Source organism: Plecotus auritus, assembly GCF_963455305.1.
Source record: "Plecotus auritus genome assembly, chromosome: 5".
Classification (NCBI taxonomy): domain Eukaryota; kingdom Metazoa; phylum Chordata; class Mammalia; order Chiroptera; family Vespertilionidae; genus Plecotus; species Plecotus auritus.
The window spans coordinates 80,535,135-80,646,932 of record NC_137776.1 but is presented as its reverse complement, the minus strand read 5'-3'; the positions used below and the strand labels follow the sequence as shown (position 1 = coordinate 80,646,932).

General features: G+C 41.0%; 1 protein-coding gene across 3 annotated transcripts; it reads right to left on the bottom strand.

The window, feature by feature from the left end:
• Positions 1–28,999: 28,999 nt before the first annotated feature.
• DARS1 (aspartyl-tRNA synthetase 1) lies at positions 29,000–96,016 on the bottom strand. Of its 3 annotated transcripts, XM_080670715.1 has the most exons (16): positions 95,416–96,016; positions 93,100–93,157; positions 88,314–88,406; positions 79,993–80,095; positions 54,619–54,721; positions 49,405–49,485; positions 48,244–48,303; positions 46,434–46,545; positions 44,962–45,096; positions 41,681–41,828; positions 40,423–40,569; positions 36,540–36,582; positions 35,269–35,349; positions 34,149–34,260; positions 33,898–33,969; positions 29,000–29,804 (listed from the first exon to the last, which is right to left on the bottom strand). In XM_080670715.1, the coding sequence occupies exons 1-16, from the start codon at positions 95,479–95,481 to the stop codon at positions 29,713–29,715; spliced, it is 1,506 nt and encodes a 501-aa protein (XP_080526841.1). In that variant the 5' UTR covers positions 95,482–96,016; the 3' UTR covers positions 29,000–29,712. The 3 variants fall into 3 exon arrangements, with proteins under 3 accessions (XP_080526841.1, XP_080526842.1, XP_080526843.1); XM_080670716.1 differs by lacking the exon at positions 93,100–93,157 and having other exon boundaries at positions 29,154–29,804; positions 95,416–95,597; XM_080670717.1 differs by lacking the exons at positions 93,100–93,157; positions 95,416–96,016 and adding an exon at positions 93,026–93,053 and having other exon boundaries at positions 29,154–29,804.
• Positions 96,017–111,798: the final 15,782 nt, after the last annotated feature.

Sequence of the window (111,798 nt, the reverse complement as noted above, 5' to 3'; positions counted from 1 at the left end):
TGTTTAATATATTTTATAGATTTTTGGTTTGTTTGTTTGTTTGTTTGTTTATTTATTTATTTATTTATTAAATATATTTTATAGATTTTTTACAGAGAGGAAGGGAGAGGGATAGAGAATTAGAAACATTGATGGGAGAGGAACATCAATCAGCTGCCTCTTGCACACCTCCTACTGGGGATGTGCCCGCAACCAAGGTACATGCCCTTGACCAGAATCGAATCTGGGACCCTTCAGTCCACAGGCCTACGCTCCATCCACTGAGCCAAACCAGTTAGGGCTGTTTGGGTGGTTTTTTAAATATTCTTCAAATCATTCCACTTACATCAATTGAACAGTAAGTGTAAAGCTCTGTGGAAGAGAAAAACAAGTAAGATTTAGACCTCCTGCTTGAGTTGTCTAATTGGAGGAAGTAAACTGTACACCAACTGGTAAAACGAAAAGAGCCTAGCCCTAGCTGGTTTGGCTCAGTGGATAGAGCATAGGCCTGTGGACTAAAGGGTCCCAGGTTCAATTCCGGTCAAGGGCATGTACCTTGGTTGCAGGCTTGATCCCCAGTGGGATGCATACTCAGGGGAGAATTGGCATAGTTATTCTGGTAATGCTGACCTGGGAAAATCAAGGTATGGGGACTGGACCTTTGACTCCCGCATCAACCAGTTATTGAATGTGGGATGCCCTTGGGGAAGAAGTGTAACTAAGTGAAGCAGCTTATTTTGGTCAAAGGCAATTCCCAGAGGCTATGGCTTTTAGCCTTCAACAGCCAACACTCCCAGCGGGTGGTGGGCAATGAACTCCTGAAGAGAGTATCTGGGTGGCACATCACAGTGTTATAGAATAGTAAGAAGCTAGAAAAGAAAAATTCCAGGACAAGCAGAATGGGGAAACTATGACAGATAGTTAAACAGCAGTTTGCAGACACCTAGTAAATCCTATCTTCCTTAAACCAAGGACACTTGAGAGTAAATGGTTTGCACTCCTCCCCAGAGGGTAGATAGCTTAAATCACCCTACTCAGGGAGACAACAGAAATACAATTAGTGCTATTTGCCAACCACACCCAAGGACAGACGAGAATAAATCTCATTTTGGTACATCAACATAAAGCAGATGAATATTCTATTGATCCGCCCCTAAGACCTCCCCTAAATCCCTAAATGCCCAGCCTTTAAAACCCCTGAAAATGAAGGTTCCCCCTCACCCCACAAGTATCCCCTAACCTCTAAGGGACCGCATATGACTTGCAACCAGAGGAGCAATGGGCAGCAGCTGCTCAGTCCCAGGGTGCTGTCCCTCCAGGGAACATTCCCTTCCCCTTCTCTTTTCCCCACAGGAACGCATCCCCTAACTTTGTAAGGGACCTCATAAGACTTGCAACCAGGGCAGCAATGGGCAGCAGCAGCTTGTCCCAGGGTAACTCCCTGAACCTGTCTTCAAGGCCCCCTATTCTCTGACTTCCCAGTGAGTGAACGCAGCCCAGCCTACGTTCACCTGTTGCTTCTTCTATGCCCTTCCTTGTTTCACTCTCCTATTTTTGCTGCAATAAAAAATTCTTGCTTGCTTTTCTATGCTTTGTCTCTTGATTGAAATCTCCCTCAAGAAGACAAAAACCAATGTCTCCTCATCTCCTCTTCTTGTCATCTCCCAGCTGGTAACCCCAAGCAGTAACAACAGCATCAACCACAGCTCACCCTTGCACCTTTCAGATTCACTTGCTTTGTATATTAACTTCATCTTCAAGGTTTCTCTCTCCTCTCTTCTATAAGGAGGTCTCACTGGAGGTACCTGAAGAAGACTTCTGCCCAGGGCCTCAGAAAAAGAGTCTTAGGAAAGAATGAACATAAATATGTGAGGAGTATGACCACTGGAGATATCACCTCCAGGATGTGGTATGTATCCCTAAATCAATAACCATTGTAACATGCATGGTGCCTGTTAGGTAGAATACAAGGGTCCGAGATTCAAGAGTTGGAAGGAGTGGCCCTGTTTGCCATCAATTCCAGTGATCCACTTAGTGTGGAGAAGGCAGCTCACCCCTGTGAGTCCTGCCAGGGAAAGCCTATGGCCAGGCCTGAAAATTCGTATTTTATTTATTTATATATTTATTTATTTATTTTATATCTTTATTGTTGAGAGTATTACAGATGTCCCCTCCCTTTTTATCTCCCCATTGCCCTCTTTCACCCAGATCCCACCCCACCCCAGACCTTCACCACCCTATTGTCTGTGTCCATGGGTAATGCATATATGCATATAAGTTTTTTTTTTTCTTTTCTTTTCTTTTTGCTGTGACACCAGACAGGATCCCAAGAGGAGTTTTACTATCTGTTCTCTGGGTTTTATGGAGACTAACTTTACCCTTCTGTGTTAGCCTCTTAAGGCACTGAGTCAACCTTAAAAGGGCAGAGGAAAGGGCGACTGCATGTAAGTCCTTTAGTTAGTCTTTTACTGTCCCCTCCTCCCCTTCCTTCTGAGATTCATCAGTCTATTCCATGTTTCTATGCCTATAGTTCTATTTTATTCATCAGTTTCTTTTCTTCATTAGATTCCTTGTTCATTTTTTTTTGATTTTTAGATTCAATTGTTGATAGATATGCATTCACTGCCATTTTATTGTGCTATGTTTTTTATCTTCTTCTTTTTCTTCTTCTTCAAGAAGATTCTTCAACACTTCATGTAATACTGGTTGGTGGTGATACTCCTTTAGCTTTTTTAAAATATATATTTTTATTGATTTCAGAGAGGAAGGTGGAGGGATAGAGAGATAGAAACATCAATGATGAGAGAGAATTACTGATTGGCTGCCTCCTGCACACCCCACACTGGAGATTGAACCCACAATTTGGGCATGTGCCCCAACTGGGTTCATAGGTCAACACTCAACCACTGAGCCATGCCGGCTGGGCCCTCCTTTAGCTTTTTTTTGTATGTGAAGCTCTTTATCTGACCTTTAATTCAAAAAGATAACTTTGCTGGGTAGAGTAATCTTGGTTGTAGATCCTTGCTATTCATCACTTTGAATATTTCTTGCCACTCCCGTCTGGCCTGCATAGTTTCTGTTGAGAAATCAGCTGACAGTAGTATGCATGCTCCCTTGTAGGTAACTAACTACTGCTTTTAAGATTCTCTCTTTGGCCCTACCTGATTTGACTCAGTGGATAGAGCATCAGCCTGTGGACTGAAGGGTCCCAGGTTTTATTCCAGTCAAGGGCACATGCCTGGGTTACAGGCTCAATCCCCAGTAGGGGGCATGCAGGAGGTAGCTGATCAATGATTCTCTCTCATCATTGATGTTTCTCTCTCTCTCTCCCTTTCCCTTCCTCTCTGAAATCAATTTAAAAAAAGTTTCTCTCTTTGTTTTTAACTGTTGGCATTTTAATTATGATGTGTCTTGGTGTGGGACTCTTTGGGTTTCTCTTGTTTGGGACTCTGTGCTTCCTGGACTTATAAGTCTAATTCTTTCACCAGGTAGGGGAAGTTTTCTGTCATTATTTCTTCAAATAGGTTTTCAATATCTTAATCTCTCTCTTCTCCTTTTGGCACCCCCATAATGCGAATGCTGGTACCCTTGAAGTTGTCTTAGAGGTTCCTTACACTATCTTCATATTTTTTAATTCTTTTTTTTTCTTTTTTGTTCGTCTGATTGGGTGTTTTTTGCTTTCTCATATTACAAATCACTGATTTGATTCTTGGCATCCTCTACTCTGCTGTTGATTCCCTGTAAATTATTCTTCATTTCGGTTAGTGTATCCTTCATTTCCGACTGGTCCTTTTTCATGTTTTTGATGTTCTCACTAATTTATTTGAAACTCTCACTAAGTTTCTTGAAACTCTCATTAAGTTTTTTGAGCATCCTTGTGGCCATTGTTTTGAACTCTGCATCTAGCAGTTTGCTTGCTTCCATTTCATTTCTTTTTCTGGAAATTTCTTCTGTTCTTTCATTTGTGACATGTTTCTTTGTCTCTGCATTCTGGCTGCTTCCCTGTGTTTGTTTCTATATATTAGGTAGAGCTGCTATATCTCCTGGAATTGGTTGAGTGGCCTTGTGTAGTAGATGTCCTGTTAGGGCCCAGTGGCCCAGTCTTCCCAGTCACCTGAACTGGGCACTCTAGATGTGCTCCTGTGTAGTCTGTGTGTACTGTCCTGTTGTAGTTGAGCCTTAATTGCTGTTGGTGTCACTGGGAAGAATTAACCCCTCAGGCCAATTGGCTGTGAGGACCTGCTGCAACTCAGCAGAAGAGCTGCTGTGCAGGAGACAACCCTATGGAGCAGGGCTTGCTTCAGTGGGGCTTTGGTGCTCACTGAGTCTGCCCCTTGAGTGTGTTACTTGTGGATGTGTAGAGTTGTAATCTGGTATGATCTGAAGCTGTCCACTGGGTGCACTGGCTCTGGGGCCTCCTGGGAGGTGCAAAGTTAGCCACTGCCTGTGCCCTGCCTGGGATCACCTAGCATGAGCTACAGAGCAATCTGCAGATGGCTACTACTTGTGTTGGGCTAGGACAGTGTTTGGTAAACCGCGGCTCGTGAGCCACATGCGGCTTGTGAGCCGCGGTTTGCCGCTCTGTTGACTAATGAGTTTGCCAACCACTGGACTAGACTAAATGTTACCATGTAGTTGGAAGCTGTGAGGATTAGGCAATTGTGGCATATTGTATGCAAAGAGGTAAAGGGTAGTATATGACAGTGGTCGGCAAACTCATTAGTCAACAGAGCGGCAAACCGTGGCTCGCAAGCCGCATGCGGCTTGCGAGCCACGGTTTGCCGACCACTGGGCTAGGAGGTGCCCAGGAGAGGCCAAGCTGTGAACCTTGGCAAGCTGCTGTTACTGCTAGGACTGTAGACACTTATAGAGAGATATGGGATACACTGAGTCCAGCTGCAGCTTGTTTGAGAGATTTTAGGAAAATCTGAAGCCTGAGCCAGAACAGGCCATTCATATGGAAAAGATACTGCAAACATCTTAGGTGGGCCTGCAAATTGGGTGGGGTGGGATCTCAGGGAATCACCAGGGCTGGGCCAACAGTGTGGACCAGGTTGATGGAGACTCAGATATGGTGTCTGCTAGTCAGCTCTGTGTGTGTGGGAAGTCCCAGTACTTTCTTCTGGGAAAAAGCTGCCTCCAAGTTCAGCATTCTGGCTGATGCCAGACAATTTAATTCCTCCCTGTATCCTTTCAAGCTGTTGCCACAGAGCTGGAGCTCAGAGTGAGTGAGTCTGTATAAGTCTGTGCATAGGCCCTTTAAGAGGAACTGCCTGGGACTCCAGCAGCCTCCATGTCACTCAGCTACCTCCCCCACTGGTTTTTACAGCCTGAAGTTATAGGGACTTCTCTTCTTGATAGGAGGGTACCTATAATCTGATAGATAGAGCACCTGAATTAATCTGAAAAATAATCATATTATTTTAAGTCTTCAAACACGTATACTTATGTGAATAAGCGGTTAAGTTTTTCTTAAGTTTCCTTCCCAAGGCTTGTGCAAAGCAATTGAGGAGGTGACCCAGCTGTGAATCCAGCAAGTAGAACTGATAAGCATGGTCAGGCCAACCCACCAGGAGTTAAAACAGCATCTCATCAACATCATCTCATCGCCTGATGACTACAATAGCCGATGTCTGCGGACCCCCAGGGCTGCATGTAGCACTCTAGCCCCTTTCCCTTTTATAATCCTGTTCCCTACACCTTGCTGGGAAGACAGGATTTGAAGGCTTGTAAGCACCCTGTCTTCCTGGTTGGCTAGCCTTCTCAATAAACGCCTAATATGACTTAACCCTGCCTTCGGTATTGGACACAGCAACAGGCAGCCGGAGCCCAACTAGGGGTTTCCCGGTAACATATTTTGGCGACTCGGCTGGGACATCCTCCTCTGAGCCCTAAGGTTAGACCCTTCGGGGTTGCCTGGACTTGGGAAACTTCTTTCCGGCACCTGTGGAAACTCCTTAGCAGCTGCTGAGTTATTTAACTCCAGGACTTTCCTTAGGTGCTCACAAACGTTCTCAGTCACCTTTGCTATTGGTTGAATCCGCATTCTGTTTGGGCACCTATTATCTGTAAGTCTCAAGCACTGTAAGCCAAGAGTGGCATATTTAAGGTACCTTCTGTTTCTGTTTGTGGGTGTCAACTCAAAAAGCATGGGAAATGCACTGGCAACCCCATCTGGCAGCCCTCTGGGCTGCATTCTGGCTGATTGGTCCACTTATATTTATGGCTTCACTCTTAAATATCCTCTAAACTGGGAACAAGAGGAGATTAGTGTTTGGGAACGAACGGTGTGAAGTTCTTGTTTGTGGGTTGTACTTGCCTGTCAATATCGTATATAAGAAGTGTCTCTGTTGATTGCTGTTTTGTGTCTCTTTGTTGTTTGGTTTCTAATGAGAGTACTTGTCTGTATATAATGTAACTTGGTTACTGATGTTCTTTGCTTGCTTTCTTATTTTGGGGGGACTTAGTTTACTCTTCGGTTTCTACTGAGAAAGAAAAATATGGGAAATAATCGTTTAAACTCCCCTAGTATTTATCCTAGAGGGCCGGAGCTTCAGAAGTACCCTTGAATAGGCTGCCAAAGTGGCAACAGCGGGGTGGGCCGGAGGGTGTGTGTGGGGTGGGGGGAGAGCACCCTCCTTGTAAAGAAAAAAAAAAATGGTACTTTATACTGAAGTGGTTGGAGGCCCAGGAGTTGCTGCAGTAGAAAGCAAAGGTTCTCTGGATTTATAGAAATACTGGCAAGAAAAATCAGGAGAAACAGAATTTGATTATAGGACTGAATGAGCTAAAAATAATTGTATGGTTTTTGTAATTGTTATTGAAAACATTGCTGATTTTTGACCTTCTTGTTTCCCAGACACAAAGGAACTTGTTTCTTTTCTTAAAGCAATTTGGTAAATTATACTTTGATAAGCAATATTGAGGAATTTATATTTTTCTCCATACCTGACCCCTCCAAAATTTAGAAACTCTTTTTTTTTTTAAAATATATTTTGTTGGTATTTTACAGAGAGGAAAGGAGAGGGATAGAAAGCTAGAAACATCGATGAGAGAGAAACATCGATCAGCTGCCTCCTGCACACCTCCCACTGGGGATATGCCCGCAACCAAGGTACATGCCCTTGACCGGAATCAAACCCGGGACCCTTCAGTCCGAAGGCCGACGCTCTATCCACTGAGCCAAACCGGTTTCAGCGAAAATTTAGAAACTCTTACTGAGTATTATTATTCGCATGGCAATGTTTGTTTGCATGAATCCAATAAGAATCTGATTTCTTCATAACAGGACGTAAGTCAGTTTCCAACTGTGATTTTATTAACCAAAACTTTACTGGAATGTCATGTCTGACAGAGAGACATGCTAGGACTCTGGATGTCACCACAAAGCTCTAAGGAATTAAGATTGACTTTGAAGCCGATAAACCCCTTGGATAAAGAGCCTAGTACCTTACTTAGTCACATGGTTCATGGTGGTTTTTCCAGGTAAGGAACAAAGGTTACTTTCCTGAGAGATGGCATGAAAGGAACCTCAGGACACCTGTGGGGACTTCAACTTGAGGAATGCACCCCAATTCTGTAGGTATTGCAGGCAAAGCCTGGTGGCAACTGTGTGGCTTGCCTTCTTTGCCCTGGGAGTAAACTTTCTCATGAAATTCCAGCAAAGCATATTTTTAAAAAAATAGCCTAAGTGATCAACTATTATTCTTGTTGTGTTTATGCAAACAATCAGGCCAAATTGTAACTAGACTTAATACAGTAAATAAATTGGTCTTAATTTGGCTCTTTGATGAAAATGAGGGTGATTTTTAGGAGAAAAATTGTGTTTCAACAGGAAATTATTATTATTTTTTTAATCCTCACCCAAGGATATTTTTCCATTGACTTTTAGAGCAAGTGGAAGAGAGAAGGAATGACAGAGAGAAATATCACTGTGAAAGAAACACAATTGGTTGCCTCCTGCACATGCCTTGACCAGGGCCTGGGCTGGGGAGAAGCCTGCAACCGAGGTACGTGCCCTTGACTGGAATCGAACCCGGGACCCTTCGGTCCGCAGGCTGAGCCAAACCGGCTAGGGCTGGCAGGGTTCTTTGAGAGGGTCTGCAGCACAACTTTACAGCTGGTCCTAAGGGAGTGTCCTTTGTCCCTTCCACCCCAACACAGGCCATAAGTTTAAGCCGAGAAGCACCAAAGCAACAGGGTAATGACAAGAGGCTTTGGGAGTCCTGATTATGCAGCCTTTTTTCTATTCCTGTCCAGCCCCACATGTACTAACCACTGTCTTTTGATGGATTGCTTTTGGCCCTTAAAATCTGGTGGATCTGATAGAATTCACCACATAATGCGAAGCTCTGGCCGTGTGGTCACTTGATGTCCTACCGGCAGGTGCTTTATCTCCACCAGAACCGTGTAGCAAGCCAGGGGCTATTTATTGAATGGTGTACACTTTTCTGATGCAGATGGCATAGCTTTGCTCCAGAGCTAAGGGGTCTATGTTGGGGCTCCTATAAACTCCACATGGCGCCTTTTTCTACCACTAATACCATTAGAACTGTGAATTCCGCTGCTTGAACCACAGTCTAGACCTGAATAAGAGCCTCCCCCGTCCCAGGAACCACTCAAACCTGACAGCACTCCATGTACATAGGTCAGCACAGTATTCTGTTGAATAATTTTAGTTCCATGTATTCTAGACTTGGAAAGTAAAAATAAAGTAGGATTTTATTATTATTATACTTTTTGAATGTCACAAAAAGTGGGGCATTTTTAAAAATGTTGTGAAGCAAATCTCTCTTTAACCCACAGTGCATTTTGCAACTGTAAGAGCAAAGGTAAGGAATTCCAGTGAACTGATCTTTTAGAGTGCTCTTATGATAGGTTTCTTAAAAAACACTCAAGAAATGTTTTACTTTCTTACCACCTTAAAACAAACCAGCCCTAGCTCGTTTAGCTCAGTGGATAGAGCATTGGCCTGCGGACTGAAGGGCCCCCGGGTTCGATTCTGGTCAAGGGTACATGCCCAGGTTGTGGGCTCCATCCCATGGGGGACGTGCAGGAGGCAGCTGATTAATGATTCTCTCTCATCATTTATGTTTCTATCTCTCTCTCTTTCTCTCCCTTCGTCTGTGAAATCAATAAAAATATATTTAAAAATATTAAAACAAAAACAAAAAACCCCTAAACCAACCAACCAACCAACCAAACCTTCATTTCAGCTTTTCCCATCCACCATCTGTGGTGTAAACACCGCCAAGAGGCAGATTTTTGTGAAAACCCTTACAGGGAAGATCATCACTCCTGAGGCTGAACCCTCGGCTACAACAGAAAATGTTTAGGCCAATATCCAGGATAAGGAAGGAATTCCTCCTGGTCAGCAAAGACTGATCTTTGCTGGCAAGCAACTGGGAGAGGGATGTACTTTGTCTGACTAGAACATTCCAGAAGGAGTCCACTCTTCATCTTTTGTTGAGACTTCGTGGTGGTGCTAAGGAAAGGAAGAGAAGTCTTGCACCGCCGCCAAGAAGAGTAAGCCCGGGAGGAAATGGCTAGGCTGCGGTCCTGAAATACCGCAGGGCAGGAGAATGGCAAGGTCGGTCGCCTTGGTTGGGAGTGCCCTTCAGAAGAATGTGGTGCTGGAGATTTCATGGCCAGCTACTTTGATGAGTATTATTGTGACAAATATCTGACCTATTGATTTAACAAACTGGAAGACAATTAATTGTATATGGATTAATAAAAGACATGAACTAACATTAAAAAAAACACTTTAAGCATTTCAAACAATAAAGTCACAAAAGCATTTTCAAAGTCCAATTTGTATTTCAAAGTCCATATCTGCTCGCCTTGTTAAATATTCTGGTGACAGCAATAAGAATACAAAAAGGAACTTTGCAGTTAGCATTTTAATGCTTCTCACAAGTGGAATTTTCAATTAGGTCTAGTTCTGAAGGAAATATTAAGTTGAATATGTGGAGCTTTGATTGATAACCAGTCAGAGCAGTAATGAAGCTATCTTTGTATGTCAGTGGTTTTTCTTCAATTGGAAATGTTAGCTATCCTAAATTGGATCCAGCGACAGCCCAGATGCAGGCATCTGTTAGGGCATACAGCATGTTCTAAGACAGCAGACAACTAATCTCATTTAATTCCTGAAACTTGTCTCTCTTCAGCAGTTCCTTAATGGGAATTGCTGCATGATCAACTCTTCTTTATTAGAACAGTTTTAAAGACCCTCAATCAGATATGGCTGGCTGAATGTTAAAAAGTAATTAATTTGAGAACTATAAAGATTTGGCTAAATTAGAAAAATAACTACTTTGAACCATCAGCAAAACAACAAGAAAGCCCACTGCATGGGAGAACATACGTATTTGCCAATGTTATCTCTGATAAGGGTTTAACATCTAAAATTTACAGGGAATTCATACAACTTAACAAAAGGAAGATAAACAACCCAATCAAAAAATGGGCAAAGGACCTAAATAGACACTTTTCGAAAGAGGACATTCAGAAAGCCAAGAGACACATGAAAACATGCTCAAAGTAACTAATCATCTGAGAGATGCAAATCAAAATGACAATGAGGTACCACCTCACACTTGTCAGAGTGGCTATCATCAACAAATCAACAAACAACAAGCGCTGGAGAGGATGCGGAGAAAAAGGAACTCTCCTTCACTGCTGGTGGGAATGCAGACTGGTGCAGCCACTGTGGAAAACAGTATGGAGTTTCCTCAAAAAATTAAAAATGGAACTGCCATCTGACCCAGTAATCCCACTTCTAGGACTATATCCCAAGAAACTAGAAACACCAATCAGAAAGGATATACGTACCCCCATGTTCATAGCCACACAATTTATAATAGCTAAGATTTGGAAACAGTCTAAATGCCCATCAGCAGATGAGTGGATTAGAAAACTGTGGTACGTCTACACAATAGAATAAAAAAAGAAGCTATAAAAAAGAAGGAATTCTTACCATTTGCAGCAGTATGGATGGACCTGGAGAGCATTATGTTAAATGAAATAAGCCAGGCAATGAAAGAAAAATACCATATGATCTCACTCATTTATGGAAAATAAAGAACATTATAACCTGATGAACAAAAAGATAGATACAGAGGCAGTGAAACATCGAACAGACTGTCAAATTACAGCGGGAAGGCTGGGGAGTGTTGGGTGGGGCGGGTAAGAGATCAACTGAAGGACTTGTATGCATACATATAAGCATAACCAATGGACACAAGACACTGGGGGTGGTGGTGAGGGCATGTGCGGGGGCGGGTAGGGGAGGCTGGGGGAAGGTCAATGGGGAAAAAAAGAAGACATATGTACTACTATTTGTAATACTTTGAACAATAAAACAAATAAATAAAAAGAATGTCATGCATTAAAAAAAAAGAAAAATAACTACTTTGAAGCTAAAATGATCCTTCAATATATAAAATTAATTTTTTTCTTTCCCTTATATATTTTTTGTTATTTTTAAAAGCAGATAGGAAAAATGCAAAGTGTTAAAAGTAATGTTACTACTTATCTCCTTTCAGAACTCTGAGTACATGCACTTGTTTGGATATGTACACATGATTTACCATGAACAGTGTGGCCTGGTAGCTAGGTGAGGATCCTGGTGGGAAGCATGGCACACTCAGGAGAAGTATGCTTGAAGAGAGTTTCGTGGAGAAGAACTAAACAAAGGTTTAGGAAGCTTTGGGTGGTGAAGCACCCTGGAGCTAGCAACTTTGTGAAGCTATTACCATCTCTAGGCCTGAAGGGACAAAGAGGGAGCAGTACCTGGGACCTGGGAAAAAGCCAGGCCCAAAATGTGGCCCAGCAGAGAAGGAAAATAACTAACCTGACCTTTCTCTTCTCACTTCATCTGATCTCCTCGTGGTGTCTTCCAATGACAAACCCAATTAGAAGCCACTGGGAAGGGTCCTGGATGATGTAGTCCATGAGGTTAGCCTCCCAGGGCACAAGCAAAGCGGAAAAGGGCAGTGAGTGGGGAGGTGAAGGGGGAAAAGAGAATGTTCAGTTCACATGAAGAGCTTTCGATGACAATGAATATACATATGTGCAGTCCTGGTTTTGCATGGTTCTGATAAGTATAACTTCCAGTTATCACAGTTTTGTTAAATTACACCATTCCCCTAACAAATTGGTATATTAACGGAATAATTGTACAAACTTCACTGCTAACTCTTCAGTCCACAGATGACTCAGTAAATAACAGATGTTCATAATGATCACTGACCAATCATGTCACTTCTTCCCAAGTCTGTCAGTGATTGGTCACTGCACATATTCAGTTCACAGACAGCAAAGTGTGTAGTTGTGTTGCCTCTTTGTCTTCCACTGATGAAGATGGACTCACCTGTTACAAAAACAGATAATTGAAAGAAGAAATTTGCCTACAGATTAAAGTTCAGAAAAGAAACAGAAAGTGGTAACTCCATACATGACATTTGAATCAAATGTAGTAGTAAACGGAGTTATAGAATAGCTGGCTGTGGGAGTGTTTATATTGCCAATGTTTGAGAAACTCCAGATGTGCAGCCAGAGGAACTTAGTAAAGATGAACTTATTGACATAAACAAGTAATATTTCAGAGGAACTGACAAAAGCAAAAAAACTTTACATTGAAGGAACGCTTGGAGATATTTCATGATATTCCAGGTAAAAAGGATAAAGTGTTAGAAGCTGTTATGAACGAACTTAGGGAGAGTATGACAATTCACCAAAGAACAGGAGAGATGGTCCCTCCATACTGAAAGTTATGAGACAAGAAGGGAATCAAAGCACTGTTTACATTTCTTTTGGCTGACTTTTTTTTTTTTTTTTTTACAAAGCAATAAGGCACTTTAATTCACAATGCTTCTGTTTTAAATTATAATGTACTAAATAATTATTAGTTTTATTATTTATTTCCCTATAAAATTATAACCAATATTAAGAGAATTTTTAATGTTTGACAAATTTTAAAGGTCACAGAACAATCGTATTTTTCACCTTTAACTATTTTTTAAAACAAATTCAGTTTATTTACATCGAAATAAACTGTACAAAATTGACTTTCTTAACCAAAAATAACAGCAATATTTTTTGTATTTTTCCTAGATAACCCACAAAACACATTTTTGTAGGTTTTCTAGGTTTTGCTTATAAATCAAGACGAGGCAGTAGATATAGTCATGAAAAAAGACAGAATAAAACAGACTAATTTGTTGTCAGTATTCATGGCCTCTGATTCTGTCTTGACCCTGAAACAGAAGTGTTCCACATATACTTGCTAAAAAGCTTATGAAGACATAGGCTCAACACAGGAAGGTAAACAGCATCACCCATATGTGGAACAATGGCAGGTTCTTCCTTCAATGTTTAACAGTAACTTGTTTCTTTAGCCTTTAATTACTAACATTAGTTTGCACAGTTTTGGTTTATATGGTCATTTTTATTTTTTTAAATATATTTTTATTGATTTCAGAGAGGAAGAGAGAGAGAAACATCAATGATGAGAGAGAACCATTGATTGGCTGCCTCCTGCACACCCCCCACTAGGGATCGAGCCCGCAACCTGGGCATGTGCCCTTGATTGGAATCAAACCCAGGAACTTTCAGTCTGCAGGCCGACGCTCTATCCACTGAGCCAAACTGACTAGGGCTATATGGTCATTTTTAGAGTCCTCCACAATTATGCAAAAGAATGACTGCCTATATTATGCTTTTCAATAATTAACATCCTATAATATGGATAAAGTATTATTTAATGCCCTATTCATGGAAATTTAGGTTGTTTCCAATTTTTTCACTAGTATAAGCACTACTGCAATAAATACCCTTATAACATCATTTTGTGCACCTGTATTCTTAGGATAAATTCTCAGAGTGAAGGTTTGTGGGGTCAAAGCCTATGTACATTCACATTTTGATACATATTGCTAACCTGTTTCCAGAAAGGCTGGCTAAGAACCAGTTTATATTCTACAATAGTACCTCAAAGTTCCCAACTCTCCATCTTGTTGCAAACAATAAGCATGTTTATCACCATTGCCAGTTTGATATCTCACTGGTGTTTCAACTGAATTGCCAGGGAAGATGAACATCTTGAAGAGATAAGCCTTTAAAAAGTTATTTGTAAAAAGAGTTCCTTAAAAGATTGCTGATGTTGAAATTAGAACATTTATTCGCTCTAGGGACACAATGGCATCTTAATCTATGAAAAACAGCAACAATAATTCTGGGTAATAATTAAGAGTCTGGTGCCTCATTTTAATTGATCAAGGTACAAACAAACAATGATTTGAAGAGTGTATGAAAGGTATAACTTTGCAAACATTCACTTAAAGGAAAATGTTTTTTTTAAAGTCTTAAACATGCTTCAGCTTGAGTTAAAGTTTTATTTCAGAAATGCTCTTATTAGAAATATGTGAAAGAGAAATAGGAAAAAACCTGAAATGCAGGAAGTTATGCAATACAAGAGATGATCCATGACAGAGCCCCCAATACGAATCTGACTACCCTAGCAGAACTCTGGTTGTTCCAGGCAATAGGCAAAGAGAGAACTTCCTATGACGCCTACCACCCGTAGCCATTGCAAATATCCACAACTTAGCTTGAAAACTACTATGCTAGGAGATAGCATCTACTTATTATTTAAATATTATTTTCTTCCATATTATAATTTTTCAAGATGGTCAAATGAATTTACATGTGATAATCCCTTCTATATGAACACATGTCAAGAATGGACAAAAATAAAATAAGACATAGGCAAACATATTTTGTAGGACAGTATGATAAAGAATTTATCAAAAGGCATAAATGATGGCATAACTGCCACCAAAGAATGTAAGAATAAAGAAGTAGAAATTTTGGGATGAGACATAAATAGTTAGAAACCCAAATTTAGCTATTTGGAGTTAAAAAGAGAGAGAGAGAGGGAAAAAATGGTAAAGAAGCAATATTTGAAGAAATACTTGCAGATAATTTTCCATAATTGAAAACAAATGTGACTCCTAGACCAAAAGTAGGCTGAATAAGCAAGGTAACTGTTGAACAGATTACAAAGAATTGGTAGAATATCAAAGATAAAGAGGCAACTTAAAAGCTTCCATGGAAAGAGGCCAGATTATCTACAAATAAAAAACAACTATACTGACAGCAAATTGCTCATAGGCAACAAAGAGAATTTAATGGTATAATATTTCAAAGTGCTACGTGAAAATAATTGCTAACCTAGAATTTTATCATGAGCCAAACTATTATTCAAGAGTACAGGACACTTTAGAGTTTATAACTAACAGATCCTAACTTAAAGAAACATTAAAGGAGGTACTTAAGTAAGAAGGAAAGTGAACCCAGATGGAAATATACAGATATAAGAAACAATGGTGAGCACAAAACTTGATAAAAGTCAGTATATATTTCATTAACTATGACAATAAAAAAGAAAACTAAAACTTAGCAAACTAGGAAAAAAACCTTAAAGAAACCGGGAAGAGCATAAATTTATGAACTAAAAAATAAAGAACAGAAAGGATCAAAAGCTAAAAAAAGTTGAGATTATTTTAAAAACATTAGAGAATACTATAAACATTATCCCATTAAATATAAAGTTTTCTCTGTCTCAAACAAACTATTTCAAAAACCAGGCTGGTAGACCCTGGCCAGGTAGCTCAGTTGGTTAGAAAGTTGTCCCGATACGCTCAAGTTGTGGGTTCAATCCCTGGTCAGGGCACATATAAGCAACCAGTACATGCATAAATAAGTAGGACAACAAATTGATGTTTCTCTCTAATATAAAACCAACCAACCAACCAACCAATCAACCAACCAGGCTGGAAATGAGATATCCAAATAGGAAGAGAAAAAAAGAAAAAGGAAAATTATGGTTATAAACATATATAAAATCCTTAAATATAAAATTAACACCTATAAGTGAACTGTAAAAGTTAAGTGCATTATTAACTACAATCTTGAGAGCAAGCATAAAAATATTTCAAAGAAGTTTAGTTCAAATGCCAATTGGAAAACTAAAATAAAATTCTAAAAAATATTTAGTCACTTAAAAAAAAGACAGGCAAGCAAAAATGAAGAAGAAGAAAAAAAAACCAGAGGAGGCAAATAGGAAATAATAAAGTGATACAAATATAACCATATAAATAACTACATGAAATCTTTTGGAATAAACTCTCCAATTAAAATGTAGAAATGGTCAGAATGGATAAATAAGACCCAATTATATGCTGTCTCAAAATAAGAAACTCACTCAAAATAAAGACACAGATGGGCTAAAGGTGAATGAGGTTAAAAGATATAACCTGCACAAGAAGATGGGAAGATCTATATTATGATCAGATAAACCAGATTTCAAGAGAGCATTACCAGAGTTACAAAGGGGGGTTTCATCAGATGCAATGGCCAAGTCATCAGGGAGACTTAACAATCGTAAGTGTACATGCCTACTAATAAAGTTTCAAAATACATGAATCAAAAATTTATAGAATTACAGGGAGAAATAGTTCCGAAACTGTCTGATTTCAGCAACTGATAAAACTAGAACAAACAAAACAAGACAAACAAACAGGATTCAAATTCTGACAGTCTCTTCAATAAATGATGTTGGGAAAATTGGACAGATAAATGCAAAAAAGTGAAACTAGATCACCAACTTACACCATACACAACAATAAACTCAAAGTGGATAAAAGACTCAAACATAGGTCGGGAAAATCATAAAAATTCTAGAAGAAACCATAGGCAGCAAAATCTCAGACATCTCTTGTAGCAATGTGTTTATGGATAAATCTCCTAAGGGCAAAGGAAACAAAGGAGAAAATAAACAAATGGGACCTACATCAAAATAAAAAGCTTCTGCCGTAACGGTTTGGCTCAGTGGATAGATCGTCGGCCTGCGGACTGAAGGGTGCCGGGTTCGATTCCGGTCAAGGGCATGTACCTTGGTTGCGGGCACATCCCCAGTGGGGGGTGGTGTGCAGAAGGCAGCTGATTGATGTTTCTAGCTTTCTATCCTTCTCCCTTCCTCTCTGTAAAAAAATCAAAAAAATATATTTAAAAAAAATAAAAAAAATAAAAAGCTTCTGCACAGCAAAAGAAACCATCAACAAAACGAAAAGGGAGCCCACTATATGGGAGAGCATATTTGGCAATGACACATCTAATAAAGGGTTAATATCCAAAATATATAAGAAACTCATACAACTTAACAAAAGGAAGACAATCCAATAAAAAAAAAAAAAAAAAAAAAAAAACGGACAAAGGACCTAAATAGACATTTCTCCAAAGTGGATATACAGATGGCCAAGAGCCATATGAAAAAATGCTCGAAGTCACCTATCAGAGAGATGCAAATTAAAACAATGAGGTATCACCTCACACCTGTTAGAATGGCTACCATCAACAAATCAAATGACAAGTGCTAGAGAGGATGCGGAGAAAAGGTAACCCTAATGTACTGCTGGTGGGAATGCAGACTGGTGCAGCCATTATGAAAAACAGTATGGAGTTTCCTTAAAAAATTAAATATGGAACTGCCATTTGACCTAGTGATCCCATTTCTAGGAATATATCCTAAGAAACCTGGAACACCAATCAGAAAGAATGTATGCACCCCTATGTTCATAGCAGCACAATTTACAATAGCTAAGATCTGGAAATATCCCATGTGCCCATCAGTAGATGCATGGATAAAAAAGCTGTGGGACATTTATACCATGGAATACTATGCAGCATAAAAAAGAAGACTCTCTTACCCTTTGAGACAGCCTGGAGAGACCTGGAGAGTATCGTGCTAAGTGAAATAAGCCAGTCAGAGAAACACAAGTATCATATGATCTCACTGATATGAGGAATCTAAGTAACAAAATAAACAGATGAATAGAGAGGATTCAGAGACATGGAAGCATGGAACAGAGTGCAGAATCTCAGAGGAAAAGTGGAGGAGGCTGGGTGGGTGGGAGGTAATCAACCAAAGATCTTGAATGTATGTATATATGCATAACCCATGGACACAGACAATAGAGTGATGAAGGCCTGGGGCAGGGGGTGGGGGCTGGTGGAGAGGGTCAATGGGGGAAGAAAGGGGACATGTAATACTTTCAACAATAAAGATTTAAATAAATACAAACAAAACCTGATAACTGATAATGTTCTCATGCCTTACTAACAAACAACTTAAAAATATAATTGAAAAATTCCCATTCCCAATGAAAAATATTGTAAGGTATTCTAAGTGTAAACTAAAAGTTAAAAAGCAATTTTGAAAGATATTAAAGAATACCAGTATGTTTTGTTTTTTTTATTATTGTTTAAGGCCCGCTGGGTGCCGCTGCCTGTCCTGCTTAGCAGCCGACGGGTCCCAGGCCCGCAGTACGCATAGGAATTTGTTCATAGTTCTTTTTTTAAACTATGGTCTGGCCCTCCAATGGTCTGAGGGACAGTGAACTGGCCCCCTGTTTAAAAAGTTTGAGGACCCCTGGTTTAAAGTATTACAAATAGTGGTACATATGTCTCCTTTTTTTTTTCCCCCCTATTGACCTCCCCCGGGCCTCCCCTACCCCCCAATACATGCCTTTACCTACCCCCCCACCGCAGTGTCTTGTATCCATTGGTTATGCTTATATGCATGCATACAAGTCCTTCAGTTGATCTCTTACAGCCCTGCCCCCCACCAGCCTCCCCTGCCTTCCCACTGTAGTTTGACAGTCTGTTCAATGCTTCGTTGCCTCTGTATCTATTTTTTCCCCATTTCTTTCCTTTAAAAAATCTTGCCTCTGCAGACTAGAAATAAACATATAATAACAAAAAATGTTTGAGTCCCAATTTCCATGTCCAACAGTTCTGAGTCCCCGTTTCAATGTCAAACAGTTCCTTATGTGTACATGTCAGCAATGATATCTGGATGGTGGGACATGGGGGCAATGCAGGTCCGACCCTCTCTGGTTTGGTCCTAGGCAACCTGCTGCGTCGCACAGCTGCTGACTGCTAGTGTGGCAAGGTGTCATCAGCGTCTCCCATCTCTGGACTTTCTCCTCTTGTCTTCGTGGTTGAAGCAGACCTGTCAATTCCTCTTTGTTGCAGGAATCCACATAGTCTTGGAGTTGTTTTCTGAAAATATACAAACATATTCTCGACCAAAAGTTAATAAAGGAATCTTGTCTATAGAATTGATTTGGGATCCTTTTTATTTTTGCCCAAACGATTTTCCTTTGTCTTATTTAGACACCATGTGTGTTTTTCATGGGTATCTTGCTGTTAGCATTACAAATGAAAACTAATTTTGTAAAGTAAAAGTTTTCTAGATGTAATTTACTTATAGGATATTTTTCCTTACATGATATTACCCTACTATCCCCCCTTTTTTGATTAATGGAGGCTTTTGTAACTTTTATAATGCAGTCTTGATGACTTTAAATTTTAATTTTTTGACAAAAATATGACTGCTTTAGTTTCATTGCATGTTCAGGAATTTTACCATGAGATGAACTACCAATAGAAATTTTAGTTACCACATTAGGAACAGCTTTTTGTCCAGTAAAATTAAATTTTCTTGAATATTCACTTATTTCAATTAGTCTATTTAAATTAATCTGAAAACTTGATTATTATTTTACTGTCAAATTTAATACTCTACCAACAATCTTAGTTTACCTTGTAAATATTAGTGGAAAAGATTATTTGCATTCTTGAGTAGGCTGTGAGCATTCCTGGTGCTAGGCTGGATTTAGATATAGGGCAGCCCCTGTCGGCCAAGTCTCTGTTACCTGGGTCCCAATCTGAGCTGGGCCAAGTCACTGTCACCTGTGTCCCGATCTGAGCTGGGCATGGGAAGCAAAGCAGCCATGAGGGCAGGAGACCTTCCTCAGACGGGGTGAGGGTTCAGGCCCCTGCAAGGTTGGGGGGGTGAGGGTCTGTGCCCCACCTCTGTTGACCCCCAAGTTCTCTCCTGATGGCCCCTCTGCGACTGTGCCTGTCTTAGGTTGTTCCTTCCCTAAGGAATCTTACCCGTCTCTGGCTAACCAGCCATCCTCCGGGGCCAAGCAGGGTGATGTGAGGTTCAGTTCTGTCTCCTTGGTAGCCTATGCCCCCGTGGCCTCCACGCCCAGCACCTGCCTTGGGATCCCCTGGCCTGCTGGCGGGGCCCCAGCACTGATCACATATCTTGGGGAACTCAGGTTTCTTCTCCAGGGAGGGCCCAGCTCACACGATTGGGCGAGAGACAGATCCATGGTACCAGCCACCACGAGGCTTCAAGCTCAGCATGAACAGAAAGCTCAGGCAACAGCTGAGGGCAATTGGATTGTGAAAAGAGGGTCCCTCTTGGCACCAAAAGGCAAGAGGGGCCAATATAGAATGAATGCTCAAGTGCCTTCCCAGTGCCTTAATTCCTTCTGAAAGGGATTAAATCCTTTCATGTCCTTTTTTTAAAATTGCTGCCAAACATTCAAAGAATTAGTTTGTAAGTTTGTTTGGGATAATTGTACAATATGTTGTTGTAAAATATCTAAAATTATAATGACATTGTAGAATAATATCATGTAAGGATATTCTTTGCTCTAGGCCATGGCAATTCAATTTCAAACTGGCTGTCAATTTCTTTTTGTAACTTTATATAAACTTTGTCACAGTGGCAAAAACACAAATTACTTTAGTTCAAGGGCCAAATATATTGACTTTCAATTACAATCCTTACGACTTTTGAAGGAAACGTCTCTTTGTTTCCTTCCAAAATAATTTTTGGGCTACAGAGAATTTCATTTAAAAATCTTTGTCACATGAAACAATTTCTCTTAAGGTTATGGTGACCACTAGTATGGATTAGATTTTTTTTAAAAAATATATTTTATTGATTTTTTTTACAGAGAGGAAGGGAGAGGGATAGAGAGTTAGAAACATCAATGAGAGAGAAACATTGATCAGCTGCCTCCTGCACACCCCCTACTGGGGATGTGCCCGAAACCAAGGTACATGCCCTTGACTGGAATCGAACCCGGGACCCTTCAGTCCTCAGGCCGACGCTCTATCCACTGAGCCAAACCCATCAGGGCTGGATTAGATTTAATATTTTATTTTTATTTTATTTTTTTTATAATTTATTTAATTTTAATTTTAATTTTAATTTTTTACATATGTGTTCTTATTCCCCCATAACCCCCCACCCCCCACTTATGCCCCACCCCCTTGTTGTCTGTGTCCATTGATTAGGCACACAAGTCCCTTGGTTGATCTCTCCACCTTACCCCCACCCTCCCCTACCTTCCCTGAGGTATGACGTGCTGATCGACGTTTCTCAGTCTCTGGATCTGTTCTTGTTTATCAGTCTATGCCATTCATTATATTCCACAAATGAGTGAGATCATGTGATATTTATCTTTCTCTGCCTGGCTTATTTCACTTAACATAATACTCTCCATCTCCATCCATGTTGTTGCAAATGGTAAGAACTCCTTTTTTACTGCAGCGTAGTATTCCATTGTGTAGATATACCACAGTTTTTTAATCCACTCATCTGCTGATGGGCATTTAGGCTGAATTGTGCTGCTATGAACATAGGGGTGCATATATCCTTTCTGATTCATGTTTCTAGTTTCTTGGTGTATATTCCTAGAAGTGGGATCACTGGGTCAAATGGGAGTTCCATTTTTAGTTTTTTGAGGAAACTCCATACTGTTCTCCACAGTGGCTGCACTAGTCTGCATTCCCACCAGCAGTGCAAAAGAGTTCCTTTTTCTCCGCATCCTCGCCAACACTTGTCGTTTGTTGATTTGTTGGTAGCCATTCTGACAGGTGTGAGATGGTACCGCATTGTTGTCTTGTTTGCATCTCTCTGATGATTAGTGACCTTGAGCAGGTTTTCATATGTCTCTTGGCCTTCCTTCTGTCTTCTTTTGAAATGTGTCTATTTAGATCAGTTGCCCATTTTTTGATTGGGTTGTTTATCTTCTTTTTGTTAAGTTGTATGAGTTCTCTGTAAATGTTGGAGATTAAACCCTTATCGTTGATATCATTGGCAAATGTGTTCTCCCATGCAGTGAGCTTTTTTTTTTTTTTTTTTTTTAATATATTTCATTGATTTTTACAGACAGGAAGGGAGAGGGATAGAAAGTTAGAAACATCGATGAGAGAGAAACATCGATCAGCCGCCTCCTGCACACCCCCTACTGGGGATGTGCGTGCAACCAAGGTACATGCCCTTGACTGGAATCGAACCTGGGACCCTTCAGTCCGCAGGCCGACGCTCTATCCACTGAGTCAAACCAGCTAGAGCTGCAGTGAGCTTTCTTGTTGTTTTATTGATGGTTTCCTTTGCTGTGCAAAAGCTTTTTATTTTGATGTAGTCCCATTTGTTTATTTTCTCTTTAGTTTCCATTGCCCTAGGGGCAGTATCAGTGAAGAAGTTCCTTCGGCATATGTCTGAGATTTTTATTCCTGTGGATTCCTCTAGTATTTTTATGTTTTCCCGTCTTATGTTTAAGTCCTTTATTCATTTTGAGTTTATTTTTGTGTGTGGTGTAAGTTGGTGATCAGCTTCATTTTTTTTGCAAGTATCTGTCCAATTTTCCCAACACCATTTGTTGAAGAGACTGTCTTGACTCCATTGTATGTTCGTGCCTCCTTTGTCAAATATTAAATGAGCATAGTGATTTGGGTCAATTTCTGGGTTCTCTATTCTATTCCATTGATCTATATGATGTCTTTTCTTGTGGCAGTACCAGGCTGTTTTAAGAACAGTGGCCTTGTAATACAGCTTGATATCTGGTATTGAGATCCCACCTACTTTGTTCTTCTTTCTCAGGATTGCTGCCGCTATTCAGGGTCATTTTTTATTCCAGATGAATTTTTTGAAGGTTCGTTCTAGGTCTGTGAAATATGCCGTTGGTATTTTAATGGGAAGTGCATTGAATTTATAGATTGCTTTGGGTAGTATGGACATTTTGATGATGTTGATTCTACCAATCCATGAGCATGGTATGTTCTTCCATCTGTTTACATCTTCCTCTATCTCCTTTTTCAGTGTCCTGTAGTTTTCCGCGTATAGGTCTTTTACCTCCTTAGTTAAGTTTATTCCTAGGTATCTTAATTTTTTTGGTGCGATGGTAAATGGGATTGCTTTTTCAGTCTCTCTTTCTGTAAGTTCATTATTGGTGTATAGAAATGCCATAGATTTCTTGGCATTAATTTTGTATCCTGCTACATTGCCGAATTCATTTATTAAGTCTAGTAATTTTTTGATGGAGTCTTTAGGGTTTTCAATGTACAGTATCATGTCATCTGCAAATAAGGACAGTTTTACTTCTTTTCCAATTTGGATGCCTTTTATTTCTTCTTGTTGTCTGATCGCAATGGCTAATACTTCCAGCACTATATTGAACAGGAGTGGTGAGAGTCGGCATCCCTGTCTTGTTCCTGTTCTTAGGGGAAATGGTTTTAGTTTTTTTCCATTGAGTATGATGTTGGCTGTGGGTTTGTCATATATGGCCTTTATTATGTTGAGGTATGATCCTTGTATTCCCACCTTGCTGAGAGTTTTTAACAAGAAAGGGTGTTGGATTTTGTCAAAGGCTTTTTCTGCATCAATTAATATGACTATGTGGTTTCTATCTCTCAATTTATGTGATGTATCACGTTTATTGATTTGAAAATATTGTACCATCCTTGCATCCCCAGGATAAATCCTACTTGGTCTTGGTATATGATCTTTCTGATGTACTGCTGGATTTGATTTGCTAGAATTTTGTTGAGGATTTTGGCATCTATATTTATGAGGGATATTGGCCTGTAATTCTCTTTCATTGTGTTATCTTTATCTGGTTTTGGTATTAGGATGATGCTGGCTTCATACAAGGAGCTTGGAAGTGTTCCTTCCTCTTGAATTTTCTGGAATAGTCTGAGGAGGATAGGTTTTAGTTCTTCCTTGAATGTTTGGTAAAACTCCCCTGTGAAGCCGTCTTTTGTTTGCTGGAAGCTTTTTGATGACTGCTTCAATTTCTTCCATAGTTATCAGCCTATTGAGATTTTTAGAATCTTCCTGAGTGAGTTTTGGAAGGTTGTATTTTTCTAGGAATGTGTCCATTTCCTCCAGGTTGTGTAGTTTGTTAGAATAGAGTTGTTCATAGTATTTTTTAAGAAACCTTTGTATTCTGTGGGGTCTGTTGTTATTTCACCTTTTTCATTTCTGATTTCAAAACCTGTCCCATAGGTTTTGGATTGTTGTGTTTTTATTGTCATTAGTCTCCAGGATGTTTTTAATTTCTTCTTTGATCTCATTGATAACCCAATCATTGTTTAATAACATGCTATTCAGCTTCCAAGTGTTTGAATTTTTTGGAATGTTTTTATTGTAGTTTATTTCTAATATTATGCCATTGTGGTCTGACAAAATGCTTGATATGATTTCAATCTTTTTGAATTTGGGGAGACTTTTGCTTGTGACCCAATATGTGGTCTATTTTTGAAAATGTCACATGTGCACTTGAGAAGAATGTATATTCTGTGGCTTTGGGGTGAAATGCTCTGAAGATGTCAATTAGGTCCATCTTATCTAGTGCGTCATTTAGAATTGCTGTTTCTTTGCTGATTTTTTGTGTAGAGGATTTATCCAGTGATGTCAGTGGTGTATTAAAGTCTCCTACTATGATTGTATTGTTGTTGATCTCTCCCTTGATATCTTCCAGGAGATTTTTTATGTATTTGGGTGCTTCTACATTGGGTGCATATATGTTTACCAGAGTTATATCTTCTTGTTGAATTGCTCCCTTTAGTATTATGTAGTGGCCTTCCTTATCTCTTGTTATGGCCTTTACTTTGAGTTCTATTTTATCAGATATAAGTATCGCAACCCCAGCTTTTTTCTCATTTCCATTTGCCTGAAAAATGTTTTTCCATTCCTTCACTCTCAATCTGTGTGAATCTTTTGCTCTGAGGTGGGTCTCTTGTAGACAGCAAATATATGGGTCATGTTTTCTTATCCATTCAGCTACCCTATGTCTTTTGATTGGTGCATTTAATCTATTTACATTTGATGTTATTATTGACAAGTACATGTTTGTTGTCATATTTTTCCTTAGTGTTTGTGTTTCTTCTTGCCTTTCTCTTTCTTCTTTTTATAGCAGTCCCTTTAGCATCTCTTGCATTGCTGGCTTGGTAGTGATAAACTCTCTTAGCCCTTTTTTGTCTGTGAAGCTCCTGATTCCACCTTCAATTTTGAATGATAGCCTTGTTGGGTATAGTATTCTTGGATTCAGACCTTTGCTTTGCATCACTTTGTATATTTCATTCCATTCCCTTCTGGCCTGGTGTGTTTCTCTTGAGAAATCAGTTGATACTCTAATAGGAGATCCCTTGTAGGTAACTTTCTGTCTCTCTCTGGCAACCTTTAAGATTCTTACTTTGTCGTTAGTATTTGCCAGTTTAATTATGATGTGTCTTGGTGTCGGTCTTTTGGGGTTCAACTTGTTTGGGACTCTATGTACTTCTTGGACTTGCATAGTTTTTTCTTGCCAATATCAGGGAAGTTTTCTGTCATTATTTCTTCAAACAGGTTTTCTATTCTTTGCTTCTCTTCCTCTCCTTCTGGTATCCTTATTATTCGAATATTGTTTCGTTTTGTGTTGTCCCAAAGCTCCCTTAGGCTCTCCTCTTGCTTTTTAAGTCTTCTTTCCAGTTGCTGTTGTGTTTCTATGTTTTTTCCTACCTTGTCTTCTAATTTGCTGATGCGGTCCTCAGCTTCTTCTAGTCTACTGTTTAGGCCTTCCATTGTGTTCTTTATTGCAGCTATGTCGTTCTTCATCTCCTCTTGGTTTCTTTTCATGTTGGTGACATTCTCATTCAGCTCCTTATAGTTCTCATTGAGTTGTGTGTATTTGTCATCCATCCGTTTAAACATCCTTATAACCATTACTCTGAATTCTTTCTCTGTTAAGCTGCTAGCCTCAATTTCATTTAACTCCCTTTCTGGTGATTCCTCTTTTTCTTTCCTTTGGGGATTGCTTTTTTGTCTCCCCATGTTTTCCTGTAATGTTTTAAATGTAGATTTAATTGCTTTGCTACCCAGGTTCTTTTGGTGATGGTGCTACTGGTGTAATCTCTCAGTTCTCCTGGGCTTGGTAATCTAGTGTAGCCTGCCCTCCCCACCCCCCCCTCCCCCCGCCTTGAGCTATTTGGGTTCTCTTGATGTAGGCCTGCGAGCTTGCGAGGCACAACTGCGGTGTCTAGAAGTCAGCAGCAGTGGAGGTGAGTATCCCAATTTTTGCTGTCTTGCACCCTTAATTGAAATCACGCGTGCCCAGTGGGGACTCACAGTGGCACCAAGGGACTGTCTGTCAGGGTGATGTGGCTCAGGGGGCCTGCACTCTGGAAAGGCGTGGCTGTGGTGCCCAGAGTTCTGTAGTTATGGGGTGGGCAGCCTCAGCTTTCGCTGCTGCACCTGTGGTGGATAGGCGCTTACTCCCAGTGGCAGCTCACAGGAGCACCCGTGGTAAGTTTGCCAGAGAGGCACACTGAAGCACTCTGAAGGGCCCTGGCAGTGTAGCCTGTAATTGAGGTGCCTAGCTTCTAAAGATTTCTCTTTAGGGCACATCCTATGGCCTCAGGGAGTATTCAGATTCCATGGTGTTATTCAGGGTGGGATCTGGGTGTGGCTTTATTGGTTGCCTGGAGACTGGAGGGAGGGCTATCTCTCAGGAGAAAATGGCAACCGGGGCTTAGATATGACTCAGCACCAGACTCGCTACCCCCTTTCCTGGACCGTCCACTGCCTACTCTCCCCAGATTCCACCCCTTCTTCTGCACCTCAGCCACAGGTAAGTGTCTGTATCCGAAAGGTCCTACGAACTAGGTTTAGTGGAGAAAGGCGCGAGGAGGGACTGCGTCTCTGCAAGTTCCTCTCTTGCTGGCACTGCGCGGCCTGGCAGCTCTTTAGGGCTGCCTTTGAGCTCAGGTCCCAAATCCAGACTCCAAGGTCTAAAATCCACTACCTCCCGCAGTCCCGTGGACCCTTTTTTTTTTTTTTCAGTCAGACGCTTTGCCTATCCTCAGGGACGTGGCTTGGCGCCATGTAATTTCTCCCTGACCTTCTGGACACAGAGGTCCGGCAGATTCTACTGCCCAGATTTTTGATTTTACCTTCATGGGGGGGCGGGGGGGATATCTGCCCTTCCTGGATGCAAACTGTCTCACCAGCTGTGCCTCCTTCGCCAATTCGGGCTGGATTCCACTTATTTCAGCTGCTCCCTCTATTTGCTCTAGGACAAGGCTCAGGACACGTCCATCTATTCCGCTGCCATTTTGTCTCTCTCCCTGCATTTCTTTTAAATAACTAGTTTGGGTCACGCTGAAGCAGGGTTTCTCAACCTTGGCAGTTTTGACATTTTAGCCTAGATAACTTGTGAGGGGCTATCCTATGCAGTGTAGAATATTTAGCAGCACCCTGAACTATGCTGCTAGCAGAAAAAATATCCAGTATGTTTTATAATTAAAGAAAAAATACCAAAAAATGAAGGGATATACCATTTTTGTTCATTTGAGTTTTGTGTGTGTGTTTTTAATACTCCCTCGAGGATACTGTCCCATTGATTTTTAGAGATAGTGGAAGACAGAGGGAAAGACAGAAATATCAATGTGAGAGAAACACATCAGTTGGTTGCCTCCTGCATATCCCCTTCTGGGGATTGAGCCTGCAACCTGGGCATGTGCCCTTGACCAGAATCAAACCCGGGACCCTTCAGTCTGCAGGCAGATGCTCTATCCACTGAGCGAAACCAGCTAGGGCTAGGGCGATTTTATTATACTACTAGAGGCCTAATGCATGAAATTCATGCAAGGGGCTTGGCCCTCACAGCCCTGGCTTCATCTGGAAGGTCATTCGGTTGTCTTGTCTAATTAGTATATTACGCATTTATTATTATAGAGTTTAGGGCCGGGGGGATTACACAATATAGAAAAAGATGAATGGTAGTGCATTTTATTCTTGTGTGGCTTAAATTTATTAAACACTATGTTTTTTAAAAATATTTTTGATTTGATTTCAGAGAGGAAGGGAGAGGGAGAGACAGAAACATCAATGATGAGAGAGAACCATCCTTCGGCTGCTTCCTGCACACCCCTCCACTGGGGACCGAGCCCGCAACCCAGGCATGTGCCCCTGACTGGAATCAAACCCGGGACCCTTCAGTCCGCAGGCCGATGCTCTATCCACTGAGCCAAACCTGCCAGGGCTATTAAACACTAGTGGGGTGCCTACTATACTCCAATACTCTGGTAAAATGTAAAAGACATAAAAATTGTGTCTCTATTTTCAAAGAGCTCATAATCTAGATGATGAAAAAAATTAACCTTCAAAAATAATAAGCAAGTATTTATGGTCCAGGGATAAAGTCCTACATTTCTGTATTGTTTTCTTTTCCTGTAGAAAAATATTTGAGTTACAATGTTTGTTCCTGTCCATTCCATGTGATTCACTATAAACATTAGTATCAACATATTTAATTATCTAGAGAGAAACTGTTTCTAATTGTAATTCTTACACAGAAATTTCTTTTTGTAGGGAAAATGGGAGTGCATTTTAGTGACATCCACGAAATACCAGTACTGGTTAAAAACAAAAAATTGTGCAGTAATTTTTAATTTATGTGAAATAAACTATTAAGCAATCCTATCTTTCAGCTTTAAGAGCTTTATCCTTACACCTACCTGAACTTATATCTTGTTATGAATACACTAGAGGCCTGGTGCATGAAATTCATACACTGTGTGTGTGTGTGCGCAAACGCGCGCGCGTCCTCAGCTTGGCCTACACCTCTTGCAGTCCAGGACCCCTCACTCCTTACCACCACCGTGGAGGCAGGAGAGGCTCCCGCCTCTGCTGCTGTGCTTGCCAGCCGCGAGCCTGGCTTCTGGCTGAGCGGCGCTCCCCCTGTGGCAGCACACTGACCACTAGGGGCAGCTCCTGCGTTGAGCATCTGCCCCCTGGTGGTCAGTGTGCATCATAGCGTTCAGTTGATTTGCCTATTAATTAGGGTTTATTACTGTTAAAGGATGTTGTCAACATATCAGTTTTCATTTGTTTTAGGTCATTTACATGAACAAGTTATACATTTTTTCTATTCCCAAATTAAAATGTCAAGTGCTAGTTATAAAATTTGACTGCTGTGAAGTTACACAAAGAAAACCATAAATTAGCTTTAAAATTTATTGCAATTCAGGTTTAGAATTTAACAATTTAATACAATATTATATTGAATATTTTCTAACCAGTATTCTCACCTGCTTTTACATGATTTCTGGACACAACTTTAAGAATTGATACTTTCTACCTAATTTTCCATAATATGACAATTATACATTTATTAAAATCTCAGATACTTATCAGAATTTAAAAAAATAAACTCAAATATGGAAAATTTAAGACATTAATATTGCAGCAACTATAATAAAGAGAAAATTTATAACCTTAACTGTTAAAATTGTTAACATTCATTGTAGTAATGCAATATGAATTTTTAATGTAATCATATGAATTTTTCATTAAAATGTTCAACCATTTCCTACTGAAGCATGTTCAAAGTTATAAAAATCTTCTCTTTTAAAGTAACTTATACTGAATTAGTCCAAAAGTGGCACTTTAGAGAAGACATTTATTCTACTGCATATCTTAAGTACCCAAGGTGCTGCCTGATCAATAGCAGGTTACTGAAAAAGTATAAAGCATGACTTTCTTTATGGAGTGAGTCGTTTGGGATCACGGGGGAACATTGAGGTCTGACGAATATTGTGCAATCCCAAAAACAGCATAGTCACTCGTTCCAATCCTAGGGAAAACAAAATATACATTAAATCCTTTTCTGAAAACCTCTCAAGTTCTTACATTTTGAAAATTACCAACATAGTATTGCTGATCAACAAAATAATTTTCCTTGTTAGGAAGGAAAATGACTTCTACTTCAAGTTTATTTAAAATGGAATGTTTTAGGTCTGATTCAGAAATAGAGATGATGCTTGTGAGAAGGACAAAATGAGGTATCCTTAAGCTATGTGATTCTGTGAAATGTGAACTACAAAAAATCTATGTAAATGTCCAAAATTTATGGCTCAAACAAACAAATCCCCCCCACCCTATTATATAAGCCTGTATGGTTTCAAATAAGACCAGATTCTAATGTAGTCCAAGTCATCAGTATAAGACAAAAGTCATAAACCTGTTCAAGGAAGCTTATTAATGGAAGTACCAGAAATTCGTTGTAGTTTGATAGACATGTAACATGGTAGTTCCTAGTATAAAAGACTCTATAGTACACTATTGTACTAAATTCTTTGAGTACAGAAGAGACTGACTTTGACTTGTGACTTAAATACTATACTACTGATAAGAATTAAGACCAAGTACCATCTAAAAAACAGAACAAAACTAGCAAATGAAACATTTATGTGCAATCTGATTTATCTATTTCATAAAAGCTCTAAGAAGACTAATATACCACATAAAGAAGGCAAGGTCAGAGAATAATCTTATATAACAACTTTTAATTTTAAAGGAATATACTTAATTCTAAGAACAGAAATATAAATAAGAGAATTAACATTTTTATTCTTATTTCTTACCAAAAAACATCTGCAGACATATATTTGAACCTTGTATTAAAGTAATCTAACACTAATCATTTTTATCATTCAAATGTCCTTTCACAAGTAAAATTAAAGTATACATTACCAAATCAGTAACAAAAGTTTGTAATGTTATACTAACTGAACATTACTGAATACTCTTAAGAGAAAATAGTCATAAATGTCTCACTGAGATTTAAACTATATGTTCAATGTAGTGTTGTATGTAGTAACAAATGGCTAGTAACAACCTACATGTCCTAGGAAGCTGGCTAACAAGGTTATAGTGCATCCTTTCAATGGAGTCTATGTAGTGATAAAGAATGAAAAAGCATTTGAGGTATTGATAAAAAATTAATAAAAATATAGTAAGTGAAAATGCAAGGTACTGGATGACTTACATATAGTATGCTACAATTTATAAAAAAATTATTTTTACAAGTGTGTATTTTTGCACATGCAAAGACTACCTTTGCATAGGGAGTTGAATGCACACTCCTCTATGCCCTTTTAATTTGAAATTATGGGTAAGTATATTATATATTCACTAAAACCCCCAAACAACAAATAAAAATGCAACAAAACTATAAATTGAGAATTACTTTTTAAGTCTTTGATATGGACATCCAAAAGGTGAGTTAAACATTTACTCATTTTAAATCAGAGAGCAGCAGGTTACACATACTCTAGAAATAGTCCTGAAAGTCAATGAAATGTTACATTTCAACAAATCACTTAGCAGCAATCTGAGCTGAGCTAATTTGAGGGACAGCTTTAATTTGGGCTAATTTGAATGAACTCATGGATGAAAAATACAGGGCATTTCATTTACAAGACATTTTGCTTTCAAACTATTAAGATAAAAGAATGGCTAGAACTTTATTACAATACTAGAGGCCCGGTGCACAAAATTTGTGCACGGGGGGAGGGGGGTTCCCTCAGTCCAGGCTGCACCCTCTCCAATCCGGGACCCTTCAGGGCATGTCTGACTGCCATGCAGTTGGACATCCCTCTCACAATCTGGAACCACTGGCTCCTAACGGCTCACCTGCCTGCCTGCCCGATCGCCCCTAACTGGGCCCCCCCACTGGCCTGGTCACCCCCAACTGCCCCCCTGCCAGCCTAGTAGCCCCCAAATGCCCCCCTGCCGGCCTGGTTGCCCCCAACTGCCCCCCCCCCACCGGCCTGGTTGCCCCTAACTTCCCCCCGCTGGTCTGGTTGTCCCTTACTGCCCCCCCCCCCGCCAGCCTGGTCGCCCCCAACTGCCCCCCCACCGGCCTGGTCGCCCCTCACTGCCCCCCCCCCCCCGCCAGCCTGGTTGCCCCACACAGCCTGCTGCTTGGTTGTTTGGTCGCCCCACACAGCCTGCTGCTCAGTCGTTTGGTCGCCCCTTACTGACCCCCCTGCCAGCCTAGTCGCCCCACACAGCCTGTTCAGTCGTCCGTTCGGTTGCAATGGTCGCTTAGGCTTTTATATATATACTAGAGGCCCAGTGCACGAAATTCGTGCACGGGGTGTGTGTCCCTCAGCCCAGCCTGCACCCTCTCCAATCTGGGACCCCTCTCACAATCCAGGACTGCTCCCAACTGCTCGCCTGCCTGCCTTCCTCACTTCCCCTAACTGCTTTTGCCTGCCAGCCTGATCACCCCCTAACCACTCCCCTGCCAGCCTGATTGATGCCTAACTGCTCCCCTGCCAGCCTGTTTGTCCCTAACTGCCCTCCCCTGCAGGCCTGGTCACCCCTAACTGCCCTCCCCTACAGGCCTGGGTCCCCCTCAACTGCCCTTCCCTGCAGACCTGGTCACCCCCAACTTCCCTCCTCTGCCAGCCTGGTCACGCCTAACTGCCCTCCCCTGCAGGCCTGGTCCCTCCCAACTGCCCTCCACTGCTGGCCCAATCACCCACAACTGCCCTCCCTTGCAGACCTGGTCCCTCCCAACTGCCCTCACCTGCTGGCCATCTTGTGGCAGCCATCTTGTGTCCACATGGGGGCAGCCATCTTTAACCACATGGGGGCAGCCATCTTGTGTGTTGGAGTGATGGTCAATTTGCATATTACTCTTTTATTAGATAGGATGGAGGCCTGGTGCATGGGTGGTGGCCGGCTGGTTTACCCTGGTGTCCCGGATCAGGTTGGGGGTTCCCTTGGGGTGTGGGGCAGCCTGGGCGAGGGGCTGTGGTGGTTTGCAGGCTGGCCACACACCCCGGCAACCCAAGCAGAGGCCCTGGTATCTGGGATTTATTTATCTTCTATAATTGAAACTTTGTAGCCTTGAGCGGAGGTCTGAGCCAGCAAGGAAGCTTGGCTTCCTCCATCGCTGGGGAAACCCAAGCCTCCTGCTTGCTCCGTGGCTGCTTCCATTTTTGTTGGGATTTATTTATCTTCTATAATTGAAACTTTGTAGCCTTGAGTGGAGGCCAGGGCCGGCCAGGGTGTGCGGGAAGTTTGACTTCCTCCATTGCTGGGGAAACCCAAGCCTCCTGCTCGCTCCGTGGCCGCAGCCATCTTGGTTGGGTTAAATTGCATACTTGCTCCTGATTGGCGGGTGGGCGTGGCTTGTGGGTGTAGCAGAGGTATGGTCAATTTGTATATTACTCTTTTATTAGATAGGATATTTTAATATATTTTTATTGATTTCAGAGAGGAAGGGAGAGGGAGAGAGAGAGAAATATCAATGATGAGAGAGAATCATTGATTGGCTGCCTCCTGCACTCCCCACACTGGGGATTGAATCCGCAACCTAGGCGTGTGCCCTTGACCAGAATTGAACCGGGACCCTTCAGTTTGCAGGCTGATGCTCTATCTACTAAGCCAAACCAGCCAGGGCTATTACAATATTTTAGAACCCACAAGTTAGCGGTTCATTTTGTTCTTTGGAAATAAAATTTTCATTTAGTCATAATTCACTTTAAAAGTTCTTATAATTTGCCCAGCTGGTATGGCTCAGAGGTCATGGTTCGATTCCCAGGCAGGGCACATGCCTAGGTTGCAGGCTCAATCCCCATTAGGGGTAGTGTAGGAGGCAGCCGATCAACAATTCTCTCATCACTGATGTTTCTATCTCTATCTCCCTCTCCCTCCTTCTCTGAAATGAATAAAAACATATTTAAAAAAAATTCTTATAATTCAGATTTGTATTACACTTAGCACTTATGGACTTACGTATATGCAATAACAGGATACAAAATTTACTTGTTGTCGTCTAATGATGAAGAAATTTAGTTAGAATGAATGAACACATTGCCAAATGAAATCTGGGTTGGGAATATTATTGTCATAATATTAAAGGAATGTATTACCAATGCCTCCACCAGCATGAGGAGGGGCTCCAAAGCGGAAGGAATCAATGTATGCCTTAATTTTCTCCAAATCTACAAAAAAACAAAACAAACATAATTTACCACTTTATTTAGCTTTAAAAAGATAAAAAAGCAATTACTGTTAAATGAAGACTTAACCAAATGACTGTTTCTGAGGAGTCTTTAAAGGGTTTAAAATGAGTTATTTTCAGAATATATATCACTTTCCTAAATACATTGAAGTGGTTTACCAATTCCATGATGTAGGGCTCTCTCTGTTAGCAGCTGAGGATCATGTATTCTTTGAGCTCCGGACAGTATTTCTTCTCCTCTCATGAACATGTCATAAGAGTTGGACTGTTTCTGCAGGGAAAACAAACAAGCCAAAAACATCACTTATCAAAAGTGGCTACCATTCTATTTCCATTACACATGTGGAAAAAAACACCTTTGTTGCATGAAGAGCAAGTTCATTTTTCCCTACAATTGATGATGTACCTGCTCCAATGAATATATTCTGTTTCTCTAACACAGGTTAAATTAGTGAGGTTTGAATAGTAACTTCTTTCTTGCCTCTATCAGATTTCATACTCCCCTTCTCCCACACCTTCCAACATCAAATCAGAGCACCATATCTAACTTATAAGTAGTGCTGATTCTCATTTTACTTTATCAACAGAAATGTTTTTAAGGGGGTCACTTTTGGAACTTCAAATTATCAATTTACATTTATTTTTTATTTTAAAGGAAGCAAATTAAACATCAATTTACCATAGCTTATCCTATTCTCTATCAGGTTTTCACTTACTTTCCCTGTCTTTCAATAAACCAGTGGTTCTCAAAGTGTGATTCCAGGATTAGTAGCTTCAGCGTTACCAGGAACTTGTTAGAAAGGCAAATTTTCAAGCCCTACACCAAACCAACTAATAGAGAAAGTCTGATGAGGAGGCTCAGAAATCTGTGTTTTAGAAAGCCCTCCAGGGACTCTGGTGCACACTAAAGTTTGGAAACCACTACAATGGAAAAATAGTAAAAGGCCACATTATTTAGATTCGTTCAAGGTCAAAAATAAATTTTGCTAATGTCTGCAAAACTAGCAATACTATTTATTATTTATTTGGTGTTTCTGCCTCAAATCTTCAAAAAATGACACACAGAAATGATTTTTAAATAGGTTTTCGGAACAATTTGCTAGAATATTCAGATTTCACTTTGACCTCAATTGACAGAAACTAGTAGTAATCCACATAACATGACCATTGAAACTGCAAATTATGAATGAAAACCATTATTCCCATTTATAATTTGACAAAGTAACAATCAAGTTTTCCTTCTTCCTCCAAACAGGTTATTTAAAATCAAATTACTTACAGAATTTCTTGGGTCAGGCATGGTATAGAAAGGTCTTACAGCCAATGGATATTTATCAAGAATATAAAAATCGGTATCATACTATAAAAAGAATAAATACAATTAAAATAGTTTTTAACAGTTTAATGAAAGTGAAAAGAAGGCTAGCACTTTGGCAATTAATGTCTTTTTTTTAATACATATGTTTTATACTTCAAAATTACTGTATTTACACTGTAAATAAAATGAGCATTCTATTTCTTTCAAGTAATATCTGCAGTCTACAGTATTTTGCCATAATGATGTATATTCTTCCAATACTTAATTTTCTTTTTTGGGGTGACACGTAAGCTCTAATTTCTCCCACACTGAAAATTATGCTGTGATAAACTTCTTTGATTTTCATTTTTTCCTTTGCTATTCTAGCTCATTTAGTTCTTCAGATGTATTTTATAGCTGTTTATGTTAAGTTATACCAAATATATTTGGGTTTTACAAGAATAACAAAAATTTTAAATCTACAAATTATTTCAGAAAAAATAACTATAATATTCACCTTCAAAAAACTTTATCTTCCCAACAATTAAAAATTCAGTTTAGATATCTAAATGAAATTTGGTAGTTTTCTTCAATGAAAACATCAATTGAAATCAATAACATTAACATAAAATTATGACAATTTTTGTTAGAAAATTACTATGTGACCTAGATATAATTAAAAAGAAACCAATCACATTTAAGACTGTTTTGACGTTAAACATTTTTGCTAAAACTGGACTGTAGAGGGAATGTCAACAAAGCTCTACTGAAACAGCATTTTAAAGGTATAAACTCAACACTGTGAGTTTCAGAAATAGACTTTAGTTTCCCAGTCAGTTTAACAGCAGGAGGCGCTCAAGGACTATTTTAATTTCATCACACAACTCTTAATTTCTTTAAGCACCCTTCTAAGTTTAGCTTTTATCTTCTTTAAGAGCTTTAGAAAATGAGATAGGAAAGTAGCTTTCACATAAGAGGCGGAAAGGAAATTCATTCTCCCTCATCTTGAAGTCCTTTCTAACTAATCTGACATAGATATCACTTTTAGAGATACCTCAGTACATTTAAGTACAAACACTGAATACTGAGTTAAACTGTTTGGGCAAAGCCTGTTTGAATATTTTTCATTTTTCCAAGACTGAGAAAAAAAATGCCCCTGGGTTTTTATTTATTCTGGAATCATACTATTCTAGGAAAATCCATGATACATTTCAGATTTAGAGAAAGAAATCCAGCATGTACAAGAGTCCTACCTTTTCCTTTACCAAACGACCCAACAGTTTTTCATTCGGCGTACTAGAAAACAATGAAAACATGAAACCAGATGTTTGATTAGTTCTTAGAGTTTTTAAGGCTCCTCTTCTATTTGAAGTTCTCAAAGAATAAAAAATTCAGCCAAAACACACAGTTGTTTATTCTGCTCCTTTTTAAAAAGCCAAGTACTACTGAAAACAACTTATAAGTGCACCTGGTATTTAGTAGGTGCTGCTCAATAATATTTAAATAAAACCATAAATAGAATTTAGCAATTCACTGATTCAGAAATAACATGGATGATATAATTTCCTACAATTACATATAACAAAAGTTCACTATATGAACATAGGCTATTCTTGGCGTTAAATAGTTCCACTTCAAATGATCTCCCCTTTTCATTACTCTTTTTTTAAAAAAAAAATATTTTTATTTATTTCAGAGAGGAAGGGAAAAGGAGAGAAAGACAGAAACATCAACGATGAGAGAGAATCATTGATTGGCTACCTCCCACATGCCCCACACTGGGGATTGAGCCTGCAACCCAGGCAGGTGCCCTTGATCAGAATCAAACCTGGGACCCTTCAGTCTGCAGGCCGACGCTCTTTTCCACTGAGCGAAACCAGCTAGGGTTCCTTTTCATTACTCTTTATTAAAGGTTTATAAAACAAAAATCACTAATTCTGAATCTTTAAAATATCTATATAATAAAGAGTTAATATGCAAATTGGTCTTAACAGTGTCACAGTAATGACCAATTTGCATATTGACAGACCAGCAGGAGGCTGCGCGCACAGCAGGGGTACTTGCGTGAGGCTCGCTTCCCTGCCCCTGGTGCCAGAGTCCTCTTCTTCTCCAGGTGCATGTGCCCGACAAACACCCCCATGACACTGCACCCCATCCGAGAGCACTCTGCCTGGGGACACCATCAGCCCCCCCCCCCAAGATGGGGGCGGGCTGAGGAGAGACACCTGCATGGCAGAAGGCTGGTCCTGGTCGGCAGACGCCAACCTGGGGGTGTGTGCAACGGTGGTGACCCCTGGGAAGGGTCGCACACGCAAATCGAGAGGGTGTGGACCCAACACGAAGGAAGGGCCCCGGCGAGAAGACAGAGAGTGGATGTCGAGGTAAGGCACCGGACCTGGATGGGCCACCGGGTAAACCACGTGGGGATCCCACCACCACAGACACACAGGGTGGCCCCATGATGCCCAGGACACCAGTCGATCCTCCCAAGCGCACAACCTCGAAGCCTCCTCCCGCTGCGCAGACCTGGCCCTGCCACTGTGGAGAACACAGGTGACCCTCACACCACAGGGAAGCCGCTGCGGCTTTCTCCAGCCATCCATCCATTCATCTGCCCGGCCCACCCAGATGGGGGCTCGCATCCTGGGCGGAATGCCCCCCGAGGACAAGCCAGGCCCCGACCGTGCCTGCGCAAGCACACCTGTTGCCTGTGAATTCCGGAGGGGAGCAGATGGAGAGCCGCTTAAGGCGTGGGAGTGGGCACGCTGGAGGGCGGGAAAGGCCTCCACGTTCCCCCCCTCAGCACTCAACGGGAGAAAAGCCTCGCGTGTGCCTGAATGCACACACACACATGCACGCATACACGTGACGCAGCGGGGTCCCTGCGATGGACACCGGCCCAGGCCGGCTGGACCCTCCCCCAACTCGGAGGGGGGAGGCACGGGCCACGGTAGGCAAGACACAGCTGCGTTGTCACTCGGCCCCTCAAAGCTGGTGCAAGAGGGGCCCGAGTGCCCAAACAGGCAGCTACAGGTCCCAGAGAGGAAAGCAGTCAACACTAACACAGTACGAAAAGCATAGAATTTTTAATTAGCCTGTAAAAAGAGTAAAAGAGTGAGGGAGGAGGGGGGAAGATAGGGAAGAAGGGAAGGAGGGAGGGAAGAACTTTATAAAGGAGTCAGTAGAGAACAGAGTTAAAGAAGGAAAGAGGATGTATGAGTGAACTGTAGGAGCTATAATGACAATCAAGTATAGTTGTGTACTGGGGACAGATTTTAAAAGTAGGAGTCAGAAAGGAAAAAAGATAAATGATAGTGAATAATTAGGTAGGTAGATATATAGATATTAAAACAGTGGAAGTAAGTGGAGAAGAATGAATGGGAAAGGTAGGATGAGAGAGAAAGAGAGACAGAAGAAAAATTTTAAAGGGGAGCTGGTAGAGCTTAAAAGGAGAATGGGAAGAAGGAAGAAATGGGGGAGGGAGCAAAGCAGATTTGAGGGAGGAAGAAAAAAATTAAGGTGGGAAGGAAGGAAAAGGGGAGGGGTAAAGATAAAGGAAAGAAGGAATGTGGGGAGGGAGGGTAGGAGAAAGATGGGAAGAAGGATAATGGGACAGAAGTAGAAAATAAGGAGGAAAGAAAAGTTTATAAATGAGTCAGTAGGAAAAAGTGTTACATAAAAGAGAGAGAAAAATTGTGTGAGAGGGAGAAGCCAATAAGGAAGTCAAATACAATTGTGTGTGAAGGGGATAAGATTTTAAAAAAAGTTAATAGGGGGCGACCAGGTCGGCAGGGGAGGGCAGTTAGGGGTTACCAGGCCAGCAGGGGAGGGCAGTTAGGGGGATCAGGCCAGCAGGGGAGGGCAGTTAGGGGGATCAGGCCAGCAGGCAGAGTGGTTAGGGCAGGCAGGCAGGTGAGCGGTTAGGAGCCAGAGGTCCCGGATTGTGAGAGGGAAGTCCAACTGGCAGTTGGACATCCCCTGAGGGCTCCCGGATTGGAGAGGGTACAGGTTGGGCTAAGGCACCCCCCCATGCACGAATTTCGTGCACCGGGCCTCTAGTATTTATATAAACCAATTAAATTTCTATAGCTACTTTAGCATCTACCCTATTTAAGAACAATTTCTAAAATACGTAGGAAAATAATGATAGAATGTACGATTTGCCTTAAGATGTCATCTAGCAATGTAGGGGATGCTTAAAATCATATCTATATATATATAGTGACCAGAACAGTGAAATGACCAGAACAATCAGAATGACCAGTGGCTATGAAGCGCACTGCAGCAGCCAACTAGCCTGATCCAGGCCCAATCGGCCCCACCCCCGGCCGGCCTGGCCCCCGATCGGCCCCCAACACCCCGATCGGAGGTGGGGCCGGCTGGCCAACCACACGCCACCCCTCCCCCCCCAATGGCCCGGCCCGATAGGTCTCCATTGGGGCAAGCTGGCCAGATTACAACTGTGCACGAATTCATGCACTGGGCCTCTAGTACAGATATATTTGTTAAACAAACTAAAATAAAGGGTTTTGAGTGAAATGTTTTTTAAAAAGCCCTAAAAAATGACAATAATCATGCCTTACCCTCTTACATCCATATGAATTGTGATGCCTTAAATATTTTAACTTAAGAACCCTTGAATAAAATAGTAGATAATTTCATCTTTGTTAAACTACATAATTTGTTTAAAAATTATACATTGTATGATCTGAGTTTAGATAACATAATACTGTATATCAAATAAAGAATAGTGATTTTTATAAACTTTTGGAGATCTTAATAGTTTTATGCCTTAATCCTGTGTGGGGATGGATTTAGTACTGTCTATCTTCTCTAATACCACTGATTGAAAAAGAGAGATAAAATATTAGATGCAAAAATCACAGGCAAAAGTCTCTATATTCTTTAAAGCATTACAAACTAGGGGGTGAGGGGACACAAAAATGGTATTTATTAAAGCTTAGGCAAACCACATTAAATCATTATTTCAGATCACATATTAAACAAGAACAGCATCATACAATATACCCAAAAGTTAATAAAAGCTGGGTGAAAAAAGTTATGATTTGTTAATGTATTCATTCTTGCATATCTTAAACCTAAGTTATTAAAGTTTTAAAAATAACAAAGACAAACCTCAGATCTTCTTCGTCTCCCATTTCAATTCCAGCTTCCCTAAGCATAGCCAATGCTTCACAATACTCTAGTCTTAAAGTGGGCTCCAAAAATTTGAATGGTTCACATGGGAATTGTTTATTCACCGTCTGAATTTCAGTTTGAAACCTATTTGAATAATGATTTAGAGTTAATAATGTGTGAGATAAATGTTTTCCCCACAAGAGGTCACTGTGGCATTATGTTAAAAATCATTAAAAACTTTTTTTTTTAAATAAAACTGATGAAATAATGAACATATATAGCTTTACCTCTCCCACACACTTGCTACAAATTCTTTTTTCTTTTAACAAAGAAACATTTTAAACATTTCACAGGAATCACTAGCTGTGGGATGATGTGAGAAGTTCAGGGGCAGAAGCTCCATGATCAGCTGAGTACCTGTCCAGCTAAACCACTCAGCCCCCTCCTAGCTGGCCCGTTGGCAGGGACCCAAGAGCCTACATGCTATCAGTCCTATGCATTCCACTGATAATTCTGGAATAAGGGACATATGTAGCTTTATTGTTCAAAAGGAACAATAAAATTTATTTATCAAATGAAAATGCTTTTAGAGCAAAACTCTCTATGTAAAATCTGCCTTAGTGCAGAAATTGCCTCAGGCACTTGGGAGTACTAGCAACAGCTAAGAAAAAATATCTGGTAGGTACTGAGTACCATCTTTGCCACATAAAATCATCTTTGAATTAGTGTATGTACCAAGAAAATGTTACTAAGAAATTATTTAAGCTAAAGACTAGAGTTTAAACACTTAAAATATTTAATACCATTTCTGTCTTATGTTGTTTGTCACCATAGTGGCATTAAAGGATTAAAACTTTTTTTGTAACTCATATCAGATAACATTGTTAGAAACAAACTACCCATTTCATGAAGCAATAAAAACTTGGACTTTTTAACTGCTATGAAAATAACATAGGCTCTATTTCTTGAAATATTCAGGACGTTAGTATAAGGGGAAATACAATCTGGTAAATGTACCCACCAAAATGAGATTCAGTAGCTGAAGCCACAATGGACTTGGATCCAGAATAGTATTTTGAGTGTGGATTTTTTTTTTCATTAATTAATTGATCATCTAACTAGCAAGTCTATATGCACACACATGTCCAGTAAAAATTTAGTTTATACATTTCAAGTCAAGAATTGCTTTATTCTGAAGAGCCCAAACTGTTTTGAAATTAACTCGTTAGGGATATAAAATACATATATTTTTTACCTTTCTTGAAGTCCTTTGAATATTTGTACTAAAGTCTCAGCAATTTCTTCCATAACTTCATGGTAATGGTAATTAAAAGCCATTTCAATGTCCAAACCGACAAATTCAGTTAGATGTCTATGAGTATTAGAGTCTTCAGCTCTGAATACTGTAACATTAATAAAAGAAATACATAGCAGTGTTTTAAATTTTGGAGAAATTGAGATTAAATACAAAATTTTATTTACTTGTACTCAAATGGTACTATTTTCATTATCATTATAGGTTGGAAAGACCTTTGACAAGCCATCTGTTACAGCATTCTCTTGGATAGTTAAGTTCATTACAAACTCCTACAGTCATGTAGTAAAAGCTGTAACAAATGTAAATTAATAAATGAGACTCACAAGAACCCCGAGAGAATGCAAGATCCTGAGGTGCCTTTTCAGTAATTAAAAATATTCAATATAGTGAGTTCTTAATTTTATTAAAACTTGACTCAAGCTAAATGAAATCTATACAAATGAAGCACCTACCTCAGTCCAGCTCTTATCCTCACTGCACTTTCCTCCTTTCCAGTCTTCCTGACTAGTCCTGTTCCATCTCTCCATGCTCTCATAATTTAATAATCCCACCCTATAGTTCCCATTTCTTAATACTAACTAGTCTCAATTTTATTTTCTCCCATGCTTTTAACTTAGCTTGCTTCTTCTGACTAGAATGCCATCTCTGTTGTCTTTACCTCCTACTCTGTCCCTAACGCCCATTTCAGTTTGAATTTTCTTTCATGGCATCTAGCAAACTCCATCTTCTTCCTCTTTTTTACCCTACCTATACCACATAATTAACACCAACCTGCTAACTCTATACCACAATTAGATTATTTGCTGTGAAAATCAGTTGATTATTCCCTGTGGCTGTGATATGTATGCATGTCTTAGGATCCTAAGCAGGGACAATATTGTTCCCTTAGCACTCAAAGCATGGTCTGCATAGCAGCAGCAGCAGCAGCAGCAGTACCTGGGAGCTTATGAGAACTGCAGAATCTCAAGTCTTACCCCAAACCTCCTGCATTTTAACAAGATCCCCAGGTGATTTGTGTGCACATTAACATTGGAGAAGTGCTGGTTGGATCTTCTTTTATTGCACAAGGCTATATATACAGCAAGTGTTCAGCAAATAATTGCTTAATAAATTCAGAAAATTAAGACATTTAATGATCTTGCCAGTTTCTCTATTAGCAGGTATTTAATTTATCTTAAACTATCAAAAAACTCATATATGTAAAATAACTTGGTAAGTTTTTTTTTAACTTGGTAAGTTTTAAAGAATATAGTAAAGTGCCAAAAACCGGTTTGGCTCAGTGGATAGAGCGTCAGCCTGCGGACTGAAAGGTCCCAGGTTCGATTCCGGTCAAGGGCATGTAACTTGGTTGCGGGCACATCCCCAGTGGGAGGTGTGCAGGAGGCAGCTGGTCGATGTTTCTCTCTCATCGATGTTTCTGACTATCTATCACTCTTCCTTCCTCTCTGTAAAAAATCAATAAAATATATTTAAAAAAATAAATAAATAAAAAATAAAGAATATAGTAAAGCTATTTTTTTTTGCTTATAGTTAGCATCATAAAAGAATTTGCTTCATGATTATGTGTCCATGCTTGACTTTTAGCAAATGTATATATACTAGAGGCCTGCTGCATGAAATTCGTGCACTCGGGGGCGGGGTGTAGGGAACCCTCATCCCGGATTGTGAGAGGGCGCAGGCCAGGCTGAGGGACCCCACTGGTGCATGATTGGGGCCGGGGAGGTACGCAGAAGGTTGGCCAACCGGGGAAGGCTCCAGGGTGTGTCCAGCTCATCTTGCTCAGTCCTGATCAGCTGGACCCCAGCAGCAAGCTAACCTACTGGTCAAAGCGTCTACCCCCTGGTGGTCAGTGTGTGTCATAGCGACTGGTTGACCGTCTGCCCCCTGGTGGTCAGTGCATGTCATAGCAACTGGTCTACTGTCTTCCCCCTGGTGGTCAGTGCACGTCATAGCGAGTGGTTGAGCGGCCTTAGCATATCATTAGCATATTATGCTTTGATTGGTTGAATGGTCGACCGGATGACCAGACACTTAGCATATTAGGCTTTTATTATATAGGATTTTAATATATTTTTATTGATTTGAGAGAGAAAGGGAGAGGGAGAGAGAGACAGAAACATCAATGATGAGAGAGAACCACCAACCGGCTGCCTCCTGCAGGCCCTGCACTGGGGACTGAGCCCGCAACCTGGGCATGTGCCCTTGACTGGAAGTGAACCTGGGACCCTTCAGTTCGCAGGCCAACTCTATATCCACTGAGCAAAACCAGTTAGGGCGCAAATATATTCTTAAAAAACATGTTAATAGAATTTATTAAATCCAGACATTTGTTAGTATTTTCTAATGGACTTTAAGATATCATCAATACTAAGAACAGTACAATTAGTAATAGTAAGAAAGAACAGCTTTGGAATAAAATTGGCAGCAAAGTATACAGAGGTACATTTGTAAACTTACAACAGTAGCAAGGAGCTTTCAAGGACAACAAAATATATTACTTGGAAGACTGCAATCACTTTTTCTTTATTATTGATGGAGAGTTGAAAGGACAGTCTAAATGGGAGCTAATTCTATTCTAATTACACTTAAGTATAATAAATAATATACTTGAATATATTCAGAGGGTGTATATTTTCAAAGCATGCATTTTTAAAATGAGATAGTCCCAAGATACATGTTTTCTTCAGCATTCTTTTTTTTTTCTTCAGCATTCTTCTGTAGGAATATATTTAATGCATATGATTCTATTCATATGAATGATGCTCAACTGTTTAAAGAACTATTGAACATACAATTTTTTTGGGAAATGTCTACCAGGCAACATTGTTATTTTTACCCCCCAAGTCTAGTATTTATGTAGTCAGTATAAAAAAGGATTTAAGCTTTAAAAAGGTCTGTGTAAAATGTGTTTCTAGCCCTGGTTGGAGCATCATCTGGTACACCAAAAAGAGGTTTGATTCCCAGTCAGGGCACATACCTAGGTGGGCTCAATCCCTTGTTGGGGTACAGGAGGTAACCGACTGATTCAGAGGGTATATGTTTCTCTCTTATATTGATGGGTTTTTTTTCTCTCTCTCTCAAAAAAAAAAAAGTCAATGAAAACATATTCTTGGATGAGGATAAAAATAATAACAATTAAAAAAATAAAATGTGTTTCTAAAACCCTAGCTATGGTACAATTAATGAATTTTGAGATAACCTTAACTACAAAACCTTACCTGGTCCAATACAGAAAACCTTCTCAAAATCAGCACAAATACACATCTGTTTGTACAGCTGTGGGGACTGAGCCAGATATGCATTATTTTTAAAATATGACACAGTAAATACATTGGCTCCTCCTTCACTGGCAGCTGAAATAAAAACATATATGTTACTATAATCAATTGTAAGCTTATCAATGCAAACTTCTAGTAAAAATAGTTCATACTTTTGATTCAAGTACTTCACTTAAATAAAACCACACTAGAAAATAAAAAATTGCAGAGAAACCATAGTCTATATATGTTTTATACCTGATTCTAAACAGTTTATATTTAGGGAGATTTGCTTCTTTGGCTATACCTTCATTTTACTTCTTTGGATATATACGCTCCCTTTCTGCATCAATTTAAAATCTATTAAAAGCTACTTTAGCTTTGTAAAAATTTTTTTTACAAAGAAAAAAAGATATTCTTAATTTTTCTAATTAAGAATTCAATGTTCATCCTGGCCAGTGTGAATCAGTGGTTAGAGCATCGGCCTGAGCACCGAAGGGTTGTGGGTTTGATCCCTGTCAAGGGCACATACCTGGGTTGCAGATTCATCCCCAGCCCTGGTCAGGGCATGTGTGCGAGGTAGCCAATCATATTTCTCTCTCTCTCTCTCTCTCTCTCTCTCTCACCACCCCTTCCATTCTCTCTAAAAATTAATGGGAAAAATATTCTCAGGTGAGGATAAACAAAACAAACAAACAAAAATAATTCAATGTTTAAATTTTTTATTTTCATTTAAATGCCATTAGTAACACCCCTCCCCACTATTGAATTTTAGAGAGAGTGAAAGGGGGTGGGGAGAGATAGAGACACATTGATGTGAGAGAGACACATCGATAGGTTGCCTCCCACACACACCCCGACACAGGCCAAGATTGGGCCCACAACCCAATTAGGAATCAAACCCAACCCTTGGGTCTGCAGGCCAATGATATAACCACTGATCCAAAACTGGCCAGGGCAGTAACACACTTTTTAGCGTTATTTAACCAACTCTAAAAAGGGTAAAATGATTAAGATAATGTTCTCATATAAGGATGAGAATTCATTTTCCCATCTGCAATATTTAGTATTAATTTTGCAATGCAGTTTATACAAAACAAAATTACAATATGAATTTAAAAAGAAATATACATAATGAAAGTAATTTCTGGTGCAACTTATATAATAACAATCTTGCTTTGTGTGTTATAGTCTCACTTTACAATCACTATCACATAATGACTCCTGAAATAAGGGAATATAGTACTACTGGTGCTAGTAAGATGGGACTGCTGCTATGTATCGTAGTCTTTGAAATAAATAGTCTCAGAGCTTTAAATAAACCTTGAGGGATACTTGGGATTCTCAAATTAAAACAACCCCAAAACTAATAGTAAGCAACTTGGGGAAAACAAATTATTTTTAAAAATTAAGAGAAATATCTTAAAGCATACCTGAGATAATTTTAGGAGTCTGAATCTCCACAAAACCTTTGTTAATTAAAGTTTCTCGGAAAAGATGGCAGATGCCAGACTGGAGACGAAAGACTGCCTGGCTAGTTGATGTCTATAAAATAATAATAAATTCTAATTAAATCAACTTGACACATGAAGGAAATAAATAAATACTTCCTGGGTAGTGCAGGTCTTACAGAGAACATAATGCCCCATCTAGGGTGCTAGCTGATATTGCCATGAGGGCCCAGGATTGCCAGATTCACCTCCAACTTTTAAAGGAAAGCCATTTAGATCTAATGTGAAAACCCCCATTTTCCAATGGTGGCAACAAATTAAAATAAAATAAAAATGATGTGAGCCCAAGAAAAATGTTGTTTGGGTCAAATTCTAGAGGCAAAATCAGTAACTTGTGTGAACAAATAGCACAGGCAAATATAGTAAGATATTTAACTGCTGTGGCCAAAATGATGAAAACCATGAGGTTTCTAGGCAGTATCAAGAGGACTTTTGATTATTGCTAGCCTTTTCTATATACTACAAATTAATGTGGAAAAGTAACAGTTTACAAAAAACAAATGGTCAGGGGAAACATAGGTGTACAATAAGGGCAGGCCTGTAGATTGCAGAAAAGCTGGAAAGAACTTATAAGGTGACAAAGAACGTAAGCTTTAAGTGGAATATGTTATGTAAAGGAGGAAGATGTGGTCAAAACCTTAAGAAAGAAAGATGACATTGGTTTTACTGTAATGATGAAACCACTGAAATCTTTCACTTGCAACCAAGCTAGAAAGGGAAACAGAAGCCTATGAGGTTACTATATAAACCAAAGGGTCAACTACTTCTTTATTATTAACTAGAGGCCCAGTGCACGAAAATTCGTGCACTTGGGGAGGGGGGGGTGTCCCTCAGCCCAGCCTGCACCCTCTCACAATTCGGGACCTCTCAGGTAGGGTCCCTAGGCCTGGCCTGAGATCAGGGCCTATCGGGGCTTTCCTTCCCTGGGCTGCAGGCAGCTGGCCCCACCCCCACTGCTGCCACTGCCTGCCATCTGTGCAGCGCTCCCCCCTCCCCTGCCATGGGTGGCCTCCCTCTGTAGGCGACAGGCTGAGGTGCAATGGCTTGGCTGGCCTGGGTCTCCCTCTTTCTTTGCTGGGGGGCGGGGCCAGCCCTGGGAGGGGCCGTCTGCCTACCTAATCGCCCCTAACCGCTTGCCTGCTTACCTGATCACCCCTAACCGCTGGTCTGCCTATCTGATCACCCCTAACCCCTCTGCCTGCCTGCCTGATTGCCCCTTACCGCTTGCTTGGGGGTGGGCCAGCACTGACTTCTGGTTGGTTAGCCTCTGGTCATTATGACCCAGGGTTTTTATATATTAGGAATTCTGTGCTTAGATCAAATTCAGAGGATTGAGACATTAATTACTAAACTTCACCAGATTGCTCTAAAATCTGCACATAATTTCTTTCACAATTTTCTAGTGATATTAGTAGTTATTATGTTTCCACTTGCTTACTAACTTGTCTAAAACAGGTTATCACCTTGAAGCAAGCCTTTTTACTGGCTTCATGCTCCTTTGTCTTTTTAAAACAGTGCAAGTCAATATCCTGTGAACAATTATTTGACTGTCCTTGTTGCCTGCAATTCTTTTTTGGGGGAGGGTCAGTTGGAAAGGTAAACTGTTTCTTGTATTATCATACTTACACATAAGCAAACAACAATCAGTTCAATGAGCCCAAGACAGGTATGTTATCCTTGCCCTCCTTGATTTTGGCATAATCATGTCACTTAATAAATAAATAAGGCATACCCTAAGATCAATGACTCTGTTATCTAATCTTGTATCCTGGTTAACAGTAGCTCTTCCTTCCTAAAAAAAAGAGAAAGAAAAACAGATTTTACAAATTTTTTTCAGAACACAAAAAGCACTTTTAAAATATATTCTTTTATATATTGATTTAAGAGAGAAAGGGAGAGGGAGAGTGAGATAGAAACATTAATGATGAGAGAGAATCATTGACTGGCTGCCTCCTGCACGACACACACTGGATATCGAGGCCGCAACCCAGGCATGTGTCCTGACTGGGAATCAACCGTGACCTCCTGGTTCATAGGTTGATGCTCAACCATTGAGGCATGGTGGCTGGGCCAAAAAACACTTTTAGAAGCCATGTATACTTTTAAGTGACAGGTGTGTTTATGTGTACTAATATTAAACCCCAATCTGGATCCAAAAAAACAAGAAGCAGGTTTAGAGAAAAGTTACTGTTAAAAGAAAGAGATGGAAAGAAGAGAAATGAGAATGAACAGGGATTCTTTCTTTCCATCTCCCACCCCAAAAGCCTTGCCTCATTATTGAGACATCAGAAGATTGAACCACCTTCATTGATTCCTGGATTTTACCTGCTAGTTAAAGACTGAAGGAACAGATATAAGCTGATGACTAGTGGTTCTCATTGTATGTTCTGGACACCAGTGAGACACCTTCAGGGAGTCCATAAATCAACCTATTTTTCATAATATCTTTTCATTTTCACTTTCTCCTAACCATACTGAGGAGTTCAGCAAAGGCTTCATAATGTATGCTATCACATCAAATTTAATGCAGAAGCAAATATGATCTAACTGTTGCCTATTAAGCCAGGCATTACAAAGATCTATGGATGTATTTATATTATTGTTACTTTCTATAAATTAATAAATATTAAAAAATTTGTTTTAACTTCTAATACTGTAAATATTGACAGATATACCCACAAAAACAAAAGCTTGTGAGGTCAATTATTTTTAAACGTGTAAAGGGATTCATAGATTAAAACGTTTGAGAATTGCTGATGTAAGAATAAACTTAAATAAAAATGAAGCTCATAACAACAGGTACCTTTTATATAGAAGTAGGGCATCAACTTTTCAATGTTTTGCAAACTAAACATAGAGAGGAAGCATAGTGTTTCAAAAAGTATAATTTTACCTCTTCTCCTTCCACCTCAGGCCGAATGGCATCATCCAGCTGCAGGGGCAAACGGGGTTCAGCAACACTGATCACATAAATCTGAAAGTGAGAGATTACCAAAAAAGATCACGAAGCACACAAAACCTGCTATTCTTTGCTTTTTAAAAAAAAACTACAATTGACTTAAACATGAAGGAATATTTGCATACATCTTTAACTGAAACTATGTACTAAAATCAAACAATATTGTATATGTTTTTTCACCTACAAAATGGGGATAATAATATTTCTTGCCTACCTCCCTGGGTTGGTGAAACAGTCAAATGGGAAAAATATACTTTGTAAACTCTAAGGTGCTCACCAATGTGATGAATAAGTAATAACTGGAGTTGAGGGGTCTGGGTTTAAGGACTTGCTTTGTCACTATAGCTGTTGTTAGGCAAGTCACTTAACCTCAGAACTTCAATACCGTACTGTGTAAAATGAGGTCTGCAGTAAAAATCAAATGGAATAACGAATATAAAAACATTTTCATTTGAAGGGGCCATTATCAAATGAGTTGTTAACGGCATTTAGCTATTTCTATCAACAGAACTACTGTCGCCAAAACCGGTTTGGCTCAGTGGATAGAGCGTCGGCCTGCGGACTGAAGGGTCCCGGGTTCGATTCCGGTCAAGGGCATGTACCTTGGTTGCGGGCACATCCCCAGTGGGAGGTGTGCAGGAGGCAGCTGATCGATGTTTCTCTCTCATCGATGTTTCTAACTCTCTATCCCTCTCCCTTCCTCTCTGTGAAAAATCAATAAAATATATTTAAAAAAACAACAACAACACAGAACTACTGTCAGCCCAACTCTGCTGTACCTCTCCTTCTTTTCTCATGCTTTTCCCAAATATGCCTTCCTTGCTTTCTTTCATCAAACATATTATATCTCCTTTCCTTCTGCTCTCCTGGTTGGGAGCACCAGACAAGGGCATTCCTTTATGGTGCTAATATCCCTCAACATCCACTCACACTAATTGCATATTTTAGTGCTAAAAAGCAGTTAGGTCATAATGAATTAGTACTCTTAATGTTACCCCATTAATTGTTCCCAGCTATGCCTAGAAAACCTGCTAAAGCACAAAAGGAAAACAGACCTTATTTAGTTAATTCAGGAAATTATATTCTTCCAGTTGGTAGATCACATTTAGCATTCAGGTGAGACACTTAAAGAAAAACCTATCAGAAGGATACTCCAGTCCTCCTCATAGTAAAATAGCATTATTTGTCACCACCTCCTATACCCAAATTGTAGCACTTCCTTTTGATGAGTTAACAGAAACTTGATCTGCAATGCAAAGTTGGAAAATTGAACAGCTACCTCTTTTATTCAGGAAACATGTCTTTTCATGGATTTTAGAGGGAGAAGAAAGGAAAAAGTCATCAAAAGGCTGCCTCCTGCACTTTCCCTACTGGGGATCAGGCCTGCAACCCCAGCATGTGCCCTGACCAGGAATCAAATCTGAGACCACTCAGTATGGGACAATGCTCAACCAAATGAGTCACATCAATTAGGGCTTTTAAACTATTCTTTTGCCCAGCCAGCGTGGCTCAGTGGTTGAGCGTCGACCTCTGAACTAGGAGTTTACGGTTTGATTCCCAGTCAGAGCACATGCCCAGGTTGGGGGTTTGATCCCCAGTGTGGGGTGTGCAGGAGGCAGCTGATCAATGATTATCTCATCATTGGTGTTTCTAGCTCTCTCTCCCTCTCCCTTCCTTTCTGAAATCAATAAAAATATATTTCAAAAATTCTTTTTAGAACTAGTAAAAATTCATCGTCTCCTTCACTTGGTTATGAGTATTCTGAACCTCACAGAGTGCTTGGTGCAAAGTATATTTTCAGTAACTGCTGGTTTGAATAAATAGGTAAGTCATTGATTATAAAATTCTATTTAGTATAAAATATTTATGCTTTGTGAGATACTTTATTATTATTTTTTATTGAGGGAAAATTTGTAAGCTCTTTGGGCTTTATATTTATTATCAACATTAATTAAGTTTATAATAAACTAGTGGCCTGGTGCATGAAATTAGTGCACATTAAAAGGGAATTAATTAGAGGAAATATTTTAATATTGCTATTTGCCCTTTCTCTATAATAGAAGTGTCAGAGATGAAAGAAAATTAGTTAAAATGTATATGAAAACCTCCTTCCTGTCAGAGTCTGTGGTGCGCCGTGGGACCCAGAGTCAAGTCCCCGCCCACCCGCACGCCTTGAAATCGTGCGAGACCCAGACCAGGTTGGCCCCACCCCCGTCAAGTCCCGGAGGGTGACGCTCTATCCACTGAGCCAAACTGGCTAGGGCCACCATTTTATATGTATACTAGTGGCCCGGTGCACAGATTTGTGCACATTGAAAGGAAATTAATTAGAAGAAATATTTTAATATCGCTATTTGCCCTTTCTCTATAATGGAAGCATCAACCAAACTCACAATCGACAATGACAGATCGAAACACACAAGTGCGACTGGCGCCAGTGAGAGTTTTATATGTATCGCGCATGTGCGAATCAACTTAGCCTTTTATAGATATAGAATACACTTGCTTAATTAGATCTGCTTTCTGATTTAGCTAAACTTTTTCCAGCCCAGTGAAGCACCCCAACTTCTCTTTCAGGTACTTGTCAGCAACACAGCAGTAAATATCAACATGAAGCAGATTATTATTGTAGACTAGAGGCCCGGTGCACGAAATTCGTGCACGGGGGCGGGGGGTTGTTCCTCAGCCCAGCCTGCACCCTCTCCAATCTGGGACGCCTCGAGGGATGTCCGACTGCCTGTGATGGTGGCGGGGATCGGCGAGTGGGGGCGCGAGTGCCTCCCAGCCGCACACCCAGTGCTGCCTCTGATGGCGGTGAGGATCTGCGCATGGGGGCGAGAGTGCCTCCCAGCTCACACCCGGTGCTGCCTCCGATGGCGGCGGGGATCAGTGCCTTGGGGCCTGGTGGCCTCCCAGCCACACACCCCGTGCTGCCTCCGATGGGGGTGGAGATGGCGGCGGGGATCAGCGAGTGGGGGCGCGAGTGCCTCCCAGCCACACACCCCGTGCTGCCTCCGATGGCGGCGGGGATCTGCGCGTGGTGGCGAGAGTGCCTCCCAGCTCACACCCGGTGCTGCCTCCAATGGTGGCGGGGATCTGAGCGTGGGGGCGAGAGTGCCTCCCAGCCGCACACCCAGTGCTGCCTCCAATGGCAGCGAGGATTGGCGCGTGGGGGTGCGAGTGCTTCCCAGCCGCACAACCAGTGCTGCCTCTGATGGCGGCGGGGATCGGTACCTCAGGGCCTGGCGGCCTCCCAGCCACACACCCCGTGCTGCCTCGGATGGAGGCGGGGATCGGCGGCTGTGGCGGGGTGAGTGCCTCCCAGCCAGACTGTGGGCCTCCAGCAGGGCTGAGAGCACTGGGCGCCGCCATTTTTGTAGCGGAGTGATGGCTAATTTGCATATTACTCTTTTATTAGATAGGATAGTGTAGGGAGAACAAAGGGTAAAATATTTAGCTGCAGCAATGTTTGACTATATTCTGTGTAGTGAGAACACCTGAAGTCATTTTCAAAGTCCACCATTTCTTGCTTCTTTCCAGTTGGGTCAAGTTTCTAAGCTTTCTAAAACTCCATTTTCCAGCTAATGAAAAGAAAATAGGATTCCAGAGAGTCTCCTATCTACCTACTCCAGGACTTCTGTGAGGGTCAAATGAGATGAGGCACAGGAAAACGCTTCACAGACAATTGGTTAAAGTGTGAAATGTTTGCATCTGGTTATAAAGCAAGTCATGTTCCTGGGCTAAAGAAACTGCAGGGAGGCTAGTTGTTGCTAGGGAGAGGAAACCAGGCGCTGCTACGTGACGTCATTACCCACAGCAACCATTTCTGGGCTGGGCTGGGCTGTGGGCTGCATTTTATGCCATGGGGTCTCAGCAGTGTTAGCTGTGATTTGGTAGGCTGTTGTTCTGGGGTGCTGGCAGGGCCTGTGTCCCACTTGGGGGAAGCTGAGCGTTGCTTTGTGGGCGCCAGGTCCACAGTACTGTTTCTCTGTAAATGGCCAGTGCGTGTCACAGCAGCTCCTGCGCTGAGCGTCTGCCCTGATGGTCAGTGCATGTTGTAGCGATTTGTCAGACGGACACTTAGCATGTTAGCCTTTTATATATATGCTAGAGGCCCGGTGCACAAAATTCGTGCATTCAGTGGGGGGGGTCCCCTCAGCCCAGCCTGCGCCCTCTCACAGTACGGGAGCCCTGCAATGGATTGCCTCAGAGGTAGGCCCCGCCCACCCAGCCGGGGTTCTGCGATGGATCGCCCCCTGCAGAGGGAAGCCCAGGCTACCTGCCACAGCGCCACTGTCCAGGTAGCCTGGGCCTCCCTCTTTGGGGTGATCCATCATGGGGCTCCACAATGGATCACCCCTGCAGAGTAAGGCCCCGCCCATCCACTGTAGCCCGCTGGTCAGTGGTCTGGGCTGCCCTCTGCAGGGCGATCATGTGATCGATCGTGCCCCTCTGAGCGAGGCCCCGCCCACCCGCCAGTTGGTGGCCTGGGCCTCTCTCTTTGGGGCAATTGTGGAGTCCCCTGATTGATCGATTGCCCTGTTGGCTTGTGGCCTGGGCCTCCCTCTGCAGGGCGATCATGGGGCGATGGCCGGGTCCCCGCCTTGGCTGGCCTGGTGCCAGTGCGTGTCATAGCATGGTCGTCCAGATGGTTGTTCTGCTATTGGGTCGTTTGGTCGATTTGCATATTATGCTTTTATTATTATAGATATATTTAAAAATATTTTTATTTCAGAGAGGAAGGGAGAGTTAGAAACATCAATGATAAGAGTGAATCATTGATTGGCTGCCTTCTGCATGCCCCCTGCCCCCGCCACTGAGAATCGAGCCCACAAGCCAGGTACATGCCCTTGACCGGAATCTAACTCAGGATCCTACAGTCCACAGGCCGATGTTCTGTCCACAGAGCCAAACTGGCTAGGGCCACAATTTTATATATATATATTTCTTTTTATAGAGAGGAAGGGAGAGGGATAGAGAGTTAAAAACATCGATGAGAGAGAAACATCGATCAGCTGCCTCCTGCACACCCCCTGCTAGAGATGTGCCCGCAACCAAGGTACATGACCTTGACCGGAATCAAACCTGGGACCCCTTCCACTGAGCCAAACCAGTTAGGGCAACGATTTATATTTTGAAAAAAGTTACCTTTTGAACATGTAGCTCTACATCTTGCTGTGTACAGCTTCCAATTTTCTGATTCACTTTTCTCACAACACCTTCTACATCTACGATGCTCTCTTTGTTGATGCTGTCAAAAGAAAAAAATTCCCGACTTTAATCATCTTATCAGAGTGTCAGAACTCATTTGGTGTTTCACAAGTAAAGCTGAATATATTAGACACTTCTTTAATAGAGTAAACCACTTGAGATAAACCCAGACTATTTAACAATACACTATTATGCAGCACACCTTGTGAGATTCCTTGAAGATTTTCTAGATGCCATCATTTAATTACCATTTATAAAATACTCTGGTTATAAAAGGACCAGCACTGAATCACAAGTAATAGGAAAAAGTCTTTCAATTATTTATTAAAGAACATTTCCCTCCCTATAGTTGAAATTTACTAAGATCAGCATTTCCTATAACAAAAAACACTGGCTTCAATAAATGCAATTACTGGGATGAAATGGAACTAAATAACAGAAGGCCAACTCGAAACATTTCAAGGTAATAAAAAGACATTGGGGTGCTGCAATTAAATCCTCATTGCCTATAGAATATACACTGTCATTTACTGAATTTATGGCAGACAATTATTGGATTGTTAATCCCATTTAAGAATGTCACCCAGCCAGCATGACTCAATGGTTGAGCGTTGACCTCTAAACCAGGAGGTCACAGTTCGAATTGCTGTCAGGGCACATTCCCAAGTTGCAGGCTTGATCCCCAGTAGGGGGCGTGAAGAAGGCAGCCCATTAATGATTCTCTCATCGTTGATGTTTTTCTATCTCTCCCCCGCTCTCTCCTTTTCTCTCTGAAATCAATAAAATATATATATTTAAAAAAAGAATGTTTATATGAAGCGAAATATACATTAAGAGCAAAATAAATGCATCTTCTGGGCAGTTTAATTCCATAGCAAACTTGAATTTTGCAGGAAAATCTGCTCTAGACTCCCTGTTTATCTGCTATGTCATAAACCCTAGTTAACTTTTGTATTAACCTCTCATGGTTCAATTCCCTATCCAGAATCATACAGAATATAAACAAAAGATGTAACTCTCAGAGTGAAAATTCTATGTATTCTGAAGAGGTATTGAGTCCTTCCTTAGTAGTTATGGTGCTATTTGACAAGATTCCAGAAATCCAACAATGCTTATTTTACAAAAGAGAACACCACAATCCATTTCAATGAACACGAGCTCAGGGTTGGGAAAAGGATCAAAATAAGAATAGATGGGAAATGGTGAAGAAAAAAAAATTTTTTTCACTTCACTTTGCTACACTGCCTAAAATTTCACAGTGTCTGTATCAGCTACCTTAAAAAAAATCAACAGTACACACATAAGTCTTCTGAACTAGGGCTACCACCTTACACTAACTAAACCTGTGTATTGAAGAAACTCACAATTTATCAAGGCAAAAGAGACAGTTGGTAAACTAAGATAAGGCTCCTCTGTGACCCAAAGGCACAAGAGGCTTCAGTTTATTGTTAAAAAGGCTAATACTGGCAGTCTAATGTCACTGAGCCTTTGGTCAATGTGACTGCTGCCTACCAGGTGCCCTGTTTGTTTGCATGAGCAAACCGGGTACAGGAGTATATAATTCAGGCCTCGTGAAAATTCTGCTGCTCACCTTAGACCTTTCCATAAGGAAGGTGTTTCTCTTCCTTACTGATGAGTGTGATGCTTCATAGAGTAACCTGACTTGTCCCAACCAGAGCTCGACCTGCTCCATTCCACTTTTTCCCTGGCCATCTTGGGTCTCCTACCTCACCCTCTCTGACTCCCTTCCAGACAGTCTTCTTCAAGCCAACTCAATAAACACATCTACTCTCAACTAGTTTCTTTCTTTCCAGAAAGAAACTGGAGTATGGTAAAGATACTTTGCCTAAGGCTAACTGAAGTTTCAATTACAGAAAATAAAATTTTATCTTCTTTCTCCCTCAGAAGTACCAGATGATTCCTTTTATCCAGGATCTGAAACTTGGAACTGAGCCTACCTTCAGTACTTCATTTAATTCAGTAGTATTACCTGCTAAAATACTTCATCAGTTAGATTAGAAAACAACCAGCATTTAAATATTGTTTCCAATACTAAATAACTCCGAAAGAACTTCTGAAAACATGACCTATTTCTTAAACTAGGGCCAGAGTGAAACTTCTGTAATCACAAATTGGTCTACTGAATCAATTAAAAGTAGGATTAACCAGATATAGAGGATGCTTATAATGTTTTTGCCCTTCTAATCTCAGTATTTCCCCTTATTGTATCTAGAAGCTACATGTTGTTAATAAATACTAGTAGCCTATTTAGATATTAGTAAAATCATTCCATTATTTTTAAACCTTGGATAATTTAGCTGTAATATCTCTATATCTACATCTAAATCCATAGCTATATCTATATATCTACATTTATATCCTATTTATCCCTATTTATTTAAAGACATGAATGAATTTAGAAGAAAAAAACCTTAAAATAAAAAAGTCAAATTTGTGGAAAAGGGTCAGACTAGAACTTGCTAGTTAGAATAAAAACGTTATAGTATGTATAGAGTCAATACAAGAGGGATAGAAATACTTGAATAAGCTACTGCCAGTATTAGATAAAATTCCATTTTGTACAAAACATCTAATGATTTTAACTAATATTGTATGTTAAGATGGCTTAATAATTTATGTGCATTACATTTAGAAATGAATGCCACTATATCTATATTTTGAAAGAGGTTATGTCTAACAGTCAACTAAAAGCCTTGGAAGGAAGAAGATCCATAGTGAAAAGCAGAGGAACTCCTGGGAACTATTTTATTGTAGGAGAAACGGATGAAGCAAATAAAACACATCTTTTTTCAAGAGCTAACTAAGTCAGCTATTTTTATTATTGCCACTGCCTCCCAAAACACACTATCACTGCATTGTGTTTTATACTGCTTTCATTTCCCAACTACCCTTTTGAGCCTACATATAATTAATCATTCTACAAACAAGATGAATTAGTATAGCCTTGATATTAAAAATGCCTCGATAGGCACAACAGACTTCATGTCATCCATTAGAAACTGTCAACCGTCAATTTAATAGTTAACTTCTAACTTATACTGTCTTTAGAAAATAAAGTAATAAAAATCACCATTCTTTACATAAAATATTTCATAAAAATATTTAGAGTTGGCTATCAAGTTTTTTTAAAATATATTTTTATTGACTTCAGAGAGGAAGGGAGAAGGAGGGAGAGATAGAAACATCAATGATGAGAGAGAATCATTGATCGGCTGCCTCTGCACACCCCCTCCTGGGGATTGAGCCCACAACCTGGACATATGCCCTGACAGCAAATCCAACCGTGACCTCCTGGTTCAGAGGTTGATGACGTTCAACCACTAAACCAAGCTGGCCGGGCTCACGTTTTTTTTGTTTTCTTTTTAAAGAAATGATATAACATATGAGTAACTCAAACAATCATAAAACATGCAACTTGGGAGAAAAACAAACTGTACTTGGTTATCTGAAGGAATAAAATCCCATCTTTCCAATACAAGTGCCATACATTTATTACTTGGGGCCTCACTAATAACTCCAGGGACACTTTCCTTATCTATAGTTCTCTCAATCTTCATTAAAAGCTTTTGCATGTCTACAATACATAAGAAGTAGGGAACTAAAGAAGCCTGGTGGAACTAATAGAAACAGGTACAACTGTTGTATTAAATAACAGCTGGCTGCTGAATATATATTAAAAAAACAGAACAAAACAAAAAAACAGGAAAGTGGCAAAGAACCACATCTTTACCTAGCACAGTAATAGATGTTCACAGTGATGGCTCTCTGTCATTAAGAAAAAAGAAGAATGTGTAAAATAGACTTCAAAGATTCTGTTAAATTTATCAAACTAGTTTCAATAATTGAAGGAGGTAAGCTTCATAATCTAAAATAATGAGTAATGTCTTATTATTTAATGTTTCTGAAAAAAAAAATAGAGTTCTTAGCATATCTTGGTGGTACACTAAATTATTTGTCCCAACTCTTCATTCCCATGTGGTAGCAGTAGTCATCCACACTTTTGCCATGGCTTCAAGGTAAACAGGTTACTTCTCTTCCCTTAGAATTCGGGGTTGGCCATATTACTTGCTTTATCAATGAGATGTCAGTGGATGTGATACCAGCAAAGGCTTGAAATGTACTTATGCAGTTGAACTTGCCCTTTAGCATCCCTGCATTTCTCTTGAGAAGATGATGCTCAGGTAAATTGATGGTCCAAATAATCTGAGAAACACCAGGACCCAAACCACAGCTTCAGAACAAACCTAACTCTAACTGGCCCACAGATGTAGAAGCAAGAAATCAAAGTTTGCCCAGTCAGCATGGCTCAGTGGTTGAGCGTTGACCTGTGAACCAGGTGGTTCAATCCCCAGTCAGGGCATATGCCTGGGTTGTGGGCTTGATTCCCAGTGTGAGGCGTGCAGGAGGCAGCCGGTCAATAATTCTCTCTCATCATTGATGTTTCTATCTTTCTCTCCCTCACACTTCCTCAATGAAATCAATGAAAAAAAATATATGTATATTAAAAAAAAGTTTATTGTTACATGCTACTGGGATTTTTAAAATTCTATAATTCTATTTATTAAGCATTCATAAAATATATACATTAACATAATTGAGGACATAAATTAAAATAATTTTAAAAATCCATATCCCAATAATACTTAAATAATTCAACACTCCACTTCCTCTATTTCCTTCTTTTTTCTTAGATAATCCATATATTTTACTTTTATACTAGAGGCCCAGTGCACGAAATTCATGCATGGGTAGGGTCCCTAGGCCTGGCCAGCAATCAGGGCCTGCTGGCTGCTGGCCAGGGCCTTCTTCGTTCCGTGCCGCCCCCTGGTGGTCAACACATGTCATAGTGAGCGAGTGAACTCCCAATCTCCCAGTTGAACTACCCAGGGGACAATATGCATATTAGACTTTTATATGTATAGATAATAGATTCACATTTCTGTAATACTCCACAGGTTTTATTCATTCTGACATTACAAAAATTTTAACTGGTACTACTTTTAAAAAATATATTTTTTTTTATTGATTTCAGAGAGGAAGGGAGAGGGAGAGAGCTAGAAACATCAATGATGAGAATCATTGACTGCTGCCTCTTGCACACCCCCTACTGGGGATCGAGCCCACAATCTGGACATGTGTCCTTGACCCTTCAGTTGGCAGGCTGACGCTCTATCCATGAGCCAAACTAGCTAGGGCTTAACTGATACTAATTACAGGTACAAGGTATGTAGTACTGAACTATACAATCACGGTACCTGTCCTGTCTTTATGGAGTTTTCATTCTAAAATAGTTTGAAAATTATTTTTTAAAATTTAAATTCTTTATTGTTTAAAGTATTATATATGTCTTTTTTCCCCACTGACTTCTCCCCAGCCGCTCCCACCGTCCAGCACATGCCCTCACCGCCCTACTGTCTGTGTCCATTGGTTATACTTATATGGAAGCATACAAGTCCTTTGGTTGATCTTTCCCCCGCTTCCCTCCCCTGTCTTCCCTCTGAGGTTGGATGGTCTGTTCGATGCTTCTGTGTCTCTGGATCTATTTTTGTTCATCAGTTTATGTTGTTCATTATATTCCACAAAGTGAGATCATGTGATACTTATCTTTCTCCAACTTGCTTATTTCACTTAGCATAATGCTCTCCAGGTCCACCATGCTATTCAAATGGTAAGAGTTCCTTCTTTTTTACAGTGGCATAGTATTCCATTGTGTAGATGTACCACAGGTTTTTTTAAATCCACTCATCTGCTGATTGGCACTTAGGCTGTTTCCAAGTATTAGCTATTGTAAATTGTGCTGCTCTGAACAAAGGGGTGCACCGTTAAGTGTACATATTCAGTGGCAGTCACAATGTTTTGCAACCATCGCCATTATTTATTTCCAGAACTCCTTCAGTATCCCAAATAGATACCCTGTACTCATTAAACAATTAACTCCTCTTTCCCTCCAACTACTCCCTACCCTAGCTCTTGGTAATCTCTATTCTATTATCTGTGTCTATGAATTTTACTATTCTAGGCCCCTCAAAGAAGTGGAATCATATTTGTCCTTTTGTGTCTGACTTAATTCACTTAGCGTAATGTTTTTAAGGTTCATCCACGTTATAGCATTTATCAGAATTTCATTCCTTTTTAAGGTTGAATAATATTCCATTGTATGTACATGCCACAGTTTGTTTATTCATTCATCTAATGATGGGTTGTTTCAACCTTTTGTTTATTGTGAATAATGCTGTGATCTGTTTGAGTCCCCACTTTCAATTCTTTTGGGTATCTACCTAAAAGTGGAATTGTTGAATCATATATAAATTGTTTAATTTTGGGGAACCGTCATATTGTTTTTTCCAAAGCAGCTGTACCATTTTACAATCCCACTGGCAATGCACAAAGGTTCCAATTTCTCCACATTCTCACCATCATTATTTTCCATTCATTCATTCATTCATTCATTCATTGGTTCATTACTGATTTTAGAGAGAGGAGGTGAGAGGGAGAGAAACATCAATGTGAGGAACATCTACTGGTTGCCTCCCCTATGTGCCTCAACTGGGGATCGAACCTGAAACCTGGGTATGTGCCCTGACTGGAATTGAACATGGGATGATGCTCCAACCAATTGAGCCACATGGGTTATGCTGTTTCCTGTGTTTGTTTGTTTTTTGACAATGGTCATTCTAATGGGTATGAAGTGGTATCTTATTGTGGTTTTGATTTGCATTTCCCTAATGACTAATGATATTGAGCATCTTTTCATGTGCTTAGTGGCTATTTGTATATCTTTGGAGAAATGTCTATTCAAATCCTTTGCCCATTTTGAAATAGGGTTTTTGTTGCTGTTGTGCGTTGTAGTTCTACATGTATTCTGGATATTAATCTTTTGTTGGACATATGATTTGCAAATATTATCTCCCATCCTGTGGGTTATCTTTTCACTCTCTTGTTGGTGCCCTTTGATACAAAAGTTTTATATACATAAAATCACTGCTAAATCCAATGTCATGAAGCTTTTGGCCCATGTTTGCTTCTAAAGAATCTTATAGTTTTAACTTTTATATATTTAGGTCATTGATCTATTTTGAGTCAAGTTTATATATGGTATAAGGTCTTTCGCATGTGGATACCCAGTTTTCTTTGCACAACTTCTTGAACAGATTGTTCTTTACCCACTGAATGGTCTTGACAACCTTGTCAAAAATCAACTGACCATATATGTCAGGGTTTATTTCTGGGCTCTCTATTTTATTTCATTGGTCTATATGCCTGTCCTTATGCTGGTACTACACTGTTTTGATTACTGTAGCTTGGTAGTACATTTAAAAAAAAAATGTTCTTATTACTGATTTTTAGGGAGAGAGATAGAAACATCAATGAGAGAGGAAACATCATCAATGAGCTGCCTCCTGCATGCTGCCAATGGGGATCGAGTGCACAACCTGAGCATGTGCCCTGACCGGGAATCAAGCCTCTTGGTTCCTGGGTTGACACTCAACCACTGAGCCACCCCAGCCAGGCTGTATTAAGTGTTGAAATCAAGAAGTGTGAGTTTTCCAAGTTTGTTATTTTTCAAAATTGTTTTGGCTAGTCAGGGTCCCTTGAGATTCCATATACATTTTAGGATGCATTTTTCTATTTCTGCAAAAAAATAAAAATAAAAATAAATGCCATTGGGATTGTGACAGGGGTTGCACTGGATCTGTAGATCACTTTGGGTAGTATTATCATAATACTGAATTTTGAAGTGGTTTGTTACACACCAGTTTTTTTTTTCCCCGCAACAGCTAATACAATCTTAAGCTCAAGAAAGTTTTAAAATTAAAAAAAAAACACACCCCACACCCTTGAGTTCAAAACTATTATCTGATCTTAATAAAGGTCTCTAAAAGTTTATTTACAGTTTATCATACACACATTGCCAACCAACAGTGTGCATAATGCACTATAAAGATGTTTTTAAAAACCAGATATACAAAACTTTGCTATAAAACATTAGGTTGATTTTTTTATTAAACACAGCAGAATTTATCTGTTCAACTGAATACTGTCCTCTTTAAAGTGACTGCTCAGGGAAAGAGGTTGGTCTATAAACACATTTCAAAACCAGCACTGCCTAAAACGATCTGAAAATGACATCTGGAATTACTTCTTGGTTTTGTCACACATATTAGTTTTTTGGGGGGGACCAATTTCATTTATACTCATTATTTACTATCCTTTAGAAACACTAAAGACCATGATAAGAGTCTGGGTGGGAGAGTAGAGGAGACAAAAAAAATATCAAAAGAGAACAGCATTAGAAATACAAGGAAGTAACATGTTTCAAAAAGGAGAGAACAGTTAATATATCAACTATAGGACTAATACAGATAGAAGATATTCAACTTTACATATAGGGTTAATGTAGCTATAGATAATATATCAACTATTGGGCTGAGTAGTTATCTCTGAACATTTTTGATAATATATTATAGGAGATTATACTTACTTATTACTAAAAATTCCAATCTATATATATATAAAAGGCTAATATGCAAAATGTCCCCTTGGGAGTTCACTAGTTTGCTATGACGTGTGCTGACCACCAGGGGGCAGTGCGGAACTAAGGAAGGCCCCGATCGGCCCTGAATGCCAGCTTGGACTAGGGACCCTACCAGTGCACAAATTTCATCCACTGGGCCACTAGTGTTAAACAAACATGTAAATTTAAAAATGTAAGTCCCCCATTATATAGCCAACCCCTCTTCCTATAATCACTGTTTTACTATTTGGTCTATACACATCCACATTTTTTCTCATTTGCGAAAAATATGGAATGAATGTTTCATAAATTTTCTGTCACCCTTCTACAGAAGTTTTGTTCATTTTCTCTGTATTTTTTAATGTTGAAGCATAGTTTTATTTTTTTATTTATAGTGCAATGAAACTTATTTTCATATATATATAAATACCTTCACTATCACTATTCCCACATCAATTTCCTTTTATGTTCCAGTTCCTATGTGAAGTAGTTTACATATATACCATCTCGCTTAAACTTCACAAAAGTCTACAAGGTAGGTACTATCACAATTTTACAGTTGAAGAAACTGAGACTAAAAGGTCAACTGATTAGCCTAAGATCACATAGCTAGTAAAACCACATACAGATGACTAGAGAATGGTTAGACTTAAAAATTAGCACCCAAATTTTAAATACTACAGAATGTATCATTAGCTCACTTTGAAATAATACATTCTCAATCTTAGAAGCTCATGAGCTGCCAGACTCCATTATAGTTTACTAGAGGGAGGCCTGGTGCATGAAAATGCATGTACTGGAGTGGGGGGCGTCCCTCAGCCCAGCCTGCCCCCTCTCACAGTCCAGGAGCCCTCAGGGACAGGAGGTGACCCGGTGATCAGGGGAAGGTGACGCCCCCATCACACCTCTGCTGCTGCCATTGCTGGCAGCGCAAGCCTCAGCCGGCCCTGGTTACCTGAGCCTCAGGTGGCCCTGGGTGGCGGGGCAGCCGCCATCCAAGGCTTGCCTGCACCTCGGGCCGGCCCTGGGTGGCTGGGTAGCCGCCATCCAAGGCTTGCCTGCGCCTCAGGCTGGCCCTGGGTGGCTGGGGGGGCTAAGGGGACTGGGGACCTCTGGAGGCAGGCGCGTGGAGCAGCTGGCCCCGGTGGGGTTGAGGGGACTGGGCGCTGCCACCTTGTGGCTGTGGGTGCTGCCATCTTTGTGAGGGCGTGATGGTCAATTAGCATAGTCCCCCTTTATTAGATAGGATGTGAAAGAAACTGAAAAAACAGGCCCTTCATTAATAATTTTCAAAATGCTCAAGAATTGTGCTACCTTCTCCAATAATGCTGATGCATCTTGATGTCCTGCTATTGTTGCCAGTCTCAACAGAAATTCACCAGAATCTTTGTATAAAACAACATGAAGTTATAAAGTTATAGTTAGAAGAATTAATCCCATAAACTCTCTGAAATTTTGAGACCAGATTTTAGACCTACTTTTAAAGTATATCTTTATTGAAGTTTTCAATACAAATATTAAACTGGACAGGGCCAAATACAGAAGTTCTGTTTCTCCTCCAATAGGTAACTGCCTCTTTATAAACTACTTAGGTTCAGAGTTGCAAACCACAACAGTATAATGACCTCGCCTATGTTTACCAACTTATCCACATGATGCTCAAGGTGTACCCACATACCCAACTCCCTGTGGGCCTCTACTATAGGTGATCTATACATATACTTCCACCACAGAACCCATAACACATCTCTGTATGCAGCTGTTTATCTATTTTTACTCTCTCCCCAAATTAAGTTTTTTAAGTATTATATGTATCATTGTGTACAAGCCTAATATAGTACCTTTACCAGAGCAGGTACTAAATAAGTTTTCTAAATCAATGAGACTTCTGAGGATTTTGATATTTTACAATTTTAAAAGTTAATACAGCAAACTGAATTTTAGCTTACCAACTATGTAAGATATTTATTCTTTTGTAAAAGATCTAAAAGTAAAATAAACAAACTTGCATGTAGCTAGGTGACTCATTGGAGAATGGGAAAGATACTTGTGACTCATCAGCTACCAATAAATCACTTAACCACAATGACTAATACGAAGAAAAATTAAAAAAATATATGTATAGAAATAACAGTCTGAAAAAGTCTTTTTATTTTTCTTATTCCAGAATCCAAAAATTTCTATGTTGGGAGGGAGGCATGTTAAATAATCACAAATAGCAAAATATAATTTTTAACTTTAACAACTGCTTTTTCAAACAAACTGTGCTCCTTTTTTTCCCCAGTTTTTTTTTATTTCAAGAAAAACGATCTTAAATATAATATCGTTACATGCAATAAACATTAATATCTCAAGAAAAACGATTTTAAATGTTACATGCAATAAACACCAATTATTCAAGAAAAATGATCTTACATATAATATTACATGCAATAAACATTAATATTTCAAGAATAAAAGGATTTTAAGTATAATAATATTACTGAAACTGTACTAACATAGTATAAGATCACAAAAGTTGTAAGAAATATTAAAAATCTGCAAATAGCAGGATTACTTCTATTATATTCTAGTATATATATTTTTCCCCTCTGGCTCTATTTTTGCAACAGTTTATGTTGTTCATTATATTCCACAAATGAGTGAGATCATATGATATTTATCTTTCTCCGACTGGGTCATTTCGCTTAGCATGATGCTTTTAAAGTCTATTTTGTCAGATATGAGTATTGCTCATATCATTTTAAATACACAATTAAGGATCTGTTCTTAAAGATCTCCAGGGAATTAAATTTGCCAACCTTCCTATGTAACTCATTTGGTTGCTTCATTTTTATATTCATTCAATCATAAGAAAATTGATCTTTCCAACAAATTGATTACAATAATGTGTTGAAGAGTCATGTGGCACTTACAATCAATTGGTAACTCAACTTTTCAGATTAGTATATTGATGAATTGGCTATTCCTAGGAAAGGTAATTTTGGGAAAAACAACTGACCCCACGTTAGGCTCTGTTCTTAAGGCAAATAATCAAAAGCCAGAAACAGCTAGCAGTATAATCTAGTCAGTAAGGCAAAGATAAAAATCTCAAGTTTAATACCTAAAGTAAATGCTAAGGTAGTTATCTACTTAAGATATTAAAAGTGACCTCATATTTTGCCTTTTAAATGATTAGAAAACCCCAGCTGGAACTATCTGATTTGATATTTTTAATAGCAGAATCCTTGCTTTATTCCACCTGGTATATGGCCAGAGGGAATAGAGTTAAATGTAGGGCCTCATAGAATTAACATATAAATACCATTATTTTTCCCACTTTGTTGTGTAGGAAGTTCACAATGTTTTAAATATACACTCTCTTTGGGTAGCACTATTCAAAATGGAAACACCCTGAGAATATATAAACAGTCCTTAGGCACTGTCCTAGTATACACATTTCATTATATAAAAACCGATCTAAGACAGAATGAAAATTAAATGATAGAAATGGACTTTTTTTCATGAATGTATTTCTACCCTATGCTATTTTCCAAACCAAAGATTCTAACAGACTGGTTAGTTGGCTCACTAAGCTGCTAGCTTCTCAAAGTAAATGTTACTAAATATTCATTTGAATTACCTCATTTTTCATTGGTCCCTCAAATTTCTGAAGCTAATAATATCTACAAGTAAGAATTTCTTGCTTTATTTAAATAAGTAACAGAATCCACCAAAATTTATATGATGTTGTTCCTGTGCTATTTTTAATCATAATAGAAGTGGTAATATATTAAGTGATGGAATTCACAGTGTTTTCCAAATTTTTCTATTCTAATTCTAATTATACTCAGGAAACTAAGGGATAAAGAGAAATAGACCAGGAAGAGCTCAGAGAAACAATAAAAATAGACAGCCTATAAACTTCTATTTTCATGCTAAAGTACAATATATTCTATTGAGCCAGCTGAGGAATAAAAATCAATCGCTGTGCCACAAATACACAATTACTATTTAACCTTGATGTTAGGGTTATTGGGTCAGGAGTCTATGGGGCAGGGGAGTGTGTAGGGTATTCACAGGGCAAGAGAAACAAAGAGGGAACAGTGATTAACGATTCAGTGAGAGTGCTAGGAATGGAACTGAGGCTGCGTGAAGTCAAAAGGGGACAGAAAAAACTAGCAGAAAATGGGGAGATTGCTTTTAAAATAAAGTTCTGGGGAGCAAAAACCAAGGTGTGGCCACAGGAGTGAGTTGTTAAAGTAATGGTGAAGATAGTGGAGGAAAAGGAAGGAATTTTAAGGCCATAGTGTTCCATATACATTTGAAAACACTTAAAATGAGAGGAGCAGAATACTATCAGCCAGAAAAACAAAATGATTTTCAGTAAAACGACCTATTTTAGTGTTTGGACTTTTCATGAGCTCAAAGGCTGGATCTTCTCTTTATTTACTCAACATACATAAGCACTCTCCCTTTCTTCATTGCTATCAGAGCCTCACTCCTGTTTAGTATCCACTCTTTACCTGGCCAAGTGTTCTAAGGAAAGGTAAGTTCATCCCAGCTCCAGAATGTCTAGGATAGCCGTGGACAAACTACGGCCCGTGGGCCAGATCTGGCCCGTTCAGCTGTTCTATCTGGCGAAAGAGCGGAGGGTTCTCTTGCTCTCCCCTCCGCTCCTTCACCAGCAGCAGTGTTAACATGGCAACGTCGGGAAACACAGCTGTAGCTCCTTCTTCTGAGTGGGTGGATTTATATCTGCCCATTCAGTAGAAGGAACAACCTCTCAATCTTCCAGAGGCTCCTTGTAATGCCCACGGACTTGTCTCCCGACATCACCCTGGGAATGCGTAGACACATTATCATGGTGATGTAAGGAGACACGCCCCTGGAGAGCACAGTATCAGAGCCTTTCTGAGGTAAGATTAAGAGCTCTACTCAAACACAATTTTTTCCTGTTCCCACATTCTGTACATCACAATGACTTGTTAATAAAACAACAAAGACTTGCAGCTTTTAGGGCTTGTATCCACTGCAGTTTTTTCCCCCACTGCAGACGCATGCAGCAGGGAAAAAGACACACAGAGGACATGTCACACTAGCCATGCTGCGGCTGCATTTTTTTGCTGATACGGATGCGGTATCAGTAACGCTACCGTGGCCACTAACCGCATGTGTTAGTGGCAAAACAAATGCATTTTGCGCTGCATTTGCTTCTCCCCCTTGCGCCTGTAAAAATGCGTGCTACAGGGCATTTGTGTTAACATGCACCACTGCACATTAGCAGCAACGCAAACATGATGGAAACCTGTGTACCCTGCATTAACCCTAGCTGCGCTGCATTGCAGTACTGCACCACACTGCAACGGCAGCACGGCTAGTGTGAACGAACCCTAATTCAGTGGGTTGAACAAAAAGATTGTATAGAAATGTGATGAACTAAAGATTTTATTACAAAATCGCTTAATTTCAGGGTTTCAGAAGTAATTGGACAAATGAAAAACTGAAAATCAAATGTTCACATCTAATACTTGGATGAAACCCTTTCCTGGTAATGACAGCCTGAAGTCTTGTACTTATGGACATCACCAGATGCTGCGTTTTTTCCTTTGTAATGCTCTGCCAGGCTGTCACAGTAGGGGTATATATATAAATATCCTGCCATTTCCAGCTTTTAATAAGAAAAACTGTTGCAATGGGCATTTAAAAGTGGCACTTGGTTGTTTTTATAGAGTCCAGTGCATGCAATCTGACATTGATAATGGGCTCTTTCACACTATGTGCACTGTGGCTGTTTTTTGCCAGTAATGGAAGTGCTAGTGGTAACTTCTGGTTACCCATGTTTTGCACTGCCCTAGCACCTCCCATACAAGTGTGTCTGGAAGACACAGCAATATGCAGCTATGTGTGTTACCATAAACAAAGGGCCTGTGTGAAAGATACACAGGTTTCCTATGGAGGAAAGGGGTTGTTCTCTATGGTCAGGGTGTGCCTCTGTCCCATGTCTGAACTTTTTCAGATGATTTTGTTATATATTTTTTAGAAGACCAAAAATGTTATAGAACAAATTTAATCACTTGTTTTTATACTTTACTGTCTTATTTTAGTAAAGAATTTAATAAGAGAATGGTACTGTTGGTTTTAGCCCAATATTAAACATGAGTGGACCAAAGAAAAGGAAAGTGGACAGTGAATGCCGAGTGTTTAAGAGGGAGTGGACAACAAAATATTTTTTCACCGAAGTCCGATCAATGCCGGTATGTCTGATATGCCAGGAAACAATTGCAGTCTTCAAAGAGTACAATCTCAGCCGTCACTGCCACAAAGCATGGCAACTATGCTAGCAAGCAGTCACCTCAAGAACGGGAGGCTACTGCACAGAGGTTGATGGCTAAATTACAGGCTCAGCAAAATTTCTTTCACAGACAAACTGCAATTCAAGAGACAACTACCAAAGCAAGTTTTATGCTATCATTCAAATTAGCAAAAGCTAGCAAGCTTCTCTCTGAAGGCGAGTTTTTGAAAGAATGTATGATAGAGACAGCAAGTCTCTTGTGTCCAGAGAGCAAAGGCAAGTTTGAAAAACTCAGCTTATCGCGCAGGACAGTGACTCGTCGAGTGGAACTGATTGATGAAGACTTGGCCAGCAAGTTAAATAGTAAGGCAGAGTTCTTTAAGTTTTATTCACTAGCATTGGATGAAAGTAATGACGTAAAGGACACTGCTCAGCTCTTAATTTTTATCCGAGGGATTAGTGACAATTTTGAAATTATGGAGGAGTTTTTAGCCATGGAGTCACTGAAAGAAAAAACACGGGGAGAAGACTTGTATGACCGGGTGTCTACTGTCATCGAGAAAATGAAGCTACCATGGAGTAAACTTGCTAATGTCACGACAGATGGATCTCCAAATTTAACTGGAAAAAATGTTGGCCTGCTAAAAAGAATTCAGGATAAAGTGAAAGAGGAGAACCCTAACCAAGATGTTATTTTTCTTCACTGTATTATTCACCAGGAATCATTGTGCAGGTCTATATTACAACTTAATCATGTTGTTAATCCAGTCGTAAAGCTTGTTAATTTCATTGAGCAAAGGGACTTCAGGACCGTCAGTTTATTAAGTTTCTGGAGGAAACTGATGCGGATCACCACGACTTACTTTACCACTCTCGTGTCCGCTGGTTGAGTTTGGGCAAAGTTTTCCAACGAGTGTGGGAGCTCAAAGAAGAGATTGGTGCATTTTTGAAATTAAAGGGGAAGTCTGACGAATTTACTGAGCTGAGTGACAAGAATTGGCTGTGTGACTTTGCATTTGCTGTAGATATATTTTCACATTTGAATGAGCTAAATGTGAAGCTACCGGGAAAAGATCAGTATGTACATGACATGTACACTAATGTGAAAGCCTTTAAATCGAAGCTGATTTTCTTTTCCAGACAAATTTCAGACAAAGTCTTCACTCATTTTGCCACACTAGCCACACAGAAGGAGACCATCCAAAACGTGAAGAAATACAGCAAATCACTGGATGACCTGCATGCAGAATTCTGTCGTCCGTTTTGTGATGTTGAAAAAATTGACCAGGCACTTCAACTGGTGGCCTGTCCTTTGTCACAAAACCCTGAAACAGCACCAGAAGAGGTGCAACTGGAACTCATCGATCTTCAGTCTGACTGTGTCCTAAAGGAGAAATTCAGCTCTTTTGAATTAAGAGACTTTTATGCTTCACTTAATGAAGCCACTTTTCCAAACATCCGGAGGATGGCACAGAAGATACTGGTGCTGTTTGGGTCAACCTATGTTTGTGAGCAGACATTTAGCGTCATGAACATCAACAAAGCCCCTCACAGATCCAGCTTAACTGACGAACACCTCAGATCTATCCTGAGAATAGCCACAACAAAACTAACTCCAGACTTTGATGCATTAGCTAAAAAAGGAGACCAACAACACTGTTCCCACCGAACTTGATGTTTTAAAGACCAAAAACCTTTCAACCCAGTCTACATTGCCATCTACATCTATGTCCCGGGCATAATTTGGAAGTTGCACTAAAGAAAATGTTTAATTTACACATTTTGTTCTTTTCTATTTGTTTTAGTTTTAAATTATTTTATTATATTTAAGTTTAATTTGAAAGGCTTTTGTACCTTTACTTTGTTAGGCAATTTTATTTTGCCTTTGCCATCTTCAATATAAGGTATGTTATTGTGCTATGATTCCTCCATTTTTTGAAGTTTCAAATTATAATAATTAGTGTTTACATTCTTGTTAAAATGTTTGAAATGAATAAAACTATTGAAATAAGAAAAAAAAAAAGACCGTACCCTTTTATGTAATGTTTACTTTGAATTTATATTAGTTCACACAAACACTCCATCCATGCTTTTGTTCCGGCCCTCCGGTCCAGTTTAAGAACCCATTGTGGCCCTCGAGTCAAAAAGTTTGCCCACCCCTGGTCTAGGGTTTAGTCCCAGCTCCTCTGGGAATTTACTCCAGATTAATGGTGTCATTTTGGCATAGTTTCTCAAACTAAGAACTTTGAAGTCAATTTTCATGTTCTTTTCCTTACCCCACACATGAGCAGTCAGCAAACAGATAAGACTTATGTTTTTACCTATTCACTGACAAATATAATTGTCTCTTTTAAGAGCATAGTTTTGCTATAACATTGTTTTGATGTAAATTATTTCCAACACAGCTGACGTATTAGGGATCTATCTGAGCATAATGAGAATTTTGTGTTTGCCTATGCCAGATTTCATCAGTGAGAACCACTAGGTCAATATAGAAAACTATTCTTTTGGTGAACTAAGCCAGTGGTCGGCAAACCGCGGCTCGCGAGCCACATGCAGCTCTTTGGCCCCTTGAGTGTGGCTCTTCCACAAAATACCACGGCCTGGGCTAGTCTATTTCGAAGAAGTGGCATTAGAAGTTTAAGTTTAAAAAATTTGGGGGGGTGTGGGATGAGGGCATGAGACAGCGGGTAGGGGAGGCTGGGGGAAGGTCAATGGGGGAAAAAAAGGAGATATATGTACTAATATATGTAATATTTTAAACAATAAAAAAATATTTTAAAATAAATAAATAAATAAAAAATTTGGCTCTCAAAAGAAATTTCAATCGTTGTACTGTTGATATTTGGCTCTGTTGACTAATGAGTTTGCCGACCACTGAACTAAGCCATGTAGGAACACATGAAACAAACACACACTCCAAATTTCTATCTGTGTTGTAAGCTACATCCATTCACTTGGTGGTACAACTTTCCTTTGAACAGCTTTCCTTCTACCACAATTTACAAGCTGCAACTCTTCTGACACCCACTTCCACCAGAACACAACATATATTTTTAAAGATAAAGTGAGATATTTATTGTTGTATTTCTCACTCATTTAATATGTGGAAAACTAATGTTTTTTTATATTAGGTTTATTATAAAATGATTTCCCTAATAAAGTTTTTGGTTGTGTTATTAACCCATCCTATATAATAAAAAGCTAATATGCAAATAGACCGAATGGCGGAACGACCGGTCACTATGACACGCACTGACAACTAGGGGGGCAGACGCTCAATGTAGGAGCTGCCCCCGGTGGTCAGTGTGCTCCCACAAGGGGAGCGCCACTCAGCCAGAAGCCCTGAGCCGGGCTCATGGCTGGCGAGCACAGAAGCTCCGCGGCAGCACTAAGGATGTCTGATTGCCAGCTTAAGGGGAGCAGGCCTAAGCTGGCAGTCAGACATACCGTGAGGGCTCCCGGACTGTGAGAGGGCACAGGGTGGGCTGTGGGACCCCCGAATACACGAATTTCATGTACCAGGCCTCTAGTTTTCCATATAAATCTTGAATTTCTTGTTGCATAATTTTGCATAGCAGTGATTTTTAGGAATGCATCTGTTTTATTACAGCAGAACTGACTGAATATTAGATCACTTTACAAAAAGTTAACCCCAAAGGACACCCAGACCTGAATGTCCCAAGATCTCCTCCCTTGCTGACAAGAAAACAATTTAGGAGAGGGTTTTAGTTGGTACAAGTGTTTAACAAAGAGCTTGATGTGTTAAGGAACACCATCAGTTATCTAGGCAAATCTTTCCTTCCTGTGTCCAGAATAGTAAAGGATAAATTCTAATTTTAATATCTGAGTTGGTCGTTTTATTTTCCACATTAACTGCATATACTACATACCTGCTTCGTTGAGTGACTTTGTGTTTTCTCACATATAGAGTGATAAGAATGTGTAAAGTGAACTATGGCAGTGCTGATGATAAGAAAAGGCAAGAGTAAGCAAACATAGATGCAATTATTAAAGTTGTCTAGTGAATTTTAGGTTTCATGTTTATAATTATAGCTATATTTTTATATTTAAATTATTAAAGAAAAAGTAACTTTATAAACATAACTCTCTACTTTCTAACTACTTTTCCCACCAGTTTTTATAGCATGCTTTTTAAAAGTTAAATTTATTGGGATGACATTGGTTAATATTATGTAAATTTTAGGTGTATATCTTTATAATATGACATCTGTATACTCCATTGTGTGCCCACCACCTGAAGTCTAGTCTCCCTCCATCACTATGTATTTGACTCCCTTCATCCGCTTTGTCCTCCCGCAAGCCAGTTCTTCCCAGTAACCATTATTCTGTTGTTTGTATCTACTTCCTTATCTCCCCCCACCCTAGTACCAATAAAGGTGAAAATGATACTATACTAAGCATTTCTTTCTACATATTTACATATTCTAATATCAACAAAACTGTTAAAATTTTAACACTTATAGACACTTGAATATTAAAGGTTTTCAGCAAAACTGGCAACAAATTTGCTGGCCTTCTAGTTGCCAGAAATAATTACTATACTCAATGAGAAATATGTCCACAGATCTACATAACTACCCACATTCAAATTAGTAATTTTTAAGTCTTAGAAAAGCTGTAATATAAAATTAGATAGAAAAGAGGACAGGCTATAAAGTTGCCACACACTAGTTTTTCGAGTAATGCACCAACAAAATAATACACAATTTTTTTAATAAAACACTATTAAATATAGCACAATGATGTAAATTAAATTGTATAATTCATTGAGGAAAGAATTCAAAATGCCCAAACAAGAGAAACCATGTATTTTTGCTAGTTAAAAACAGAACCCAAAAAGCATAAATTATTTTTTAAAATACTAAACTACTCTTGGATAATAAAAATCTATATTCGAATTCTAAGGCAGGCATAGGCTTGTTTTACATGTCAAGTAACTTCTTGCAATTATAGTGAATTAATACCATACCGAATCTCATACTTTTATATTTCTCAGGCAAGTAGAAATAAAGATTTTTAAAGAAGGGTCATAGCTCTAAAAATGAAATAAGACTAGATACAGTAAACAATTTATGAAATCACATGGCTAGTTAGTGGGGACCAAGCCTCTGGGCTCTCTGGCCCTCTATTATACCCAGCTGGCCTTTGTAAAAATTAAAGATTTAAATCATCCTAGTAGTGCCATAATGACTTATTTTGTGACGCATTTTTCTTCACCAAAAATGTGAAGAATCTTAAGTTCAAAATAAGCTCGGTAAGAATTAAACACTACTCAAAATAGCACAGACCAGTGGTTCCCAAACTACTGCATGGGCTCTTTTTAGTGGAACAAAAATGTCAGGAACCCTCAGTGAACACTTAAACAAGTTTTACTGTGTTATTTAAATATCTATGAATATAAAACTAGTATAAATGCCTACACTTACAGCGCTTAACTTTAAATCAAAATAAATTTTTAAACAAAATAAAAATAAATATAAAGACACAAAATTCAAATAAATAGTGTTCATTTAAAGTTTGCAAAAACTAAATTGCTGACTTTTGGGTTTACTGTATAAAGCTGTAATCGCAGATCCAGTTCTATATTTAATGTTTTTGCACTTCTAATTCTAGCAATGTGAAGAATGCCTGTTCACAATTACATAAGGCATTAACTCAGAGGTTGGTTCAGGATAATTAGGCCTCATAATTAACCAAAATGCTGTAAAGAGCATTCCAAGAATGACAATTTAAATAAAGTATTAGTCAATAATTTTATAAAACTATCTTGTTCATGTGAAAGTTAATAATGTTGCATTGCCAATTGAAGTTTTAGTAAAATGGGTATCCAATCTGATAACTACTAGAACTGGAAATAGAAACATTTTTCCTTGCATGGAAACTACTATAGTATTAGTGATTCTGCTGCCCTTATACAGATAAAAGTAGGATTTTGTTCAGCTGTTCTGCCGTTCGGTCTATTTGCATATTACCCTTTTACTATATAGGACTAGAGGCCCGGTGCACGAAATTTGTGAACTCGGACCGGGGGGCCCTCAGCCTGCGCCCTCTCGAAGTCCAGGAGCCCTGCAATCGATTGCCCCACAGAGGGAGGCCCCCATTGGGCCTCTAGTCCTATATAATCAAGAGCTAATATGCTAATGGTTGTCACATCATCACGCCGTAATGACCGATCAGCAGGAGGCTGTGTGCGTGGCAGGCGCAAGCGGGTGGGCGGGGCTGCATGCTTGGTGAGGTGCATGTGGGTGGGTGGGTGGGGACTTGACCCTGCGTCCTTCCAGACAAAGCTGCAGCGGCTGCCTGAGGCTCAGGCAAGCCGCGGATGGTGGCTATTGCTGCCCAGGGCCAGCCCGAGGCTCAGGCAAGCCACAGATAGAGGCTGCTGCTGCCTAGGGCCCAAGGCTCAGGCAATGAGGGCCAGGCTGAGGCTCAGGTAAACTGTGGTGGCTGCGAGGATCAAGACTCAGGCAGCCACATGGCTGGCTGTGGCAGCAGTAGAGGAGTGATGGGACGTTGCCTTCCCCTGATCGCCAGGTTGCTTCCCACAGAGGGAGGCCAGAGGCAGCAGCAGCGAGGGGGTGATGGGTGCGGTGCCTTCCCCTGATTGGCTGCGGGGAGTGGGCCTACACTGTCAGTAGGACATCCCCTGAGGGCTGCCGGAATGTGAGAGGGGGCAGGCCAGTCTGAGGGACTGCCCCCCTCCAGTGTATGAATTTTCATGCACCAGGCCTCTAGTTAAAATATAAAAGACAAAAGCCATTACAGTTTCTTGTTGATTTGAAGTTGACTTTCTCACAGTATTTTTCAATCCTATCTAATAAAGAGGGAATATGCTAATTGACCCTCATGCCATTGCAAAGATGGCGGTGCCCACAGCCAATAAGGAGGGAATATGCTAATTGGCTGCCCCGCCCTCAAAGATGGTGGTGCTCACAGCCAATAAGGAGGAAATATGCTAATTGACTGCCATGCCCTCAAAGATGGAGGCACACACAGCCACAAGATGGCGGCGCCCAGTCCCCCCAGCTCCGTAGGGGCGGCAGGCGTGCAGCAAGGCTGGGCCCGCCCCAGAGTCCCCCAGTCCCCTCAGTCCTCCAGCTGCCCAGGGCCGCCTGAGGCTCAGGGAACCAGGGCCGGCCGAGGCTTGTGCTGCCGGCAGTGGCAGCAGCAGAGGTGTGATGGGGCGTCGCCTTCCCCTGATCGCTGGATCACCTCCCGCCCCTGAGGGCTCTCAGACTGTGAAAGGGGGCAGGCCGGGCTCAGGGACCCTCCCCTCTAGTGCATGCATTTTCATGCACCAGGCCTCTAGTATATCTATAATAATAAAAGCATAATAGGGAAAGTGACTGAACAGCAGAACAACCGTCCAGATGACCTTCCGGACGACCATGCTATGGCACACACTGGCGCTAGGCCAGCCAAGGTGGGTGCGATGTGATTGGTTGGGGGGGTCCCGCCATTGCCCCATGATCACCCCGCAGAGGGAGGCCCAGGTCACCAGCCGGCAGGGCGATGGATTGGGGCTGGGGGCCTCTGTGATTACCCCAAAGAAGGAGGCCCAGGCCTCCCTCTGCACGGTGACAGATTGCGGAGCCCTGGCCAGGTGAGCAGGGCCTCCCTCTGCGGAGTCATTGATTGCGGAGCCTCATGATTGATTGCCCCCACAGAGGGAGGGCCAGGCCACTCGGCTGGCAGCACTGTGGCAGGTGGGCGGGGCCTCTCTCTGCAGGACAATCAATCTGGGGGCCCTGTGATCTATCGCCCCACAGAGGGAGGCCTGGCCACTGGCCAGCAACGCTATGGTGAGTGTGGGGCCAGGCAGCAATCGCCCCCCAGGCCAGCCAAGCGATCGTACCCCCTGCCTGTTGCTAGCAGAGGGAGGCGACTGGTGGCAGGGGGAAGTGGGCAGCGCCACACAGATGGCAAGCAGTGGCAGCAGTGGGGGCGGGGTCAGCTGCTGGCAGCCGGGGGGAGAAAGGCCCCAATAGGCCCTGATTGCCGGCCAGGCCTAGGGACCCTACCTGAGGGGTCCTAGATTGCGAGAAGGCGCAGGCCGGGCTGAGGGACACCCCTCGCCCCCCATGCACGAATTTCGTGCACCGAGCCTCCAGTTTCTATATAATAAAAGCCTAACATGCTAAGTGTCTGGTCATCTGTCCAACCAATCAAAGCATAATATGCTAATGATATGCTAAGGCCACTCAACTACTCGCTATGATGTGCACTGACCACCAGGGGGCAGACTGCTGACCAGCTGCTATGATGTGCACTGACCACCAGGGGGCAGATGCTCCGACCGGTAGGTGAGCTTGCTGCTGGGGTCCAGCCCATCAGTACTGAGCAAGATGGGCCGGTCACACTCTGGAGTCCTCCCGCAGTCCCTCCCCAGCTAGCCAACCTCCCGTGTCCCTCCCCGGCCCCCATTGTGCACTGGTGGGGTCCCTCAGCCTGGCCTGCACCCTCTCACAATCCAGGACCCTTCGGGGGATGTCGGAGAGCCAGTTTTGGCCCGATCCTGCAGGCCAGGCCGAGGGACTCCAGGCCTCTAGTTAAGTATAATTTAGCACAGCCGTGGGCAAACTACGGCCCACGGGCCGGATCCGGCTCGTTCGGCTGTTCTATCCGGCCTGTGGAGCCGAAAGAGCAGAGGGTTCTCTTGCTCTCCCCTCCACTCCTTTACTTTGAATTTATATTAGTTCACACAAACACTCCATCCATGCTTTTGTTCCGGCCCTCCGGTCCAGTTTAAGAACCCATTGTGACCCTCGAGTCAAAAAGTTTGCCCACCCCTGATTTAGCATATGTCTGTGGTGTCCAGGGGCTCAAAGGCTCTCTATGTAATATTTATTTCTAGGGTCCAAGCTTATTTATACCCCACTTCATAGGACATAGATTGACCTTTAAAGGCTAGATGATATATGCAACCCACAAGCACAAACCTTTGCAGACTGAGATGAAATCAGCAAACCTAAATACCAAAAGATACAGGTAGAAGAGATGAAAGTGACAGTCTCTGGGCAACATGAGTGGGAGGTAGGGAGAGATGGGATTACTGTACTAGTAGTACTAATACTACTGAGTTCACCAGTGAGAAGCCATGTAATTAATGGCATTGGAGTTTTTAAACCAGAGTGCAGGTATCGCTATGATACAATAAAACTAAATTTGAGCCCAGCTGGCATGGCTCAGTAGTTGAGTGTCGACCTATGAACCAGGAGGTCACGGTTTGATTCCCGGTCAGGGCACATGCCCCGGTTGGGGGTTGGGGGCTCGATCCTCAGTGTGGGGTGTGCAGGATGCAGCCGATCAATAATTCTCTCTCATCATTTAAGTTTCTATCTCTCTCTCCGTCTCCCTTCCTCTCTGAAATCAGTAAAAATATATTTAAAACAAAACAAAAAAACCCTTAACTTTGATAAGTACATCTCTAAACTAAAACCAGTTGTTGAACATCTACTATATTAAAACACAGTGATATGAGATGATAAAACTGAATTTGATAAATAAATCTCTAAACTAAAACCAGTGGCTAAGCATCCACTATATGTAAAATACTGTGCTAGAGAAGTCATGGAGGGCCCAAACATAAATTAGAGTCTTAAATTATATAATTTTTTAGTTTTTTTCTAGTTATATGTTGATAATTCTATGTGTATTAACTCATCTTTGAAAGCATACATCTAAAGAACAGACATAAAAATCAATAGAAAACATATACACTTACTCTAGATTAAATTTCTTTGAAAAACATTTATGCCTATGAAGTACTCTACTACTTAAAATGTAAAGATCATCCATTTTCCAAGTCTTCTTTGATCATTATCATGGAAATAAAATTTCAATTAAATTGAGAAAAACATACAAATGAACAAAACTAGCCATATCACCAACTATTATTAACTTAGAACTACAGCATGTATAACCACTACTCCATCTCAATATCCCGTTTCTTGCAAACTGAACAAAACAATGCGCTTCTACAGGAACTCTGAGCCAGACAGCAAGACTTTTGGGGAAACAAAGCAATTTGTACCTTTTAAAAAATCCTTCAGGAGGGAATCATTTGCAAAACTACATTCTTTTATTTTATATACTTTTATTCAGTTAGAAAACTTGTTGCTCAATATGCAAATCAGAAACTGAGGGAGGGAGAGAGGAAATGAAGCTCCAAACACTACAAAATAAAGTTGCTTTGCTATGTGGGGGCTGCCAGGCTTTTTGTTACTCTACTTGAAAGTAAATGTGACTTGTCTGTAGAGAGTGCTGCTTCAGCAGTTCCCAATGAATTTTAAGCCTGTGCTCCATATTTTCTCTTTTGTAAGTTTAATGTATTCAGCACACTGAACCGACAATCTAAATAACTACATTTTTAAACAAACGAAGCATTGATGTTAATGTATGAAAATGGTCCAAACCCCTGGGAGTCTTGGTTCCCACCATTGTTTATTCTGACAACAGGATATAATTGCTTACTTACTTGGCAGCAAATTTAACCATCTGCCTGCTTGCATGGTCTCCCACTGCCACAAGAGCCTGGACGTTAAACTGCTGCTGACGTAGGACTAAGAAACACTGCTTCCCTGAATAAGATAGAAAGAACACAAATGTATTAAGGACATGCTACTTCAGGTTTTACAGAAGGAAAATGCTTATCTACTTTAAATTTGGCTCATAAGACGCATATATCTGGCTTTCACAGACAAAATACTCATCCTCAATTGACAAACTTTAAAGAAACCCAATTTCCTACTACGAGTAAAAAAATGCTTTTAACATGTTGTTATGAGAACACAGGAAAATCACTAATTAAAAAAATACTACAAATAAAAAAATTATTTTGTTATTGCATTGATTTATTAAACAAATTTCAAGTAACTTCAGATCACTTTCAACATTCATTCAATAGCTATTGCGTTCTACAGCCAAGGGCACTGTGCTAACCACCATGGGAGCTTCAATGATGCAATCACAGAAGTACTAATAAAGTACTTAGTAACAATAACACAAGCATTTTATAAGGGTGGTCCATTTTACTTTCTACCAAAGTTTATTTTAAAGAGCATTTAGAATGACAGGCTAGTTTCTTTCATGGTCTATTTCCTTTATCATCTTCCCAATCTTTCATCCTTTATAATCGTTCCCAATTTTTCTTTTACTACAAATAAGTTACTTTGTCTATGAAAGATCATTCTCTTTATGCCCTATAGCCAGTTTTATTTTTATGTATTCTGGGCCTCTTGATTTCCCCCTCCTTTCATTAAAGAACCATCATTCCTTATTCTTAATCTTTTGAAAACAACTATTCATAACAGATTCCAGTAACTATATATCCTTGTGACATCCCTTTCTCCTAAAGCAGATTCTTTTTAAGTCTCTGGTCAAGTTTTGGGGAACTATCTACATATAATAAAAACCCAGTGGTCACAATGCCGTAACAACCAAAGACCGGTCACCAGGAGGCTGTATGCGCAGTGAGGTGCATGCGGGTATGCAGGGCTGCAAGCATGGCGAGGCACACGCGGGTGGGCGGGGCCGCATGATTCCACGCTGGGCTTATAGTTCCCTCATAATACAAGATAAATCTTTTCAAGACCACATTTCTCATCAGCTTGTCTTATAAAACAGCAAAAGATGATTTGATTTTTAAACTGAGAATTATCCTTTATACTGAGAAATAGCCTTAAAAAAAAAAAGCAAAAATGCAAGTGGACTTATAGTTAGTAGTTTCAACATAGACTATTTTGAAAAGAAAATCAGACAGTAATCATGAATTTAAAAAAGGTTGCAAGCAAAGTGCCAACACAAACATAATCTATGGACTTCCAAGTCATATATGGTAGTTTTATCCCTAAATAGACACTCATTTTCTCTTTTCTTTGGAATATGATCCAGTCATAAAGTTTTTAAGAAAGTTCCATGTATAATAAATAAATTCAAGGGGATTTTAAGACACTGAATGGATAGATCGATGAAGTTAGAAATCTGCAGGTGGATCAAAATGACATTATCCCAGGAACTACTGAAACCATAGCCAGATATTAGGCAACTTAGAACAGAGTGTTAGCATGAATTGGAAGGCAACATGATTTAGTAAGTATTTTAGCTTCTCTAACAGGACAGACAGGCAGCACAGACTTAGCTGCACTACAAAGTCATCATGCAATGAACTCTAATGCCACACAAAAGACCTTGAGAGAAAATGGAGAGCTCTATAGGGCATATAAATGGTGAGCACGGGAAAATGTCTCTGGGTCAGCACTAAGGGGTAACGTTTTTTGATAAAAAACAAAAGCCCTGAAATCAAAAGACCCAGCATCACATTCAGCCTACCACTTATGAAGGAGCCTGTGGGAAAATTATTATTCTTTGATTGGTTGACTCCTGCACACTCCTGACTGGGCCAGGATGGAACCTGCAACCCAGGAATGTATCCTTGACTGGGAATCAAACCTGTGACCCTTTGTTGCCAGTGCTCTAACCACTGAACACACCAGCAAGGGTGGAACTTGAGGGAAAATTATTAAATCACTTCATGCCTCAGTTTTTCATCTGCAAAAGGGAAAAAATAACAGATATAACTCATGGAGTTTCTTTTTTTAAAAAATATATTTTATTGATTTTTTACAGAGAGGAAAGGAGAGAGATAGAAAATTAGAAACATTGATGAGAGAGAAACATCGATCAGCTGCCTCCTGCACACCCCCTACAGGGGATGTGCCCACAACCAAGGTACATGCCCTTGACCCAGAATCCAACCTGGGACTCTTCAGTCCGCAGGATGACGCTCTATCCACTGAGCCAAACTGGTTAGGGCATCATGGAGTTTTCTTGATGTTTCTTAAATAATCTTGAAAATTATATAATACTAGAGGCCCAGTGCACGAAATTCGTGCACGGGGGTGGGGTGGGGTGGGGTGGGGTGGGGTGGTGTGTGTCCCTCAGCCCAGCCTGCACCCTCTCCAATCTGGAACCCCTCGAGGGATGTCCAACTGTCCCTCAGGCCTAAACCGGCAGTTGGACATCCCTCTCACAATCCAGGACTGCTGGCTCCCAACTGCTCGCCTGCCTGCCTTCCTCACTTCCCCTAACCGCTTCTGCCTGCCAGCCTGATCACCCCCTAACCACTCCCCTGCCAGCCTGATTGATGCCTAACTGCTCCCCTGCCAGCCTGTTTGCCCCTAACTGCCTTCCCCTGCAGGCCTGGTCACCCCTAACTGCCCTCCCCTGCAGGCCTGGTACCCCCCAACTGCTCTCCCCTGCAGGCCTGGGTCCCCCCCAACTGCCCTTCCCTGCAGGCCCAGTCAACCCCAACTTCCCTCCTCTGCTAGCCAGGTCACCCCTAACTGCCCTACCCTGCAGGCTTGATCGCCACCAACTGCCCTCCCTTGCAGGCCTGGTCCCTCCCAACTGCCCTCCCCTGCTGGCCATCTTGTGGTTGCCATCTTGTGTCCATATGGGGGCAGGATCTTTGACCACATGGGGGCAGCCATCTTGTGTGTTGGAGTGATGGTCAATCTGCATATTACTCTTTTATTAGATAGGATAGAGGTCTGGTGCATGGATGGGGGCCAGCTGGTTTTCCCTGAAGGGTGTCCTGGATCAGGGTGGGGGTTCCCTTGGGGCGTGGGGTGGCCTGGGCGAGGGGCCTGTGGTGGTTTGCAGGCTGGCCACGCCCCCCAGCGACCCAAGCAGAGGCCCTGGGATCTGGGATTTACTTATCTTCTACAATTGAAACTTTGTAGCCTGGAGTGGAGCCAAGCCTTCTGCTTGCTCAGTGGCGGCAGCCATTTCTGTTGGGATTTATGTATCTTCTATAATTGAAACTTTGTAGCCTTAAGCGGAGGCCAAAGCAGGCCAGGGTGTGCGGAAAGCTTGGCTTCCTCCATCGCCGGGGGCAAACCTAGCCTCCTGCTCTTTCCAGCTCTGTGGCTGCCGCCATTTCTGTTGGGCTTTATTTATCTTCTATAATTGAAACTTTGTAGCACTGAGTGGAGGCCTGGGCCAGCAAGGGCAGGCGGAAAGCTTGGCTTCCTCCATTGCCAGGGAAACCCAAGCCTCCCTCCTGCTCTCTGTGGCCGCAGCCATCTTGGTTAGGTTGATTTGCATATTCGCTCCTGACTGGCTGGTGGGCGTGGCTGGTGGGTGTAGCGGAGGTGCGGTCAATTTGTATATTACTCTTTTATTAGATAGGATATTTAGAGTTGTAACATTCAATTAATATTAACTATGAATATAAAATATTAATTAATATTAACTAACTATAAATATTGTTAACTACTACTATTATTAATAGCAGCACTACAACTGGTTATTTATTTGAGGATTATCATTTCTATTTCACAGCTGGATTACTATGTGCAAAAAGTATGTCAGGTGTTTTGGAACACAAAATAAGTATTTGTTAGACACTCATGACAGACCATTATGTGAACATATAATAAAACCATATATAATCTCGATTTTGTTTGTGTAAAAAGTATAGACATATGAAAAGATGCTCATAGTCACTAATCATCAGAAAAATGCACGTTAGAACCACAATGAGATATCACCTCAAACCTGTCAGAATGGCTATCATCAATAAATAAGTAAGGGTTGTCAAGGGTGTGGAGAAAAGGGAACCCTTGTGTTCTGTTGGTGGAATGCAGATTGATGCAGCCACTGTGGAAAGCAGTATGGAGTTACCTCAAAAAATGAAAAATAGAACAGCCTTATGACCCAGAAAATCCACTTCTGGGAATTTATCTGGAGAAACCTGAAACACTAATTGGAAAATATGTACCCCTATGTTCATTGCAGCTATATTTACAATAGCCAAAATGTGGAAACAGCTCAAGTGTCCATCAATTGATGAGTGGATAAAACAGCTATGGTACCTTTACACAATGGACTACTGGGAGTAAAAAAGAAGAAAATTTTACTCTTTGCGACAGCAGGGATGGACTTGGAGAACATTATGCTAAGTGAAATATGCCAGTCAAAGAAGGACAAGTACCATATGATTGCACTCACATGTGGAATTTAATGAACAAAGTGAACTAACAAGCAAAGTAGAGAAAGACTCACAGAGCAGGCAAACAGCTGTGGTGGGGGGTGTTGGAGAGGGTGGAAGGATTGAGCAGAAAAAAAAAAAGAGAGAGAAAGAACTCATGGGCTTGAGTAACATTGTGGTGAATATGGAAATGAGGGGGTGGGTGGAGGTAGAAGAGGGTATAGGGAGATGAATGGTGCTAAAAAAATAAAAGAGCCGAAACCGGTTTGGCTCAGTGGATAGGGAGTCAGCCTGTGGACTGAAGGGTCCCGGGTTCGATTCCGGTCAAGGGCATGTACCTTGGTTGCGGGCACATACTCAGTGGGAGGTGTGCAGGAGGCAGCTGATCGATGTTTCTCTCTCATCGATGTTTCTAGCTCTCTAACCCTCTCCCTTCCTCTCTGTGAAATATCAATAAAATATATTTAAAAAAAAAAAAGAAAAAAAAAGTATATTAACATAGATTGTGTACGGTACAAACACACCAAAATGTGGCTACTAACAGGTGGTAAAATTTCAGGGAATTATTTTGTTCTTCATATTTCTCTGTATTTTCTGAACTTTTTACAATAAGCATATACTACTTTTCTAATCAGAAAAAAATCTTTTTTAAAGACAAGGACACAATCAGAGAGGTAGGTATAGAAGGTAAGGCTTACATGAGTTGCCTACAAGTGATTCACTTCATATTGAAAGACACACACAGACTGAAAGTAAAGGGATGGAAAAAGATACTTCATGAAAATGCAAACAAACAGTGGGGTTAGCAAAACCTATACCAGACAAAATAGACTTTAAAACAAAAGCTGTATTAACAAGAGAGAAAGAAGGACCCAGCCATGCCACTAAATCAAAAAGACACATACATCCATGTTTATTGCAGCATTATTTACAATTAGAGGCCCAATGCACGAAAATTCATGCAAGAATAGGCCTTCCTTCCCCTGGCTGCTGGCACCAGCTTCCCTCCGGCACCTGGGACCCAGGCTGCTTTGCTCCAGCCGCCGTCAGGCATCTGGGACCAGGGCTGCTTTGCTCCGGCTGCTGCCGCCACCCACCAGGGGTGTGCTCTGAGCCACGCCACGCGGCCACTCACAGAACAGCCCCCACCCCTGGTGTGTGTGTCCACTGGGGTGGGGGCCACACAGTCCCCTCCCGCCCATCTGCACACGCAGCTCCTCCTGAGCGGTTGTGATGCCCGGCTAATTTACATATTACCCGTTTATATATATAGATAGCTAAGATACGGAAGCAACCCAGGGAATGGATAAAAGAAGTGGTGCATATATACAATGGAATATGACTCAGCCACAAAAAAGAATGAAATCTTGCCATCTGCAACATGGATGGACCCAGAAGTGGTTAGGGGCAATCAGGAAGGCAGGCAGGCAAGCAGTTGGGAGCCAGCAGTCCTGGATTGTGAGAGGGATGTCCGACTGCCCGTTTAGGCCCGATCCTACTAGAACATCCCTCCAGGGGTCCCATATTGGAGAGGGTGCAGGCTGGGCTGAGGGACACCCCTCCCCCCGTGCACGAATTTCGTGCACCAGGCCTCTAGTATACTTACAGATTTAAACATATCTGATAGGTTTCAATTCATTGTAGTTATCCTTACTGATACTCAAATTGTTCCATTTTGGGGATGGATGTGAAGAGAAGTATGCTTGGTTCAGCCTTACATATAGCATGTATTCTATCTTTTAATTTGTTAAATAACCATGTTCAGGAAACAAAGTGCCTATTTTGGAAAGAACAAAGATCCCACACTAGTAAATTAGGGATTACAATACAATGTGATATATCTGTTGGTAGAATAAATGGCCCAACCTTTCAAGAAGGCAAATCAACATTTTTTTTTTTTAAATATTTTATTGATTTTTTACAGAGAGGAAGAGAGAGGGATAGAGAGCTAGAAACATCGATGGGAGAGAAACATCGATCAGCTGCCTCCTGCACACCTCCCACTGGGGATGTGCCCACAACCAAGGTACATGCCCTTGACCGGAATCGAACCTGGGACCTTTCAGTCCGCAGGCCGACGCTCTATCCACTGAGCCAAACCGGTTAGGGCAACATTTTCAAAAAAGTTAATATTCCACCAGTATTCTTCTCAAAGTCTATTAGCATTCATATACTTGGGAGGAGAATACTGGAAGAATAGACAAACTCTTACAGTAGTGACCCTGAGAGCGTGAGACATATGTATAAAATGCTGGGATTTTAAAAATGAGCCCATATTAATTATATAATAAGTATTTTAAAACACAAAGTAAAAAATGCTATAATATAGAATTATTAAATGCTTTAGAAGCAATGAACTATTAGGAAGACAGAAGGTATTTTAGAAAGCTTCTGGATTTTGTTTGTATTCCACCAATTGAGAACTTGGGCAGGTAGTTTTAGTCTCCTCATTTATAAAGGACAATAGCAATGCCTGTTCTGCCTACATCACAAATTTGTAGGGATGATCAAATGTGAAAAAGTTACAAACTAATATGTCACTATTTTTAGATAATTCTGAACACTAGGTTAGGACAATTTTCCATAAGGAACTAAGGTTTGTCTAAACAACGCTTATCCTTCTTTTCTGTTGTTAATGCTAATTCAACGAAACTTTCTACAATGAGAAAAAACTTTCTATATTTGTACTGTCTGTGCAATATAGGACCCACTAGCCATTGTGGCAGTTAAGCACTCAAAATACATGTAGTGACTGAGCTATTGAATTTTAATAACTACATGTAGTCAGTGGCTACTTCATTGGGCAACCAGTTTTAGCCTTTTATCTCTTCCACCTCTCTCCCTATCTAAATATTACAAATCCCATCTAATAAAGGGAGAATATGCTAATTGACCCACACCATCACAAAGATGGCAGTGCCCACAGCCAATAAAGAGGGAATATGCTAATTACTGCCCCGCTCTCAAAGATGGCAGCACCCACAGCCAATAAGGAGGGAATACGGTAATTGACTACCCCGCCCTCAAAGATGGCGGCACCCAAAGCCACAAGATGGTGGCGCCCAGTCCCCTTAGCCCTGCTGGGGCTGCAGGCATGGCAAGGCCGGGCCTGCCCTCAGGCGGACCCAGCTGATCTGCGCGCCTGCCTCCGGAGTCCCCCAGTCCCCTCAGACCCCCAGCTGCCCAGGGCCAGCCCGAGGAGCAGGCAAGCCTTGGATGGCAGCTGCGCAGCCACCCAGGGCTGGCCCGAGGCACAGACAAGCCTCAGATGTTGGCTGCCCAGCTGCCCAGGGCTCAGGAAACCAGGGCCGGTCAAGGCTTGTGCTGCTGGCAGTGGCAGCAGCAGAGGTGTGATGGGGCGTTGCCTTCCCCTGATTGCCAGGTTGCCTCCCACCTCTGAGGGCTCCCGGACTGTGAGAGGGGGCAGGCCGGGCTGAGGAACCCCCCTCACCCCCTGCTCCAGTGCATGAATTTTCATGCACCAGGCCTCTAGTATAAGAATATTAACAAATGAAAAGCTTCTAAAAAACACTCTTCACTTCAAAAAAATTAAACTTCTGAGAAATACTAAATCAAAACCTTATTAGGTTTCATCTGAGTTTTTAAGGTCAACTTATATTTAAGGCTATGTTATAATAATCTAAAATTAATTAACCACAGACTAATATTTTACAGTGACTTAAGAAAGAAAACAGGTGATTTTGTTTTATTTTTAAAGATTTACTTTAGTCTGTGAAATATACACAAAACAAAACATTTAGATTCCTTAACAAAAGGCCTTTCTTTACTCATTAAATCAATCTTACCTTTAGCTCGGCTTGTATGAACCCTTGCACGCACCCAAACAATTTCATCAGCTTTTTGTTCTGTCAAATTGCTAACCCGAACCAAAACTCGATCTGCAGCAAATAAATGAAACAATTTTAGTAATTCAGAATTTACAAAGAGATCATAATTATTTTGATTTGACAGCGAGCATAAGTACTCAGTATTATCTTAGTTTTCAATCTCTGACACCTTCTTAATTTGTGAATTGTACTTTCTAAATACATCTCTAAAACCTATACAATTCTCGAGGCCCTGACCAGGAGACTCAATTGCTTGGAGCGTCACCTATACACCAAAAGGTTGCAGGTTCAATCACCAGTCAGGGCGTGTATGAGAGGCAATCAATTTACGTTTCTTACTCACGCTCATTTTCTCTGTCTCTCCCTTCCTCTTTCTCTAAAATACGTATCATCAGGTGAGGATTAAAAAAAAAAAATCTATCCAAAAATCTATCCCAAAGTACTTGTCTAAATTATAGCAATAACCTTCTGATAATTGCGATTCTGTAATTCAGTGTACACTGGAGTCAAAGAGTTTCAAAATGCGTATGTGCTGAACATTTCATTGATTTATAAGGCCAACTACAATCTATCTTCATCCACCTTTGCCTAAGTGGACATGGTATTTTAGCTTGCCTGCCACAGTACGTAAGTCAGCTAGCCAAAGGGGAAGTTTTTCTGTGAGGCCAGGATAGTCATGGTGTTTTCGGAGAATTGCACAGGTATAATTTCCCTGCTGCTAGTGGGAATGCGGTTCTTACAATAGCCTGAGAAAACGTTTTTTAAGACTCTCTGGTAAAATGAGTGATTTTTATCTGCATAGAGTTTTATCTCTCAGTTTAAAAGTCCTATTTCCCTTAAACCAGTTCTGGAAATGTGCAGCTGGGGATGCAACAGTGCTAAAAGCAAAGCCAGTATCCACAGTCTCTGTTCAATGGTGGAGCTGAGTCCAGCAGAGCATCAGGCTGGTTACAGTCCATTGGTCCATTGTGTGGGGTCCACATGACTGTGGGCCATGTAGGCAAGTGCAGGGGAGAGTGCCTCCTACAACAAGAGAGCCAGGAGCCCAGCGCACAAGACAGCCAAGAGAGAGAACTCTCTTTGTTCAGTTTATGTATCTCAGATTTCTCACCCTAGCAGTGGCCATGCCTATTCTGGCCAATAACCTGCTCCCAGGTGTGATCGATAGACAAGCACCTTCCCACATCACCCATACCTTATCAGGCATGCATCTATTGTCCAGACTCTTCCCCCGAGGATCTGTGGGGAGCCGACCTGGAGAATGTTAAACTGCAGCTTTCTGGCAAAGCTGTACAAATGGCATGCCTATATTATCTGGCCTTCCCTTTGCTCCTTTCCAATGAATAACTTGGTTAATTACAACAGTATCATTGGTACCCCATTCCCTAGGACACAGTGACTCAGCCAGGGAAAGGCATGTTGCTCCAACTGAGCTAATCAAAGTCCTTCTCTGGGAATAAAGCTCTCCCCTGGGCTTGCTGAGCTGAGATGGTATAGGCCCAGGGCTACAACCACCATCTGTCCCACTACCTGAGTTTGTAGGATGAGAGAATAAAGCCAAAAAACCTAAGCCCGTGGTTGGCAAACTGCGGCTCACGAGCCACATGCGGCTCTTTGGCCCCTTGAGTGTGGCTCTTCCACAAATACCTCAGCCTGCGTGAGTCTATTTTGAAGAAGTGGCGTTAGAAGAAGTTTAAAAAATTTGGCTCTCAAAAGAAATTTCAATCGTTGTACTGTTGATATTTGGCTCTGTTGACTAATGAGTTTGCCGACCACTGACCTAAGGGAAGTAGAGTCAAGAAATACAGACATAAAGCCTTAAAGATACCGATTGAGCCTCTAGATCCAATCATGCCTTATGCCATCTCACCTTTTTTCCCTAGAGTTATGTAAGCCAATAAATTCTGTTTGTGAGGCCCAACAACTATGTCCTCCAATACATCCATCTAGAGTCCTCCAAACAAAACAACTATTACGTGAAGATAGTGATATGAGGCAATCATGATCCAGAAATCATTTTATTTTTTAAATATGTAATAATTTGAATATTAAATTTAAAACTTAAGTATTAATTAAAAACATAGTAATAGACATAACATCACATCAAGAGTAGTAAAAGATCTCTTTCTCAAGGGTTATGTTGCCTAACTAACAAAGTTTGTCATTATCTTGTGCAGTAAAACCTAGTTGTAATACTAAGCAAAGCTGTAGATCAGCCGTGGGCACTACGGCCCGCGGGCCGGATCCGGCCAGTTCAGCTGTTCTATCCGGCCCGCGGAGCCGAAAGAGCGGAGGGTTCTCTTGCTTTCCCCTCCACTCCTTTACTTTGAATTTATATTAGTTCACACAAACACTCCATCCATGCTTTTGTTCCGGCCCTCCGGTCCAGTTTAAGAACCTATTGTGGCCCTCGAGTCAAAAAGTTTGCCCACCCCTGCCCTAGATGGTTTGGCTCAGTGGATAGAGTGTTGGCCTGCAGACCAAAGGGTCCCAGTTTCAATTCCGGTTAAGGGCATGTACCTCGGTTGCAGGCTCTTCCCTGGCCCTGGCCCTGGTCAGGGCTAATACAGGAGGCAACCAATTGATGTGTTTCTCTCATATTGATATTTCTCCTATATTTCCCTCTCTCTTCCACTCTCTCTAAAAATCAATGGAAAAATATCCTCGGAGGATGAAAAACAAACAAACAACCCCCCCCCCCAAAAAAAAACACAAAACCAATACTAAACAAATATATTTATTCTACCTACTTTGTCTAAACATACTTGTAATTTGTCTCTTGAAGCAAAGAAGCAGCTTAGAGAGAATGTGAATTACAGGAGAATACAATGGTTCTCAATGCCAAAAGCAGACAATGAATGAGGAATTTTTAAGCCATTGGGTATCACAAGAGAATTTCTACAAAACATTGCCAACAGACCTTATGAGTTAAACCAACTCCCAGGTCTGCTGTGTAAACTTAGGCAAAACAAGTGTGAAAGAGAAAATACAGACAAAATAGCATAAAAATTTAAGACACATTTGGAAATACCAAAATTGAAAAAGCCAATGACTTACTAATAACTAGGCAATAAAAACTCAAAATCAAATGAAACATAACAACATAAATCTGAGGAGACATAAATAAATGTCACGATTAGGGTAACTTTACTAGTACTTTGCAAAAGACAGAATAATAGCCCTTCTTTCATGTGGTATTCCAACTAATTAGCATAGGGGTTCTCAACCTTTAACATATCTACACATACTTGAGGCACATGTCATACTCGCACCAATGATTAGTGGCAGTAGGGTTTCAGTTTAAAAAACTATTGCCTCCTCCACACTCTTAAGACACTGGCATTAGCCCTAATCGGTTTGGCTCAATGGATAGAGCGTTGGCCTGCGGACTGAAAGGTCCCAGGTTCAATTCTGGTCAAGGGCATGTACCTTGGTTGCGGGCACATCCCCAGTAGGAGGTGTGCAAGAGGCAGCTGATCGATGTTTCTAACTCTCTATCCCTCTCCCTTCCTCTCTGTAAAAAAATTAATAAAAAATATATTAAAAAAAAAAAAGACACTGGCATTAGAATGAAGAAATTTGGAGAAATGGAAGCATATAGGGAAGGAAACTTTGCCTGAACAAAGTATAAGGATTTTAGCAGAGATAAAACCAAAGGCAGAATTTTACTGTTATGCTACTGTAAACATACATAGGTTTCTTTCCCTCTGGTGGGGAGAGCTTGTAAGTGGAAAACAGTTGTCTGGATTTGCCAGCCAAATGGGAACAGTAATTATGGCAAGGGGTGATTGGGACTTTCGTAATAGATTGAAACTCCAGTGGGCATATTTGTGTTACAGCTGAAGGAAGTCCACTTCAGGAATATAATTAAGCTAAAAACAAAGTCTCAAATGACCCCTCTTGCTTACTCTGGCAGGGGAATGTCATCTCCAAACTCTATTGCTTCTACCCCATTTTATATTCAATTATTTTACTTCATCATCTATTTCTTTTGGAAATGGTATATTTTTTGCCCATTATTTTGCACTTTGGAAAAAAGTTGGGAAGGAAAGTGATTTTATGATCATGCAATAAATTGAATCCAAAACCACAATAAAATTAACCCGGAGATATGTTATTTCCAAAACATAATATTCATAGGCAAGTCTGTAAGTTAGAAGTACCTCCAATAGGCCAGAACTTAAAGATCTGCAGTTGTACAAAAGACTGAAAGACATAATTTGAACTTTGGAGTGTCTACCATAAGAAAAATGATTGTTAAGTAAGATAATCTATTGAAAACACAAATAAGTAAATAGAAACAAAAGGCAAATGTTTACAAATAGAAAACCTACAGGTCTGAGAGAAATAATATGTGACAAATCAATTTCTAAGAAATCTAATAAAATTAAGGGGAGAGTAAAGAAGGTAGCTTCATAAAGCATGCAAAAAGGTTGTATATGATGAAGGTAGTTACTATTAACATTCTTTTATCTCCTGGGCCAGAGTTAAATATTTTACCTAATCACTTAGGAACGTCTTTTTAATATAACTCTTAAAATATACTCATTTAACGTATTTTCTTCCCTTTCTAGATTAGGAACCCTAACCAAACTGACAAATGTTTATACAGGATTATAACATCTGCTTGAGTTATTACTGTCATTTACGTTTTTCAAAGTTATGCCAACCTTAATTAAAACTTCATGAAGAGTTTCCCTGGAATTAGAAGAAAAAAAGCTTTAATTATCACATAGCTACTAACCTGATTTTTCTTGAGACTGTATCATTGAAGATACTCCATATCTTTCTTTAGCATAATCCTACAAAAAATGTTTTGCATTTTAACTTTTTATTTAAAAATAGCATAGTAAACACATAAATACAAACAACAATGTAAAAATAAATTCCTTTCACTATCAGGACCACTTTATTAATTCAAAGAGTCATAGTTTTAAAGTGTGGAAATTTGTCATGTTATTTACATATGTACTATATAGAGAAAGGATAAGCACCCGGTTTCTGGCTAGTTTGTTTTAAAGATCACTACTCTTGGAGGGATATACCATAAATCATAGCACTCTCAGATAAAATTTACACATGTACAACACATCGTAACTATCTTCTTCAAAATGAGATTAACCTACTTCAAAGCAGGGATATAAATTTCCTCTCTGAAGGGAGTAGGATGAAGCACCACTGTTTTATTAACTTCCTATTACAGGAAGAGATGTTCAAAGAGAACCAGCATTTTTTGGTAAGCTTTCTGAGCACCAGATGTCACGTTTTTAGAAACTGAAGATGTTGGATATAAGCTAACTACAACTTTCCATTTGGAAAACATAAAAAAAAACCCCCACCAGCTTCCTGTTTCTAAAAATCAGCTTCAGCATACTAGGTTGCAAGTGACAATAACAATATATCAAATTTCTTTTTACAGATCTAGGGTTCAGGCTTTTCTTAAAATACTATATTTATTAAATAGACTAGCGGCCTGGTACACGAAATTCGTGCAGGGAGTGCAGGGGGCCCTCAGCCCGGCTTGCGGCCCTCTCGCAGTCTGGGACCCCTCGGGGGATGTCCACCTGCCAGCCTAGGGATTGGGCCTAAGCCGGCAATCGGACAGCCCTCTCGCAGCCTGGGACCCCTCAGGGGATGTCTGACTGCCTAAACCAGCAGTTGGACATCCTGAGGAATGTAGCAGCAGGTGACCAGAGAGGAGCCTGAATCAGGGTCAGGCACCGCACCACTCACTCCGCGCCTGCTGCTGCGGAGTGGGGAGAGATTCCCACTGTGGCAGCTGCGCTCACCAGCCATGAGCCTGGCTTCCGGCTGAGTGGCTCTCCCCCTGAGGGAGCGCACTCACCACCTGGGGGCAGCTCCTGTGTTGAGCGTCTGCCCCCTGGTGGTCAGTGCGCATCATAGCGACCAGTTGTTCCTCTGTTAAGGTCACTTAGGCTTTTATTATATAGATAAGTGACCTTTTATTTTAATCTCACTTAACCTCTAAAATGATCTCTGAAGAGCCTTCTAGCTATAAAATGACATAACTCTGCCACAATGTTTACCTTATATCTAGACCTGAGCTATCTGCAAGGTTGCATTAGTTTATATAGTCAGATAAAGAATACCCAAAATAATTTCCTTAGATTTTACAAGGTAACTTAAGATATATATGAAATAATTCGTTTCTATTTGGAACTGTCTCCTTTAATCTGGAGAAGTCAGGTTTTTGTGTTTATACAAAAATAAACCAACCAATCTTAAAGACAAAGATAACCCCAGCCCTAGTAAAAAGATATAGTTATACAACATAGCATTAGGGCAGCATAAATGGATTAGTTCATATTTCAACAACCCCTATTCTATCTCATATTCTTAAAGTGTCCCATTCCTTATGTAGTTTGTCACAAATTCTTAACTCCACAATAGAAAAATTAGGAGCCGGGCAGTGAGTAAAGGCTCAGTTTTAACACAACACACATAACTTGTAGGATGATATCAAACTTTCATTTCTAAAAAGCACTGAAGGACCACGGGGTGTTATGAATTACCCCACAAGATTTTGGGTCACTTCATCTCAAACGCACTCTCTGTAAGCTTCCGACCTCACCGAATCACTTAAAGGGAGAAAGCAAATAAAATGACAAGTGTTCTTTACAGCTGTCACACGGAAAAACGGTCATTAAACATATTGTCAGACCGTTTTACTAAGTACTGTCATTGTCCGAGGTGGTGGTGGATTACGTGAGGGACGTGCCTAACCGGGGAGCCTCCAGTGTGACCCCGCGCCGCCACTTCCGGGGCAGGGGCAGCCTCACGTCCACCCCTCCTCGCGGCCCGCTCCCTGTGAGCCAGGCCGGTGAGAAAGCGGTAGGGTCCGGAGAGGGTCTGGCCACGCTTCTTGGCCAAGGCCCCGGAGTCCCGGCGAGGGCCCTGGGCGCCCAGACCCCAGCCCGCGGCCCGCAGGCGAGGTGCCAACACGGACCCCGAGGGCAGGGTCCCGCTCATCCTCCGCCCGCCCTCCGCGCGCTCCGGCCCAGGGGTCTGTCCTCCCGGCCCGAGGAAGGGGGAGACCCACTTCCGCCGCGTCCATGACCTCCCGCGGCTTCTCTTGAGTCTTGCGGCTGGCGCTGGCGCTGGGCATCGGGGCAACTGGACGGGGTAGCGGTCACCACCCTCCCTCGCAGGCTTCCGTAGGGTAGGCCAAAGGGGCTTCTCCCTCCCGCACAGTCTCCGCCCTCCCTGCACTTCGGTCACAGCACACGCGTTCCGACTCCGCGTGGAAGGTCGACTCCGGAAATGTCGCGAGAAACGCAACTCTCTCGAGATCCCGAAGAGCTATTAGCGGACGGCCAGACGCCGCGATGTCCTCTGGCTCCGCCCCTACGGGTGTTTGGCTGGAGTTGGAGGGAAATCCCGGGAATTTGTCGTATTTTGCGGGATCGGCTGTGAAGGGCGGGGTCCCAGGGCGGGCGGTCAAGCTCCCAAATGAAACTGCTGCCCTGCTCTCTTTTCAGCCTCTCGGTCCCTCCCGGCTTCAACCGGGGACTGTTCACGAAACCCAGGCTCTGCCTTTCCTCCCTTGGACTTCCCTGCCTTCACCCTTCCCGGCGGCAGCGTAGCTGCCCGGAGTCACTGGAGACCTTCCGCTGCTGCTTTGTGTATTGGGACACAGGAGTGCTGGGTTACCGGTAGTTGGCTGTGTGGAGGTGATTCTTTCCCTATTTCATTGGCCAAACAAGTCACATGGTTATTCCTGAGTTCAACAGAGTAGGATGATTTACTCATTCTTTAGGGAGCAATACTGAAAGTTTCTGGTCAATAAAACATTCTATCACACCTATGAGATTCCAACATAGACAGAGTCTGTGTCGCTGCTCTATCTTGGGATTTTTTAAAAGCTTGTATTCCCTCATTTAGATATTATCCTAATGAATGAATTGATGCTCAGAAATCTGAATACAAGTCTCATATATTGACCTTTTGCTAGGGATAAGGGTTATTTTTTCCATTGCCCATGAGGCCTTTACATGCACCCCTTAATTCCCTTGACTTGATATGTTATTCTCATTTAGGACATAGCCATGGGGAAAGATTAAATAGGTACTTCTGCTCTGGCCTTCCTGATAGTGAAGGAATGGAATTTGCCCCATCAACAGCTACATGCCAAATGCTGAGGTCTGTGGATCTGCTCTAGTAACCATACCAAAACTGCAACCGAGGCTGCAACTTTGTTGAATTTGCAGTAGTCTACTGTCACCTCCTGAATCTGTCTGTTTTTGTGGGAGCCAGACTGGTGAAAACAGGAATATGATGGGTGCTATTAACTATCGGTTCTTTAAGGGTTGCGCTAAACTCTGCTATTTCCCCTGGGGACATGACATTGTTTATGATTTACTATACTAAATGGGGACTAGGGAAGAATTTAGAGGTTTCCTGTTAAGCTTTCTGCAATGTGATAGCCTTATCCCATAGGCCAATATGGGAACAGCTCTGGCCATGTCACCCAACCACCTTGCAGATATCCAAATAAGCCATGTAGGCAAGAACCGGCTTGAACTGCAGCTAACCTGTCTTGGAAAAATGCCTTGTGATCCTTCCAAAACAGAATGGGAGTAGAAGCCATCTTCCACTCACTTCCCTGTTTCCCCTGGGAGACTGAAGAGGTACAGGACTTTGTGCCACTCCCTTCCTACGGATGGAGCTACGCAATATGAAACTGCATAGCTGGAGACTAGAAGTGGCTCCTGAGCAACAGGGTCCTCACACTGCAGTCATATGACCCCTTTGTTTCAGTGTTGTCCTTTTCGGTGTGTAGGACAAGGATCACAGGGACCTGGCACCTTTGGCTTCTTCTTTTCACTCTCTAAATAAGTAATGAAGTGTCTGAATCTGAAAGTGGCTTATTGTATTCTGGCACTGGCATAAGAATAGGCATATAGATCAATGGAATAGAACAGAGAGCCCAGAAATAGACCCATGCCTTTATGGTCAATTAATATTTGACAAAGGAGGCAAAAGCACACAATGGAATAAAGATAGTCTCTTCAATAAATGGTATTGGGAAAATTGGACAGTACATAAAAAAACGAAAGTAGACCACTATTTTACACCATATATAAGAATAAACTCAAAGTGGATAAAAGACTTAAATGTAAATCACGAATCCATAAAAAGCCTAGAAGAAAACATGGTCTGTAAAATTTCAGACATTTCTCATAGCAGAATTTTCACAGATACATCACCTAGGGGCTTAATCACAAGGAACAACAACAGCCTGTAATTATTGGAATAAAGAGTCTAGGTCAGTGGTCGGCAAACTCATTAGTCAACAGAGCGGCAAACCACGGCTCGCGAGTCGCATGTGGCTCATGAGCCGCAGTTTGCCAACCACTGACCTAGGGCAAGGAAAACAAACGTGTGACTACATCAAACTAAAAAGCTTTTGTACAACAAAAGAAACTGTTAAGAAAATGAAAAGGGAATCCACTGAATGAGAGAACATATTTGCCAATGGTATTTCTGTAAGGGATTAATTTCCAAAATACATAAAGAACTTACACAACTCAACACCAGGAAAACAATGCATTAAAAAATGAGCTAAGGACCTGAAAAGACACTTCTCCAAAGAGGACATACAAATGGCCAATAGACATATGAAAAAATTCTCTATGTTACTAGTCATCCAAGAGATGCAAATTAAAACCACAATGAGATATCACTTCACACCTGTCAGAATGGCTATCATCAACAAATCAAGTGCTGGTGAGGATGTGGAGAAAAGGGAACCCTCGTGCACTATTGGTGGGAATGCAGATTGGTGCAGTCATTATGGAAAACAGTATGGAATTTCCTAAAAAAATTAAATATGGAACTGCCATTTGACCCAGTTATCCCACTACTAGGAATATATCCTAAGAAACCGGAAATACCAATCAGAAAGAATGTATGTATCCTTATGTTCATAGCACAATTTACAATAGCTAAGATCTGGAAACAGCCCAAGTACCCATCAGTAGATGAGTGGATAAACAAGCTGTGGTATATTTACACCATGAAATACTATGCAGCTGTAAAAAAGAAGGATCTCTTATCCTTTGAGACAGCATGGAGGGACCTGGAGAGTATTATGCTAAGTGAAATAAGCCAGTCAGAGAAATACAAGTATCACATGATCTCACTCATGTGGAATCTAATGAACAAAATAAACTGTTGATCAAAATAGATCCAGAGAGAGAGATGCATGAAACAGGCTGGAATCTCAGAGGGAAGGTGGGGTGGGAAGAGATCAACCAAAGAACTTGTATGCATACATCCTTAACTCATGGACACAGACAATAGGGTGTGGAGGCTTGGGGTGGGGGGTGTGGCGGGGGGGTTATAAGGGGTCAATGGGAGAAAAAAGGGGATATATGTAATACTTTCAAGAACAAAGATTTTAAAAAATAGAACTGCCTTTTGACCCAGAAATTTCACTTCTGGGAATATATCCTAAGAAACCTGAAACACTAATTTTAAAGAATATATGCACTCCTATAATCATAGTGGTGATTATACAATAGCCAAGATCTAGAAACAGCCCAAGTGCCCATCAGTGGAATAGTGAATAAAAAAACTGTGGTACATTTACACAATGGAATACTACTTGGCCATAAAAAAGGGACAGCATGGATGGACCTGGAGATTATTATGCTAAGTGAAATAAGACAGAGAAAGACAAATATCATATGATCTCACTTATATGTGGAATCTATTGAACAAAATAAACTGACGAACAAAATAGAAACAGAGACATGAATACAGCTGTCAGAGGAGTGGGGGAAGGGGGAACAAGGTGAAAGAAGGTGAAGGGATTAACCAAAAAACATACATACATATCACATAGACACAGACAACAGTGTGGTGATAGCCACAGGGGAAGGAATGGTGGGGGCTAGGTGGAGGTGGGCAAGGCAGAGGAAAATGGGGACAGAAAGAGACTTTGTTTGGGGGTGATGGGCAGATGTTTTGTTGAGTTGTACACTTGAAACCTGTATGCTTTTGCGAACCAGTGTCACTTCAATAAATTTAATTTAAACAATTTTAAAAAGTAAAAGTAGCTTGTTGTACCTTGGCTGATTGAAGTCAACCAGAGCTTGACCTTAGCCTCACTTGTCTTGTGTGTTCCTGTCTCGACAGGAACTAATGTGGTCTTCTGCCAACTACTAAATGTGTCAATTCCAGGAAAATGACTTGTTCTAAGGGTAGTCCCCCAAGGACCAGTTCTAGGTGTTGCTTTTAAGAGGTTTGAGACACCATTGTGATTCCTAATCCTTGGTACAGTAGTCCCTCCTAATCCATCATTTCACTTTTTTGTTTTGTTAATCCTCACCTGAGGATATTTTTCCATTGAATTTTAGAGAGAATGGAAGGGAGGGGGAAAGACAGAGAGAGAAACATGTGAGAGAGACACATCGATTGTTTGCCTCTTACATTCGCCCTGACCAGGGCCAGGGATCGAGCCTGCAATAAAGGTGCATGCCCTTGACCGGAATCGAACTCAGGACCCTTTATTCTGCGGACTAACACTCTATCCACTGAGCCAAACCGGCTAGGGCCACCATTTCACTTTTTATATTTCAACTACAATCTGAAAATATTCAATGGAAAACTCCAGAAATAAACAATTTGCAAGAGTCAAATTGTCCACCGTTCTAAGTAGTGTGATGAAATGTCGCAGCATACCACCTAGGACTTGACTCATCCCTTTGTTCAGGTCTCTACTCTGTATATGCTCCCTGCTCCCCACCTGTTAGTCATTTTATGGCCATCTTGGGTGAGGCATCACAGTGCTTGTGGTCAAGTCACTCTCATTGTACTTAACAGTCCTAAGGCAAAAAGTGGTGATGCTGGAAATTTGGATATGCCAAAGAGAAGCTGTAAAGTGCTTCCTTTGAGTGAAAGAGTGAAAGTTCTTGACTTAAAAAGGAAAGAAAAAAATCTTTTGCTGAGATGGCTAAGATCTATGGCAATAAGGAATCTTTGTGAAATTGTGAAGGAAAAGGAAATTTATGCTAATTTTGCTGTCTTATCTCAAACTGAAAAAAATTACCACCACAGTGCATGATAAGTGCTCAGTTAAAATGAAAAGGGTGTTAAAATTGTGGGTGAAAGACAAGAACAGAAAACATGTTGCAATTGATGACAATGTTGTGCTCCAGAAAACATTAAGCCTATACAGAGACTTCAGCAAGGGATCCCCTGAAACAAGTGATGGCCAAGCCATTCACTGCAAGTAAATGATCCTCCTCAGTAGCCTAACGCTATGTCACAATGCCTGTGTCATTCACCTCACTTCATCTAATCACATAGGCATTGTATCATCTCACATTGTCATAAGAAGGGTGAGTACAGTACAATAAGATATTTTGAGAGAGACCATATAGACATAACTTTATTACAGTATATTGTTACTAGAGGCCCGGTGCATGTGCACCGGTGGGATCCCTCAGCCTGGCCTGCGCCCTCACCCAATCCGGGACCCCTCAGGGGATGTCGGACTGCTGGTTTTGGCCTGATCCCCGCAGCCTGCAGGGGGGATCAGGCCGAAACTGGCAGCCCAACATCTCCCGAGGGATGTAGTAGTGCTTGAAGCCACAGGCAGCTGGAGAAGAGCCTGAGCCCGGGCCAGGCGTCTTGCCACTCCCACTCATCCCGGTTCCGCTGCACTGCTGCTGAGTAGCTGCCGCTTGGTAGCACTGCTATGGAGGCCGGAGAGACCCGCTCTTGCCAGCCGTGAACCCTGCGTCTGGCACCCGTCGGTCAGCTGAGCAGCGATCCCGCTGTGGGAACACACTGACCACCAGAGGGCAGATCCTGCATTGAGTGTCTGCCCCCTGGTGGTCAGTGCATGTTATAATGACCAGTTGACAAGTTGTTCCGGGTCTTAGACTTTTATATATATAGATAGTTGTCCTATTTTATTATGGGTTATTGTCATTAATCTTTTACTGTGCCTAATTTATAAATGAAATTTTATCATGGGTATGTATATAGGAAAAAACAAAGTATATGTAGGGTTTGGTACTATCCCCAGTTTGATTTCACATATCCCCTGTGGATAAGTGGGGGTTATTTTATGTGATTCTTTTTCCCCTGGAAAAAAGAATTTTGCAGTATATCTGCTAAGTTACCACTGGCCTTTCTGTTTGTTCCTAGTGCCCTGAAATGTCACAATATTTGCCATCTGTGGATCTAAATTCCTGTCCATGTGGAAACTCATGTTACTTAGTTTTGGGACATTTTCCTGAAACTTTTCCTTGATGATTCTCTCCCTTTCTTTTCTTCTTTGCTCTCTTTCTTGTATTCAAATGTTAGCCTTTCTGAGTTGGTCTTCTAATTTCTTATCATTTCTCTCCATTTCCTATTTCCTTGCTTTTTGCACTGCTTTTGGGAGATTCCTTCAACTTTATCTTCTAACCTTTTAAATGTGATTTTCTCCTTTTTGCCATCATGTTTATAATTTCCCAAAGCGCCTTTCTGTTCTCTGACTGGTCCTTTAAAAGGATAACATTTCTATCTTTTACTTGAATGCAGTATCTTACCTTTCTGAGCATATTAATAAGGTGATTTGGGGAGGGTAATTTTATTTTTTTTATTTTATTTTAATTTTATATATTTCTTTATTGATTTCAGAGAGGAAGGGAGAGAAATAGAGAGCTAGAAACATCAATGATGAGAGAGAATCATTGATCAGCTGCCTCCTGCATGCCCCCTTCTGGGGATCGAGCCCACAACCCGGGCATGTGAACCTTGACTGGAATTGAACCTGGGACCCTTCAGTCTTCAGGCCGACGCTCTATCCATTGAGCCAAACTGGTTAGGGCAGGGAGGGTAATTTAAAAAGTATTCTCTCTGTAAAACCCATTTCTTACAAGTTGCTTTTCTGTTTGTTTTGGTCTCTGTTTTCCATGTTAGAGACTCACTTCAGCTGTCTGATAAATCCTTATTTTTACTTTCTGTAAACGGTGATGTTTTGGTGATTCCTTGATTGTCTGCTTATGTTAAAAGTGGGTATAGAAAGCAAATTAGAAGCTCAGCACTTGAATGGGATTTGTCAGTTTTGAGTTTTACTGGTTGATGATCTGGTTGGGCCATTTCATAGCCAACCCCGGTGTCAGTATCTTCAATTCTTTCCTCTTGGCTAGTCAGATTGTTCAGGAAAAACCTCTCCTAACCTCCTGCCTGAAGAGTGAAGGTCTTCTGCCAGTGTTCTGGGAACACTCGGCATTTAACATGCATTTGGTCACCGAATCCCCCTAGTTTTGGTACCCAGCTCCTAAAGTCCAAGGACCCACTCTTTCACCCTCCCCAGAGAATACATCATGACAGGGTGGAAGAAGACTCTTGCCAAAAGAGTGGAATAGGGATGGATGCAGGGATCAGACTTCTCATGTAGCTTTCTCCATATATTTATTATAATTCCCACTTCCCACCTACAGTTCCAGAAGTAGCTGGTGCTGCTTGTCATGAGTCTTTTGAGGTTTCTGTGGTATAAATGAGGTTGATTCTCAGCTTTCCTGACTGCTTCCTTAGGATTTGGCTTTTCATATCTGCAAAGTTGGGCTGGGCTGTCTGCTCTCCAGGTTTCCACATATTGCAGGTTTTGCGTCCCTTTTGTTCTTCCATCCTCTTGATTATAATTTTTGTAGGACTGGGGCAGGAGCAAAACTGGATTTGCCATTTTAGCACAGAAGTCACTTTTCCTGTTTTGATTTATAATGTCAGTGTATACAAGATTTTTAGCAGTTGACCTATAGTTACCATGATGAACACCCTTCATTCATTCAACAAATATTTGTTGAGTGCTATGTGCCAAGCATTAGGCATTTGGGGTACATTGGGGACCACAGTAGATAAAGATCTGGTTCTATGGATCTTATTTTTTAGAGGGGGAAGCAGACAATCCTATAGAATAAAGGGCTAATATGCTAATTAGAATGAACGGCGGAACAACCTCCCCTAACAACCTTCTGGAACGACCAGTGGGCAGGGAGTGGGGCTGCGGGGCTGTGTTGCAGCCGGGGCTATGAGGGCCGAGCCCCTTGCACAAATTTCGTGCATCAGGCCTCTAGTAAATAATCCTATCTAATAAAAGAGTAATATGCAAATTGACTGTCACTCCAACACACATGATGGCTGCCCCTATGTGGTCAGAGTTGGCTGCCCCCATGTGGACACAAGATGGCCGCCACAAGATGGCCAGCAGGGGAGGGCAGTTGGGAGGGACCATGTCTGCAAGGGAGGGCATTTGGGGGTGACCAGGCCGGCAGAGGAGGCAAGTTGGGGGCAACCGGGCCTGCAGGGAAGGGCAGTTGGGGGCGACCCAGGCCTGCAAGGGAGAGCAGTTGGGGGGGACCAGGCCTGTAGGGGAGGGCAGTTAGGGGTGACCAGGCCTGCAGGGGAGGGTAGTTAGGGGTGACCAGGCCTGCAGGGAAGGGCAATTAGGGGCAATCAGGCTGGCAGGGGAGCAGTTAGGCATCAATCAGGCTGGCAGGGGAGTGGTTAGGGGGTGATCAGGCTGGCAGGCAGAAGCAGTTAGGGGCAATCAGGAAGGCAGGCAGGCGAGCAGTTAGGAGCCAGCAGTCCTGGATTGTGAGAGGGATGTCCGACTGTCCCTACTAGGATCGGGCCTAAACGGGCAGTCGGACATCCCTCAAGGGGTCCCAGATTAGAGAGGGTGCAGACTGGGCTGAGGGACCACCCCCCCCCCCCCCCGTGCACGAATTTCTTGCACCGGGCCTCTAGTAATAGATATAATAAGTAAATTGTGTAAAATGTTAGGAAGTGATAATAAGAAAGAAAAAGTAGAGCAAAGAGAGATGAATGGGCAGTGCTGGAGGGGCAGGAGGGTTGCAATATGACAAATGGTGGCCAGGGCAGGCCTCACTGAGAAAGTGACATTTGAAGATTTGAAGGCAGTGAGAGATGTGACCAGACCCATATCTGGGGGAAGAGCATTACAGGCAGGGGAACAGCCAGTGCAAAGGCTTTAAGGTGAGAGGAACAAGGCCAATGGTCTATGTAATAGAGTAATGTCTTCCAGGCCTCTGAAGGGTAAGCCTAAACAACTCTAGTTTGCCAAGCAATTTTTATTTTTAAAAATCATGATTTTAAAAGCCTCACATAATATACTCCCTCTGGGGGAGAAGAGGGGTTGAGAATTGAGCCAATCACCAATGACCAATGATTTAATCAATCATGCCCACATATATGAAACCTCCATAAAAACCCTAAATGAGAGAGTCTGGACAGCTTCTGTGTTGGTGAGCACATCATGTGCCAGAGGGGTAATGCACCCCAAACTCCAGAGGGACAGAAGCTCCTATGCTCGGAATCCTTCTGGAACTTGCCCTATGTACCTCTTTATCTGGCCAATTGTACCCTTTATGAGAAAGTAGTAATAGTAAGTAAAATGCTTTCCTGATTCTATGAGCTGTTACAGCAAATTATCAGGTCTGAGCGGGGGTGGGGGGGTGTCATAGGAACCCCTGATTTGTAGCCAAGTAAGACAGAAGTGTGGGTAACCTGGGAACCCACTACTTTCAACTGGCATCTGGAGTGGGGACAGCCTTGTGGGGCTGAGCCCTTGACTTGTGAGATCTGTGCTATCTCTGGGTAGTTAGTGTCAGAATTATTTTCAATTGCAGAACACCAGGTTGCTGTGCGCAGGGAACTCGAGAATTGCTTGGTGTGGAAACCCATATATTTGGCGTTAAAAGTGATATGAGTAGAAACAGATCATAGTAATAATAGTTCACCCAATAGTGTCTACTATACCAGGTGTGTGATTTGAGGAAAGTCGTTTAAAATCTTCAATCTTGATTTTTTTGAGGAAATGAGGATCATGGTATTTTTCTCATGTGAACATTAAATGAGACAATAATTGAAATGACAAAAAGTCATCCAGGACAATCCATGGCACATACTATTGCCTAGTTCAACAGCTCTGAAATTGTGGTCCCTGGATGAACAGTGTCAACATCAGCATCACCTGGTGTATGAGCTGTATTGTATTTCTGTCCTCCACCCAATTCTTATGTTGAAGCCTAACTCCCAGTACCTCAGAATGTGGCTATATTTGGACATCTTGGTGGGGGGGGGATTTATTTATTTAAGCCTTACCCAAGGATACTTCTTCCATCAATCTCTTCACAGATAGTGGAGGGGAGGTGGGGTGGGGAGAAACATCGATGTGAGAGAGACACATCAACCAGCTGCCTCCCACATGCGCCCCAACCAGGGTTGGAGACTGAGCCCGCAACTGAGACACATGTTCTTAACTGGGAATTGAACCCTTGACCCCTCAGTCAGGCCAGGGCTGGAGATGGGGTTGTCTTTAAAGAGGTAACTAAGTTAAAATGAGGTCAGTAGCATAGGCCCCAATCCAAACTGACTGATGTCTTTATAAGACGAGGATATTAGGACATAAACACACACAGAAGAATGATTGTGTGAAGAAACAGGAAGACAAACATTTGCAAGCCAAGGGGGGAGGCCTCAAAAGAAACGAGCCCTGCCTACACCTTGATCTCAGAATTTAAGCTTCCAGAACTGTGAGAAAATAAATTTCTGTTGTTGAAGTCACCCAGTTCGTGGTACTTTGGTATGGCAACTATGGGAGCTTGTTAGAAATGTGAAGTCTCTGGTTCCATCCAGATCTACTGAGTCAGAAATCTGAGGTGGAGCTCAGCACTCTGTGTTTTTTCTTTTTCAATTACAGTTCACATTCAATATTATTCTGTATTAGTGTCAGGTGTACAGCATAGTGGTTAGACAATCATATACTTTACAAAGTGGTCCCTCCGATATTTCAAGTACCCACCTGGTACCATATGTAGCTATCCTATCTAATAATCCTATTTAATAAAGAGGGAATATGCTAATTGACTGTCACACCCTCACAAAGATGGCAACACCCTCAGCCAATAAGGAGGAAATATGCTAATTGACTTCCACGCCCTCAAAGATGGCAGTGCCCATAGCCACAAGATGGCGGTGCCCAGTCCCCTCATAGTGGCTGCACCAATCTGCATTCCCACCAACAGTGCACAAGGGTTCCTGTTTCTTCATATCCTCACCAACACTTGTTGTTGATGTATTGATGATAGCCATTCTGACAGGTGTGAGGTGATATCTCATTGTTATTTTAATTTGCATCTCTCTGATGATTAGTGATTTTGAGCATCTATTCATATGTCTATTGGCCATCTGTATGTCCTCTTTGGAGAACTTCCTATTCAGGTCCTTTGCGTGCCCCCCCCCCCCCTTTTTTTAATTTATTGTCTAAAGTTTTACATATGTCTCCTTTTTCCCTGATTGACCTCCCCTCCTCAGCCATTCCCACCCAGTGTCTGTGTACATTGGTTATGCTAATATGCATGTATACAAGTCATTTGGTTGCTCTCTAACCCCCCCTCCCCTGCCATTTGTCTCTGGATCTATTCTTGTTCATCAAATTATGTTGATCATTATATCCCACATATGAGTGAGATCATGTGACATTTATCTTTCTCCAACTGGCTTATTTAGCTTAGCATAATGCTCTCCAGTTCCATCCATGCATGTTTCCATCCATGGTAAAAGTTCCTTCTTTTTTACCACAGTGTAGTATTCCATTGTGTAGATGTACCACAGTTTTCTAATCCACTCATCTGCTGATGGCCACATAGGTTGTTTCCAAATCTTAGCTATTGTAAATTGTGCTGCTATGAACATAGGGGTGCATATATCCTTTCTGATTGGTGTTTCTAGTTTCTTGGGATATAGTCCTAGCAGTGGGATTACTGGGTCAAATGGGAATTCCATTTTTAACTTTTTGAGGAAACTACACACTGTCTTCCACAGTGGCTGCACCAGTTTGCATTCCCAAGAGCAGTACAGGAGGGTTCCTTTTTCTCCACATCCTCTCCAGCACTTGTCATTTGTTGATTTTTTGATGATAGCCATTCTGACAGGTGTGAGATGATATCGCATTGTTGTTTTAATTTGCATCTCTCAGATTATTAGTGATTTTGAGCATCTATTCATATGTCTATTAGCCATCTATATGTCCTCTTTGGAGAAGTGTCTATTCAGGTCCTTTGCCCATTTTTAAATTGGATTGTTTGTTTGCTTTTTGGTGTTGAGTTGTATGAATTCTGTATAAATTTTGGATACTAACTCCTTATTGTATGTATCATGACAAATATTTCTCCCATTCAGTAAGTTGTCTTTTCATTTTATTGATGATTTCCTTTGTGGTGAAAAACCTTTTTAGTTTGATATAGTCCCACTTATTTATTTTTTCTTTTGTTTCCCTCGCCCAAGGAAGCATTCTGTGTTTTAAAGGCCCTTTAGATGACTCTGGTGCACACTCAGGTTTGAGAAGGGCTGCTTAGTTGTTAAGGACATAGGAACCTGACTAGCCTGGATTCATAGTCCAACTCTACCACTTAGTAGCTGTGTGATTTTGGGTACGTTCTAAAACTTCTCTGTTTCAATCTCCTCATCTATAAAATGGGGATAAAGCCTAGTCCTTATATTTTAGGTTGCTATGGTGGTAAATGAATCTATCCAGATAGAATTTAGAACAGTGCTTGGTGCCTAATTAATACTCAACAAATGAACTATTATAATAGTAGATAATATGCAAGTATTGAACCTGAATCTCATTTTAAATGGTTGGGTTTAGGTAAAAAGATAGGAGCCAAGCTTACTTTATTTGTAAAGTAAGGACCTGGAAACTCCCTTGAGTAAAGTTGAGTATTCCGACCCCTATTTTCACTGTTTGAAACCCTTTTTTTCTTAACTTCCTGGTTTATGATTGTGATATGGAAAATGTAGACGGTGCCAAGTTCTTTGGAGTTTATGCAAATAATACATAGCACACATTGTTATGTTGCTCTTCATCTTCTATGAAGGCCCATTGTCATCAATTTTATATCCTGTTCCCATGAGAACTTTACCTTTTCTCCTCTTTGTACTCTATTCTTGATGGATTGTCTAGTTTCTCGCTAAGGCAACTTACTCTCTTTCTCTGCTGGCCCATTGAAAACCACCTTCTATTAAAAATAAGTTTTCCATTGAGGCATCTAGATAATAATTCCCCTTGTTTCTCATTTGCCTTCTATCTGAGGCAATTCCAAATGCTTTACAGTGGGCAGCTGCCGGTAGACACTAATGACATTTTCACTGGCCGAGCTGCATTTCCAAGCTTTGTTTCTTTATATTTGATTGTCTTCAGTATTTTATGTGAGTTGTAAACACACTGGGTAGAAACAACTCAATAAATGACAAGCAGTAAGATAAATAATAAAAAGTTATAGTTTCATAAAAAGAGAGTGAGTGGGGCCCCTCTCCCAAATGAATTAAGCCAGGGATATCCGTATATTATGACAATACTGGCTAGCTGCTACTTTGCTTAAAAATATTCTTTCAGCCACAAACTTGTTTTTGTAATCTTCCCCTGCAATACCAAATTTACTTTCCCTTCTACTTACCTTCTTAATCACTCTAGAAGATAACCAATCATTTATGATGTAGGCCTCACATCTTGGTGTGATTTCTTATTGTTTTCTCTTCTCCCCAACATTGAAACATCTACCAAAATCTTTCTGCTATTGCCTTTTTAACACTATCCATCCGTAACTTATCTCAAAGACCAGACTTTCTACAATTGTGGGGAACTGGAGAGTTCAAGGTAAATAATAATTCATTTGGCTAGATTATCTCCAATCTTATTTTGTAATTCCATATGTAACTGTAGCTACATCCACAAATTCCACCCAGACCTTTAAAGCCCCTTCCACCAATAAATTTAAATGTAAAATGCAAAGCAAATGTAAAGTATATCACACTTTTAGTAGAATTGTACAGGAGCTAGTAGGTGGGGGAAAATCAGAATCTCCATAGTGATTACAGGACCCTCTTGTCTGACTTCCTGTTCATTATTCAGCTGCTGCTTTGCTATTTTCTGCTTTGTTCACTTTAACTTTGTTCACATTAGTTTTTCACTATAAGCTCCCCATGTTACTATTTAGGGAGTATGTGCTTTTATCATGTACCTTTCCTTTAAGGAAAAGTTTTTATTCTTAGAAATACTTTGCACTGATAATAATTTTTTCTAACCTAAGGACCTTTACTTATTCTTTTTTTTTAATTTAGTAAATATTTATTGTTCAGATTATTACAATTGTTCCTCTTTTTCCCCCCATAGCTCCCCTCCACCCGGTTCCCACCCCACCCTCTGCCCTTACCCCCTCCCCCACAGTCCTCATCCATAGGTGTACGATTTTTGTCCAGTCTCTTCCCGCACCCCCCACACCCCTTTCCCCCTGAGAATTGTGAATCCACTCCTTTTCTATGCCCCTGATTCTATTATATTCACCAGTTTATTCTGTTCATCAGATTTTTTTATTCACTTGATTTTTAGATTCACTTCTTGATAGATATGTATTTGTTGTTCATAATTTTTATCTTTATCTTTTTCTTCTTCTTCCTCTTCTTAAAGCAGTGGTTCTCAACCTTTCTAATGCCGCGACCCTTTAATACAGTTCCTTATGTTGTGGTGACCCCCAACCATAAAATTATTTTCGTTGCTACTTCATAACTGTAATTTTGCTACTGTTATGAATCATAATGTAAATATCTGTGTTTTCCAATGGTCTTAGGCAACACTGCTAGCGGTTCTCAACCTGTGGGTCGTGACCCACAGGTTGAGAACCACTGCTGTAGAGCCTAAGACTCTGAGAGAAAGCCACCCTCGAGTTCCACCCACTGCCAGACAGTCCAGTTTCTCTCCGAATGAGTCTGGGTCCCCGGAGTCTCACCCGGAACTGGAGTTCAGTGCAGTTGGGAGCTTTTGTCTCCCTCCCGCTTGAGAAAACCAGCTGCGTACTCAGTTGCCCTCCTTCTCCGCGCGTGCGCCTTGGTACCTCTGCCTTCTGCAGTTCCTCTGAGTCTCAGTGTGCTTTTCTCTTTTCTGACAGTCCAGTTTCACCCTGTATGAGTCTGGGTCCCCAGAGTCTGGCCTGGAACTGGAGTTCAGCACAGTTGGGAGCTTTTGTCTCCCTCCCACTTGAGAAAGCCAGCCACGCACACAGTTGCCAGTCCTCTCCGTGCACGCGTCTCAGTATCTCTGCCTCGTGCAGCTCCTCTGAGTCTCAGTGTGTTTTTCTCTTTCCTTCTAGTTGTAGAATTTCCACTCAGTCAGCCTTCCTGTGGTTCTGGATGATGTCCGTTTTGTCTTTTAGTTGTAGTTTTGAAATTGTTGTGTGAGGCAGCAGTTTAGGTGTTCACCTATGCCACCATCTTGGTTTCTCCGACCTTTACTTATTCTGAATGACTTTAGACCCAAAGGAACTATTTTCCATATTCTGAATCCATATTTAAATCATGGGTAAACAAGTTATGCTATATTAAAACACTTAATTCCATTTACTTCTTTATTTTAGTAGGTAACTCTGTGATCCAAACTGGTATTGGTCTTCCTAATTGAGTCACTCAATCCAAATGTTAAGAAAATCTAGTTCCTCACTATTCCCTGATCTGTGGTGGACCATGTTTCTAACGATGGCAGTAGCAACATTTCTATCCTGTATGTTCTCTTGCAATGCAACCGTGCTACTCCCTCATCCAGAAGTAGAGTTTATTTTCATTTCCTTTGAATCTAGACTGGCCACTAACCTACAGTTGGCCCTCTGTATCCTCAGGTTCCACATCTGTGGATTCAACCAACTATGTATTAAAAGTATTCAGGAAAAAAAAAGTTACTGTGTTATTGACATACTATGTAGTTAGGCCGACTATGGTTGCATCTGTACTGAACATGTACAGGCTTTTTTTTCTTGTTATTATTCCCTAAACAATACAGTAAAACCACTATTTGCATAGCATATACATAATATTTGGTATTATAAGTAATCTAGAGATGACTTAAAGTTTACAGGAGCATGTGCATAGGATATATATAAAAATCATGCCATTTTTTATGAGGGACTTGAGCATCCACAAGGTCCTGGAGCCAATGTATTTTGACCAATAGGATACAGCAGAAGTGATGTTGTGCAACTTTCAAGGCTGGGCCTTAAGAAATCTGAATCTAGCCCTAGCCAGCTTGGCTCAGTGGATAGAGCATCAGCCTGAGGACTGAAGGATCCCAGGTTCGATTCCGGCCAAGGGCACATGCCTGGGTTGCAGGCTTGATCCCCAGTAGGGGGCATGCAGGAGGCAGCCGATCAATGATTCTCTCTCACCATTGATGTTTCTATCTCTCTCTCCTTCTCCCTTCCTCTCTGAAATCAATAAAGAAATATATTAAAAAAGAAAGAAATCTGAATCTTCTGCCTTTGTGTATTGGAAAGTTCTTTCTTGGAGTCAGCTGCCATGCTGTGAAGAGGCCCAAGGAGCATTCTGAAGAAGCCTCATGGAGGGAAACCAAAGC

What these genes read in the sequence shown, in the direction of transcription:
- DARS1 (XM_080670715.1), bottom strand. Translation starts at nt 95,481, where the DNA reads ATGCCCAGCGCCAGCGCCAGCCGCAAGACTCAAGAGAAGCCGCGGGAG. An exon ending in ATGGTTAAATTTGCTGCCAA is followed by an intron (nt 54,722 to 79,992) that starts GTAAGTAAGCAA and finishes TTCTTTTGACAG; the next exon opens with CATCAACAAAGAGAGCATCG. An exon ending in TAGAGCTACATGTTCAAAAG is followed by an intron (nt 49,486 to 54,618) that starts GTAACTTTTTTC and finishes TCTCACTTTCAG; the next exon opens with ATTTATGTGATCAGTGTTGC.